The following is a 134,969-nucleotide window of genomic DNA, read 5'->3' as shown; positions in this document are numbered from 1 at the left end:
TAGAACCACCTTTTACTGCAACTACAGCTGGAAGTCCATTGGGGTGTGTAGAGATGGAAATGTACAGTTGGACCTCATGTTTCCCTGTATACTGCATCATCCGTTATTTGGAATAAAGTCTTCTATCTTACTTTGGATTGGTGAGTGTGATTCCTGCTGTTTCTCTTCGTACTTGTCTATTTGGCGTGTGTTTGCTCTTGCTCGGAATCAGCACCTCCTCAGTAATTCGTAGCCGCTGGCCACTACTAGCAGTGTAGACATACACAGCTACCAGAACCGAGGTGTTAGCAGTGCCTGATAGCTACCCTTCTCTGCTGCCTATCTCGATTGGAGTTAGGCCTGGGCTTTGACTTGGGTCATTTTAGGATATTACTACGCTTCGATCTAAACCATCCCATTGTAGCTCTGGCTGTCATTGTCATGCTAAGGCTGGGTTCACATTGCATTTTCTCCAATACGGGAGCGCATACGGCAGGGGGAGCTAAAACCTCGCGCTCCCGTATGCCTTCGTATGCGCTCCCGTATGTAATTCATTTCAATGAGCCGGCTGGAGTGACACATTCGGTCCGGTCAGCTCATTTTTGCGCTGTACGCGCTTTTCCCCTGTACCTAAAACTGTGGTCAACCACGGTTTTAGGTCCGGATGTAAAAGCACATACGGCGCAAAAATGAGCCAACCGAACGTTTCACTCCGGCCGGCTCATTGAAATGAATTACATACGGGAGCGCATACAAAAGCATATGGGAGGTTTTAACTCTCCCCTGCCGTATGCGCTCCCGTATGTAATTCATTTCAATGAGCCGGCCGGAGTGAAACGGCCGGGAGAAAACGTGATGTGAACCAGCCCTAAAACATGAACCTCTACGAAGTCTTAAGTCTTTTGCAGACTGTATTCGATTTTTTTTTTTTTTATCAAAGATTGCCCTGTATTTAGCTTCATCCATCTTCCCACCATTTCTGACCAATTTCCCTGTACCTGCTGAAGAGAAGAATCCTGATAGCATGATGCTACCACCACCACGTTTCACTGTGCTCAGGACAACGTTGTGTCATATTCTCCAGACTTTTTGCTGATGGATTTTATAGTGCTTTGTGAGTTGTTCAAAGCTTGAAATATTTTTTTTAATAACCTAACCTTTTTACTTCTCCATACCTTTACCTCTTACTTGTTTGGTGACCTGTTTGGTGGTTTTCATGCTGCTGTCTGTTCAGTAATGCTCCCTAACAAACTCTGAGGCCTTTACAGAACAGTTGTATTTGTTCTGAGATTGAATTGCGGACAGGTTAAAAATTGTGTTGATTCATTACAAAAAAATGCAATGAAATAAATTTCAAACTGTATGTTATACCACGGCAAAATGTAAAAAATCCCAGGAAGTGAATACTTATGCAAAGCACTGCACAATGCAGAGTAAAAGAATGTGTTCACAGGGTGGAATTTCCGTGAGAATTCCACAGAAGCACATTGGGGGGGGGGGGGGGGGGGGGGGGGGGGGGGATGGGTATTTATCAAAGGATTTATGTGTTTTTTTTCAGTTAAATTTGGCGCAATACTTTGGCGCAGTGTCTTTTTGCGCCTAAGTTTGGCGCATCTTCTCCACTGTCATTTTTACAACTTTCTCAAAATCACACGGTCCTGTGTGCGATTTTAACTTTAGTCAGTAATTCATCATTTGCGCCAATCGATCTTTGGCGCAATTTTGCACCTTTAGGGTTTTTTTTTTGGCGCAAATCACCGCCAAGAAATTTTACACATGGAAAACACACTTCGCAATGTCAGAAAATGTAAAGGCATCAAAATACATTAAAAATTTTTTTGGGTGAAAGCAGCGACGCCTCCAGGGCTGCTCAATACTATCCTGCGACATAGTTGTCTCTGAGGAACCTTCACCCTTCGTTGAGCCAGCATTGGACATGGCCGCACAGGTTCAGGAAAGGTAAGCACTAAAGCAGTGGTCTCCAACCTGCGGACCTCCAGATGGTGCAAAACTACAACTCCCAGCATGCCCGTACAGCCAACAGCTGTCCGGGCATGCTGGGAATTGTAGTTTTGCAACATCTGGAGGTCCGCAGGTTGAAGACCACTGCACTAAAGTAACCAAAAAAAAACTACTCAAGATGAAAATAAAATCCATTTCACATGGTGGCTATAAACCCCACAAAAGAAAATTACTCATGTCGCTTGCTGATATACTGCAGGAGGGACTCCGAAATGGCTGCTCTACAGGGTAACATACGCGTCCTCTGTGGCAGTAAGTTCTGTGAAAAAGGCGCTGTGAACAGCTGATTTCAACATTTGAGCCAAAATTACTAACAACTTGCACCAAATGATAAATTTGGTGCATGTCCACGAAAACCAAAGTGAAAAAAAAAGGGTAAAAAGAAACTGTCAACAGGCAAAATTGATAACTACCCCCCATTATGTTTAAAGAGATTCTGCTGTCCCTTTCACACAGTGGAATTTCTGCGGTGGACAATCAGCAGCAGAAATTCCACATTCTGCAAAATGTAAAGACGCGTCTTTAAATTTTGCAGAGTTGCAGCAGGAATCTCATTGAAATCAATGGGGCTTTGAATTTCAGTAGAATTCTGTGTTTTGAGCAGCCAGAAATTCCACTGAAATTTGGCTGCACTTCTGCTGGAATTCAGTTCAGCAAAGCTGTGCAAGAGTCTGGATCGCACAGGCTGTAGTGTGTGCAGATCATCAGGTCATACGGTGCTGCAGTACTAATGTATTGAACAACCTTTTATTTTATTTTTCACCTTTTACAGGTTCTACTATGCTGAAATACATGTATGAAGTGTATGAAACAAAATAAAAAAAATGCCCCTTTCCCAATAAAAACCTGTATTGTCATCAAAAAAGATCAAAAACACAAATCATATACATAATAGGTATTGCCATGTTTGCGATGACGTGTACTATAAACCTATAATGTAAATTATTCCGCACGGTGAACGCCGTAAAAAACTGGAAAAAAAAAAAGCACACACCAAAAAAAAAAAAAAAAAAAGCTCTATATTTGCCAATACTGGTACAAATAGCGGAATAAAAAAAAAAGATTAAAATGGTAGCTCATCCCACAAAAAATAAGCCCTCACTCAATGGCGTTGGACGAAAACTAAAAAAGTTACAAAAGAATTTTGTTCAGTAAAAAAATGAGAACACAGAAAGCTATATAAAATGGGTATCGCCATAATCGTACTGACCCACAGAATAAATATAACATCACTTTTTTTTCCAGTTTTTCACAATATTTTGGAGTTTTTCACAAAAAATGCTGCATGTGTCAACAAAAATGCAGCACTTATATAAAGTACAATATGTCATGAAAAAACAACCTCAGAACAGAATCGTTCCGCTGAGAAAAAGTGTTCTAAAGTTATTACCATTTAAAGAGACCCAGTCAAATTTGGCCTAGTCATTAAGGTAAAAAATGGGTCTGTCCTTAAAGGGGTACTCCGCCCCAGGACATCTTATCCCCTATGCAAAGGACAGGGGATAAGATGTCAGATCGCAGGGGGTCCTGCCACTGGGGACCCCCGGGATCTCGTTTGCAGCATCCTGCATTTATTACTGCACAGAGCGAACTCGCTTTGTGCGTAATGACGGGTGATACAGGGGTCGGAGCATCGTGATGTAACGGCCACGCCCCCTTGTGAAGTCACGTCCCGCCCCTCACTACAAGTGTATTGGAGGGGGCGTAGCGGTCGTCAAGCCCCTTCCCACAGACTTGCATTAAGGGGGCGTGCTGTGACATCAAGAGGGGCGGGGTCGTGACGTCACGATGCTCCGGCCCCTGTATCACCCGTCATTACGGCGAGTTCGCTCTGTGCAGTAATGAATGCGAGGTGCTGCAGCCGAGATCCCGGGGGTCCCCAGCGGCGGGACCACCACGATCTGACACCTTATCCCCTATCCTTTGGATAGGGGATAAGATGTCCTGGGGCGGAGTACCCCTTTAAGGGGTTAACTCTTTGGGGACGGATGTCGTACCTATACGCCCTCAGCCCACTCTCTTTCTATAACGTGGCGGCCAAGTGTCATAGCGGGTCGGGCCCGGCAGGGACTCGTGGCTAATAGCTATTAACCCTTTAGATGTGGTGTTCAAAGTTGAACGCCGCGTCTAAAGTGAAAGTAAAGCACTGACGGTTAGTTCAGGGGGCTGTTCAGGATCGTCGCAATGAAATCGCGGCATCCCGAACAGCTGTAAAGACAGCAGGAGGGTCCCTACCTTCCTCCATGCTGTCCGATCGCCGAATGACTGCTCAGTGCCTGAGATCCAGGCATGAGCAGTCAAGCGGCAGAATCCTTGATCAATGGTTTACTATGAGAAACCATTGATCAATGTAAAAGATCCGTGTGTGCAGTGTTATAGCCCCCTATGGGAGCTATAACTTGCAAAAAAAAAATAAAAAAAAGTGAATAAAGATCATTTAACCCCTTCCCTAATAAAAGTTTGAATCACCCCCCTTTTCCGAATAAAAAAAAAAACTGTGTAAATAAAAATAAAAAGGTGGTATCGCCGTGTGCGGAAATGTCCAAATTATAAAAATATATTGTTAATTAAACCACACGGTCAATGGCGTACTCGCAAAAAATAGCGTATTTTTGGTCACTTTTTATATCATGAAAAAATGAATAAAAAGTTATCAAAAAGTCCGATCAATACATAAATGGTACCTCTAAAAACTGCAGATCACTGCGCAAAAAATTAGCCCTCATATCACCCCAAATGCAGAAAAATTTAAAAGTTACCTAGGGGTAAGAAGATGACAATTTTAAACGTATACATTTTCGTGCATGTAGTTATGATTTTTTTCCAGAAGTACAACAGAATAAAACCTATATAAGTAGGGTATCATTTTAATCGTATGGACCTATGGCATAAAGATAAGGTGTCATTTTTACCGAAAAATGTACTGTGTAGAAACGGAAGCCCCCAAAATTACAAAATGGAAATTTTTTTCTTCAATTTTGTCGCACAATGATTTTTTTTTCGTTTCGCTGTAGATTTTTGGGTAAAATGACTAATGTCATTACAAAGTAGAATTGGTGGCGCGAAAAATAAGCCATCATATGGATTTTTATGGATGTGTTTTTACTTTTGGCAGACATCAGAGGGCTTCAAAGTTCAGCAGCAATTTTCCAATTTTTCACAAAATTTTCAAAATCAGAATTTTTCAGGGACCAGTTCAGTTTTGAGGTTGATTTGAAGGGCCTTCATATTAGCGATACCCCATAAATTACCCCATTATAAAAACTGCACCCCTCAAAGTATTCAAAATGACATTCAGTAAGTGTGTTAACCCTTTAGGTGTTTCACAGGAATAGCAGCAAAGTGAGGGAGAAAATTCAAAATCTTCATTTTTTACACTCGCCTGTTCTTGTAGACCCAGTTTTTGAATTTTTACAAGGGGTAATAGGAGAAAAAGCCCCCCAAAATTTGAAACACAATTTCTCTCGAGTAAGAAAATATCTCATATGTGTATGTCAAGTGTTCAGAGGGCGCAGTAGAGGGCTCAGAAGGGAAATGGTTTTCGGGGGGCATGTCACATTTAGGAAGCCCCTATGGTGCCAGAACAGCAGAAAACCCCACATGGCATATCATTTTGGAAACTACACCCCTCAAGGCACGTAACAGCCTTAACACCCCACAGGTGTTTGACGACTTTTCGTTAAAGTCGGATGTGTAAATAAAAAAAATTCACTAAAGTGTTTTTTTCCCAAATTTACCATTTTTACAAAGGGTAATGGGAGAACATGCCCCCCCCCCAATCATTTGTAACTCCATCTCTTCTGAGTATGGAAATACCCCATGTTAGGATGTAAAATGCTCTGCGGGCGAACTACAATGCTCAGAAGAGAAGGCGTCACATTTGGCTTTTGAAAAGCAAATTTTGATGAAATGGTTTTTGAGGGGCATGTCGCATTTAGGAAGCCCCTGTGGTGCCAGAACAGCAAAAAAAACAACACATGGCATACTATTTTGGAAACTACACCCTTTAGGGAACGTAACAAGGGGTACAGTGAGCCTTAACACCTCACAGGTGTTTGACGACTTTTTGTTTAAGTTGGATGTGTTTTTCCCCAAAATTTAACATTTTTACAAGGGGTAATAGAAGAAATGGGGTTACAAATTTTGGAGGTAATTTTCTCCTGAGTATGGAAATACCTCATGTGTGGACGTCAAGTGCTCTGCTGGCGCACTACAATGCTCAGAAGAGGAGGAGCGCCATTGAGCTTTTGGAAAGGGAATTTGTCTAGAATGGAAGTCGGGGGCCATGTGGGTTTACAAAGCCCCCCGTGGTGCCAGAACAGTGGAGCGCCCCCCCCCCCCCACACCCACGTTACCCCATTTTGGAAACTACACCCCTCAGAGAATTTAATAAAGGGGCGCAGTGAGTATTTACACCCCACTGGCGTTTGACAGATCTTTGGAACAGAAGGCTGTGCAAATGAAAAATTACATTTTTCATTTTCACGGACCACTGTTCCATAAATCTGTCAGACACCTGTGTGGCATAAATGCTCACCGTACTGCTTATTACATTACATGAGGGGTGTAGTTTCCAAAATTGGGTCACATGGGGGGGGAGGGGGTAGTGGTCCATTGTTCTGGCACTATGGGGGCTTTGTAAACACACGTGGCCTTCAATTCCGGATGAATTTTCGCTTCAAAATCCCAATGGTGCTCCTTCTCTTCTGAGCATTGTAGTGCACCCGCAGAGCACTTTACATCCACATATGGGGTATTACTCAGAAGAAATGGGGTTACAAATTATGGGGGGCTTTTTTTCCCATTTTCCCTTTTGAAAATAAAAAATTTAGGGTAATTCCAGCATTTACGGGAAAAAAGTAATTTTTTTCATTTTCACATCCAACTTTAATGAAAATTCGTCAAAAACCTGTGGGGTGTTAAAGCTCACTAAACCCCTTGTTACATTCTGTGAGGGGTGTAGTTTCTAAAATGGGGTCACATGTGGGTATACATTTTTTTGCGTTTATGTCAGAACCGCTGTAAAATCAGCCACCCGTGTGCAAATCACCAATTTAGGCCTCAAAAGTGCATAGTGCGCTCTCACTCCTGAGCCTTGTTGTACGTCCGCAGAGCATTTTACCCCCACATATGGGAAATTTTGGGGGTCTTTTTTTTTTGCTTTTATTGCTTGTGAAAATAAAAAGTATGGGGCAACACCAGCACGTTAATGTAAAAAATTTTACACTATCAGGCTGGTGTAGCCCCCAACTTTTCCTTTTCATAAGGGGTAAAAGGAGAAAAAGCCCCCCAAAATTAGTAGTGCAATTTCTCCCAAGTACGGAAATACCCCATATGTGGCCCTAAACTGTTTCCTTGAAATACGACAGGGCTCTGAAGTGAGAGAGAGCGCCATGCACATTTGAGGACTACATTAGGCATTGCATATTGGTGGACATACGGGTATTCTACACCAGTGATCCCCAAACAGGGTGCCTCCAGCTGTTGCTAAACTCCCAGCATGCCTGGACAGTCAGTGGCTGTCCGGAAATGCTGAAAGTTGTTGTTTTGCAACAGCTTGAGGCTCCGTTTTGGAAAAACTGCCGTACAATACGTTTTTCATTTTTATGTAGTGTTTTACCCTTTTTATGTAGTGTTTTACCCTTTATTATGTGTCAGTGTAGGGTAGTGTAGTGTTTTTAGGGTACATTCGCATGGCGGGTTACGGCGAGTTTCCCGCTAGGAGTTTGTGCTGCGGCGAAAAATTTGCTGCAGACCAAACTTGAAGCAGGAAATTTACTGTAAACTCGCCCGAGTGAATGTACCCTAACCTCCAGCCGTTTCAAAACTACAACTCCCAGCATTACTGACAGACCGTGCATGCTGTGAGTTGAACTTTTGCAACAGCTGGAGGCACACTGGTTGGAAAACCTTCAGTTAGGTTCTGTTACCTAACTCAGTATTTTCCAACCAGTGTGCCTCCAGCTGTTGCAAAACTACAACTCCCAGCATGTACTGATCGCCGAAGGGCATGCAGGGAGATTTAGTTATGCAACAGCTGGAGGTAAGCAATTACAACTCCCAGCATGCCAAGACAGCTGTTTGGGCATGCTGGGATTTTCAGTTTTGCAACATCTGGAGGGCTACAGTTTAGAGACCACTGTATAGTGGTCTCAGACTGTAGCCCTCCAGATATTGCGAGGAAACTCACCGGCCTCCGTAGGATCCAGGGAGCCGCATTGCCATCCTCTTCTTCCGCAGATCTCCGCCGATGGGTACGTGGACTTCTGTCCGGCCTAATGTGGGTGGGCAGAACGGGGAAACTGAAAGTTAAACCCCTCCCCCCCATCTGCCATTGGTCGTCGTCGCTCCCCTGGGCATGTGCGTGAGGGTGCCTGCTGATATCAGCAGTCACCCCGGTCCGGTCCCCACCCGGCAGGGACCGAAATTCCCACGGGCGTATGGATACGCCCTGGGTCCTTAAGTACCAGGGCGTCAAGGTGTATCCGTATGCCCTAGGTCCCTAAGTGGTTAAGGGATTGCTGCAGCAATGCGAGATTAAACCATTTAATAGGTATAGTAATTTCAATAATCTGAATTCTCCGAATGACCTTTAATAACACAGCCACTGCAAACCCTGTGACATTTATAGCATTCATAATGAACTTTCAGCAGCAGAAACTAAAGCGTGTCAAAGAAATAACTTGCATTTCATCAGCGAAAAAATTAAACAATGGTCTTTTTAATGCAGGCCTGACTGGAACGTCAAGAGTAGAGGGCAGCCCTTCCCTGTGCACAGCATGAAGGCAAGGAGTGGGCTATGGTATTTCAGGATGTTACTGATAGCATTTTTTGCTGTATTCGGTGCCCTGTGAGGGTGAGGATTGAGTTTGTCACCACATTTCAATAAGTATGTGGACTAAGCCCTGTGAAGGATGATATAAATTAATGTTTTTTTTAGCATTAGCTTCAGTACAGAGGAAACAGGGGCAATACTAAGAATGTGTTTTCAATCAAAAGAGGTGTAAATGTCTCTGCCAGACACCTCTGGTGGTGACTTATCTCCAGTACGAACAAAGAATCAGATATGTTGAAATCTAAAATGGCCCAAACCCTTCTCTTCCCTGGCATTCCCTGCCATTGCGGAGAGTTAATGCACTCCCATATACCCATTGGCTGGTCACATCAAAATCAATGGATTTATGACCACCTTCAAGGGATTTTGGACAGGGATGTATTTTTATATAATGTCTTTGGGTGCAGTGATAATAAAGAAGAGTTACTCACGTATCCCAATCCTCTGCCGCTGTCATTCTGTCTTTGCCAGGTCTCCGCTGCTCTCCACTTTTTCCTGGTTCCTGGGATGTTTTTTTTGTGCAAGAACTGCCCACCCACCAATAACAATCACTGTGCTGAGTATTTCCTGAACAAATCAAAAGTCACAGAAACCAAGAAAAAGGAGAGCAGTGGGGACTGATCACAGGTAAAACAGCAGTGGTAGAGGATCAAGGTGGGTGAGTATTGCTTAATTTTTTATTTTCACTGCACCTAGAGACATTATATGAAATACATTTCTGCCCAGAAAACCACTTTAGGGATTGCAACAGTAAATGTGTTTTTTTTAAAGGTATATTCACCTATGGTAAACTTGTTGCAGAATTTTCTGATAGTGCCCCATTAACCTGAATGGGGTTTGATGAAATCCCTGGGGGAGATTTATCAAAACCTGTGTAGGGGGGGGGGGGGGGGGGAGAGTGGTGCAGTTGTCCATGGCAACCAGATTGCTTCTTTCATTTTTCACAGGTCTCTCTAAAAATGAAAGAAGCAATCTGATTGGTTGCCATGGGCAATTGCCCCACTCTTCCCCTACACATGTTTGATAAATCTCCCCCAATGTGCATACTGAGAGCCTGTGCTCTGCTCTGAGCAGATGACTGGTTCTACATGTCCTAGCAACATGAGCGTTCATACTTTTGAATATTCAATAGAGGGGGGGCAGAGCAGAGAATAAGTAGGAGGCAGGGGAGCGAGGCAAGCCGACTCCCCGCCTCTATTGCACAGAGCTGCACAATACAACTTCATAATTAGTTGTTGACCCCACATCTTAATGCTGTTCACCCTCACTATAACCCAGTATATTGGGTTTAGCGCGGGTAAACAGCATGTCAGTTTCACTTTAAAGTTGGGAGAGATAGCTGTTATTGAATGTGGTGCACATTTTTTTTTTTTTTTTTCAAACATATGCCCACTTTTAGGGGTGTGGCTAGGATCAGCAACTGGAGCATGCACCAGAGGAACTGACAGCCAGAGTGGGGCCAGAGTATTTAGGGAAATAAACCAACATTTTTGCCCCAGGTGACAGAAAGCCGTGTCAATACATTATTCCTATATGTGTGCTGTGGAGAAAGGAACCCCACGTGTCCCATAACCCGCCCGGTTACTAACTCCTTATAACATTGTTGTTCCTATTTGCACATTACTTCCTTTTTTTCAGAGTAATGTTTATATTTGGAGACTTTATGGTAATTTCTGGAGTGTTCACCTGGTACAATTTTAGGTAGAGATGAGCGAAGTTACAGTGATTCGATACGAACTTCTCAGCTCAGCATTTGCTTACTTTATCCTGCATGAATTAGTTCAGCTTTCAGGTGCTCCGGTGGGCTGTATCCACCTTTTCCAGCCCACCAAAGCACCTGAAAGCTGAACTCATTTATGCAGGCTAAAGTCAGCAACCACCGAGCCGAGAAGCTCATGACGAATTGAATTACTGGAAGTTCGCTCATCTCTAATAAAGACCTTTTTTTTCTTTGCTTCTCTGAAACAATCGTGGATCTATATTCTTGCCCATGCCTTATTAAGGGATTCCTGCTGGTGGTGATAGGCCTACACTATTTTGCTAAGGCTGTGTCACTTTTTTTTAATGGCAATTCTAACATATACTTGTGGTGGGCACCATTACCTTCATCATGGAAATAGACTGTCATCTCAGCTTCCATATGTACTGTCACCTTACTGTCCAGAAACAAACCTAGAGAGCAAGGCTCGAGACCCCCTTTTTGGGCATTAAGGGTGGTCCTTGAAGCAATCTGAAAATCTTTTAAATTGAAAATTCCTAAAAGGGCAATACCAACCACATCCTCAGTTTAGAAAAACTTTTTTTTAACCAGTAATGTAAGTTTACCTTTTCTCATGAGAGCATCTATGGTCGGTATTGAGTACAATTGGCTCCGTATCTCACAGACATTCCTTTAGCCTTCATCCATGTAAATATTTCATTTGGAAAGAGAAACCTATAGCGTTTCACTTTTGACCCTCATTTAACTAAAGAGGATTCCTATGCAATTTTAATGGCAGGGAACAGCACTTAAGCTAAAAAAAAAAAAAAAAAAAAAGACATAAAATACAGGGCTGGCTTAGACATTAAAGTGGGGACTGCAAATGCAACAGTGTTGAAAGGCTGGGACTTTATATTGCGCCCTTGACCAGGGCAAACAAAAAGACTTCTTTAGACTAGCTTACTAAATTGTAAAAAATTATCTCTCACATTTGTTTTGGGCAAGAGGTGTAACCACACTTTAAGGCTATGTTCACACGACAGAAATTCTGCAAAACTAGAACACCCAGCATGCCTGGACAACCAACGGCTGTCCGGGCCTGCTGGGAGTTGTAGTTTTGCAACATCTGGAGCTCTGCAGGTTGTAGACCACTGGCATTGGATTTTATACTCGTGTCCCTGCCGCTCCGGACCGTCACCGCTTTCCTGGATGTCGCCTTCCATCGTTGTCACCGCGTCCCCGGGGTGTCCCCGACGCTCCGGCAAGGCCTCTGCATCCTCGCTCTCCGTCGACGCCATCACGTCGCTACGGACGCCGCTCCTATTGGATGACAGGACGGCATGCGCAGCAACGTGATGACAACGATGGAGAGTGCCGATGATGCAGGGGATCCCGAAGAGGACGCGCCGGAGCCCCGAGGACAGGTAGGTGACCGTCAACGGACCACACGGGGCACCATAAACAGCTATCCGGTGGCAGCTGAAGCAGTCTGTGCTGCCGGATAGCAGTTTATGCGATGGCCCCGACATACAAAAGCATCGTATGTTGATGCTTTCTTCAACATGCGATGGCCTCTGAGAGGCCCTTGTATGTTGAAATGATCGTATGTCGGGGCCATTGTAGGTTGGGGGGGGGGGGGGGTCACTGTATTGCTAAATGATATGTACACAGTACAATTTATGTCTGTTATTTATTTTGTTTTGCAGGTTTTTTACTTCATTGGGGAACACTAAGGACATAAACAACCTTCTTGCTGTGGACTTTGTAGCCGACTACCCCAGAGATCCACAGCAAAATCCACAATTGTCAATTTTAAAGTGTATGTGCCCCCTCTTCCATTTAGGGTTTTTCTACAGATTTCACTGGGGACTTGCTGCAGGAAACACCTGCAGCAAGTCTGTTGAGTGTGTATTACTCCTGCGGTTGTAGGAGCACTAAAAATGTGCTTTTTTTGTTTCCACAAATAGGAGTTGCTTGGTTGGTGAAAGTCAACAAGTGTTAAAAGACAACCCTGAGCTGAGGCCAGTGTAACAAAGCGCTTTTGGTTTATGAGTAATGCATTTGTTGTGTGACAGCATTTCCATTCATTCAGCAAATCTGCAAGAAAAAGGGTCCATTAGGAGAGGATTTAGCCATCATGACCATTTACACCATATGGCCTGGGAGCTTTACCAAGTGATATAATCTAGCTCAGCATCATTATACGCACGTTGCTAAGGAAGCTTGTATTTGGATGGGATCACCCTGCAACATTTCATACAAGCGTATAAAAAAAATAATTATTTGAGGGGGTGGAAGGTCCTTCCATGGCAAACTTAAAGGAGTACTCTAAAGCAAAACATTTAACTGCCATTAGCAATAATTTAGCAAGTTATACAATAGTGTAAATTACCTCAACCTTCCATGCAAGCATCCCTGTTTTTCACGTAATCCGGAAGTTCATCCTCTGACTATGAGCTATGACGTTCGTTCCGCATGTTCTGGCTGTCTGTCGCCATCTTTGTAACGAAAAGTCATAATTTCTGGGATCCTCCCCAGAGTCTGCCGGCCCCAACAAGCCCGAGTCGGTCCCTCCCCGTCTGAATATTCATAACCCCCCTCGTTTCCTCAGCCGGCATTCGCTCGGCTGAGGAAATGCCTCTCTTACCTCCCTCCTATCATGCTGCGAGTCGCGCGCCTGCGCACTCAGCAGCATCCTTGGACCGGGCATGTGATTACTTGCGTCCAGTAATATAACTGATAGTTACGTCGGCGTAACTATCTGTTATATTCACAAAGCAACTTACGCATAAAGTTGAGTGTAGAGAAGGCAGAGAGGGGCGTGGTGCTGAATATTATTAGGGGTGGGGAGCTACAGTGAGGGAGGGCTTGAGAGCAGAGGGATAGGCGCTATGAATGCTGGGTAGCGTCAATTCTGACGTCACTTTGAGACGTACAGTACCCGGAAGTAAGCAAAATTACCGTGGGCTGTAACGGGAGAACCGCTGGACCAATTCCGGAGAACGACACCTCTATTTAAAAGGTATTTAGATACCCTATTCTATGGTGACATTTGTTTCAATATCATAGTACTCCTTTAACATATGAAGTGGACCATGGGGAGTGCTGCACCGAAGTCACAGAGAAGCAGCAAATTACAACCAATTTTAATTCTGCACTAACAGAAATCCCTAAAAAAGATCCTGAATGCAGTGAACAGTTATTCCCACTGGTTCAGCTTGATGGACATTTGTCTATTTTAATACCATGTAACTAATATTACTTCTCTATGAAAAAAATTATATAATTCTAGTATTGCAGCTTATCTTTAGTGTATCCTGAGATATTTTACAGTAGGCTGCCCAGCAACCAGTTTCTTAGTGTTCATAAACTAACAGTCCAGTATGTCAGTATTCTTGTGCAGTTAAAGGGCTATTACAGCTTTATACATCTTATCCCCTATCCAATGGATGGACATGAATGGAGGGGGCGTGATGTCACAGAATGCCGGGTGCTGCACAGAGATCGCAGGGGTCCCAGCAGCAGGACCCCTGCGATCATACATCTCATCCCCTGTCCTTTGCTTTATGCCTTTCAAAAGATTAAGGAGAAACAATTGCAACATGTGTGTGTTCAGCTCACATGGGACATTTTCCCGGGGCAGGACCCTCAGATCAATGTGGCTGTATAATCTGTCAACTGATATAATCAGGAAGCAAGGAAGAAAAACAAGCCAAAGATTGTCACAAAAAGTCATAATTTATTTAATTTTTTTTTCATAGCCAACCACGGTCTCTCACTCTAAAGTGTGGTCCTGGACCATGGGGGCTAGACAAGAGAATTAAATGCTATACAACTCTGAAAAAAGAAGAGCAATGACATTTTTTTTATTTTTTATATATTATTGAAAACCGCTGAGCTTCCACACAGAAGCACTCGTAATGTTCTCCAGATTAGATCCACACCTGCAGAAAATAAGGTGTCTTGTGGATTAGCATTGCACAACATGTAAGCACAGGTAATGATATTTGGAGAGTTTTGGAGTCATGGTTAATGTTGGAACATTGATTAAGGTAAAAGGTTCTGCACCATGTGAATGGACCGACAAACCACATGCCCGGGGCACTTACAGACACACATCAAAGTGGAAAACAATTTATTATAGACTTTTCTTTTAAAATCCTACATGATCATACAACAATTAACTGGGCATTCACACTTCACAGCTCTGTTACACTCACCATCCCATATAGTACTGGTACTTCTTACAGGAACCCTCCTTGCTCATGGGCCGTGTCTGATATCAAAGCTTGGTGCCCATTACCTACAATAACAGACTAGCTATGGGCAAAAGTGGCAATGCTTTTTTAGGATTTGGTGGGTGAAGGCAGACAGTTTTTTTTTATTTTTTTTAAACCCTGACAACCCAATTACATTTACATTTTCCCCCATCTTAATGGTATTCCCATAAATATACATACTGCTGGGGCCTTAGAAAAAATAAATAATAATAATAATAATAAAAAAACGGTGACTTGCAGCTTGGCAACGTCTGGCCCCCCGATGCTTCAGTCTTCTTCCTGCTTCCAAGAGGAGTGCCCAGATTAGGACCCAAATGCTCAGCCAATCACTTGCCAAGACACCATTGCAGCCAGTAATAGGCTGAGCAGGCAGCTCCTTTACCAAGCAGTCGTCTCAGAAGCAGGAAGACGACAAAAGCAATGGGGGGACCAGACAGAGGTGAATGGGAGGGGGAGGATAGCAAGTATAGTTCCTTTTTTCTATGGCCTCTGCAGTATAGAAAATTTTTATAAAAATACCAGCATACCCCCTTAAATGATGATATATCACTAGGATATTATTATTATTAGGATATACCGCTATTTTAAGAATTGTAGAAGCGCAGACTCTGTACCCCCTACTGACCCTGAGAAAGAGGTGGTCAGAGTCCTTCATTGTTTTTCCCTGTACAGTGGCACCTAGTCACAAATTGCAGGAGAAAACTATGAGGGTACAGCAGTGCTGGATAAGTTAAACAAGGTGGTCACTGTATACATCGCACAAAGGTGCATCTGTGTGATCACTGAATATATATATGTAAATGCCACTAGTTCTTAAAACATCTATGGACCTAACTTTACAGGACATATCCAAAAGAGACTGGACCAGATTTATCAATCTACCTGAAACCAAAGCTGCCGGGGTTTTCCTACAACAACCAATCACATATTCACTTTCATTTCCAGAACTCATTAAGATAGGAAAGCTAAGCTGTGATTGATTGTTATGAGCAAAACCAGAACATTTTGGCCTTAGGCAAATTAATACATTTAGGCCATTATGGTTGGCATGTTATGAAATTTCTTTTGGTAGCCATGGTGGATCCAATATGTATCAGGGTTGCCAGGCCACATTAGCCAATTCCCCCTCTGGGGGAAATAGAGGTCTTCTGTCTTTCTGCAATAGCACCACTCTTATCCATAGGTGGTGTGTGGTAAAGCAACACTATTTACTTAAATGGGACTGTACTGCACTACCAGGAAAGGCTTGTTGCTTTTCCAAGAGACATTTTCTAACCTGATACAATCACTTAAAGCACATTAGGCTGAGCAAGTATAAACCACATACAGTACAGTAGAAAGATGACCTGATGACATCTGTTAAACCAGCACCATGCCAACACCATGCATCTGGCTTGCATATGTCAACATGGATAGAAGTGAAACTGGTCTCTCTCCAAAAATGTGAATAAAGGGAGGACTATTTCATTTCAGCCCTGTATCTAAAGGGAGGCAGTGAAAGGAGCATTCTGACTACACAAGCACTACAAAAAGAAAACTTCCAACCAACCAATGACGTGTTCAGTGGTTTACACACTTTATGTAACAAATTGGGATCACACAGCATTATTCATTGATTTCCTTGTGCATATAAAAACTACAAAAATGTTCAGAACAGTTTCATATGGTTAAACTGATGCAGTGCAAAGAATTGGGGGTATGGAAGAGGAGGATGGGGGGGGGTGGAGTTATACATGGAAATGTGCAAAAAGTAAAATAAATAGTTACAAAAAGAAGAAAAATGGATATGAAAAATTTACCAAAACATTATAGAGGATGTAAGAGGCAGCTAACGCAACACAGGCTTATTCACAGACAAGTCTTTGAGTAAGCTGTAAAGAGTTAATGGTTACCAACCTTTGGCTTTCCTGCTGTTGTGATACCACACCTCCCAACATACCTTGCCAGCATGCAGACTACAATGCCCGGTTTAAGGACGACTTTCCAGGTCTCCAGACATGTCTAGTAAATACTTGCAAACAACAACTCCGGGACATTGTTTCTTAGATCTCTGCCATTCCTTAGTTATTCTGCCTGAACAATTGGATCTTACAGTTCCTCTTGTCAATAGACTGTCTGACACTGTCCAACCAGGGTTGATGCTGTTGACCACCCTATTGATAAGCTGTCAGTTTATTCATACAGTTTCAGGAGAATAAGAGAGGGATGGCACAAGCCAAGTTCTAAGATATTCCAAAATCATCTTCTATGTACTAACAATGGCCTGTCAGCAGAGCCCTCTACTCTGCACGGGCCTGGGTATGCTGGGAGTTTTAGTTGCACATCTTTGCTGTAAACCTGCTAAGTACAGATACTTGACCATAGCACCCAACAGTGTTTAACACCAGATGCTCAACACTAGGCACATACTTGCGCATTATAGGGAGGAAACACGTACAGAGGTCATAGGGGCACACCTATCAAAAAATTGGATTTTTGTTGAATTTCAGTAAACCGTTCTGCATAATGCTGGCTTGATCTGACATATGCGGTTTGTTACTAAAGGTACAAAAAAAAAGTTAATGTGTTCTCTGGAGCTAGGATGGCTGAACGGCTGTACAGAACATGGAGAGTACACTGATTATGTTATACAGAGTCTGTGCAGTTTGCCGCTGTGTGCATAGATGTCCAAAACGACTCAGTGTGTCCAGTGTCTTCAATATCTCATGGTGCTGGATGCTCGAAAGTAAGACAGAAACTTGAAACACAGACTAACCACAAAGTACCAGATGTTTCTTGCCATTTGTGACCTGGCAATGAAGACACGCCAGATGAGAACAACAAGGATGGTATTGAATCCATAGCGAATGTTCCTTAACCTGTGATAGAATAATATGGACTGAGAAATCTTATTCAGAAGAATATAACATGTTCACAAATAAAATATCCAAGAGTAGGATCATTGGGGACCTAACAAAGACCCCCAAGGACTGCCCTAGCTAAATGCCTATTCGGATAAGTCCTACCGGAAAAATAAACTGTAAAAACCATATTATTCTCTCATTTTAGTTGAGGTATAACATACGGTTGTCTGCTATTTTGGATTCCTTTTCCTCTCTGATATAACTCTTCTACTGTAGTCTACATTTCCCATGATGCTTCTGGCTTTACAAAGAGCGAGAGGATGGAGTCTCATCATTGTCCTGGGCCTATCTAAAAAGGTACCAAGACACACTGTGACCCAGATTTATCAAACTATAAGAGAGAAAAAAAAATAGTGATTTTCCCACATAACAACCAATCACAGCTCAGCTTTCACTTTACCAGAGCTTGTTAGCTGAGCTGTGATTGGTTGCAGGGGAAAAAAAAAAAAAAAAACTTTTTTCTCTCACACAGTTTGAGAAATCTGGGCCATTGTAACTATTGGCCAAACATTCTCTTCTGGTCCCTCCATGCACATAGAAGGTAAGCCACTTCAAGACTCCTCTAGAAGGCAAAAGAAACACAACATGCCAAATACTTCTCTTCCCAACATCTGTTGGGGGTAACGTCAGGAGACCACCATAAACGTTTGAAAGTCAGATAATCCCACCAAAATTGGTAGGTTCAGGAAACTTTTATTCTAATATTTATAGTGGCCTTAGATGCAGCCAGTCATTGATCAGTGACATAGAACGTCTATGCCCCAACTCGTACTATATCACAGTGTTTCCCAACCAGGGTGCCTCCAGCTGTTGCAAAACTACAACTCCCAGCATGCTCGGACAGCCGAAGGCTGTCCGGGCATGCTGGGAGTTGTAGTTTTGCAACAGCTGGAGGCACCCTGGTTGGGAAACACTGCTATAGAACCTTAGTGAATTCCTATCTGCTGCATATTTAGCATGAGGCAAGGGAACCGCGTCAGTCAAGCTGAATCTTATAGGACACTATAGAGAACATGCCCACAGTCAGTGAAGTTTTGCCACTTTACATTTAAACGTTGTATAGTCTATTACTTCACTGCATCAAGTCCCTTCAGGCAGCAACACTGTGGCCTCTAGTTCCTCTATGTGTTCTCCATGCGTATAATACTGTCAATGGAGGGCAGACCTTAGGGAGGGGTGTAAAAGCTTCCTACAATTTCCTATGTAATTCTGTTTACAGAAATAAAATATACACTGCTCAAAAAAAATAAAGGGAACACTCAAACAACCCAATGTAACTCCAAGTCAATCACACTTCTGTGAAGTCAGACTGTCCACTCAGGAAGCAACACTGATTGACAATCAATTTCACATGCTGTTGTGCAAATGGAACAGACAACAGGTGAAAAATATAGGCAATTAGCAAGACACCCCCAATAAAGGAGTGGTTCTGCAGGTGGTGATCACAGACCACTTCTCAGTTTCTATGCTTCCAGGCTGATGTTTTGGTCACTTGAATGCTGGCGGTGCTTTCACTCTAGTGGTAGCATGAGATGGAGTCTACAACCCACACAAGTGGCTCCGATAGTGCAGCTCATCCAGGATGGCACATTAATGAGAGCTGTGGCAAGAAGCTTTGCTGTGTCTGTCAGCGTAGTGTCCAGAGCATGGAGGCGCAACCAGGAGAACTGCCAGTACAACAACAACCCAGCAGCAGGACCGCTACCTCTGCCTTTGTGCAAGGAGGAGCAGGAGGAGCACTGCCAGAGCCTTGCAAAATGACCTCCAGCAGGCCACAAATGTGCATGTGTCCGCTCAAACGGTAAGAAACAGACTCCATCAGGGTGGTATGAGGGCTCGATGTCCACAGGTGGAGGTTGTGCTTACAGCCAAACACCGTGCAGGATGTTTGGCATTTGCCAGAGAACACCAAGATTAGCAAATTCGCCACTGGCACCCTGTGCTCTTCACAGAAGAAAGCAGGTTCATACTGAGCACATGTGACAGACGTGACAGAGTCTGGAGACGCCGTGGAGAACATTCTGCTGCCTGCAACATCCACCAGCATGACTGGTTTGGCAGTGGTTCAGTAATTGTGTGGGGTGGCGGTCGCACAGCCCTCCATGTGCTTTCCAGAGGTAGCCTGACTGCTATTAGGTTCCGAGATGAGATCCTCAAACCCTTGTGAGACCATATGCTGATGCAGTTGGCCCTAGGTTCCTCCTAATGCAAGACAATGCTAGACCTCATGTGGCTGGAGTGTGTCAGCAGTTCCTGCAAGAGGAAGGCATTGATGCTATGGACTGGCCCGCCCGTTCCCCAGACCTGAATCTGATTAAGCACATCTGGGACATCATGTCTCGCTCCATCCACCAACACCATGTTGCACCACAGACTGTCCAGGAGTTGGCAGATGCTTTAGTCCAGGTCTGGGAGGACATCCCTCAGGAGACCATCCGCCACCTCATCAGGATCATGCCCAGGCGTTGTAGGGAGGTCATACGGGCACGTGGAGGCCACACACACTACTAAGCCTCATTTTGACTTGTTTTAAGGACATTGGGGGAGATTTATCAAAACCTGTGCAGAGAAAAGTTGCTCAGTTGCCCATAGCAACCAGCTTGCTTCATTCACTTTTAAAGAGACCTCAGAAAAATGAAAGACGCAATCTGATTGGTTGCTATGGGCAACTGGCCAATTTTTCCTCTGCAGTTTTTCATAAATCTCCCCCATTACAAAGTTGGACCAGCCTGTAGTGTGGTTTTCCACTTTGATTTTGAGTGTGACTCCATAGCCAGACCTCCATGGGTTGATAAATTTGATTTCCATTGATAATTTTTGTGTGATTTTGTTGTCAGCACATTCAACTATGTAAAGATAAAAGTATTTCATACGATTAGTTCATTCATTCAGATCTAGGATGTGTTATCTTAGTGTTCCCTTTATTTTTTTGAAGGAGCAGTATGTTTGCCGGATGACTTCATTAAGGGCCAAAATAGGCTGGCGCTGGTAAAAACCCAAAACCAAATGCATTTTTATGGCCCAAAAGCTTTGCAGATACCAAATGATACTCAAGTTAAAATCTTACTTGTTTAAGTGCTTCCTGGCTGCGGGGAGGCCAGACATTTCTTCATTGAGAACATACTTTTTCGTCCCCATACAATAGTTCTCCATGTATTCTGCCCAATGCAGCTGCCGAACATCAAAGTTAAATACCTGCAAGGAAACAAACTCATGTGAACACCTATGAGTCACAGGCAGACTGACTCGCCTCTGTATCACAGCTGTCAGCAAGGAAAGCCACAGGTCTAGTGATAATACATATGGATAAGGAAAGGTACAACATTTCCCATGATATGTTCTTTTTTACATGGAAAATTGTATTGTGGCTATATATTTCCAAGCATTCCCCTAAAAAAAAAAAATTATAATACTTCGAGATAAATCATATAAAAAGAACAGGGGAAAAGCCTAGTAGGGCAGAATTAATTCTCTGAAACCCAATATTGCACTACAGATGTGACCCTCATGCACCCCACGTTACGCTCTAAATGTAACTCTTACCTTTTTGTCATCTGGACTGAGCTGGTTCATTAACATGTTGGTATTGTCATTACTCCATACCCAGGAGTTACTCGTGAAATATTCCAGCAGCATCATGGCTTTGTGTAGACGAGTAATTGTCTTCATCATCCTTAACCAAGTGGAAAAGAAGTCAAGAATTATTACCGGACCCCAAGTGTGGGCTAATTTGGGGGGAGCCACAACTTTCATGTATCTCTGGGTTGAGGAATTGTGCATTTTAAACTTGATATATGAGTAACCAAACTAAACGTATTTAATAGAGCCGCTTCACTTTTAGGATCAGTGGGGTTCCAGAGGTTGGCCCCTCCATGGATCATAAAGTAACACAACCTAGTGATGTGTCGTCACTTTATAAAATGGAACACTCCTTTAGGGCTTATTTACATGTACAGTATCCTGCACATATTTATTGTAGCAGATTTACAGCTGTGTTCAATTTAGTTTATATTGAAATCTGCAGCATCAAATAGTTGCAGGATACTGTAGATGTGAATACACCCTTAAGAGAAAAAAAAAGTTTTAATTTGCAAATGTAATGGAAATTAAAGTAGGACAGACAGAAAGGGAATACAGAGGCTAAGGATTATATCAGCTTGGAACAGAACATATTTTGCTAAGCTTTGGACACACTGTACTATGCAATGCAGCTGTTATCTGCAAGAGAAGTTTTTTTTCTGCAGATGCATGTTCTGGGAACTGTTGTTATGTAATAGCTAAATTACCCAGGCTGGAACGTTAGTAATCATGGAAGAAACGATGGAGGACATAATGCCATTTTAGATCTGCATTCAATGTGCTTTAGTCCCTTTCAATAAACTATTGGACAGTGATGTGAGGTGTATGGCACAATGCACAGGAAAGCAGAGGATGCTACAGGGCCCATGGGAGCTCTGACAGCCTAAATGAGATATGAAAGTCTGAGTAAATGGAGTGGTCTGGAATTAGAAGAGTCTGCTTTGTTTTAAGTTATAGTGCCTGTAACAAACATATGGAGTCTGTAGTGAACTCTGCCTATTATTTTCATCTAGCCAGGCTGTATTGTTCTGGCCAAAGACTGAGATTATGGCCAAACACTTATTCAGACAAAGCTATTCCTCCCAACATTACTCTACACATGTATGCGTTTTTATTGGGGAGAAGGGGAAAAGCTGTTAGTCATTTGTAGGAAGAATTAAAAATAAACATGCTGAAATCAAAGCTTCACAACATATCTTTTCGGGATTTTGTTGGGGTTGGCAGGATGCAGAGGAGACTCTCACCTCCCAAACAAGGCAAGTGTGGTACCTTCCTGTCCTGGGAGGTTTATAGCATAAATAGCAGTAGCAGTCACAAAAGGGTGGTCCCACAAAGCCGAGCACTTTAGTGTGGGGAAAGCCTCTATGTAGGCCTAGTGAAGGCGCACTGATGCCTCTTTTACACAATCGGAAATTTTGGAATGTCCACCTCTTAACGGGCAGAGAATTTGCAAATCTGCATGTTCCACCAATGCTAGGATCACTCCAAAATGTCACATCTCCATAGGCAGCAATGCATTTCCGAGAGGATTCCGCTAAAATAATTGACTTGTCAATTTTTGGCGGAGGCTAGAACCGGGATTTCCGCGGCAGATATTTTTGCTTCAGAAATTCCACCATGTGCGCGGTGCAGCAGCATCCCATTGGGAGCAATGGGATTCTGCTGCAACAGAATTTCAAAGTTAAGTTTTACCAACATATTCCGATCGGAAATTCCGTCATGTGAACATACCCTAAAGAGAAAAGTGTTGTGACCGTGCCAGGCTTGCCTACAGGCTGTGTCTGATATTTGAACTCTCTGAACTGAATAGGCATGAACTGAAATACCAGATACAACCAACAGAAAAGCATGACCGTTTCTGGATGGGGAGAGAATATTTTCTATTCCCAAGTAACCCCTTTAAGCTGAAAAGGTACACCAGTCAGCTTAAATGTGAAGTTTTACCGTAGATTAAAAAGGAAAACTCATTAGTTTCACCTGCACTAACCTGTCGGTACAGATAACACGCAACACTGATTACAACCATACTTACCTGATCCCGTTCCGTGCTCAGATTCTCCTGCTATCTTCTTCTGTATCTTCCTTTCCGGGCCGACTTGGAGCATGGGCGGACCTTCCTGAGTCTGTACTAAGAGGTTAGTGCAGGTGAAACGGATGACCGATTTCCTTTAAACCTGTGAGCTATAGAGTATTCATTTAGATTAAAGAGTTTCTGGAGAAGACAATATAACAATAAGGGGCCAGAAAGCAAAAAAAAGAGCAAAAGGGAGTCTAGAATAAAGTGTAATCCATCAGTCCCCAATAATTGGCTCATGCACTCTATGCAACAGAGAGAGTGTAACAGTATAAGCAGAGGCATAGTTAAAGGCACCAGAGCACTAATGTAAAATCTGCAAAGGGTCTCCACAATACTTGTTCCTTCTGATGTTATATTCAGGCATCAGGACCCAGGTAAAACTGCTCCCCCTTTACCCTTATAGCTTTGCTATGGAGTCTATTAGAACCCCTGAAACAAACAGAGAGACCTAAACCAATTACAAGCATGCTACATTAGTTCTGTTGAGTATTCGGCTGATTAAGAGACAAAATTCAATAGAAAACACAAAGCATTGGACACTTGCCATTAAATCTCTTGATGGCGGGATGTATCGTGTATTGGATTTATCTGGGGCCAGGAGAAGAGTGGATGTTGATAATAAAGCACTTAACCTAAATGCTTTTTCTGTTAAGAGAAAACTGCACAGTAAAGTGTTGCAGCATCTTTTGGCAGCAAATGTGTCAGACACCAAAAAGGGGAAATTAAGGTTTGTTTTTTTTCAGACTTAAAAGGAAACAAAGCAAAAACTATAAAGGGTTTTCTGGAGGAAGTGAGAAAAAATGGCCTCTGTGGCCCATAAATGTGTTCATTCTTTTGGCAGGCAAATATTCGCGGCAGAGAGTTCTGCCACTTATATTCCCTAGTTTGCACTGTGCAGCGGAATCCCATCGACAGCAATGTGACTTTCAGGAAAAGCAAAAGGAGGACCTATTACTAGTCACTAGATAAAAATCTGAATGGTTAGAGGTTCATGTAAGGACAATATATTCTATATCTTAAATGTATTGCACTGTGAGGGGAATCTGAAGCAGGGAAGTGGTTATGGGGAAGGGTGGGTACATGAACACGCCTTTAGAAGAAAACTCCACTTTTGAACAGCATTTTTATAACATTGGACAAATTATACCCAAAGTCCCTCTTCAGCTCTTATATCTTTCTATATACCTTGCTTATAATAAATGTACAAGGGGAAGGTGGGTAGAAGGAATCCCATGCAAACACAGATTGAAATACCAATCCCTAAGTTTCCATTTATGCCTTTGGACAGGGCAGCCACACACATCCAGAGGGAAATAGCCTCTAAAACATAAGTAGGCCCCAAATCATGCATCCACTGGGGGACTGGTTCCCACTGAGAAGATCTAATGGGAACCAGGAATTAGTTCTCCTCCAGAAGAAAGAAAACTGCCTCTAGTGCCAGTAAGGCTGGGTTCACACCACATTTTTCAAATACGGTAACCGAATACGGTTTTCCACAAAAAAACGTATACGATCCGAAACCATATGCATAGAGAATGCATTGTAAACCGTATTCCAAATGTTGTGTACGGTTGCATCCGTTTTGCCTCGGATACGGTTTTGCCGATTTTTCAACCGTAGGCAAAAACGTTGTCAACCACGTTTTTGCCTCCGGTTGGAAAACCGTATGCGAACTGTATGCAGTTCTTTTAACATTGTTGTTAGAGATGAGCGAACTTACAGTGAATACGATTCGTCACAAACTTCTCGGCTCGGCAGTTTATCCTGCATAAATTAGTTCAGCTTTCAGGTGCTCCGGTGGGCTGGAAAAGGTGGATACACTCCTAGGAAAGAGTCTCCTAGGACTGTATCCCCCTTTTCTAGCCCACCGGAGCACCTGAAAGCAGAACTCTTTTATGCAGGATAAGTAATCAACTGCCGAGCCGAGAAGTTTGTGACAAATCGAATTCACTGTAAGTTCGCTCATCTCTAATTGTTGTCTATGAGAACAGTACACAGAATTTCAGAATACAGTTGCACACGGTTTTTCTAATCCGTTTTTCGAGTTGACACATGCGCAGATCTTTCTAGAATTCATCCCAGACATCCCCCTCCCACATCCTTTGGTATTTCAATAGAACAATAGTAACTTTATTAAATTGCTGGAAAACTAATTCCAACAAAATAGCAAAACCGTTGGCAAAAATGGATGAAAACGGATAGAACCGTACATACATTTTGGAACCTTATACGGGGAAAAACCGTATACGTTTTAATTCGGAGTCATACGGTTGTATACGTTTTTTGCCATACGTTTTTAAGCGGAAAACCGTATACGGTAACCGTATTAGAAAAACGTGGTGTGAACCCAGCCTAAGAAGTGGCTACTATAACTTATATATTAGAGCAGTGTTTCCAAACCTGGGTGCCTCCAGCTGTTGCAAAACGACAACTCCCAGCATGCCCGGACAGCCTTCGGCTGTCCGGGCATGCTGGGAGTTGTCGTTTTGCAACAGCTGGAGCCACCCTGGTTGGGAAACTCCATTACAGAAACCAGACTGCCATCTTTAGACAACTGCTTCGGGCTTCTTGCACTTGACATGTAAGAGCACGGGCTGGGCTGAGAGATAAGTCTGTGATCTTATCTGTGATGCTTACCTGGTAAATCCAGTTGGTGTACATTGGAGTATTACAGAAAATGCTCCAAGGGACTAAACATGCAAATCAGCCTTCATCCAACTAGAGCCACTGACAAATGTAAACTGCTGTTAAAAGTGGAGGATCCCTTGAAGGTTGCTAAACTGGCTTTTGTAGCAGTCTGCCATTCTGAAGGTGAGCCATTTCTATAGAAATTCTGCCTAACCAGAGCTTCTACCAATGTAATCTAGAAAAGCTGCTAGGTTGGACAAGGTTGCAACGTCAAAAAGTGAGCTATTTATCAAGCCTGTGACCTGCAGTGTTGTATTACCTCACAGTGACCCAAAAACTGAAAGCGCCTTACTGCAGTGAAAAGAAAAGAGAACAGATTTTACAGGAGGAAAAAGAACTGTTCCATTAGTCTTGTGAGGCCAAATCCAGGCAATAAATCAACTCCTATCGGGAACCTTCAGCTTTCTTAGTAGGGATCCTATTTAAAGCAATCTTGGAGGAGTCTAAAGAGAAGTTCATCTATAAAGAAGGATTCTACTCTTCAAAGAGGAGAAGAAAAGTGAATAAGGAACTATGCTTGTGTTTTTATAAACAGGGTAGGGATTGGAAGGTTAGTCCAGGACAACAGCGCAAGGACATCATTAGAATGCAATACTGGGAATGGATCATCATCAAGAACATAGAACATTACAAAGAGCTGACAAGTGTGGACAATCAATGCACAACATGACAGTATTGAAGACGCTCTACACCTAAAAATCTAAACTTTTCAGCCATTATATATTTGTAGGATCATAAATAAAACAAATTAATTGAAAACATTCATAAAGTCTGATCCCCAAAATATAAAAATGACAAACTTAATAAAAGCATAAAAAAAAAAAAAAAAAAAAGACTGCACCAGAGTGCAGCATTTACTGCAAACTTTAATATTGGCAAAAACTTAATGCAGAGAAATGTGGCAGGCTTGATGGCAACAGAAGCACACACAGTGGGACTAGCTGATTAGTTTGGTAACTAGGGGTTACTGCACCTCTGAACGGTTCTGATGCTAAACAAAAAAAATTAAAATAAATAAATAAAAAACACATGCAAAAAGTAAGCAACAAGAATTTACATAAAAGAAAACAAAACAAAACATGGTAATGGTCTGCCGCTAGAACTCAACATGGGGGGCCTCCAATACAGTGGTCTCCAACCAAAAACTCAAGAGACATGTGGGATGAGTTTTTCCTAGAAACATCTGCCAGCACAATGTATATATCTTCCAGCACAATGAAGGTGCTCTTCAGGGTCGAAAGCAGGAGACATGCGAGCCAGTGATCTTTTCAGTGCCCTCTCGAGTCTGCCCCAGAAAGCACCTTCAGTGAACGCTTCTTCCCCTTCTATACATCTGTTAGTGCAGAGTTAGCATGGTGCCCTACAATAGACGTTCTTCGCTGTTTATGGGGCTGTCACATGTTAAACTGCATGTAAGTCAGGTGGCTGGAGGTAAGTGACACTATATGGAAGGGATACTTTAACTGGCAGTGTAGAATGTGGTTCAGATGGCAAGAAAAAGAAGAGACAGAAAAATAAAAAATAAAATAAAGGGGGGGGTAGAAAATAGAGGGGAAGATAAAAAGAAAAAGGAGAAAAAATATATATATTGAAAAAAAGTGGGGGAAAAATGTGATAAAGATGAAGGAATGGACAAGAAAATTATGTATAAAACAACCCTTCAAGGTCAGCAGTATTTGCTTGCTATAAAATTTAGCATTTTGCCATTGAGCCTGCTTCTTCTCAGCATGCCTTCACCAGGTTAACAGCACCTCCTATTTTCTTTTAAATGTAACCTCCTTACCAGGGTTTCTGACCTGTCAACCTGAGAATAGCATCATACAACACTGCAGGTACTATATGACTGACAGCCGTCCAGTAATGATGCAAAAGGGGGTTGTTTCGAAGGTTAACATTGGGGCGCCTGAGGGCCTGTTCTAAAGGATTCATCTTGAAGGAAACATTTACATAATACTCTGTAGGAGAAATAAGGATCAGATGCAGTGAGAACATGTAGTAAGTCTGGGTCTAAGCACAGTAGTCAAACAATGATGCATTAAAAAGGATACCTTTATAAAGGGAATGTGCTGCCTGAAAATAAAAGGCTCATTTAATTCCAACACGCTTTCAAAGTCACAGGGAAAAAGGTTTTATTTTAAAGTGCAGATAAGAATTTTTCCTAAAACCAGTCAAGGGGTGCTGGTAACACTCTAATACTACAGGAGGTTAAAAACTACAAGTAAAAAAAATAGAGAGCATGCTAGCATCAGCCAACTTGACTCCAAGGAGTTGAACATAATGGCCCAGATTTATCAATCTGCCTTAAAGGGGTACACCGGTGGAACACATTTTTGTTTTTTTTTAAATCAACTGGTGCCAGAAAGTTAAAAAGATTTGTAAATGACTTCTATTAAAAAATATTTACCCTTCCAGTACTTTTTAGCAGCTGTATGCTTCAGAGGAAATTCTTTTCTTTTTGAATTTATTTTTTGTCTTGTCCACAGTGCTCTCTGCTGACACCTGATGCCCGTATCATGAACTGTCCAGAGCAGGAGAAAATCCCCATAGCAAACCTATGCTGCTCTGGACAGTTCCTGACACGGACAGAGGCATCAGCAGAGAGCACTGTGGACAAGACAAAAAAATTCAAAAATAAAAGAATTTCCTCTGTAGCATACAGCTGCTAATAAGTACTGGAAGGGTAAAGAGGTTTTAACAGAGGTCATTTACAAATCTCTAACTTTCTGGCACCAGATGGGGAAAAATAAAAATAAAAAAAAAGGGTTTTCCACCAGAGTACCCCTTTAAAACTATTGTCTGGTTTTGCTCATAGTAACCGATCACAAGTAAACTTTCATATTTAAAAGAGCTCTGGTAAATTAAACGCGGAGCTGTGATAGGTTTCTCTGGGCAAAACCAAAGACAGTTTGGGTTTAGGCCAGACTGATCAATCTAGGCCAATATGTAAGTGGGCCAACCCATGCTAAACTACCCATAAGGCCAATGCATCCAAAACACTGGAAACATCAGCAATGCACTGTGACAAGAGAGAAGGCGTCTCACTTCTCCTGACCTGTCTGTTTTAGTGAATACTTGTATCCATCATAAACCTGGGGAAATCTTTTCTGGAACACGCATTGTCCTGTTCCTTTATTACTGCTCCTGGAAATGTCCATGTAGGTTGACAACTAAGTCTTTCAATAAAGCTTTGGGCCAGTGATCTCCCCTCCCTACCCTCATCTACTACCACAGTCTGTAAGGCTTTGCTTTATTGTCGGACTCTGGTTTATAATGTAGGCAGGAATGTTCGGTATGTGCTGTATATTGTACTGCCGCGCAGTATGGTGATTGCATTAATTCGTTGTGTGCAGCTTCTTAGCATGTGCTGTGTCACAGTTCTTTGCAAATATTCTGACCACCGACTGTCCATCAATCGCTGACCGTGTCAAAGCGTACAAGGGTAAAATTTCCTTAAAGGGGTACTCGTGGAAAACTCTTTTTGTAATCAACTGGTGCCAGAAAGTTAAACAGATTTGTAAATTACTTCTATTAAAAAAAATCTTAATCCTTCCAGTACTTATTAGCTGCTAAATACTACAGAGGAAATGCTTTTCTTTTTGGAACACAGTGCTCTCTGCTGAACTGTCCAGAGCTCTCTGCTGAACTGTCCAGAGCAGGAGAAAATCCCCACAGCAAACATATGATGCTCTGGAGAGTTCCTAAAATGGACAGATATGTCAGCAGAGAGCACTGTGGTCATCATGTCAGCAGAGAGCACTGTGTTCCAAAAAGAAAATCATTTCCTCTGTAGTATTCAGCAGCTAATAAGTACTGGAAGGATTAAGATTTTTTTTATTATTATTTTTTTAACAGAAGTAATTTACAAATCTGTTTAACTTTCTGGCACCAGTTGATTAAGAAAAAAAAAATAAAAAAATTACGTTTTCCACCAGAGTACCCCTTTAATAATGAGATGGTAACAGTCAATTTATTCATATGTATTCAGGAGGGATAACAGAGGAACAGCACAATGCAGTCTCATAAGGCTAGGTTCACATATACGTGTTCCATCCAGATAAAAATAAAAATAAAGATGTATGCAAAAACGGACCTCAACTGATAAAAATTGTATACAATAGTGTTTCCCAACTAGGGTGCCTCCAGCTGTTGCAAAACTACAATTCCCAGCATGCCCGGACAGCCAAAGGCTGTCCGGGCATGCTGGGAGTTGTAGTTTTGCAACAGCTGGAGGCACCCTAGTTGGGAAACACTGTTGTATATAAGAAAAGTTGAGCCAGATAGGTAAATTCTGCTAGACATGCTCTCCTGTCTGCTCCTGGACCAGCCCACCATTACAACTGACATACTGGATATCAGGAGTGACCCCAAAGAGAACAAAAACTGGTTCTGGCATCAGTTTCACTCCAGCATTTTACTACCATGCAGGGGGGAAACTTCACCAAATCGATGCATATATTGAAACTGGTCCTAAGGAAAGTGCTCCTGGATTATTATTTTATAACACTAGGAATAGCTCGTTCGTCTAAGGGATTACATAAATACTAGCAATGTTGGATTGGCCATTGTCTGCACATCTGAGGAATGCAGAAAAACAATGTGACAGAAAGCAAAATGAAAAAGAATTCATATAGACTTTAATTTTCAGGCGTGAAGGTGCATTCCCTTTAACTTACAGGTGGAAGACAGTTTAGTGGATCAACATGGGAACCTAGCACCCTACACTGGGTGTATTCATTTTGTGAGTGAGCCACTTGCTCTGGGAATTTCAGCCAAAAACATCAATACACAGACATAAGTGAAGAGAGATTGTAGAATCCAATACCCAAGATGTGAAACTTTTAAAATGGTGAGTTTATGTTGATCCAGAAAAAGGGTCATTCCTCTTGTAAGGCATCCATGGTAGGTCTAACATCCAAATAGTTAGTACTGTGTTAGGCAGACACATGCTTCGGGTATAGCAGTTGGCCCATTGGCTGAGTGCTCAATTTTAGGGTCAGTCACTGGCGCTTGACATGTAAGAGGAACAGAAAAATCACAAAGCTATCCACAATTACCTTGGGCTTCTTCCAGTCATCCTGAGGTAGATATCATACAGGAATGCTGGGGCCTTATGGCTTACAGCAATCCAATAGTGATATAATAGGTGATTGGATGTTAGATTTACATTGGGCCGTCTGAAGGCCTGTTCGAGAGGATTCCTCTTGAAAGTAGAAATTACATGGTATTCTAAGAAAGAAAAGTTGTTCAATAGCTTAACCATGTAATGAACGGCAACAAGAAAAAAAAAGAGAAAAAGAAAAAAAAAAAAAAAAAGCTCATAGGAATATAAAAAAAAAAACATCACAAATAAATAGGGAGTGGGCCAAGTCTGCTGGCAACAAGGACATAACTGGCTATCCCGGGCAACATTCCCTGCCATGACTGTGCCTACATGGCCAAATCAAGGTCAGTAGCTTGGCGTTCTCTTGCCATCGCCGTTTGTCCCAATTTTTTTTCTGTTCCTCTTAAACTGTTTCTCATTTGCTCAACCAAAACATTTTTCCCTATAATAAAAAAAACCATTTACCCCTTTTGGAGCAGAGTCTCAATGACTATATGACAATGCAAAAAGATATTTAACACCAAGGACCTGCATTTTTTATTTTATTTTTTATTGTAGGGAAATATGCATAAATTGCGTTAAAAAAAAAAAAGGAAGAGAAATAAAAGTAAAATACACCTCTGTTGTACACCTGTATTGTACATTGATCCATTCTGATTTGGTGCCACCCTTCACCCTTTGTTAACATTAGTTTGGATTTCAAAATTTTACACATTTTTTAATAAATAATAGGCTATGGACACCTTCGACACAGACTTTTTACCGATCTATTTATTTTTTAAACTCCCATTAGTGAAACTAACTCAAGATAATCACTAGATTTTAGTCTGCAATCCTTACTCCTGCTTCTAGTCTATGTGGATGTGTCCCATCTCAGGACTGATTTCGCCTTTTACAGCCTTCAGACACTGATACGAGTAGTATGTGATCCCCACTGCAGTTCTCTTCCTGTTGTACACTGACCTATAGCCTTTGTTATTTGCTCTTCCTTTCCCAAGGCTTTCCTCCATATTGCCCCTTCTAAAATCTTTAATCTTTTTCCTTCGCTCTCTGATCTGCCATGTAAGATCTCTGTGGATGCGTATATGGAAAAAATGGGACAGAAAATAGCGCAGCTATGTGCGGTTAATCCTTATAGATGAAAAGTAGGTGATGTGCTGTAATGGAGTGCGCTCACCTGATTGTGTTGTACTCCGAGTACAACACCTTTATGCACGTATAGCCGGCCCAATTCGCGGCTTACTGGAGCTGGGGTGCTGCAGACATTGGTCCCGTCCTTCGGGCGGTATTGAAGATTAGATGAACAAACGCTGTTTCCACAGCAGAAGATGATGTCCTCGCGGCGCTCCTGCAGCGGATAAATTAATAATAACCGTAAGCACGGACTTGAAAATAAAAAAAGGTTTATTGCAATCTAAAATAACGGACAACGCGTTTCGAGGGGCATGACCCCCTCTTCGTCAGGTCCAATTAAACTGTTTGACCTGACGAAGAGGGGGTCACGCCCCTCGAAACGCGTTGACCGTTATTTTAGATTGCAATAAACCTTTTTTTATTTTCAAGTCCGTGCTTACGGTTATTAATTTATCTGCTGCTGGAGCGCCGCGAAGACATAATCTTCTTCTGTTGTGGAAACAGCGTTTGTTCATCTGATATAAGATCTCTGTGCCCTCCTTAATTCTACCTGTAGGGCATCTTTTAGACAGTTCGACAATAGCCTAACTTTAGCACCAATCGACTATATACAAGTCTACAAGTACTGACTGAAAAGGACAAATTAAAAAGGTCCTTAAAAGGGATATTCCAGGAAAAAACTTTTTTTTATATCAACTGGCTCCAGAAAGTTAAACAGATTTGTAAATTACTTCTATTAAAAAATCTTAATCCTTTCAATAATTATCAGCTGCTGAAGTTGAGTTGTTTTCTGTCTGGCAACAGTGCTCTCTGCTGACATCTCTGCTTGTCTCAGGAACTCCACAGAGTAGAATAGGTTTGCTATGGGGATTTGCTTCTAAACTGGGCGGTTCCCAAGACACATGTCATCAGAGAGCACTTAGACAAAAGAACAACTCAACTTCAGAAGCTCATAAGTACTGAAAGGATGAAGATTTTTTAATAGAAGAAATTTACAAATCTGTTTAACTTTCTGGAGCCAGTTGATATATATATATATATATATATATATATATATATATATATATATATATATATATATATATAATAAAAAAGTTTTTTCCTGGATAACCCCTTTAACACTGAAAGGAGGAAGGGAAGAGCAGATACACAGAGACTAGCAGCACATTGATGGATCATTTTCTGATTCAGAGAAAGAACCAGCAATGTGAAGGTGTATCTACAGCAGTGGTAGGAAATTGAAAGAAGTCTCTTCAGAAAGTCGTGTCACTTCAAATTCAGGGAATGAAGGAAAAGTAAATCTATGCGAGAGTGTCCATAGCCTTTACATTTTTTTTAAAAACATTTTGTGCTCTATAGAATGAATGAAGTCAATAGTTTTCTATCCATATTATCAAAAAATAAACGCTTCACTGTGCATAACTAGTAAAGCATCCAATTTACAAACCTATATAGACATAAATATCCATTTTTAAAGGTGCATATTTGAAAGTACATGGGCTAATATTTTAAAATAAATTTGCCTTACCTCCCCAGCATCTACTTTCAGGGAAGAATTGTGGCACAATAGTAAGCAAGTCTTGCTGAAATCTACAGGTTAAGTGACTTTCATTTAATATATGGGTCTTTTCACCCTGAGGTTGGGATCATACAACAGAATTTCTGAGTCGAATTCCGCTTTGAAATTCTGCTTAGAAATTCCAATGCAGCAGAATGCCACTGCTGTCAATGTGACAACGATGCGCAGTACGCATGATGGAATTTCAGAGACATTGTTTCAGACACTAAAATTCCTCTGCTTCATCTTACGACAGAATATTACACAGAATACATTGCAGTCTTTGAGGACGGCAATGTCCACTTTTTTGGAATCTCTGGCCGGAGATCCCATAATTTGAACCCAGCCTTAAGAGGTTGAAAAAGGTTTTTAACTATACATATTTTTACAAGTTTGTCTATTTAAAAATCTTAAGCCTTCCAGTATTTATCAGCTTCTGTATACTACAGATGAAGTTGTGTAGTTATTTTCAGTCTGACCACAGTGCTCTCTGCTGCCACCTCTGTCCATGCCAGGAACTGTCCAGAGCAGCATAGGATTGCTATGGGGATTTTCTCTTGCTCTGGACAGTTCCTGATACAGGCATCAGGTGTCGACAGAGAGCACTGTGGACAAGACAAAAAAGAAATTCAAAAAGAAAAGAATTTCCTCTGTAGCATACTACAGAGGAAGTTGTGTAGTTCTTTCCAGTCTGACCACAGTGCTCTCTGCTGCCACCTCATCCATGTCAGGAACTGTCCAGAGCAGGAGCAAATCCCCATAGGGAACCTCTGCTGCTCTGGACACTTCCTAACATGGACAGAGGTGTCAGCAGAGAGCACTGTGGTAAGACTGGATAGAACTAGGGCCCATGCACACCCAAGGAATTTCCGAGATGAATTCTGCTTTGAAATTGCTGTTAACGGGATCCAGCTGTAAAGTGCGCACAGCGGGATTTCATAGGCGGAGCTTTCCACTACTGAAGTGTCTCAACCAAAAGAATATACATAGGGACCAGCAACATCAGAGTGGTCCTACTGCAGACTGATTCAGTCAAGACCAAACGCCCTAGTAATCATGCAGCAGCTAAGTACTAGAAGGCTCCAGATTTTTTAATAGATATCATTTACAAATCTGTATAATTTTCTGTCACCAGCTTATTTGAAAAACATTCTTCCATTGGAGAACCTCTTTAAACTTAGTACAAGCAACAACTCACAACAAGAAGAGGGAGCTAGGAAGAGTGAAAATTCCCAGAGGATACATGAACTGAAGTGAACCCGTCACACTGAACAATCTGTCTGCTTGGTGGACATCATGCTATAAAGAAGAAGGAGTCAAGCAGATGGATTTTTATAGTAACGGAAAAAATTTTTTATATATAGCTTTAAAAAAAAAATCCCTGCTTTTAAGGAGACCTGTGGGCGGTCCTATCTAGGATATACCGGCACAGGCAGAGATTGTTGTCAGTCCTTGATTAGCTCTTCTGGGCTTGAGAGCCCAGTGGGTAGGAATGAGCTTTACAAGTTACCGTATTTTTCGCCATATAAGACGCACTTTTTCTTATACAGCAAATACACATTAAAACCCTGTCCTATCGGGTTGGTCCCTGCGGCCATCAACAGCCGGGACCCGCGGCTAATACAGGACATCACCGATCACGGTGATGCTCTGTATTAACCCTTCAGACGTGGCGATCAAAGCTGACCGCCTCGTCTGAAGCGAAAGGGACACTAACACGGCTGCTCAGTCGGGCTGTTCGGGACCGCCGCGGTGAAATCGCGGCGTCCCGAACAGCTTACAGGACACTGGGAGGTACCTTACCTGCCTCCTCGGTGTCTGCTCTGTGCCGGGATCCCCTGCATGGCCGGCGCTCTCCTTCTTAGTCATCATGTCGTTGTGTACGCCGTCCCGTCATCCAATAGAAGCAGCGTGCGTAGCGACGTGATGGCAGCAACGGAGAGCGAGGATACCGGGCAGCAGAGACGTTCCAGAGCGACAGGGACACCCCGGGGCCGTGGCGACAACGATGGAGGGCGACATCCAGGGCAGCGGTGACTGTCCGGAGCGGCGGGGACACTCGAGTATTACCTCCTATACCAGTGGTCTTCAACCTGTGGACCTCCAGATGTTGCAAAACTACAACTCCCAGCATGCCCGAACAGCCAACGGCTGTCCAGGCATGCTGGGAGTTGTAGTTTTGCAACATCTGAAGGTGCGCAGGTTGAAGATCACTGTCCTATACTTTACATTGTATTTAGTTCAGAATCTATTTTCTGGATTTTTATCCTTTAAAATTAGGTGCGTCTTATATGCCGGAGCGTCTCATATGACGAAAAATACGGTATACTAAATCATTTCCCACAGCATTATAAATAGATCAGAAATATTTATTTAGAGGGTAAAAAGGTCTGCTTATTAAATAGAAACCAAGAGTGGTAAATTGGTGCTGTACCAACTTTTACAGAGTATGATAGCTTGCTTAGGCTATGCTAATGTAGCATATAATCTATTAGCCCAGGTTCCTTCAAATTGGAGGCACACTTTATGTTGAGATGAAACTAAATCCAAATCAACAACTGATGCTCAAAAACTTGTCATGGTCTTGGAGACTCACTGTGCACAGAAGACATTTATTTTTATCAGTACAAAAATATATAGCTTCATTCCTGCAAGTATAGAAAAAAATAAAAAAATTTAAAAAAGCGAAATCCTACAAAAAGTCATGCCAAGCTAAATAAAGCTTATAAATAATAATTAAAATTAGAGAAAATATTAGCACATTCAGCAGTGCATTCTTCATCTAATGGCCGCCCTGCAAAAATAATATAGATACCAGCTGCAGAACTGCTCTATATCACTATCCTCCCAGCAAATTGCCAAGTAAAGCTGTGACTATAGGAAAGACAGAAAAGAAAAAAAACACAAGTCATACCAACTTCACCCCAGTGGAAGGGATTAGTTCCTCCTGTCGTACAGTTGTACACAATGATATTTTTAGGCCTGAAAATAAAATAAAAAAAGACAGAGAAATTAGGACAATGGTTTATAAAAAGGCTATAGGCTCAGCTGAGAAGGCTACTGACAGTGAAGCAGTGTCACCTGCTGTACCTATTCACTCCAGAATACCAGGCGGCTGCCACGGTGTGATTCACAACTACATCCACTGGGATAAGGTCAGCAACGGCATTGTTGGAAGCTCTCATTGTGCGAAGGATCCCCTTTCCTGCCTGTAAAACATAAAAAGAAAATGACAACAATGCAAGGAATGGCTTCTGTATAGATTGCTAATCAATTAAACCATCTATAAACAAACATCTAGTAATGTACTAGATCACATTCTGCAGCCAGAGTCAATCTTGGTAAGTGCCTCTCGGGACGAATCAGTTGACAGACACAAGCAAAGACTTATTGATTTAAAGAGATTGTCCAGTCGTAAAAGGTTTTTCATTTCAATAGTCATTATTGTTATTTTTTCATTCAAAATAAATCAGTAAGTATACATAAGTTATTTTATTTATTCATTTCATGCGTAAGTTAAATAAAAAACGAAAAGAAAGAAAAAATACATATAACATAGAACACATAAAACAGAACAAGTTACTCTGTTTTTAATGACATCATAGCCCCACCCCTTCATGCCGTTATACCCCGCCCCCTCAATGCAGCCTTCATGCCCCCTTCTATAGACTTGCATTGAGGGGGCAAGTAATGACCTCACAAGGGGGCGGAGCTATGACGTCACAAGCTCCTGGCGCCAGCACCAGCGTTTGGAACAGTTTTTTCCAAACGATGAGAAGCGGAGTACCCCTTTAAGGGACAACTCCTCCAAAAGATATGAGTTGTGGTTCCCTTCTGTCCGCATCCTCTCCAACATGCATCTGCTGCTTTTGGATATGCTTGAGCCATTTTGTCTGGTGTAAAATACCATCTCAGAATAATTTTTATAAGCGGATTCTATATGGGATGAACATTGAAGAGTTTTTCTTACGCGGGTTAAAGCTTTCTCCCATTCTTCTACAGAGATGTTTTTCATCTATCACAAAATACGCTCTGCAGGGGCCCTAATCTTCCGGCAAACTTTGAATTTCTATGTTCTGTTTTTCCAATTTTGCCAAATGTTCCAAACCATAAAAGGGAATCTGTCATCAGTCACCTGTACAGGATTGTGGTGAAAGTTACATGATAAAATCATACTTACCTCTCCTCGCTTCATGCCTCGGTTATCGCCCGGGCTTCGGTATATGCAAATATGGAACTGGACCCACAGGGGGCCTTGCTGAGCCCTGGTGCACTGTGATGTCCAGGTGGCATCTTCATGTAATGCTCCATTCTGAAGCATAGGAAACCCATCACAGGGGACAAGGTGTTACCATGAAGATGCCCGCCGTCAAGGTGCACCAGGGGAGTGAGAGCACCCAGCTTAAAGCGCAACGGTCATGGAAATTATACCCCCCAGACTAATAACATGATAGTATAGATGATGATACGTGTAATGCAGCTGTACTTTTGGCTGCTGTTTATCACTCTTTATCGGCAGGAAAATAGTTTTATCGTACCATCAGCAACAGACAGATAGGCGTGGCTGGGGATCGTAATGCCCCGCTTCCGCCACACCTATCCCCTGTAAGTGAGCGCTGGGACCACTGTGTGATTGACACACAGGTCCCCACCCCCCCCGATGTCCATTGAGCCTATACATATTATGTGCACCTTTATGATATACAGTGCCCGTACTCCTCTTTCTTTTTCTGATGCTGGAGACGCGCTGCTTCTGCTTTCACTATAGGCAGAGAGCTCGCTCCCTGTCTCTAGCACTGCGCAGGCGCACTGAGCTGGGGGCAGACAACGAGAGCGAACTCACTGCCTGTAGTGAAAGTAGAAGCAGCGCGTCTCCGGCACCATGAGAAGAAAGGAGTACGGGCACTGTATTTCATATAACATAAAGGTGCACATTATATGTATAGGCTCAGGGGAGTCACGCCGGCCCCGCACATCATGGACATCAGGGGTGGGGACCTGTGTGTCAATCACACAGTGGTCCCAGCGCTCACTCACAGGGGATAGGCATGGCGGAGGTGGGGAATTATGATCCCCAGCAACGCCTATCAATCTGTTGCTGACCGCACGATAAAACTATTTTTGTGCTAATAAAGAGTGATAAACAGCAGCCAAAAGTACAGCTGCATTACACGTATCATCATCTATACTATCATGGTATTAGTCTGGGGGGTATCATTTCCATGACAGTTGTGCTTTAAGATTTGCATCCCCCGAAGACCAAAGATTACTGGAGGTATGGAGTGGTACGATTTTCCTTATTAGTGGCACATGCAGTACAAGCTTGTACCAACAGGTTAGTGTGGGTTATACTGATAACAGATTTCCTTTAAATATGAAGCTAGAAAGCCTAGTGAATGCACGCCAAATGGCTGCTCCGAAGTGAACAGTGGCTGTGAGGAGGGCAGCCAACATGTCCTCCAACACTCAGCTCAGCAAGAAGACATGCACACAGCCGAGCACTTTAAACACCAGGTGGCACTATACTATGCAAATAAATGGTAAAACACAATTTAACAGCATGTAAAACAGCAAACATTGTTTACTTTTTATAATCTGTATAATGAATAAGATATATAATGGTATACCATGACATTTAATCTTGTCTATTACTTACAGCAATGAAGAGTCCACTTGGACCATTAAAATTATCAATCCAGCCCTGTTAAGAAAAAAAATTTAAAAAAATTTAAAAAAAATCAATCTTTAGTGTTGCATTAATTCCTATTATCAATCTGTTTGTCATGTTTAGGTTACAAAAGCCACAGAAAACATGACCAAATAATTCAACAAATGTTCAAAGTTGTTCTTGTCAACACAACTAGAAGGTGAGAAACTTTGCAGCCTAAGTCATTGTGTCAGGTTACAATCCTATACATTGTACTGTGAGGTCTACAAGAAAGATCATGAATTAATCATAGAGCGCTATGGTGATGGAAATACAACAGGTTTGTGTACACAGAGACTGCACACAGAACAAGCTCCAGGTAAACTCTGTTTATAATATACAATGGCTGTAAATTCATTTACAGTTCTGAATTTAGACTGCACAAGTATATTCATTGGAGCTGTATGCAGGTGGTCACATTTACCCTCTCCCCGAGGAGGTGTTTTAAGTTATTTTTCCTATAACCGAGAGACAGAGAAAAAAAAAAAACGTGTTCTACATAGTACAGGGCTTGAAAAGTCTCTCTAGACCCCTGTGTCCTGCTCCACCCCCTTAGGTCCTGCACTAGGTATAGCACTCACCTGGAGGGTCCTTTTAATAAAGCCAACTGCTTGGCTGGGCTCATCCACTAAGATCTTCCCATTAGCACCAAGGCATTGTGGATCTCACTGCAAATCTGTAGGGGGGAGATTCATCAAGGCCTGTGCTGATGAAAAGTTGACCAGCTGCCCATCGCAACCAATCAGATCGCTTCTTTTATATTTCAGAGGGGTCTTCCAAAATGAAAAAAAAAAAAAAAAAGAAGCTATATCATTGATTGCTATGGGCAACTGGTTGACGTTTACTTTGCAAAAGTTTTGATGAATTTCCCTCAATGTTCCCACTGAATGTGGATATTTTTTTTCCAAAAGCATATGTTTGTTTATGTACTGCAATAGGCTGAGAGGAAGGGAGATGAATTGGGCCTGGGCTTATAATAAATAAATATATAATAAATATAAATATATAATAAATAAAAAAATAAAAAATAAAAAAAAATTATATATATATATATATATATATATATATATATATATATATATATATATATATATATATATTAAATAAATAAATAAAATATATATATAATAAATAAATAAATATAAATATATAATAAATATAAATATATAAAATTATTATATATATGGCGCTTTATATCAGAAATACACACAATAGCTGTAGAATGGCATCCTAAGGCAGTGTTTCCCAACCAATGTGTCTCCAGCTGTTGCAAAACTACAAGTCAAAGGATGCCCGGACAGCCGAAGGCTGTCCGGGCATGCTGAGAGTTGTAGTTTTGCAATAGCTGGAGGCACACTGGTTGGGAAACACTATCCTAAGGCTATGTTGACACAGCAACATTTCTGCCATAATTTCTGCAGAAATTAATTGCCCATTCACTTCAATTGACAGCAGAATCCCATTGAAGTGTACTGGCTATAAATTCATGCAGGATTTTCATGTAGAAATTCTGGTGTGTTGCTCTATATTATGCGGGCCGCCGGCATAATATAGGGCAACAACATGTGCACATTTGGCCGAATTGAGCAAGATTGTTATATATAGGGTAAGACTATTACACAGGTCCAAATTAAATTCTAAAAACAGAAAAGGCCATGAAGCCATTAGGCAGATACTAAATATACAGCTTAGGCCTCACTGCTTGCTTCCACAAAGGAATTTCACTTTCACTGGTCACTCAAAACTAAACAAAAGGTGTTTTTTTTTTGTTTTTACTCTTGCACACAGAAGTGCTTAAGGGACTAGAAATGAAAGACATTTGCATTTAAGGCCAGATGAGTTTTTTTTCCCAGAAGAAAACTTGAAGTGAATCATTCACAAGAATAACAAGTAACATTTCAGAGATCTGTGCACTGTACAGGGTAAGGGTTAACCCCAGGGATTGTTTCACTTACAGGGAACGGTTCTTTCCAGCTGGCACCTACAATGGAGGGTCTGACGATGGCGATGTTCAGTTTACTTCCTTCTTGCTGCACTATATATTCCGCCAGGGCTTTTGTGTAGGTGTAAGTGTTTGGTCGATCCCCTATCAGTTTCGGGGTGATGTCGTTCACCAGGCTGTCTTCCATCCATCTGTAAATCAAAAGACATTTGCCATATCAGGAATCAAGGGAGTCTAACTGTGGTAAAAATTCACAAGTATCACTGTATACAGTCATCATAAGGGCTTGTTCACATGGGCGGATCCACAGTGTATTTTTCACTGTGGATCCACCGCCGATGGACCCCTACAATGTGTCTCAGATGTGCCTGCTTAGGATACAAGAAAGAAAACGGTGCACACCTCGTGCAGGTAAACAGGGTAACTTCGTGTATAGATAGTGATAAATGGGCCAGCAGGGTGGTCCCTTACCTTACGGTGTTATGCTCAGAGCATAACACCTGCAGTCACTTTGAAATTGGAGAGTGAGGTCGCAGCATCCAGGTTCCTCTGGGCTCTGGGTAGCGGAGTCCAGTGCCTCAATAGAGGAGTGAAACGGATGATCCGATCACGAAAAAAAGGGAACATCTGAAGGAGCGCAGACCTCTAAGAGAAAGACCTCGGGACCACGAGGAGGATCGCAGTGTCTAACCGGAAGTGACGAACACGGATGCAGCAGACCACTAGCAGGAACGGAACAACCAGCAGGGTCAGCCACTACAAGCTGACACCTTGCAATGCGAGTGTCGCTGCGCGCATGCGCTGTATACTCTCTCACATCACGGCTGCTCTCGGCCTAGCTCAGGGAGAGCGGCCGTGATGTGTGCGAGTATTCTGCGCATGCACAGCGACTCTCACATCGCAGCAGTGTGTCTGCTTGTAGTGGTGGATTGCTGCTCCAAGTAGGCACATCTGAGACACACTATAGGGGTCCATCGTCTGTGGATCTGCAGCGTAAAAAATACACTGTGGATCTGCCCGTGTGAACAAGCCCTAAAGGTAACTTACCAGACAGACCTACAGGCTAGTGAAAGGCGAGAAAGATGTCACTTCCCACCAATAAGGTTTATTACAAAAGTTTTATATATTCCAAACGAGATCTATAATAATGTATAAGGCAGCTAGCATCCTGGGTCAACTAGTGTTTGTGTGCCCATATCTATTTACTAGAGACAAGCGAAGTTTCAGAAACTTGATTCGTCACGAACTTCTCGGCTCGGCAGTTGCTAACTTTATCCTGCATAAATGAGTTCAGCTTTCAGGTGCTCCGGTGGGCTGGAGACTCTCTCCTAGGACTGTATCCACCTTTTCCAGCCCACCGGAGCATCTGAAAGTTGAACTCATTTATGCAGGATAAAGTCAGCAAACGCCGAGCCGAGAAGCTCGTGACTAATAGAATCACTGTAACTTCGCTCATATCTACTATTTACCTTCTAAAAAGCTTCAGTCTCTTTAAAAAAGGAAAGTCAAATCTGGAAGCCTTATGAAACAAACCCTAACTAGTGAACTTTAGTTCTGCTAGAAATCAAAGTCATCTTGCAGACACCGTAAAAGGTAAATAGATGTATTCACTAGGTGAAAGTGCTAAGACGCAGCCCATTTACTTTATGTATCAATTCAATCACGTCTCCATCTCGCTAAGCAAACACTATGAGGCACACTAAGAAGTTAAGGGAACATCAGCCAGGCACAGAATAAAGGTCAATGAAGGGCTGGGCTGTGAAGGGCTATGGTCCTCCTAGCATAAAAATGCAGAAGTACAAGTTCCCTTCTCAAAGCTGCAGACTTCAGTGAAACCAAAGACAATGTAGCCCACAGGCTGCATACACCTTCCTTTAGAAGGGGCTTTAGGGTATGTTCACGGGTCAGATTAAGGGTTGTTTCACGCAGATGTAGGCTGAAAGTCACGAAGAGAAAAAGCTGCAATTTCTATGTGACATTTTACATTTGGCTGCCCAGATAGCAAATCACCTGTAAACTACTTAAGACTTTCACTGGGGTCCCAAATGGGGAATATACCATTAACTGTCCTGACCATTATTCTGAGCTGTGCCTGAGCAGGAGGCAATAGTACAATACTGTTCTGCTCATGTACAGTGTGAATACGAGGAGAGCTCCTTCCTGCACAGTAAGAGATCAGATCATGTTTTTTGCAACTTGTTTTGTAAGCATAACAGGAAGATTACATCCACTCCCTTTAGAGATTTTCACCCCCCCCCCCCCCTTAACATCTCCTAAACTACGCTGAACAAACAGCACGAGGGCTAAGCCTGCTGTCTGCTGCTTGTGCCCATTGACAACTCATTATTTGCTTCCCTGCACGTTGGATGGTGGGATCTGAACTCCTGCCCTATCCACTCTGCCCAGTTTCAGAGACTTATTTATACATTTGACTACAGCTATGCAGGGTGAGCGGAGCAGTAATTACAGAAGGCCGCTAGCGTCTCACCAGTCAACAGTCTCTGTATTAATTCCCTGTGGCATCAAGAAAAGGAGCCAAGAAATTCGCAGCATGCAATTACCTTGAGAAGTCACCTTTGTTCTATGGCAGAGGTGATCATAAAGAACCTTCCAAGAAACTTATATAACAGATTGGGGGGGGGGGGGGGGGGGGATTTTTATAGTTAGACTAGCATTGTAATGACAATGGCACGCTTTCAAGTTTCCAAGCCACCTAGGTGAATCTCATAGCATTTAAAAGGGGTTAACCAGGAAAAAAATAAAATAAATTTTTTTTAGACACATATACACACACATATATATTATATATCTATATATGAAAAATATACAAATCAACTGGCCCCAGAAAGTTAAAACGGACTTTTAAATTACTTCTATAAAAAAAAAATCTAATCCTTTCAGTACTTATGAGCTTCTGAAGTTGAGTTGTTCTTTTCTGTCTAAGTGCTCTCTGATGACACGTGTCTCGGGAACTGTCCAGAGTAGAAGCAAATCCCCATAGCAAACCTCTTCTACTCTGTGCAGTTCCCGAGACAAGCAGAGATGTCAGCAGAGAGCACTGTTTGCCAGACAGAAAAGAACAACTCAACTTCAGCAGCTGATAATTATTGGAAAGATTAAGATTTTTTTTTATAGAAGTAATTTACAAATCTGTTTAACTTTCTGGAGCCAGTTGATTATATATACACATGTTTTTTTCCTGGAATACCCCTTTATACACTGGAAGAGGATGCATACAGACAGTAAGCACTTACTCTAAAGACCCTATGAGCTTTCTTGGATCCACAGGAGGAGGATATACTACTTCTTCAATATGCTTTCGGTTGCAGTTGGCGTATGCGGTTGATACGTGTATGAAAACTTCCAGTTTCTTCATCCTCTGGGCTAGATGTAACATCTGTTGCGTTGCGATAACGTTTAACTGCATTGCATCACTGAAAAAACAATGAGCATAGTCAAAGAAATATCAGCAGAAACTCTGGATATTAGGAGATACAAATCAGGGAAGTGGGGGGGTGGGTTTAAAAAAAATGTACAACAAGCAAACAAAAACCAATTGCTTGTGCTGTTTAGTCCGTGTTTATTTTACATCCCTGCGTCATGACTGGGAATGAAGAAGCTCTATCGTCCTGTCTTCAAGCAGCAAGTCACAGTACAATGTGCAGGTAAATTGCAGAAGATCTTTGTTGTGTGAACGTATCCTTGCTGCAGTTTCTTATTCAGTTTAATTTTTTTTAGCCAAAGCTAGAAGTGGATTAAAAAGGGAACGGGAAATACTTTGTTTCTGTCTGGATCAACTTTGGCTTAAAAATAAATAAACTGATAAATTTCTCATTCGTGTAAATCTGTGAGATGTGGGGGGGGGGGTGCGGAGTCAGGAGGACGGATTGGAACGGGACAATTGAAAGGGAGATACTGGAGTATGGTGAGATGAAATATTAAAAATGAAAATTAATTAGCAGTTTATATAAAAAGGGAAAGACATATGGGGTGGGGGAAGCTGTATGGCCATTTTCTGCCCCTCTGATTCCGTGCACCTATATTTGTAATGTATATAGTGTATGTAGGCCTGAGGGGGTGGGTGGATTGGTTGGGGGGGGGGGGGGGGGGGGAGAGAAAACATTTTGCTCTTTTTTTTGTATATAAGGACATGCTTTTTCTTTTTGTAGTTTGAAAATGATATAATAAAAAACAAACTGATAAATTTGAGTTAGAGTTTATGAAGCAAATTCTCTTTATCTCAGGTAAAAGTGTGTCTGATTTTATGTCGGATAGACAGCAACTGAATCCCAGCTCATCTTTTATGTTACCAGAGCAATTTGGGAAATGAATGATCCGATGTGATTTGTATTCAGACAGATTGACACATCTGGGCCAATGTGTGTGGCACTAAGCCCAACAAATATCTGTAATTGTAAAATGTAATCTGGGATTGATAAAAGGTGGGATTTTCATAAATATGTTCAACATATCTTCCCTAGACTGGCTACAGCAGTGTTTCCCAACCAGGGTGCCTCCAGCTGTTGCAAAACTCCAACTCCCAGCATGCCCGGACAGCCAAAGGCTGTCCGGGCATGCTGGGAGTTGGAGTTTTGCAACAGCTGGAGGCACCCTGGTTGGGAAACACTGGCTTACAGGAAGGATTGCTAGACTTAAAGGCACTGCTCATCAATAAGTAAAGACTATATGGAACAATATGGAAATGATACACTGCCAGAAAACCCATCTCAAAGTGATGGCTTATAACTAGGATATACCATCACTGTATGATCCGTGGGACCCCCACAAATCTTGAGAATGAATCACTAAAATTACTTGCAAAGTGCTTGTGTGCAGGGAAAAACTAGAGAGATGTCACCACTTTAGGAGATGAGTCATGAAAGGGGTACTACGGTGGAAATTTTTTATTATTTTTTTTAATTAACTGGTGCCAGAAAGTTAAACAGATTTGTAAATTACTTCTATTAAGAAATCTTAATCCTTCCAGTACTTATTAGCTGCTGAATACTAGAGGAATGTATTTTCTTTTTAAAACACAGAGCTCTGTGCTGAATAATGAGCACAGTGCTCTCTGCTGACATCTCTGTCCATTTTAAGAACTGTCCAGAGTAGGAGAAAATCTCCATAGCAAACCTATGCTGCTCTGGACAGTTCCTAAAATGAACAGATGTCAGCAGAGAGCACTGTGGTCATGATGTCAGCAGAGAGCTCTGTGTTTCAAACGGAAAAGAATTTCCACTGTAGTATTCAGCAGCTAATAAGTATTGGAATGATTAAGATTTTTTAATAGAAGTAATTTACAAATCGAACTTTATGGCACCAGTTGATAAAAAAAAAAAAAAAAAAAAAAAAGTTTTTCACTGGAGTTATAAAGGCTTCGCGTTACTTTAGATTTTACTTTTTTCAGTTCATACATTCAGTTTCTTTCTGAAATTCAGGGAAGGGTCAGCTCACAAATCCAACGATAACAGCAGAAAAGAAATAAAAAAAAATAAAAGATTAAATTGATGCCAACTAAACCTCAACCAGCAGAACTGGGTCAGAATATCCATCCAAAAGCCTCATTGACAACCATCCATTGTGCAGGTCCTGCCCAGCCGGTCTCTTGGCTTTTATGTCCGTCCATACACGGCCTATTTTTATTTTGTGCATTATCCCCCATTCCAGAGGATCAGTACGGCAGCATCAATGTCATCGCTAGGGCTGCATGACCTCACTGTAACCACCTGCTGCCAACCGCTGAGCTAATCTGTCAAACGTTACCAAGCTAAAATGTGTTACCCTTATCACACCATAAATTGTGATCAAACAGCAAGAGGCTTACCTCTGATGAATCTACACAAGTATATAGTGAACTACATAAAATGTCTACTCACTAATAGGGACACAGTTGTTTTTATTCTTGGAAAGGAATATATCCTACACTCACTATACACCATAGAGAACTGTCAACAATCTAAAATTTTAAAGGGGTATTCCAGAAATTTTATTTGACTATGCTACAGGGGCTGTAAAGTTAGTGTAGTCCATAATATAGTGTCTGTACCTGTGTGACGGTTTTCTCACAATTCTTCTGTGATTTTCATTCCAATATTTATGTTTAACAGCATGCAAAATGACTGCTGTCTCGGATTTTTCCCAGGTTGCAATACGGCAGAGACCTGACTCACTAGTCAGCTGATGACAGGGAGCCTGTCTGCTTCAATGGGTGGAGCGATCGCTTGGTGGGAGAGCGATCAATCTGTAACTAATGCAACAGCTGTAGGTACCCTGACTGAAAACTACAGGTCTTTTGAATGGATGCAGCTCATTTATGTTTCATTGGGTGGGGTGGTTGATGTGTGGGAGGGAGGAAATGGAATTATGGGATTTGTAGTCAAAAAGAGAAAAGTCAAACAGGAAATACCAGTTCACAAAAAGCTAGCCACAGTATTATGGTGGACTCACAACATAGCCATTTAGCCCCAAGACAAGCGCAGATCCTTCCTAAGCATGTCCATTACTGTCTGCCAGGTACCTACTGAAATCCCCTATGGTGGATAACCCCTTTAAGCTCGGCTGAACAAGGTGTTTGTTTTTAGTTAAAAGGGTACTGCGGGGGATTTTTTTATTTTTATTTTTTATTTAAATGAACTGGTGCCAGAAAGTTAAAACACATTTTTAAATGACTTCTATTTAAAAATCTCAATCCTTTCAGTAATTATTAGCAGCTCTATGCTACAGAGGAAATTCTTTTCTTTTTGAATTTCTTTTTTGTCTTGTCCACAGTGCTCTCTGCTGACACCTCTGTCCGTGTCAGGAACAGTCCAGAGCAGCATAGGTTTGCCATGGGGATTTTCTCCTGCTCTGGACAGTTCCTGATACGAGCATCAGGTGTCAGCAAAGAGCACTGTGGGCAAGACAAAAAAGAAATTCAAAAAGAAAAGAATTTCCTCTGTAGCATAGAGCTGCTAATAAGTACTGAAAGGATTGAGATTTTTAAATAGAAGTCATTTAAAAATCTGTTTTAACTTTCTGGCACCAGTTGATTTAAAAATAAATCAAATGTTTTCCAACGGAGTACCCCTTTAAGCTCTACCAAAGGTGTCGGCATTTTTTTTTTTTTTTTTTTTTTTTTTACCTTTGAAGCATATTCAGTTATTGAAGATTACACAGTGGTCTCCAAACTGTGACCCTTCAGATGCTGCAAAACAACAACTCCCAGCATGCTGGGAGTTGCAGTTTTGCAACATCTGGAGGGTCACAGTTTGGAGACCACTGATCTATAAGGAGGTGGGGGACACCGTTAAACACCAAAGGAAACGTGGGTGAAAAACCTTGATTAAAGGTCTGACATCACTGCTACCTACTGTATCAGGCAGAAGGTGTCTGGGATGTCGGATAGCAAGTAACCAAGAATGCAAATCTTGTGTATGCTGCTGTTGTCACCAAAGCTCCCCGCAGTTTACACCAGCTTCTTATGTGAAGTCAGAGAAATTTTTGCTATACAATTCCCAAATATTAAAAAAATTTTAATTACAGACAACTCCCTAAAGCAGGAGGCTTGACCATATTTGACAAAGGTATAGGTCACATGTAACAAAGAAACAATCTCCTACACCAACGCTTCCTCTTAACTCTGCTATGTCAAATAAATTATAAGACCGCACTGAGCCGACATATTCTTACACTAGCTATCCTGTATATGCTTCCAAGACTGACTGGTAAGACATGAGCTGAGATGGCATTTGTGTCTGGCCACCAGTCACGAGGCGTCTGACATCTCAGCTCTGCAGTGATAGCCTGTACACACAAGCAGAAGATACGGCAGACAGTAAAAGAAGACCGAGATGCCATTGGCTTCCTCCACCAGAGAGATTAGAAGAAACCTGGCAGGCAGCAAAGAAACTGACAGATGGATAGTGATATCTATGACGTATCTTGCTGTATGTCAAGACGCCAGCCAATATCAGCGTGAAACTTAAAGTGTTTTCGTTTCTGCTATGCGGCCTTAAAGTGCAAGATCCACCAGTAATATACTGTGATTGCTGCCAGTATTTATGTAGAATTTATAAATCATCCATCATAAAACTGGGGCAACACACAAATGCCCTGTGGCACTAAGACTTGAAATACTAGAATTAAAAATGTGACTTTATTAAAAGGGGCACTCAACTGAACATTTAGCTGTGTGCGCGTTGCGGGGGGTCGGCCACGCCCCTTTTGATGTCACGTCATGCCCCCTCAATGCAAGTCTATGGGAGGGGGCGTGGCGGCCGCCACGCCCCCTCCCATAGACTTGCATTGAGGGGTGTGCGTGATGTCACAAGGGGCGTGGCCGACCCCCCGCAGCGCGCACACAGCTAAATGTTCAGTTGAGTGCCCCTTTTAATAAAGTCACATTTTTAATTCTAGTATTTTAAGTCTTAGTGCCCGACCACCCCCTCATGTTACCACTATGCATAGGTATCATTAGTTACATCAGAACTGACTTTATGCAACCGAAGGCGTGACTTTGAGCCTTGCTACTGCCATTGTCCCAAGTAACCAGTCTCTAATGCTCAAAGCTGGATTTGCCCTTATAGCATAGCATAGACGTGTAGCAATGCCATTTCCTTCTCCACCTGTGTTAATAGGTTTTTCCACTTTAAGTTTGTTTGAAATGGCTAAAGGCAATAAACTCACCGAAGCGACTCATTGAAGCGCACCGTGGCTGCACAGTGGAACACTATATCGATGCAGTCTATTAACATGTCCTGATCTTCCTTGCTCAGGTCCAGCTCCGGCTGTGTCAGTTCACTGCTTACCGCCACCAGCTTCTCCGCACACTGCGGCTGCTCGTCTCGCACCCTGTCAAAGAGCTTAAGGAAAGGTAATGTGGCCATTAATGTCAGAATTCCACAAAAGGAAGGATATATGTACCAACTTAACATAATAGATCCACAAAGGGGCACAAAATAAACAGCCAAATATCTGCCAGTGTTAGACTGCCATGGTCACAGTACTAGATGGGAGAGGTGTCCGGACCTTTTGTGAGAGTAAAAGGCAGCATGAACATTAACAGATTAATAATGGTGCTGCAAAAAGGTCTTAACCACTTAAGTTGGTGATATACATTAGACAACAGGACTAGCCACCTAAATAATGTATGGAGTTCTGCTGAATCTCCCCCAACAGCAGTAGTCAAGGGATGAAGGACCAGGCATGTGGAATTTCAATATGCCTAATCTGTATGTGTTCAGGGGAGATAAGCCTCCACCAGAAGTGATAGGAACAGCTTTCTCCCCTCTTCCTACAACATAAACATGGCCACTTAGCCAAGCCATGCATGCAAAATGTATGGCGGGGGTTGGGAGAGATAGCCACACTAGACCAACTGTGTGTATGGCAAGGTGCAGAAGCTGGCAGGGAAAGATAAATGTTAGACCCAGCAATCCGATAAGCAATGGCTTATTTATCAACTCACTGTTGGAGTCATGCTACCCTAAAAATTATTAGTCAGAAACACATTTCCCTGTGTAAATGGGGGACATACAGCATGCAGCCCCGTTGTAAGTGAAGGGCTGCATGAACGATCCAGAGATCATTTGTATGGACCCACACTACGGTTTGAAGATAAGGTCACCAGACCTGGTCCATATTCACCAGACCTGGCCCATATCTCTTTTATTTCAATGAGCCATATAGTGACTCCGGTCAGCTAAGTTTTGCCCCGTATCCGGCATTTCACGGTTTTCGGTCCGATCAGAAAACTGGATACAGGGCAAAAATTAGCCAACCGGCGTCACAGTTTGAATTTGGTCTGCTCATTGAATTGAATTAGATACGCGCTCTCCAGCCATATCCGGTTCCCATATAGTTAAATCGTAGTGTGAACCCAGCCTAACAATAACTGAGCCATGTAGTCTGCTTAACAACCAAGGATGTGTATACAAGTCCATGTGCCGTTAACGGTGTATGGCGTGGGCTCCCGACTCGAGCCCGTGCCATACTGGCCAGCCCTCAGCTGATTCTTGTAGCTGAGGGCCAGCAAAGCTAACAGCGGTGTCTAAAAGGGACCTGTAAACACTCCCTGGTGGTCCAGTGGGGTGGAGGGCTTACCCCTGTTCCTCCGCTGGTCCCGACTCTCGCATTGATCAAGCCTGGCTGAACCAGGCTTTATCAATCGAGTGCAGAGCACACAGATCAATGTGGTTCTATGGAACTATATTGATCTGTATGATGAATCTAGTGATTCCTCCTAAAAGTCCCCTGAGGGGACTAATAAAGTGAAAAAAAACCATTAACCCCTTCCTAATTAAAAGTTTAAAAACAGAGTTTTCCCAAATTCCATATAAAAAAAATGTAAAAACAAAAAATAAACATATGTGGTATCGCCGCGTGCGTAAATGTCCGAACTATAAAAATATAACGTTAATTAAATCGCACGGTCAATGGTATATGTTAAAATAAAACACACACCCAAAAGACTAAAATTGCATATTTTTGGTCACTTTGTATAGTAAAGAAAAAAAAAAAAAGTATAAAATGGTACCGATGAAAACTTCAGATCATGGCCCCACAATTTTTTTTTCTGGTTTCGTCATAGATTTTGTGGTACAATTATTCATGTAATTACAAAATAAAATTGGTGGCACAAAAAAAAAGCCCTCATATGAGTTTGTAGGGGGAAAATTGAAAGAGTTATGATTTTTAGAATGTGAGGAGGAATAAACGAAAGTGCAAAAATAAAAAAATGTCCTTAGGGGGTTTAACAAGCACTGATGTACTAAATCAGCACTTGAAGGAAACAGTCTGCCTATGATCTAAAAGGACTTTAAATAAGCCTAACTACCCAACATTTACAAAACATGGTCCTGATTTATCAATCTGTTTGGAGACCAAAACAATCTGGTTTTGCCCATAACAATTTACCAGGGATTGTTAACATATGAAAGCTGAGCTGTGATTGGCTGCTATGGACAGTTTCGGTCTCAAACAGTTTGATAAATCTGGGCCCATGTGTCTGTAAGATCCAGAAAGAAGCACTACTGTAGAAACTGATGATAGAGGTTTCCTCTCTCCAAGGATTCTTGTTTGGTCTCTACTGCTGAGGGCAGTGTGGACAGGAGTCTGTTGCTTCCTCCCAATCAGACAAAGCCTAGGCCATGCCACTACTAAAATGACTTAAGAGGTTTTACAGGACAATGATACTGATGGCATATCCTAAGAATAGGTCATCAATAACAAGTCATTGGGGTCCAGCTTCTGCACCCCCACCAAGCACCTGATTGAAGGGGCCAGACAGAGCTCTGTGTATTCTGTAGTGGCTGTGGCTTGTGTACCAGTTCAGTCCACTTAAAAATGTGAGTGCAGTACCAGGTACAGCCACAACAGCTGACAAAATGATGTAGACTTTTCAGTCAGCGGATTGGTGGGTTGCTAGGAGTCAGACCCCCACTGTCACATGTCAATAGCCTACTCCTGGAATGGTCTTCAATATAAAAGTAATGGAATAACCCTTTATAAGTAGTAGGTCTTTAAGAGGGACACATTGAAAGCATTCCAGAATATATGTTATGTAAAGAGATGTTTTACTGTCTGGATTGGGTCAAGAGATGAAATGGATTTGGCATTTGTGGATATGAAATATAAGATACACACCCATACTCTGCTAGTGTCCCTTTAAGGCTATGCAGGACTTCCTCAGGATATGATACCGGATGTAGATAAAGCTCTAGATATTATCTGTGCCATTCCAATTCCCCCAGTACTTTTGCATTGACATTATTTACATCAGAGACACAGCCTACACGGCATCAACAATGAGTCTGTGAGGTCTCACTATCCCCTTGTGTATATGGGGTTACCATAGCAGACAAGCATCCTTAGTAAGAGACTGATCACTCTAGATCCACATGGGAATCATCACTACCCTAACCAGTAGTGTACATGTCATGCAACTACAAAATATGCACAAGTTCTAAAAAGGCAGTATATTTTCTGCACTTGAATGAAATCTTGTGTTCTCTGTAAGCAGCCATCTCAGGCTGTAAGTGAGATTACTCATCCCCGCACCATCCCATGATCCCTTCTATACCTCAAAAACAAAAAGACAACCAAATAATGAAATGGTTTAAGTTGCTAATAAAGGGTTATTCCCATCCCATAAAGCAATAACCTACCCGTAGGACAAGCCATCACTTGTCCTGGTGGGAGTGTGACTTCTGTGACCCCATCCATTCTGAGAATAAAGAGTTAATTCAGCATGGTGGCCACTTTGCTATTTTTCCCTGAAAATCACAGCCCAGCCACCTACCATTCCCGGGAACTGCAGTGCGGCTGCATTCAAGTGAATCACTCAGGAATCCCAGAGGTTGTACCCCACCAATCATGGCACATACTAGCATTATACAGCACTTTTAGAGATGGGAATAACTCTTTAAAAGAGGTGGAAAACATTTTTATTTTTTTAATCAACTGATGCCAGAAAGTTAACAGATTTGTAAATTACTTCTATTAAAAAAATATTTACCCTTCCAGTACTTTTTAGCAGCTATATGCTACAGAGGAAATTCTTTTCTTTTTGAATACATTTTTTTGTCTTGACCACAGTGCTCTCTGCTGACACCTGACGCCCGTATCAGGAACTGTCCAGGGCAGGAGAAAATCCCCATAGCAAACCTATGCTGCTCTGGACAGTTGCTGATACGGGCATCAGGTGTCAGCAGAGAGCACTGTGGACAGAACAAAAATTCAAAAAGAAAATAACTTACTGATTAAAAGTACTGGAAGGGTAAATATTTTTTAATAGAAGTCATTTACAAATCTGTAACATTCTGGAGCCAGTTGATTTAAAAAGAAAATATATATATATATGTTTTCCACCAGAGTACCCATTTAAGCACGCAATACAGAAAGCTAAAGATGAGAAAAGAAACTTGTCCTTGACAGAGATCACATTGTATTATTACAACAACACATTGAGACAAACCTAAAAGGGGTACTCCGGAGGAATTATTTTTAAATCAACTGGTGCCAGAAAGTTAAACAGATTTGTAAATTACTTCTATTAAAACATCTTAATCCTTCCAGTACTTATTAGCTGCTGACTACTACAGAGGAAATTCTTTTTTTGGAACACAGTGCTCTCTGCTGACAGCTGTTCATTTTAGGAACTGTCCAGAGCAGCATAGCTTTGCTATGGGGATGTTCTCCTACTCTGGCCAGTTCTTAAAATGGACAGAGATGTCAGCAGAGAGCACTGTGCTTGTTATTCAGCAGAGAGCTCTGTGTTTTAAAAAGAAAAGAAATTCCTCTAGTATTCAGCAGCTAATAAGTACTGGAAGGATTAAGATTTCTTAATAGAAGTAATTTACAAATCTGTTTAACTTTCTGGCACCAGTTAATAAAAAAAAAAAAAAAAAAAAAGTTTTCCACGGGAGTACCCCTTTAAGGTCAAACATATTAGGTGTTCCACCACCTTACCTTACAGCTCATCATTTCAGCCACTCGTTCCTGGGGCTTCTGGCCAGCTTTGGGTCGCACCAGCACATAAACTGCCTTTATGCCCGGGCAAGACCTTAGCAACTTCTCCAGAAGAACCTTTCCCATGAAGCCAGTTGCCCCTGTGATGAGGACATTCTTCCCTCTGTAGAAGTCTGGAATGGATATCATGTTGATTCTGAAGTCCTGTAGATAAGAATAGAATGAGAGGATTATGAGTCTATATCACGGGGGAAAGCAGCTATCAAAATCTACAGTGACAAGGATACTATCTAGTATTCACTTCAAATGCAGACAGAGCAGGTCATCTTCACTCAGCAAAATCCTCATGTACGTGCACTATCACTGTTTTTCAACCAGGGTGCCTCCAGCTGTGGCAATACTACAATTCCCAGCATGGCCGGAGAGCCGAAGGCTGTCCGGGCATGCTGGGAGTTGTAGTTTTGCCACATATGAAGGCACCCTGGTTGGAAAACACTGCACTATGATGAAGAAGGCACTTGACAATATTGAACTACTACAAATTTTGAACTACGTAGGGAAGGGATCTCTACAGAATTCACAGATTAACTTAAAGGGGTACTGCACCTGAAAAACTTATATATTTTTTAAATCAACTGATGCCAGAAAATGAAAACAGATTTGTTAATTACTTCTATTAAAAAATCTTAATACTTCCAGTACTTATCAGCTGCTGTTATGATCCAAATGAAGTTCTTTTCTTGAATTTCCTTTCTGTCTGACCACAGTGCTCTCTGCTGACACCTCTGTCCATTTTAGGAACTGTCCAGAGCAGGAGAAGTTTTCTATGGGGATTTGCTCCTACTCTGGACAGTTCCAAAAATGGACCGAGGTGTCAACAGAGAGCACTGTGGTGAGGCAGAAAAGAAATTCAAAAAGAAAAGAACTTCCTCTCTAGTTTACAGCAGTTGATAATTACTGGAAGGATTAAGATTGTTTTTATAGAAGTAATTTACAAACCTGTTGAATTTTCTGGCACCAGTTGATAAAAAAAAAAAAAAAAAAAAATTATATATCAAGTTTTCCAGTGGAGTACCCCTGTATCCCCTTAACGACCACGGACGTAAATGTACGTCCTGGTTTGGCGAGACTTCCCGCACCAGGATGTACATTTACGTCCTGTGTATGACCGCGAGCATCGGAACGGTGCTCGCGTCATACACGGCAGGTTCTGGCTGCTAGTAGCAGCCGGGGACCCGCTGGTAATGTCCAACATAAACGATCGCGCGGATGTCCGCCATTAACCCCTCAGATGCCGTGATCAATACAGATCACGGCGTCTGTGGCAGTGCGGCACTTTGAATGGATGATCGGATTGCCCGCAGCGCTGCCCCAGCGATCCGATCACCTGGCTTCGGCCGTCTGCCGGGGTCTTCTGTTCTGGTCTGAGATCGAGCAGACCAGAGCAGGAGATCACCGATAACACTGAGCAGAGCTATGTCCTATACATCAAAGGATTGCTATAGATAAAAAAAAATTTTTTAAATGATCTAAAAGTTATATATATGCAAATGTGGTATCTATAAAAAGTACAGATGACGGCGCAAAAAAATGAGCCCTCATACCGCCCTATATACGGAAAAATGAAAAAAAAGTTATAGGTTGTCAAAATAGGGCGATTTTAGATCACTGATTTTGTACAAAAAGTTTTAGATTTTTTTTTTTAAGCGTTACAAAAATCTAAAAGTATCTAGCCATGGGTATCATTTTAATCGTATTGACCCACAGAATAAAGAACACGTCATTTTTACCATAAAGTGTATAGTGTGAAAACAAAACCCGCCAAAATGTGCAAAATTGTGGTTTTCATGTAAATTTCCTCCCTAAAAAATTTTTTTTAAAAAATGTTGGGGTCCGCCGTACATTTTACGGTTAAATTAGGTTTCATTACTAAGTACAATTGGTCACGCAAAAAAAAAAAAAAAAGCCCTTATATGGGTCTGTAGATGGAAATATAAAGGGGTTATGGATTTTAGAAGGCGAGGAGGAAAAAACAAAAATGCAAAAATAGAATTGGCCTGGTCCTTAAGTTAAAATGGGCTTGGTCCTTAAGGGGTTAAAGGAGACCTCCCCATCTTCCACAATCAGTGTAGCCAATGACTCAAGAACTGCTGCCCCCCCCCCCCACACACACACACACACACACACACACACACAGAACTGCAACTCCTCAATGTCACCTCCAAGGAATGACTAAGGAACTAAAGTCAAGTACTGTTCTCGCCAAATGGAGCAGCGGAGGAAGATTTCTCTGGCAGCAAACAGCCAAAGCCCCTGCAGAGATATTCCTTCATAAAGCACTAGAGAATAGAAGAAATAGAAATGTATATTTTTTGTGTCCTTTCTCCACAGGTTCTATACGTCCCACAAGTCACCAGCAGACAAACACTGCCTAAGCCAGCACTAGTTTACTCCCTCCTTGGATCATGAAGGGCTGCTACAGAGCCATCCAAAAATTACTTGGTAATCTACCAAAGGTGGAAAACTGTTCATATTTTCCTATGACAACATGAATCCTGCCATTATACACATTTATCGGAGAAACACATTTCATGGGATTTTTTACAGTGTCTACCTCATCAGTCACAGGAAAAAATAAAAAAAAGGGTGAAAAAGCAGGAAATTCCTGGTAACAGGAAAGCAGTCACTAGCTCCAGGCCTGTGCAAAACGACTTTATTACTATAATGAACAGCAAATATCTCACCTATATTAGCCTTATTAGCCTTATGGATCGCCATCACTGTGGTCGGATAGCTTATAGAAAAGTGCAGACCAGGAAACCAACACATCCCCCGCCGATATAACATAGTAACAGTTTGTAAGGTTGAAAAAAAAAAAAAAAAAAAGGCAAGAGTCCATTGAGTTCAACCTAAAACCCTATTGTGTTGATCCAGAGAAAGGCAAAAAAAAAAAAAACCATGAGGCTGATGCCAATTGCACCATGACAGTGGAAAAATTCCTTCCCGACCCCAATATGGTATAAAAAAAAAAAAAAAAAAAAAAAATCCCTGGATCAAGGTTCTATCACCATAAATCTAGTATCCATAACCTGTAATATTATATTTGTCCAGAAAAACATCCAAGCCCCCTTCAACTTGTTTATTGAGTCAAAAGTAGAGGATGCCCCCTTGTCATGGTTATCAGCCTAGGTATTAGGGATCGACTGATTAGCGGTTTGGCCGATATTCACGGCCTGAAGGTACCAGATTATCAGTATCGGCCTTAAAAAAAAAAAAAAAAAACAATATCGGTCGATGCCTACTAGGTATAAAAAGATCACTAGAAAGATCTCTGCACTGTCCATTCATATATTTGTACATTATAATCAGATCGCCCCTGAGACGTCTTTTCTTGAAACTAAATACCCCAAGCTTAATAACCTGTCTTGGTCCTGTAATCCTCTCATACCATCAATTATCTTTGTCGCCATCCTCTACACCCTCTCCAGTTCAGCCATGTCCTTCTTATGGAGTATTGTGTCCAATTCTGGGCACCTGTATATATGTGGTCTGACAAGTGATTTATAAAGCTGCTAAACTATGTCCTTATCACTCGCCTTTATGTCCCTCTTGATACATCCCCTGACTTTATTACCCTTGGCAGCCACTGCCTGGCACTGATCACTTAAGTAGAGTTTACTGTCCACCAGTACCCAAAGTCTTTTTCAGTAGAAGTTTTACCTAATGTCTTAACCTTACATTTCTCCACATTAAACTTCATGTGCCATGTCTGTGCCCAAGCCTCCAGCTTCCCCAGATCCCTCTGTAATATTATCCTCTGTGGAGATTACCCTACCCAGTTTGTTGACATCTGCAAATATCCTAGAAATCCTACTTTGTAATGCCTCTACAAGTTCATTAATAAACATATTGAAAAGAAGTGGACCCAGTACTGACCCCTGTGGTACCCCACAAGTGACTGTCATTGATCCCCACCCACTGATTACGACCCAGATATATAACATCCACAGCTACCCAGAATTCTAACTGTGACCCAGCTTTCTACCTGACTGTCCTGCACCTCCGTCCCGCTATCCCCCCACCTCTACCCCGAGAGTATTTGCTCAGTGAGCAGGAGACTACGTTCCAAGTTGTCAATGCGTCTCAGTGTTGCCAGTTGCTCCTCTAGATCCAGGATCCAAATGAACAACTTGCACACATCTCGCACAGCATTATGCACCCTCAAACTGTTGAAGGAGTGTAATTATCTACTGTCACCTGCCATATACAGCTGTTAAAAGGGGTTTTGTCAATAATGACAACATAGCACCTATTCACAGGATAGACCATAGAGGTCTGATGAGTGCGGTGTGACTACTGGAACCCCAGCATTACAAAGGTCCTGTGTGTGCCCAACTGAAGCCCCGGTCCAATCCCTATGGAACTGTAGAAGAGCGTGGAGCACTCAGCCATCTCCAGCAGTCCTACAGACTATAAAAGTGGCATTGTGCATATTTGACCACATAAAGGGGCACTTGGGATGAATCTTTTCATTATGGGGGTCTGAACAGTTGAACTCCAGCCAAATCAGACACAAGCTGTCATTATGGCAAAAATCCTTTTAGGGTGACATGTGGCAGGTCGGTGGGGTGAGCTGCCGCAGATCCCGTTCTCCATGCAGTCCGGTGTCTTATGACACTTACAGGACCTTTCTGTACAGCCAATCACTGACCTAACATGGCACCGCTGTGGCCATTAATTGGCTGAGCGGGAAAGGTCCTTGAACCAGCTGCTTGTTGGGAGCACAGGAGGAGATCCTGGAAATGCATGGAGAATAGGCTTTTTGGCCGACCTACGGGGACCGGAGCTATGTTCTCCCCCCCCCCCCCCCCCCCATGTCCCTATTCCTTAGAATAATGTTTCCCAACCAGGGTGCCTCCAGCGTTTGCAAAACTACAACTCCAAGCATGCCTGGCCATTCTTTAGCTGGCGGTACCCTGGTTGGGAAACACTGACTTAGCATTTGAATTTCAGCGGCTGCCCAGCCCCAGACCCTGCATGCATGTGTCATATACTGCAGATAATTGCAAATTTTCCTGGGGGGGCCATAACATATCACAATTTGCAAAATTTGCAATGTGATGCCGATATCGTACAGCCCTAATTTGAGACTGTATTGAGTCAATTAGTTTACATTGAAATCTGCAGCTTTGAATCCTGCGCATCAGCTATGTGCAGGATACTGTAGGTGTGAATACACCCGTAGAGTGCTTTCACACATGCATATTTTCTGCTGCATATTTGCTTTAGCAGATTTTTCTGCCCATTGAAACTCTGCAGCTACAAATCAGCAGAAAAAATATGCACGTGTGAACGTATTTTTGTTGAAGCAGATTTTGCTACATATTGAAGTTGATAGGTAGCAAAATCAGCTGCACAAATTAGGCAGCAGATTCTGTATTTGTAAGCATACCCTAAGGGTGCATTCACACGGGCGTATTTGTCAGCAGATCCACAGCTGCGGATCCGCAGACAAAGGCCCCTAAAGTGCTGCCCTCTTTGTGCCTGCTAATATCGGTAAACCGCCGCTACCAGCAGAGACACTGAAGTGCGAGTCGCAGTGTATCCGCACACCCCGCACATCGTGGCCGCTCCCCCGGCTCCCTGAGCTACACAGAGAGTGGCTGTGATGTGTGCGAGTACACTGCAGGGTAACTCGCACATCGCAGTGTGTCTGCTGGTAGCAGCGGATTGCCGCTATTAGCAGGCACAAAGAGGGCAGCACTTTAGGGGCCTTTGACAAATACACCCGTGTGAATGCACCCTTAGGGTACATTCAGACATGCACATTTTCTGCTGCAGATTTGCTTCTGCAGATTTTGCTGCCCATTGTCTTCATTGTCTTGCTAAAGCAAATCTGCAGCGGAAAATATGCCATAAATGCCTGCTAGAGGGGGCCCACATCTATTAAGATGATGAGGGTCCCCAACCCAGTCCTACCTAGGAGAATGAATGGAGAGGCAACCTGGTAAGTGCGCAGCTCTCGCTCTTCACTTCTCTGGAAGTTACACTCATCGCTAGAAGGAAAATCAATTGACAACCAGGGCTATTGCCGCTAGTTCACATAAGATAAGCAGAGGAGCCTTATCAGAGTAAACTACTACCTATTGATTAGCACCAGCAATATCCCCATTCATAAAACTGATAAGAAACCCGCCATAAAACACTTCCACTAATAGATGGCTGAAGAAATCTGTACATGGAGGGGAGAAAGGAGTGTGACACATGCTGGTACTGAGATCCTGCATCCCTATTCACTACATGGCCAAACCTTCCCCAGGGTTCGTAAACAAGGGTTACTTTGTCCTTCCAGAAAGGCAGAATGTGCACAGCAGATCATGGCATATCGTGCCCGAGAGCAATCTGACAGCCATGTCTACTTGATCTCCTCTCATGGAAAGCATATGGAAAAGAGAAAAAAAATCAAGAATTTCCCCATTAAGAAAGGGAAAACAATTGATGTAAGGCTGCATTCACACTAGGAGCATTCATCCGTTATTAAACGTCCGTTTTCTGTGTAAAATCGGATGTATAATAACAGATGAAATATTGGCTGAATAAATATTCATCTGTTAAGACCCGTTATAACATCCCTCATGTATGGCCATAACACCTCTGCCTACAGACTCCCACAGCCAGGACTACTACTCCAATCATGGAACAGACTCCTTTCCCTGATGGGAGTAGTAATTCCCTGGCTGCGGGAGTCTGCAGACAGCTGGGGAGGCTACATTAATGTTTGTACTACAATCCCAATCATTGAACAGAGTCTGTTCCATGATGGGGGTTGTAGTACAGGGGCTGAGGGATTTAGCGCACCGGGTTTCACTACATTTATTAATGCGTCGGCGGGAGGTATGTAGTGTTTATGTTTATGTGTATATATATATATATATATATATATATATATATATATATATATATATATATATACACACACACACTATATATATATATATATATATATATATATATATATATATATATATATATATATATACATATACATACACACACACATATATATATATACATATATATACACACATATATACATACATATATATACACACATATATACATATATATTAGGGATCGAACGATATTGTTTTTTTAGGGCCATAAGTTATCGGCTATTTATCCCCCCACGACACCACTGCAGATCATTGATTTAAAGCGGGCGCTTTAAACCAATGCACTGCAGTGACTTTTGCGGTGCCATAGGCCGCCGCCGCCACCCGCTTCTCTCCACCTGCCTGTCCGGGGGTCCTGAGTCCTATCACCCCACCGCCGCACCGCGTCACACCACCAACCGCACCGCCCCAGCCCCAGCGCCTCCCCCATCCCCGGTTTTATAATTACCTGTTCCCGGGGTCCACTCTACATCTGGCTCCAGTGGCCTCCTCCTGAGCTGTCACTGTGCGCACTGACGGTGACGTCACATCACTCGTCATTGCACACCGCGTAACGCAGGGCGCAGCAGGAGCCAGAAGTAGCGTGGGCCCCAGGAACAGGTAATTATAAAACCGGGGATGGGGGAGGCAATGGGGCTGGGGCGGTGCGGTGGGGGGTGTGACGGGGTGCGGTGATAGGACTCAGGACCCCCGGACAGGCAGGTGGAAAGAAGCGGGTGTCGGCAGCGGCCTATGGCACCGCAAAAGCCACTGCAGTGCATTGGTTTAAAGCGCCTGGTCGATCCCTAAAATAAATAAATCTATCTATCTATCGCAGCGCTATATATCTTGCCCCCCACAGTGCTTTTAATATAGATATGGCCCCCTGCTACTCACAATGTTCATTTTAAAATCTCACGCCGAGAGCCCTGATTGGCTCCTCAGTACCGGCCATTCAGGGCTCCCCGCGGGGGATTTAAAAATTAATGTTAAAACACACGATACATTGAAGGGTTGCAGAGCTTGCCTCCAGCTATTTCTTAACTTCTGATCGCATCAGGTCTCAGAAGTGAAACCCGGTGCGGTCAATCCCTCAGCCCCTGTACTACAACCCCCATCATGGAACAGACTCTGTTCCATGATGGGGATAGTAGTAAAAACACTGATGTAGCCTCCCCAGCTGTCTACAGACTCCCGCAACCAGGGAATTACTACTCGCATCATGGAAACAAGTCTGTTCCATGATGGGAGTAGTAGTAGTCCCTCAGCACTCCAGGAGTCTGCTGATGTCACTGCAGCATGCTCAGAAGTAATGATGGATATTATAAACCAGGTGCAAACGGATGACATAAAGGCTCCTCAGTTTTCCATAGACTTCAATGTTAAAAATAACGGCCTCTAATTTACCCGTTTCTTGTGATGGGCGAAAAATTTGTGCATGTTCCGTTATTTCTCCCGCCACAACTAACGGCCGTTATTCATGACGGACTATAACGGTTCATAACGGGTAATAAAAATATCCCATAGACTTGAATGGGATTGTTTATCGGCCGTTTAACATGGGTTTTCTGACGGATGTTTGTAATGGATGAATTTTTATAGTGTGAAAGCAGCCTAATAAGATTGTCCTTTGAGAAGTAGATATGGCTTTTTACTGTTACATTTAATGGCAGTGAACTTTAGAGAGGCTCAACAACAGGAACGGTCAGAGAGGTTTATAGAAAACAAACTCAGGAAGTTCACCGCCAGTAGCAGATTTCTTTTTCCAGATCGTAAGCTGCTGTGACATCACAAGTCAAATGAAGTAAAACAAAATGGATGAATAAATAAAACAAACAGCTGTGACATCACAACTGTGTTTATCAAATAAGGCACTGTGAAATCACAACAGTGCTCCAGTGCGTCAGCTCCTGTGACGTCTGCATTCTGTGTCGGGCACTGCTCCTGAGGGGTGACACCATGGCCACACACCCTCAGTTCATGTCTATGGGAGGGGGCATGATTGCCATTACGCCCCTTTTCATAGGCATGAAGGGAGGGGGCGTGGTGCCACGAGGCGGCATGAACGTGACGTCTCGGGAGCAGCGCCCGGCACAGAATGCCGGGGGGCTGCACGGATATCACAGTGGTCCCAGTAGCAGGACTGCTGTGATCAGACATCTTATCCCCTATCCTTTGGATAGGGGATAAGATGTCTAAGGCCGGAAAACCCCTTTAAGATCTGCAGAGATACAGTACCTGGCACAGCTGCTATCTAAAGCTAGGCATGCAAAATCAAAGTTAAGGAAAAATGTAATAAAAGGAAAACTGTCGGTCATAGTGTGGGTGAACAGGAGTCCAGCGAGGGGTCACTTACTTAAATATGTCCAGTAGATCCTGGGATATGTCCCCCAGAAGATCTTCTGCTAAATTTAGTGAATCTCGCAAAGGGGCATGGCTCCGCCCACTCAACTTACATATTCATTGTCTGTGACTCCACTTCACAAGGATGTGGAATCACAGACAATGTAAAGGTAAATTAAGTGGGCGGAGCCATGCCCCTTTGCGAGATTCACTAAATTTAGCAGAAGATCTTCTGGGGGACATATCCCAGGATCTACTGGACATATTTAAGTAAGTGACCCCTCGCTGGACTCCTGTTCACCCCCACTATAACACAATGTATTGGGTATAGTGTGGGTGAACAGGCTGACAGTTTTCCTTTAACCTTTTATAAGACGAAGGGGCGTACAGGTATGCCCTTGAGTCCTAGTACTTACGGACCAAGGGCATATCTGTATGCCCTAAATCCTTAAGCGGCTTTCAAGAGAGCGTGTGAGGTAGACTCATACTCACTGCTTATGCCGGGCAGTGGCAATCCCGACTCTGTCCGGCATTTAACCTTTTAGACATGGTGATCAATACCGATCACAGCATCTTAAGTGAAAGTGGAAGATGCTGGCAGCTCAGTGGAGCTCACGGAACTTGCGGGGGTTTCGTAAGCCAAAATGGTCCCGTTACCTGCCTCCTTCAATGATGTAGCCTGGCTTAGCCAGCCTATATCAGTGATATGCCGATCTTACTGTGTAATGCAATCTAATGATTGCATATAAAAGTGTAAATAAAACATTTCCAAAAGGATATAAAAAAAATTAATCCACTTATTTTTCCCATTTTACAAAAAAAAAAAAAAAAATGAATTAACATATTTAGTATAGCCGTGTGCTTAAATGTCCAACCTATTAAAATACAGTATGATTTTTATAATCCCGCATAGTTAAATGGCATAAACGTTAAAAAATAAAATTACCAACACACCAAAAATACTATAGTAAAACAGGAAAAAATATATATAAATTGGTTATCATTTTAATCGCATTAACCTACAGAAGATAATGTATCATTTTTACCATAAAGTGTAAAAACCAAACGCCCCAAAATTTGTTAGATTGCAGTTTTCTTTTTAAATTCCACCCCCAAATATTTTTTTTTAGTGCGCCATTCATTTTACAATACAATGTAAGATGTCATTACAAAGTATGACTAAGGGTGGCAACGCCTGAAACGAGTCACTGTGTCTTTTAACTTTTATTCAATGAATGGGACTCTGCAAATTCCACGCTGGCCATCCTTTCTAATTTGTCTGGACTTTGCTGCTGCCATACACCTGCCGTGCCATGGGTGGGATATATTTTTGGTGACCTGGACTATACCCTCTAGTAGACATTACAAAGTACAATTGTTCGCACAAAAAACAGCCCTCATGTGGGTATGTGAAAAAATAAGTCACGCATTTTAAAAGGAAAGGAGGAAAAACAAAAATGCAAAAATGAAAATTGACCCGGTCCTTAAGGGGTTAAGATACAATAATTTTAAGATTTCAATGCAAAACATGACTGCGTGTACAGAAATAAAATATTCCCACATTGCATGGCTAGAGTAGAGCACAGCATTGTTCTGGGCGTGTGTATTCCCCGGGCACCTATTACATGACTTCAGTCCTGGATAATGAGAGGTTCTAATTGATCAATCACATTAGACGCTCCAAACAAACAATGTGCTACATAACCCAGAAAGAAGCAAAGACTCTACACACTCTTCTGGAGGCCCAAAGCGACACTGGGAGGTCACATATAGCCTACTGACCACCACACCACTACTGACCATATACACGTGGCCATATTACAGTTGTCTACAGAAGTCTAAGGAAATGTTCTATAGAATGCCGAAAAACTGTTACAGATTTTACCAATGTGTAGAGGGTTTGTAAAGTTCTACTCACTTACTCAGCATCTGTACTTAGAAAAGTGAATACTGGTCTTTTAAGAAAAGGTTTTCCAGTGGCTGGGAGGCCAGAAGTATGGTATTAAAGAGGTTGACCAGTGGCTGTTTTTTTACAGTATGCCAGTTCTGTAGTTTATAACAAAACAAACCTTTACTCACCTCCTGCTCTTCTGCCATGTCTCCAGTGTCCTGCAGAAATCGTCTTTATAAGCAGCAGCCTGATGTGTAGGGCTGGGAAGCACCTGGGACCAGAGTGTGACACTGCCGCTCAGCGAATGGCTAGCCGCAGCGATGTCCCGCCTTGGTCAGCGATTCGATGAGCGGCAGCGGGACCCACTAGGCCCACACTGATATATTATAGGGTTTACCACGTCAAAGTTTTGGTTCAACAATCTTATTCCAACCTTAGACATTTATGGCATTTTTACAGCATAAACAATAAAAAGGTCTGATAGATGTGAGTCCTATCTCTGGGACCCATCCTCACCTTCAGAATATCCCCCCCCCCCCCCCCCCCCAAGCCCACCTCACCTGCTAAAGTACATTCATACTTAGCCCCGCCCTCATGACATCACGCTTCACCCCCTCAATGCAAGTCTATGGGAGGGGGTGTGACAGCCGTCATACCCCTTCCCATAGACTTATTGAGGGGGCGGGGTGTCACATCATGAGGGGAGCGTGGCTATGACATCACAAGCTCCTGGCGCCGGCTCCAGTGTTTGGAACAGTTTGTTCCAAATGCTGAGCAGCGGAGTACCCCTTTAAATGGCTGAAGATAACGCTAAAGAGATCCCACAGGCTGCACATAAGGTTATATTTACCTGCTCTTCAGGGCAATTTGTCCGGGACATTGTTATACAACGTCATTTTCAGGACAGTTCAGCCGTACATAATTATGATTTTCTTCCTGATGATGTTTCGTCTATAGATGCTTTGCCTACTGACACCCATACTTCGCTTTCTGCAAATCTTGTTATAGATAATACCACAATTGATTCACAATATAGCTATTCTTTTGCATCACAAAGCCTGGGTTTCAATTTTCCAGATTTGTGTGTCTCGTCAGAATTACAGAATATGAGACAGGTGGGGCCATAGACAGCGTTTGAGTCTGATTTTCGGACTCGGAACGCTGCCTTTTACCCTATCATGTCCCGTACTCCTTCATTGGACTTATTTCAAGAGTCTGTTGAACGAGAGTTGATTAAACTTTCAAGGCAACCTAATGTACATTATAACCTGAACCATTTGCAACGCCTTGCATTGTCTGAACTTAGGGACATGGATGATATTGTTATACGACAGGCAGATAAAGGGGGTGCGGTTGTACTGCTGGACAAGGGCCTCTATTATCGGTTGAATTTGTCATTACTGTCTGAAACATCTACATATAGGCCTTTGTCCACCAACCCAACCGTACTTTTCCGCAATATCTTGTGTGAATTGGTACATAGTGGCATCAACAAGGGTTTTTTCACACACAAAGAGGCTGATTTCATCATTGTTCCTCACCCCGTCATGGCAGTTTTTCATTCCTTGCCTAAGATACATAAAAATGTATTTCCACCTCCTATGCGACCCATAGTCGCAGGCATTGGATCTTTGAATGAGAACCTGTCATCTTGGGTAGACAGTCTCCTACAGCCTCTTATACCTACTATACCTGGATTCATTCAGGATACTAAGCACCTATTATATACTTTGGAGAAAGTTACTTGGACAGAGCCCTCTCGGTGGATCACGGCAGATGTCTGCTCTTTATATTCCGTGATCCCCCATGATAGGGCCCTCATGGCTTTACAGTGGTTTTTAAGTACATTCTCGTCATACCCCGTTGGTCTGCAGGAGTACATCATTCAGGTGATTGTGGGAAAGTAAATAATCAATTTTTTCATGTTTGATCGTACCTTTTACCTGCAGACCATGGGGGCGGCCATGGGGGCCAAATTCTCACCCTCATTGGCTAATGTATACATGAGTTGGTGGGAGATGAAATACCTCTTTACGGATAATAATCCCTTTAAGGAATTCATCTCCCACTATGGTCGTTTTATAGACGACTGCATTTACATTTGGAGATCAGATGAACAACATTTATCATCATTTATCTCCTATTTAAATTCTAATGCAGACAATCTATCTTTTACTGTCACTCTGTTCAATAGGGAGGTGCCTTTTTTGGATCTCACCCTAATAGGCGATCCTACACAATCTAAAATTATTTCTAAGACATTTCGTAAGGATACCTATGTTAATTCTACCCTACATGCATCGTCGTGTCACCCGTTCCATGTCATTAAAAATTTACCTATAGGAGAGGCCATACGCGCCCGTAGAAATTGTACCCGTACTGAGGACTTTGACAGGGAAATGAGTGACATGACGACCAGATTGAAGAATAGAGGTTATCCTGAATGGACTTTAAAACGGGCCTCCAACATAGTATCCCTTAAAAATAGATCTCAACTCATTCAACCTAGAGAATCCAACCTAGAACGTAAAAATCAGCTGTCCTCCCATCCTCACCGCAAACCGGTCATGTTTTGTACTCAATATAGTAATGATTTTCGTGACGTTTGCGGGATCATACATAAGTTTATGCCTATTATTTTGTCTGATCCTGCACTCGCCACGTCTATGACAGGGGGCTATAGATGCATATCTCGGCGTGCCCCCACTTTGGGACAATTATTGTCCCCTAGTCTTTTTTTTGAGTACTCCTAAAGCTACCGCTACTTGGCTCCGTCATCCTGGTTCATACGGATGCCGACACTCTGTCTGCACCTGTTGTACCAGGATGAAAGTTGGTGACACGTTCACTTCTTACGCCACTGGGTCTGAATACAAGATCAAGCAGTACATTAACTGTAATACAACCTTTGTCATTTATTTAATTTCTTGTAGGACATGTAAAACCCAGTATGTGGGATGTACATCAACACCCCTCAAAGTGAGAATCAGGAAGCATTTATCAGATGTTGCCCATTTTAATTCACGTCACATCTCTACTGTTTCCTCACATTGTGCCCTAAAACATGCAGGTGGAACTTCCACTCTGCATGTTCAGGGCATTGAGCGTGTCACTGCTCCCTTACGGGGAGGTGATCACAGAAAAAAACTCCTGTCACAGGAGGTTTTCTGGATCATGACTTTAGATTCCCGTTGGCCTAAAGGTCTGAACAAGAGACAAGATATCCTTTTACATTATTAATATGTCTCCTGTTTTTTCCTTGCGCTATACGGTTCTATGTCCATTCCAATATACTAACCATTTCTCGTCAGGCTGTTCTGTTCTTGCTCATCCCCCATAACATTATTTTATATTTATTATTATTTTTGCTCATATTTACATGTTTTTCAGTATGGATAACCTATATATTTTTTATATTTCTTAATTGTATTCATACTAAATACTTTATAATGTTACATGGGGGAACTACTACATCTTTGTGCTTGTGAGCATGATGAAAAAGGTTTTTATTTACACTTGATAAATCTTCTTCCCACTTGTATTTATGCAAGGGTTAAGGTCTTGTGGGATTGGGAACTCCTCCCTTCCCCACATCACTTCCCCTATATAAGTTGGGCATTTTTTATCTTACTCTGTATGACTAAGGGCGTTCTGTTACACGCCTGAAACGCGTAACCCTGTATTTACCGTTCCTGTTTTTATCCATTTAATAAATCTGGGATCCGCTATACCTCGCTGGCATTTCTTCCTTGTCTCAACTAAACATGGAATATATTTAACCCCTTAAAGGACATGCGCAGTAAATAGCATCACTTAGCGCACAGCGCGGCACATTTACGGTGCGGCTGTGACCCAAGCGCAGGAGCTATGCTTGCAGCTGTCAGCAGCCGCGGATCCACCGATAATGGCAGACATCAGCGATCACGCTGATGTCTGCCATTAACCCCTCAGGGTATCTGCGGCAGTGCGGCACTTATAATGGCTGATCTGATCGCCCGCGGCACTGTCTCGAGGGAAAAAGCCCCTCCCTCAATAAAGTTTAAAATCACCCCTTTTCCCCATATTAAGACAAAAAAGCGTAAAAAAAAGATAAAATAATAAACGTATTTGGTATCGGTGTGTGTGTAAATGTCCAACTATAAAAATATAACGTTTGCCCCTATGGCGAACGGCGTACAACTGGTCACGCAAAAAACAAGCCATCATATGGGTCTGGGAATAGATATATAAAAGTTATGAATTTTAGAAGGCGAGGAGGAAAAAGCTAAAAACGAAAAAATAAAATTGGCCTGGTCCTTGAGTCCATAAGGGGTTAATGCACCAGACACGCAGCATTGAACCTGCAGAACAAAGTCTTTGCTGCCAGTCATGTCAGCAGCTGTCATGTCATAGCAAACATTGTGGGCAGCGCACTGCTGCGGATGCCAATGGGCTTGACTGGTAAAAGACACTGCCGACTGACTTAAGTGAAGGCAAGTTTACTCTGAGCAGTGAATTTGCTAGTGTCAGAGCAATAGTACAAGGCAACAGTGATGCCACTAGGATGGAAAGAAAATCCAAGGTAATGAGTAATTTACCTACTGATCATTTGAAGTCTTAACAAGTCACTAGGTGTAAAAGGGACCTTCATTCACTGACCAGACCTAGGGCACCTGGAGTCCACTTTACCCTATCCATCGGCATGCACAAAGCTAGTAAGAACATTGCAGCCAAGACTGCCCCTAGGGTTACATGTAGGGTGCACTTTGTTCTGTCATACAGTAGGTGCAGCAGAATTGGCTTTCTTGTCTTACCTTGCTGAAGGTTAAAGGGACCGACATGGGGACAGATTATCTTTAGAAAAACTGCCTGCACAGAAAAGATCCTGATATTGAAGAAAAAGAACGGAAAACCCTTTAATATATCAGCGTGGACCAAGTCATTCATTCAGGCAAAAAAAGAAACATATTGCGCTAGTCAAAAAACGAGCAACATTTAACATTATCCCATTCCTGCCAAAAATTCTATTACAGGGGTCTCTTTCTTCAGGACACCCATATGGACAGGGGTAGATTTTATTGGACCCTTCTAATAGAAAAGCTTCAAAGTCAGGTGCACATATGGCATTTCTGGTGACCTGGCTCCCAGGATTTGCTGACTTTTGGATCTAAGCACAGCTCACCTAGATGCTGGGGTTTTTATTCTAAATTATAATAAAAAAAATTAAAAAAAAAAAACACACACACACACACGAGCAAAAGTTAGTAAATGAGTTTACTATAGGAACCACAGACTTGAAGTAGCCATCTAAATGCTATGGGAAATGTATCCATGTTTCACCTTACTCTAGTTTTTTTTTCCTAAATTACCTCAATGATTTCTCATTTCTCTCCAGTTTTCAATTAATATAATGACCATCACAACAGCCCACATTCTGCAGTAACTTACTATTAAACTCCTGAATATGAGCAAGTGCTCCATACCGTTACACTACAGATTATGTAATACGAGGCAACTAAGAACCATCTAGAGATTTCATTCATAATGATTATGGTGTAAGACGCTACACATCCTTCCTACCTGGCAAACATCCATGGAATAGTCACCATTGTGTATTTAGTCATTTGGCAGCCAGATTTCTTTACCGCAAGGCAAAAAGTCAGAAAGGAAACCTTAAGTACCAGATTAAGGGACTGTTTTCTTTCTGCTAGTGGCGCAACTGAGGCTGGTTTTAGGCAGAGAACCAAAAGTTGTACAATATGCGATCAAACAGCGATTCTATGTACGGCGATCTCCTCCAGAGATGCTGTAAACCAAGATGAGCAACGTGCTTGGATCAATATCCCATTATCATAGTGTAAATATAGGATTAGCACACACGTCTGGATTGTTTTACACCTAGTGTCGCTTTAAAGATACATAGAAATATTGTTGACTTAAAAGTGACACTCCAAGCAAAACCGCTACAATGTGACAGGCCTGAGGGGGGCGAAGCATGGCTAATCTTTTCCATGTTCTCTGTATCCTTGTGTCATGCAGCACCCACTTAGGCCCAACATCATATCCTTTTTAACAAAAGCCATGACAGGAGTGCCGCACCCGTCATACGACACACCCCATTGTCTTCTAATTGGGTTTGTCAAGTTCCGTCTTAATGTCTACTGCTTAGATGGGAAGTATAGCGCTGTATGTTTGTGCTATTCCTCCCTACCAGTCTAAGACATACACATGGAGGCTCCAATGAAAGTAGTGTAAACACAGCCAAACTATACAGCTATATATCAGATTACTGGTACAAAGCCACTAAGATGTGACTTTCTAGACATCAAATCACCAGAGTGAGCTTCATGCAGACAGAGGAATGCTGGGAGTTTTTGGCTCTGAAGCCTGTAGTACTATGAATGCAGCTCTGGGCTCTAAAGCAAGTTTAAAGCGGAACATTCCCAATCTGACAGATCTGACAGCATCATTAGACAGCAGGGAGAAGGAGGGTGTATATAGGGGATTAGAAAGTGGAGAAGAGATCCCATGTCAACTGCAGGAGGAGGAAGGGGGATTAAAGTGTAGCTGTCAAAATGTTTTTATATACTGTAGATAATTTCATTATATGTATATTTGTAGTATACATTGGTTAAAAAAATGTGTGTATTTTTGGGTGAAAAAAAAAGTGTGCGTCTCTGTGAGGAGTCCAAATACAGGAAGTGAGGACAGGACAAGCAGAGCTCTGTGCAGGCTTCGTGCTTGTCAATCATCCTCATGTGCGAGCCCCCGCCTGTCCTCACTGCACAGAGCCCCCGCCTGTCCTCACTGCACAGAGCCCCCGCCTGTCCTCACTGCACAGAGCCCCCGCCTGTCCTCACTGCACAGAGCCCCCGCCTGTCCTCACTGCACAGAGCCCCCGCCTGTCCTCACTGCACAGAGCCCCCGCCTGTCCTCACTGCACAGAGCCCCCGCCTGTCCTCACTGCACAGAGCCCCCGCCTGTCCTCACTGCACAGAGCCCCCGCCTGTCCTCACTGCACAGAGCCCCCGCCTGTCCTCACTGCACAGAGCCCCCGCCTGTCCTCACTGCACAGAATGCAGTGGAAAACCACACTACAGGCTGATCCAACTTTATGTAATGTCCTTAAAACAAGTCAAAATGAGGCTCAGTAGTGTATGGCCTCCACATGCCCGTATGACCTCCCTACAATGCCTGGGCATGCTCCTGATGAGGTGGCGGACGGTCTCCTGAGGGATGGCCTCCCAAACTTGGACTAAAGCATCCACCAACTCCTCCAATCAAATGTGCACAGTGTGAACCTGCTTTCATCTGTGAAGAGCACAGGGCGCCAGTGACGAATGTTGGTGTTCTCTGGCAAACGCCAAACGTACTGCATGGTGTGGGGCTGTAAGCACAACCCCCACCTATGGATGTCGGGCCCTCATAGAGTCTGTTTCTGACTGTTTGAGTGGACACATGCACATTTGTGGCCTGCTGGAGGTCATTTTGCAGGGCTTTGGCAGAGGTAGCGGTCCTGCTGCTGGGTTGTTGCCCTCCTACGGCCTCCTCCACGTCTCCTGATGTACTGGCCTGTCTCCTGGTAGCGCCTCCATGCTCTGGACACTATGCTGGCAGACACAGCAAACCTTCTATGCCACAGCTCGCATTGATGTACCATCCTGGATGAGCTGCACTACCTGAGCCACTTGAGTGGGTTGTAGACTCCGTCTCATGCTACCACTGGAGTGAACACACCGCCAGCATTCAAAAGTGACCAAAACATCAGCCAGGAAGCATAGGAATTGAGAAGTGGTCTGTGGTCACCACCTGCAGAACCACTTCTTTATTGGGGGTGTCTTGCTAATTGCCTATAATTTCCACATGTTGTCTGTTCCATTTGTACAACAGCATGTGAAATTGATTGTCTATCAGTGTTGCTTCCTGAGTGGACAGTGTGATTTCACAGAAGTGTGATTTGGAGTGGAGTTTCATTGTGTTGTTTAAGTGTTCCCTTTATTTTTTTGAGCAGTGTATATTACAAATATACATATAATGGTATTATCTACATTTTATAAAAAGTTTTTGTTGACGACAGGTAGACTTTAAACAGCAGATCAGCGTGTGACAAGGAGGCATCTATCAGGAAAGCAGATAGAGAGGGTTGAACAAAAGCTGTCGAAAAATTTGAATATTGTGCAAAAGTCCATTGTATTTCATTAATGCAACGTAAAAGGCGTATTCCAGCTTTGGGATAAAATGTCTGATCACGGGGGCCCACCTCTGGGACCCCCGCATTTATGTGCGGAGCTGCGTCTCCAGGCTTGTAAACCGGAAGTTTTCGGGACCGGGGGACATGGCGTACACCACGTTCCCCTTGGGACGTCACTATGGGAGGGGGCATAATGTCTTTTACACCCCCTCCCAAGCAAGGGAAATATAGCAAGCTGCAATATAGTGTGTGCCTATGACTCCAGGTTACTGTAGGCCAGATCATATAGACTGCTATAGTTAACAGTTTTTGCATTCACCACTAACACAAGTTCACAAAAGGCAAAGATCAAGAACTCACGAACCTGAAAAAGCTGCAAGTTCCTGAAAATATAATGGTAATCTTACACTTTTTTTCTAAGCCTTGGTGAATGCACTTTTAATGAGGTATTTCCAACTTGTAGTATAAAGGCAAATTGCTATGACATTATGATTGATGGGGGGTCCAACCACTATTCAAGTAAATGGGGCTGTGTTGCAGTTCCTTGCAAAGTGAGTAAAAAAAATCCTCTTTGCAGAGAAATTTCTCAGGATTCAGGGGGGTGGTAGTCATGGAAGTCCCACCTCCACTGATCTAAAAGACCCCCACACCCAGAACAAGCAAACCTGCAGACTAGTATAGGGGGGGCTCATGACTCCTATAACAGAGGATGTTGGGAAAGAAGTATCGGGTATGTTACATATCAAAGGTTGATTCTTTTGTTTTCCCAAAAGCAGTGGTCTCCAAACTGTGGACCTCCAGATGTTGCAAGTACCAGAAGTCCGCACTTAGGGACTTTCATTGAGGGGGCAGAACGTGATGTCACGAGGGGGCAGAACCGTGATGTCACAATACTCTGGCCCCTGTATCAGAGCGATCTTCACTCCTTGAGGCTGATAACAGGGCTTTGGCAGGAGAGATTGAGGGGGCCCCAAGCGGCAGGACCCCCACGATCAGACATCTTATCCCCTATCCTTTGGATAGGGGATAAGATGTCGTGGGCCAGAGTACCCCTTTAGGATTCCTTGCCCTGAAGCCTTGCTGTACAGTGTGGGAGTGATTAGAGCTGCCTGCATTACACAGCAGTCAGACCCTACAGAGGAGCTTAGAGCAGCACAGGAGCCAGGACAGGTGAGTATTACCAGGAGGACAGGTTATTTAGGTCAGTCTCCAATCTGGGCCTCTGGTGCAAAACTACAAGTCTCATCGTATCCTGCTGTCTGGGCATGATGGGTGTTGTAGTTTTGCACCATCTGGAGTGCCAACATTTGAAAACAATGATTTTTGGCATAAAGGCACAGTTCATTTGGGCATTTATTTTTTTAATATTTTTTTTATATGTATTACACAAGTGCAAACCGGAAGTGTTGAGATATTGGGAGGACTCAGTGGCCAAGGTGAAAACCCTCACTATTTTAGAGTTTTACACCTATAAACACTTATAGGCTATATGCACACACTGTGCAGAGGGTGTAATAAATATATATACACACACAGATCAGCCATTCTATTAAAACCTATGTTACTGATTCAGCCACTTGGGTGCTGTGCTGAGGATCCAGCAGTCAGACGTTATTACTCTCGTCACTAAACAGAGGGTCTGCCCTGGATAATAGACCAAGCAATGAATACAGTATATCTGCTGGCAGGCGGTCACTTATGCAGACAGTGTATCAAAGAGATATATCTTTTTGGGATGTATTGAGATATTACCCTGTATTTAGAATTTATATTTCATGGACAATGGGGAGGATTGATGCATATTTGGGATATGGCATATATGATGTGTTGACTTTCTATGTAATTTACTATGTTTGCATTGACTGATGTGATGATGCATAAGATACTTTTGTAAGTAGTGCTGTATATGAATAGTGTTCTATCCAATTTATTCTAGTAGTTGCATATAATCTGGTGTTCTTGGATTAAACAGTTTTTCTATTATATGGGTTATCCCTCCCCACCTTGTAATTTGATGTACTGGAGAGTAGTCCATGTACTCAGCTTTCTAGTTCAATTGCAGTTCCATGGGAGTCCATTCAATACTTGGTAGTAGCTCCCTCTGGTGGCTGTTCCTCTATCATCACTATTGGAGGTCCGGTGTGGAGTGCGCATGCACCCGCTACGATCGCGTCTCCGGTCTGTTCAGGTGGATGTGCGTCATATGACGCGCTTCCTCTCATGACGCCACCCAGAAATCGGGCGGCGTGATGAACGAGCGGAATGCACCAACAGTCCCACCAGGTATTTAAAGGGGTACTACCGTGGAATTTATTTATTTATTAATTTTTTTAAATCAACTGGTGCCAGAAAGTTAAACAGATTTGTAAATCCCTTCTATTAAAAAATCTTAATCCTTCCAGTACTTTTTAAGGGCTGTATACTAAAAAGAAATCCAAAAAAGAAATGCATTTCCTGTGATGTCCTGGCCACAGTGCTCTCTGCTGTACATTTTAGGAACTGCCCAGAGAAGCATATGTTTGCTATGGGGATTTTCTCCAGTTCCTAAAATGGACAGCAGAGGTCAGCAGAGAGCACTGTGGTCAGGACATCACAGGAAATGCATTTCTTTTTTGGATTTCTCTTTAGTATACAGCCCTTAAAAAAGTACTGGAAGGATTAAGATTTTTTAATAGAAGGGATTTACAAATCTGTTTAACTTTCTGGCACCAGTTGATTAAAAAAAAAAAAAAAAAGTTTTCCACGGTAGTACCCCTTTAAGGCAGCAAGGTGCTGTAATCCCCAAGCCTCCTGAGGAAGAGACTTCTCGAAACAAGTGTTGAGGTGTGACAGGGTGCCGTAGGACTCCGGATGTCTCATTCAGGTAATACACTGACTATTCATATATAGCATTGCCACTATACTATCTAAATGTAGTACTTTGAGGACAATGTTCTGCTTATCCTTGTCACATCCCTATCAGTGTTTATGGTTTTTTAAGGGTAGGTAGCTTTTAATGGGTGGGTCCTGTGGATTTTTTGTAATTAGTGTGATATTCAAATAAAGTTGAATATGTCAAATAAATTTTTGATTATGCATTGTCAGTGTTGTAGGTTTTTCTATTATAGTGCCTGACAACAATAGGAATTGTAGGTTATTATATCAGACATAGGTGTGTGTGCAGAGAAATTAACACATGACTGTCCGATCTGATGCCCCCGCCCCAGGGTTCTGACTGTAATAAGTAACCATGAAATCCCACAGGCCTTTGAAGGGGGATGTATACACAACACACAGTTTTATCAGTAGCTTGATTTTACAGACACTGGTATAGAACATCTGGTAGCAGTAGTGTACATACCCTTTTTACAGTGTACACATGCTGGCTGCTTTCATTATTTTCAGAATAAAGCAATACATCGCCCGAGTCTGTATAAACACCGATAACAAGAGCAGCTCTGAAGAGCCCTCGCCATGGATTATGCTGTGAATTTCAGTGGCAGATAGAACGAGAGACAAAAACATGGCAAAGTCAGCAAGAATTAAATTAATGTAACATCTACAGCACAGAGAGAATGACAGAACAGCACAAATGTCTATGCTATCCGCTCCCACTCGCCAACGCCCCAGGGCAAAGCCAAACTGCTGCTAGAGTCCTGGGAGCTGGAGGTTAATGCGCTTTCCCAAATATAAACTCTCAGGGAAGGAGTTTCTGGGGCAGCATCTCAAGTCACAGGGATAAATTAAGTCATTGCACAAAATGATTTAAAAAGGCGTTTATGGAAAGAAAAAGTCTACTACAACTCATAGAATGCCTCGACAACCACAATGGGTACATATAGTACTCCTGAATCCGATATAGCCGGGGTATTGGCCATAGCTTGATGGGAATTGGGAAATGTCAAGTGTAATGGAAAACAATTGTGAAATGAAAAGCCTGTCACTCATTTCAGGCAGTAACAATGAGGAATAACCCCACTGTCATCCTCATGACATGCTGGGAGTCATAACCGTAACCCCGCTAAGCTAATATTGCCTATCCAGGCTGGATAACCCCTTTAGGCCAGGGCTACGTAATGTTAACGTTTTGGTTGCAGGTCACACAACTATGCCACCACTAACCTTAATGAAAATTGCATGCAACTTGTCCACTATTTTATTTTATTAACGCACCCTCCCCGCATGATTTACAGGGCTCAGTGCTAGAACAGAAAGGGGTGGGGGAGGAAGGATGCGTGCATGCTGCAGCTCAGCCTCTACTGGTGCTGGGCGGTATACCGGTATGAACCGGATACAGTTTTTCTTTTTCTCCCACAGTATGGATTTTTGTCCATACCGCTATACCGGTCGGGCCCCTCCCCCACCCTCCGGATGAATTGTAGAGCCCAGCGCGGCGCCCTCACTTGTACCGGTGTGCTTGAAGCTAATCCATTTACTGTGTCCCCCCGCTGCGCCTGTCAGCCAGTGTCCTCGAAAGTACGATCAATCCTCACCGCTAGCGGGGTCCCTGTGCCCACTAGCGGTGTCACAAGAATGCCGAGCGCGGCTCTGTTCCCCGTCCCTGTCAGCTCTCAGGGTACGGGAACAGATTTAAAGGCCTCGAGCGTGCTAACGTAGTACTGCGCATACGCAGTACTACGCAAATAGCGTAGGGCTAACGCTAGGCTCCTAGCGCTGCCTACGTTAGCCCTACGCTATTCGCGTAGCGCTCCCGGGGGGCACATTTGACACCGCTAGTGGGCACAGGGTCCCGACTCACGGGGTGGGGCGGGGGACAGGCGGTAATACCATGACACCGCGATAATAAAAAAAAAATACCGTGATATTCATTTTAGGCCATACCGCCCAGCACTAGCCTCTACAACTCCTAGGCTTTGAAGAAAAACATTAAAGGGGAACTCTGCCCCCAGACATCTTATCCCCTATCCACTAAGACCCCCCCGTGATCTCTGTGCAGCAACCGGTGTTCTAAACAGTATGTTTAGAATGCTGTGACCCCGCGGCAGGGGTCGTGACGTCCCGCCACACCCCATCCATTCATGTCTATGGGAGGCATGACGGCTGTTGCACAGAGATCGCGGCGCTCGGCACGGCACATCAGCGTTCTGATCATTTACATTCAGAACGCTGGTGCGGGCAGCCATAGTCGTGACGTCACACTCCCTCCCATAGACATAAAAGTACAGGGCATAACGTCACGACCATGGCTGCCAGCAACCGGCATTCTAAACATAAATGGATAGGAGTTAAATGTCTAGGGGCAGAGTACCTCTTTTTCACGTACTCAATAGTAGCCTTCTTGATCTTATTCATGTCCTTGTGCCATTACATCGGCACAGGAGCGTCCAGAATTCAGATGGAGCAAGAAATCCACATCTTTTATTTAGGAAATAAAGTAAGTAGATCCTATTCAGTAACCTGCACCAAGTATTTCTATATACATTTCTTACACGGAAAAAAAGTAAGTAAACCATTGTGCAAGTTTGACAGTAAAATGACAGCTGAAAGCAGAGGCACGGCTGCTTTCTCCTAACACTTTGTAGGACTTTCTTCTACAAAAGGTTGGAGTATGACAGGACCGACATCTACAGGAGACATCTTTTAAAGGGGTACTCCACTGGCCAGCATTCGGAACATTTAGTTCCAAACGCTGTGTGCACGCTGCGGGGATCGCCCATGGCCCCTTGTGACATAACGCCACACCTCTCAATGCAAGCCTATGGTAGGGTGTGTGGCGGCCCCCACCCAAAGACTTCCATTGAGGGGGCATGGCATCACGAGGGGGCGTGGCCGACCCCCGCAGCGTGCACACAGCGTTTGGAAATAAATGTTACAATCGCTGGCCAGTGGGAGTACCCCTTTAAAGGAGCTTTCTAGGAAAAAAACTTTTTTATCTATATCAACTGGCTCCAGAAAGTTAACCAGATTTGTAAATTACTTCTATTAAAAAAAAATCTTAATCCTTTCAGTACTTATGAGCTTCTGAAGTTAAGGTTTTTCTTTTCTGTCTAAGTGCTCTCTGATGACACGTGTCTCGGGAAACGCCCAGTTTAGAAGTAAAGCCCCATAGCAATCCTCTTCTAAACTGGGCGTTTCCCGAGATACGTGTCATAAGAGAGCACTTAGACAGAAAAGAACAACCTTAACTTCAGAAGCTCATAAGTACTGAAAGGATTAAGATTTTTTTTTAATAGATGTAGTGTACAAATCTGTTTAACTTTCTGGAGCCAGTTGATATATAAAAAAAAAAAAAAAAGTTTTTTCCTGGAATACCCCTTTAATACCAGGCTGCAGAATCTGTGGGTCGAACACAAAAGGTGGACACTAGAGATGAGCGAACTTACAGTAAATTTGATTTGTCACGAACTTCTCGGCTCGGCAGTTGATGACTTATCCTGCATTAATTAGTTCAGCTTTCAGGTGCTCCGATGGGCTGGAAAAGGTGGATACATTCCTAGGAAAGAGTCTCCTAGGACTGTATCCACCTTTTCCAGCCCACGGGAGCACCTGAAAGCTGAACTAATTTATGCAGGATAAGTCATCAACTGCCGAGCCGAGAAGCTCGTGACGAATCGAATTTACTGTAAGTTCGCTCATCTCTAGTGGACACTTTTGTGTTCTAAAAACAGGGCACGTCAGTCCAGCAACTAGGGATCGGACGATAATCACGATTTTGGGCATTATCGGTATCGGTAATTACCTTATCGATAAGCCGTTAATCCCCGGCCCCATTGCCTCCCCCATCCTCGGTTTTATAATTACCTGTTCCCGGGGTCCACGCTACTTCTTGCTCCTGCTGCGTCCTGCGTTACGCTGTGCGCTATGATGAGAGACGTGACGTCACCGTCAGTGCGCACAGTGACAGCTCAGGAGGACACCACTGGAGCCAGATGTAGAGTGGACCCCGGGAACAGGTAATTATAAAACCGGGGATGGGGGAGGCAATGGGGCGGGGCAGTCGCGGTGCAGCGGGTCGGGGGGGGGGGGGGACCCGGGAGCGGTGGCGGTGATAGGACTCAGGACCCCCAGACAGGCAGGGGGAGAGAAGCAGGTGGCGGCGGCCTATGGCACCGCAAAAGCCACTGCACTGCATTCATTTAAAGCGCCCGCTTTAAATCAATGATCTGCAGCGGTGTCGCGGGGGGATAAATAGCCGATAACTTATACCGGAATATCGGTATAAGTTATCGGCTATCGGCCCTAACCTCCACCGATTATCCGTATCGGCCCGAAAAAAACGATATCGGTTGATTCCAACCAGCAACTTTACAACCCTCATCCCAATTGAGGAAATTAATATCCTATCAATCTTCCAATATCCTGAAGTACACTACTGCACTGTACTACTCTATTTGACGGAGTGCACAAACCTGCTAAGTAAGAACCAGAAGAGTCTATGGATTTGTCTGGCGGCATTTTCATTATACAGCCTCATTGTTTTCAGAAAAACAATTAAGTCACTGGAGGCTTTTTGATCCTTGATCCAGACCATCTTACCATGATGCACCTGGGCTACATGATACCATGAAAAGCCCTGTGTTACCCTGGCTAGCAGCACAGTCACTTTCCTATAATCCGAGATGAATTACCTGCTTCTTGCACTTAATTATAGCCTATGGCAGTGGTCTTCAAACTGCGGACCTCCAGATGTTGTAAAACTACAACTCCCAGCATGCCCGGACAGCCGTTGGCTGTCCGGGCATGCTGGGAGTTGTAGTTTTACAACATCTGGAGGTCCGCAGGTTGGAAACCACTGGCCTATGGCATAGCAGCAATCCTGTAAGACCTGGAGCGCATCTCCTGACCGGCCACAGACTAGAATTAGAGTAAATTTACATGCGGCAAGTTCGTTACAGAAATTTTAACAACAGATCTACCGCATTTTAACACGTTTATATAAAGATCTGACTGTTCTGCTATTCCAGAAACTGTTCCACTCAACCTAATATTTTAGTTCTCGGTGGTGGGCTGCAATACCAAGTCTAGCCCATACACAAAAGCGGCATGTTAAGGGAATCTGTCACCTCATGTTTATGGTACCAGCTGCAGAAATAGCCAGATAGGTGACAGGACAACAATATGACAAATACCTTTGTTAGTTCTGGTGGCTTTGCCACAATTTATTAAAATTATGATTTTCTCCCTGGACTCAAGTGTCAAGGAGGCGGGGCTGAAATTAAGGGCTGAAGTGCCACAGCATCACTTGGCTCCTGGGTCACTCCCCCTTCCTGTCCTGGTTGATTGCCATACAAAGCACCGAGCCCTGTCTTCAAATTCCTTGCAATACTGCGCCACTAAGTTGGCCCTGCCCCCTTGACACTTGAGCCTGGGGAGAAAGTCATAATTTTGTAAGTTGTGGGAACCGCACCTTAACTAACAAAAGGTATGTGTCATATTGCTGTCCTGTCACCTGACAGGGTCTGCAGTTCATACAATATATATGAGGTGAAGTATTTCCATTAAAAGGGGCTATCCCAAGGTTGTGTGTCATCACCTATCAACAGGATATATCTGATCTGTGGGGTCCAACTGCTGGGACCCCTACTATAAGAATGGGGGTCCATGTGAATGGAGGAACTGCTCTATTCACTAGCTATGGGTATGTAAAAGCTAGTGTAGCACTGTACTATATTTGGCATGTCCATGGTAAAGGGGAAGGAAGTAGAAAGCCATGCTCGACAGCTGCTCCGTTCACGTGGAGGAAAAAGGACCCCAATTCATGACGGGTGGGAGTCCAAGCAGATGCGTCTTGTCCGGTATAGCAACTAATCTTCATACACTCGAATGGGGCTGAGCTGCGGCATCAGATAAAGCACATGGTCAAAAAAAGACTCCAATTCAGAAAAACTTCTCTGGGTCCATGCATACATACAGTATCCTGGGCATATTTAATGTGCATTATTTAAGGCTGCAGATTTCAATGTAAACTAAACCACTATACACTTATTAAAAACCTAGTGATCCCTTCCATATATAGTAAGTATATACCTTGAGGTCTACAACCCTTTTACTTTCATTGTATTCACGTGTAACGCAGAAACCTCGGCATACACTTCATTTAAAATATCAGTGTGAGCCCCCCAATTGCTCTTTTTAAACTAAATACCACTTCAAATCTGCAGCTTCACATCCTGCGCATCAACTATGCCCAGGATACTGTATGTGCAAATAGACCCTCCAAGTGCCAAGAACTACGCCAGCCATAAGACTTTAGGGTGCGTTCACATGTTAAAGTCAATGGGCAGCAAAATCTGCAGCAGATCTGCAGCAAAAATCTGCACATGTGAACGCACCCTGAGAGTCCAAGTTAACTGCAGGTGTTGCTAAACAACTACTTCTAGCATGCCCATGATGGGAGTTGTAGTTTAACAGGTAGGGAACCACAGGTTGGAGATCACTGACGTAGCAGTTTCAACAAGATTCCACAAAGAACCTAATCCCGATAATCCAGCTTTAACATCTCCAATCAATAAGAGTGAGTTTATGGCGGCTGTATAGAGTAGTTTAGCATATTCCAGAGTAGGTCTATAAAAAAAGTGTACATACTTTATTAATGTCTATATAAACACACCCAAAGGGCAAACAGGAGGTCCTGTCACATGGAACACACTTTCCAAGACCAATACAGCCTATCAATGAGTCATGCAGTCCTATGTCAGCTCTATTCAAGCTGCTGTAACACAGTCCCAGCGTGCACATCTAATCTCTTTATGAGCCGAGTAGCGTGCTCTCAATAGGGCTGGGCGGTATGGCCAAAAATGTGTATTGCAGTATTTTTGTAACTTACGGCGCTTCCACAGTAGATGTGTTATTCCCCCCCCCCAAAAAAAAATTAGGCCAGCGCTGCGCTGTCTCCATCAGGGTACTACTCATGTCACCCGCAAGCGCTGCTCTCCTCGTCCTCCTGTTTGTTGCGGCCGCCGGCGCTGACACTCTATACTGTATCCCTATGCCAGGGCTGCAAAAGGTAAACAAAAAAACTTTAACGCACGTTCCTACGTCGGCCTTATGCTCTTCCTGGCAACGTGAACGTCGGAGAGCCGTCAGCCTTTCACCGGCCGCAGCGATGTTCCGCCTCGGCCGGTGATAGGCTGAACCCACTGTCATGTAAGAAGCTGGCTTCCTACATGACAGTGGGCTCAACTGATCACCGGCCGAGGCGGAACATCGCTGCGGCCGGTGATAGGCTGGCGGCTTTCCGACATTCCATTCCCTAGAAAGCTGGTCCGGACCGACGAGAAAGGCGAGTTTAAGTTTATTTTGTTTAACTTTTGCAGCCCGGGCATAGGGATACAGTATAGAGCAGTAGTCTTCAACCTGCGGACCTCCAGATGTTGCAAAACTGCAACTCCCAGCATGCCCGGACAGCCAACGGCTGTCCGGGCATGCTGGGAGTTGTAGTTTTGCAACATCTGGAGGTTGAAGACCACTGGTATAGAGTGTCAGCGCCGGTGGCCGCAACAAACAGGAGGACCAGGAGGGCATCGCTTGCGGGTGACATGTGATTAGTTCCCCGATGGGGACAGCGCAGCGCTGGGTTAATAATTGGGGGTCAGAACTGCGCTTGCGGGCCACATATGATTAGTTCCCCGATGTGGGGACAGCGCAGCACTGGGCTGATAATTCATTCCCGAGGGGGAGGGGCCAATCCGGTATTGCGGTATGGGTTAAAATTTATATCGTGCAGCACAAAAATTTCGGTATTCGGAATGAACCGGTATACCGCCCAGCCCTAGCTCTCAATTTACCCAAGTGCATGTAAAAAGTGCAAGTGTTCACACAAAAAAAAACGTGCACAAGGATGCTGTCTGAAAGGAGAGAGGCCCCCCAACAAACCAAACCCTTCGCCTCCGAGCCAAGAGGCACCTGCAAGGTTCCAGGTCCAATGTCCCCTTTCACCGAAGCTACTCAGGGACCGAAAGTGCACATCTAATATCTACAACACTGCCGAGACTGAATTTTCAGCCTTATATCAAAGAAAGGAAAAAATTTAGGCGACTGTAAAAACATAAAGCACTTAGGGAGAAGACCATGGGTCAAGGTTATCGCTAAAAAACATAGCACCTCCGCCATACTGAGGGATAAACTGACAGACATGGAGGAAAAGGGAGCGGGAAACAACAAGACAGAAATACAGAAGGTGGACGAGGGTAGTGAATGGAATCCTGAGAACCTAGAAAGTGGGAGGGGCCAAGGGCATGATTGACAGGAATGATAAGAACCCTGGAGGGACAGGCAGAGAGGAGTGGTTCTGACCTACAAAACTGGAAACACCACATGCAGAATGACCTGCTACAATGCCACGTCTATGGGGACAGCTTCAGACTGCTAGGAGAGGCATGATTGCAATCTGATCGTCAGAGATAAGGGGCGCCATAGGTGCAGGAGCAGAAAAAGTTACTAAGTGCATAGGATATGCCCCAATGTTCAGTGAGAAAGGGGACAACATGGGGTCTTCTCCAGTGGTTTTCCAGATGCAGCACCATGGGTGGCCAAAGGGCTATTGTGCAGGGTAAATAGAACTGGAAACACCACATGAAAAGACACCAGGGCTATGCAAGAAGATCCTGATCAACCACCTTCCAGGTCCTGGGGGCCACGGGTTGTTCTTATGGATTCTGGTTCAGTTCTTTGGCTACAGCTTTTCAGTTACTCCCCACTAATTTAAGGAGTATACCATCACTTTATGATCTGTGGGGGACCCACATATTGTGACAATAAATGGGATGCACCACTAGTAAAGGGGTAACACTGCTGGACATGCCCTTCTCCGGATTGGTGGCAGTCACAGAGGTCGGGCCCCTCCACCTGGAGGCGCCACAGAGGTCGGGCCCCTCCACCTGGAGGCGCCACAGAGGTCGGGCCCCTCCACCTGGAGGCGCCACAGAGGTCGGGCCCCTCCACCTGGAGGCGCCACAGAGGTCGGGCCCCTCCACCTGGAGGCGCCACAGAGGTCGGGCCCCTCCACCTGGAGGCGCCACAGAGGTCGGGCCCCTCCACCTGGAGGCGCCACAGAGGTCGGGCCCCTCCACCTGGAGGCGCCACAGAGGTCGGGCCCCTCCACCTGGAGGCGCCACAGAGGTCGGGCCCCTCCACCTGGAGGCGCCACAGAGGTCGGGCCCCTCCACCTGGAGGCGCCACAGAGGTCGGGCCCCTCCACCTGGAGGCGCCACCATGTGGGGCCGGAGAGATAAGTGATGTAGCCCCTTCATTCTCATGTTCTGCTGCAGACCCAAAAATAGGACCCCTTGAGCATAAAGTAATGGTCTATCCTTAGCATCTCTTTACATTCACCCATGAGAGACCGCAGGGTGAATACATAAGCAGTTATACTGCCAACACCATCTGGGTACAGCCATTCCATCCCTGAGGTGGGGTCTAAGGAGAGCAATTCCGTGTCACTGTGGATGGAGCACCCCTTTAAGTGGGTGACCACAGATAGGGAGGGAAAACGGAGAAACATGGATAGGGGGCAGGGAAGGAGCAGGAAGTGGGCTGTGGATGTGACAGGCGAGAAAGAAGGGAGGAGGAATGGCCCCAAGGGGAAGGCTAATGGGAAGATGAGGGACAGTGGTCATGAGCTGTGCCAGGCCGGATGGAGCACACTGCCTGCACGGTGCATGACACATAAGCCCTCTATGAGGGGCACCACGCCTGCTATTGCCCAGCCATGCCCCCCTCGTGCCCGCACTACCGAGCCCGACACCCCGACGACCACGCACCTCAGCCCCGGCAGCAGCAGCACTCGCTCTTCTTGCCTCTCCTCAACTGACAAACCAGCTATCAGGCCGCGTTGCCAATCTCCTCCCTCAGCTGGCAGACACGCCCACCTCTGCAATGATTGGACCGATGCTTAGTACGTCATTGAACAGGCAAGTAAACCCCGCCTTGTGATTGGATGCTGTTCTGGTAAATGAAGGAGGGGACCCCACCCATCCATCACCGGGGGACCGGGCGGGAGACACAGAGGAGGATGACGGGTAAAGGGCGGATAGTGATGGAGAGTGAGGACGGAGGCGACGAGCAGAGGGGCTGACAGCATCACGGCTACAAGGGGTTAATGTAAAGAGAGAGAAGCACGATCTTAGTGGAAAGTGAAGGCTTATGGGGCGGTTGCCTTAGCAACCATTAATGCGCATCGGTAGCAACCTAAGAGCAGGATCAGTATATCGTCAGTGATGTGTGTAACGTAAGACGGCGGGTGAAGAGAGGAGGATGCCGGGAAGCACTCATGATTCCGGGAAAGACTCAGATGTGTTTATTACAGGAGTGTCCCAAATTGTTGATAAAGGGTGCGAATTCTTCATAAATGTATGTGTGAGTGGCCTGCACAGATCACCACCATAAGACCCCCCCCCCCCAAAGCACAGATCACCACCATAAGACCCCCCAAAACACAGATCACCACCATAAGACCCCCCCCCCCCAAAGCACAGATCACCACCATAAGACACCCCCCCAAAGCACAGATCACCACCATAAGACCCCCCCCAAAGCACAGATCACCACCATAAGACCCCCCCCAAAGCACAGATCACCACCATAAGACCCCCCCCCCAAGCACAGATCACCACCATAAGACCCCCCCCCCCAAAGCACAGATCACCACCATAAGACCCCCCCCCCCCAAAGCACAGATCACCACCATAAGACCCCCCCCCAAAGCACAGATCACCACCATAAGACCCCCCCCCCCCCAAAGCACAGATCACCACCTTAAGACCCCCCCCAAAGCACAGATCACCACCATAAGACACCCCCCCCAAAGCACAGATCACCACCATAAGACCCCCCCAAAGCACAGATCACCACCATAAGACCCCCCCCCAAAGCACAGATCACCACCATAAGACACCCCCCCAAGCACAGATCACCACCATAAGACCCCCCCAAGCACAGATCACCCCCATAAGACCCCCAAAGCACAGATCACCACCATAAGACACCCCCCCAAGCACAGATCACCACCATAAGACACCCCCCCAAGCACAGATCACCACCATAAGACCCCCCCCCAAAGCACAGACCAACACCATAAGACTCCCCCCAAAGCACAGACCACCACCATAAGACACCCCCCAAAGCACAGACCACCACCATAAGACACCCCCCAAAGCACAGACCACCACCATAAGACACCCCCCAAAGCACAGACCACCACCATAAGACACCCCCCAAAGCACAGACCACCACCATAAGGCACCCCCCAAAGCACAAACCACCACCATAAGACACCCCCCAAAACAGATCACCACCATAACCCCCCCAAAGCACAGACCACTACCATAAAACACCCCCCAAAGCACAGACCACCACTATAAGATGCCCCCCCAAAGCACAGATCACCACCATAAAACACCCCCCCAAAGCACAGACCAACATCATAAGACACCCCCCCAAAGCACAGATCACCACAATAAGACACCCCAAAGCACAGATCACCACCATAACCCCCCAAAGCACAGACCACCACCATAACCCCCCCCCCAAAGCACAGACCACCACCATAAGACCTCCCCCAAAGCACAGACCACTACCATAAGACACCCTCCCAAAGCACAGACCACCACCCCAAGACACCCCCCAAAAGCACAGACCACCACCATAAGACACCCCCCAACATTACAGACCACCACCATAAGACACACCCCCAAAAGCACAGACCACCACCATAAGACACCCCCAGAAAGCACAGACCACCACAAGACACCTCCACTGTAAGACACACCCTCAAAGCACAGACCACCATAATAAGACACCCCCCAAAGCACAGACCACCACCATGAGACATCCCCCAAAGCACAGACCACCACCATAAGACACCCCCCAAAGCACAAACCACCACCATAAGACACCCCCCAAAGCACAGACCACCATCATAAGACACCCCCCCAAAGCACAGATCACCACAATAAGACACCCCCAGAGCACAGATCACCACCATAAACCCCCCCCCAAAGCACAGACCACCACCATAACCCCCCAAAAGCACAGACCACCATCATAAGACACCCCCCAAAGCACAGACCACCACCATAAAACACCCCCCAAAGCACAGACCACCACCATAAACCCCCCCAAAGCACAGACCACACCATAAGACACCCCCCAAAGCACAGACCACCACCATAAGACACCGCCCCAAAGCACAGACCACCACCATAAGACACCCCCCCCAAAGCACAGACCACCACCACAAGACACCCCCCAAAACACAGATCACCACCATAAAGCCCCCCAAAACACAGATCACCACCATAAGACACCCCCCAAAACAGATCACCACCATAACCCCCCCCAAAGCACAGACCACCACCATAAAACACCCCCCCCCAAAGCACAGACCACCACTATAAGATGCCCCCCTAAAGCACAGATCACGTCCATAAAACACCCCTCAAAGCACAAACCACCATCATAAGACACCCCCTCCAAAGCACAGATCACCACAATAAGACCCCCCAAAGCACAGATCACTACCATAACCCCCCCCCCAAAGCACAGACCACCACCATAAGACCCCCCCCTCAAAGCACAGACCACTACCATAAGACACCCTCCCAAAGCACAGACCACCACCATAAGACACCCCCCAAAAGCACAGACCACCACCATAAGACACCCCCCCCCAAAAGCACAGACCACCACCATAAGACACCCCCCCCCCAGAAGCACAGACCACCACCATAAGACACCCCCCAAAGCACAGACCACCACAAGACACCTCCACTGTAAGACACCCCCCCAAAGCACAGACCACCATAATAAGACACCCCCCAAGGCACAGACCACCACCATAAAACACCCCCCAAAGCACAGACTACCACCATAAGACAACCCCCAAAGCACAGACCACCACCATAAGACACCTCCTGAAGCACAGACCACCATCATAAGACACCCCCCAAAGCACAGACCACCACCATAAGACACCTCCTGAAGCACAGACCACCACTGTAAGACATCCCCCAAAGCACAGACCACCACCATAAGACACCTCCTGAAGCACAGACCACCATCATAAGACACCCCCCAAAGCACAGACCACCACCATAAGAGACCTCCTGAAGCACAGACCACCACTGTAAGACACCCCCTGAAGCACAGACCACCACTGTAAGACACCTCCTGAAGCACAGACCACCACCATAAGAGACCTCCCGTTGCACAGTCCACCACCATAAGACAGACCACAACCATAAGGCTCTCCCCCCAAAGAACACCTTCCCCTAAAGCACAGACCACCACAGTAGGAAGCACAGTCCACCACATAAGACACCCTTCTGAAGCAGAGACCACCACAATCAACACCCCCTGTTCACTGACTTCCCCTCAGTGACCAGTAAACAGCATGGGATCGGGATGCAACACGTACATGATTCACTTTTTGGTGTGTGAGCTGCGTTCCTTGCTGTTTACTGGTCACAGAGGAGAAGACAGTGAGAGGAGGTTAGCGCCCTATACGGGGGCCCACAACAACACACTTTAGCGATGGGGAAACAGGTGTCTGTTATAGGATCCATAACCAGCCTCCCCACCAATTCTGAGGGGCTGACTGTATTCCAGCAGATCATGTCCCCGTGCTCCACTGGTCGCATTTTGCCTGCAGGCCGCTTGTTGGATGCCCAGAGACCTCAGTGGTGCGGCTATATGAAAGTTTTCTACTGTTAAGAAACTAGGAACAAAGTAGGAATATTTTACATCCAGACCTGTCATACCCTCAAAAATATGACTTGTAAGCATCTGAGAACCTTCCCAATGCCCACTTTGGGTTAGTGACCCAGTTCGGCTGTTTGTCCCAACAAAATTAGGACTGTAGGCCAGTGCAGTCGGTGTCCCCCTGATATGACTGTTCCCCCAGGTCATTTAACCCTATAAAGACAAATACGATATGCTCATAACACAGACAGCCTCAGTGCCCCCTTACTGACACACCGAGTGCCCCTCATAGTGATAGCCTAAGTGCCATTGTAGTAACAGCCCCAGTGCCCTCATAGGGAGTTCCTCAATGCCCCCATAGTGACAGCTTCAGTGCCACCAGAGTGACAGCCCTAGTGCCCCCATAGTGAGAGCTACAACATCCCCATAGTCACAGCCCAAGTGTCCCTATAGTGACAGCACAGCGCTCTCTGCTGACATCTCTGACCATTTTAAGAACTGTCCAGAGTAGGAACAAATCCCCATAGCAAACATATGCTGCTCTGGAAAGTTCCTAAAATGGACAGAGATGTCAGCAGAGAGCACTGTGCTTGTGATGTCAGCAGAGAGCACTGTGTTCCAAAAAGAAAATAACTTCCTCTGTAGTATTCGGCAGCTAATAAGTCCTGGAAGGATTAAGATTTCTTAATAGTAATTTACAAATCTGTTTAACTTTCTGGCACCAGTTGATTTAAAAAAAGAGTTTTCTACCAGAGTACCCCCTTAACCCCTTCCCGACCTATGACATACCTGTACGTCATGGGTGGCAAGGTGTTCCCGACCCATGACATACAGGTACGTCATGAACATTTTTGCCGCTACTTGCGGCATCCCGCAGCGCCCGGTAAGATGGTGGCTATCACTGATAGCCAGCCATCTTACCGTGCGACCACGGGGGGTTTCATCCCCCCCCCCCCCCCCCCAGCGATCGCTGCTATAAGCTGGTCAAATCTGACTAGCTGATAGCAGCGTTTTGCTATGAAAATACTTAGCAGCGCGGTGTGTGAGTCCCGATCACTGGGATCGGGACACACACCGCTCTGCTAAGTGTCCCTGACCCGTCCCCCGGCGTCACTTACCCGTCCGAGCGGTGTCCCGAGCGGTCCCGGCGCAAGCGACGTCCTCCATGCGGTCCCGGCGGCGCTGCGTCCCGGAGGTGAGTTTCCGGCAGCAGTGCGGCATCTTCATTGGCAGCAGTGAGATCGCCGTAAAGCGATCTCACTGCTGCCTCTGGGAGTTTCAAAACTGCAACTCCCAGCATGCCCAGACAGCCTTTGGCTTTCTGGGCATGCTGGGAGTTGTAGTTTTGCAACATGTGGAGGTCCTCAGTTTGGAGACCACTGTATAATGGTCTCCAATCTGTGCTCTTCCAGATGTTGCAAAACTACAAATCTTAGCATGCTCAGTCTGTCCAGGCATGCTGGGAGTTGTAGTTCTCTAACATCTGGAAGAGCACAGATTGGAGACCATTATACAGTGGTCTCCAAACTGTGGACCTCCAGATGTTGCAAAACTACAACTCCCAGCATGCCCAGACTGCCCAAGCATTCTGGAAGTTGTAGTTCGGCAACATCTGATCCTTCAGATATTGCCGAACTACAACTTCCAGCATGCCTGGGCATGCTGGGAGTTGTAGTTTTGCAACAACTGGAGGCACACTAGTTGGGAAACATTGTCCGTTTCCTACCTCAGTGCCTCCAGCTGTTGCAATTGTTGCAAAACTATAACTCCCAGCATGCACTGACAGACCATGCATGCTGGGAGTTGTAGTTTTGCAACAGCTGGAGGCACACTGGTTTGGAAACACTAAGTTTGGTTGCAAAACACTTGAAAGTTTATTACTTAACTTAGTGTTTCCAAACCAGTGTTCCTCCAGCTGTTGCAAAACTACAACTCCCAGCATGCACGGACAGCCAAAGGGCATGCTCGGAGTTTGCAACAGCTGGATGTTTGCCCTCTCCCCCCAATGTGAATGTACAGGGTACACTTACATGGGCGGAGGTTTACAGTGAGTGCTGCAAGTTTGAGATGGCGCAAATTTTGCGCTGCAGCTCAAACTTCCAGCGGCAAACTTGCTGTGAACCTCTACCCATGTGACTGTACCCTAAAAACACTACACTACACTTACACTAACCTAAAATAAAAAGTAAAAAACACTACATATACACATACCCCTACACAGCCCCCCCTCCCCAAAAAAATGAAAAACGTCTGGTACGCTACTGTTTCCAAAACGGAGCCTCCAGCTGTTGCAAAATAATAACTCCCAGTGTTGCCGGACAGCCATTGACTGTCCAGGCATGCTGGGAGTTTTGCAACAGCTGGAGGCACCCTGTTTGGGAATCATTGGAATAGAATACTCCTATGTCCACCCCTATGCAAATCCCTAATTCAGGCCTCAAATGCGCATGGCGCTCTCTCACTTTGGAGCCCTGTCGTATTTCAGGGCAACAGTTTTGGGACACATATGGGGTATCGCCGTACTCGGGAGAAATTGCCTTACAAATTTTGGGGGGCTTTTTCTTCTTTAACCCCTTATGAAAAGGTGAAGTTGGGGTCTACACCAGCATGTTAGTGTAAAAAAATAAATTTTTTACACTGACATGCTGGTGTTGCCCTATACTTTTCATTTTCACAAGAGGTAAAAGGGAAAAAAGACCCTCTAAATTTGTAATGCAATTTCTCCCGAGTACGGAGATACCCCATATGTGGGCGCAAAGTGCTCTGGGGGCGCACAACAAGGCCCAGAAGGGAGAGTGCACCATGTACATTTGAGGTGATTTGCACAGGGGTGGCTGATTGTTACAGCAGTTCTGACAAACGCAAAACAATAAATATCCACATGTGACCCCATTTTGGAAACTACACCCCTCACGGAATGTAATAAGGGGTGCAGTGAGCATTTACACCCCACTGGTGTATGACAGATTTTTGGAACAGTGGTCTGTGAAAATGAAAAATAAAATTTTTGATTTGCACAGTCCACTGTTTCAAATATCTGTCAAACGCCAGTGGGGTGTAAATGCTCACTGCACCCCTTATTAAATTCCATGAGGGGTATAGTTTCCAAAATGGGGTCACATGTGGGGGGGTCCACTGTTCTGGCACCATAGGGGCTTCCTAAATGGGACATGCCCCCCAAAAACCCTTTCAGAAAAACTCACTCTCCAAAATCCCATTGTCGCTCCTTCCCTTCTGAGCCCTCTACTGCGCCCGCCGAACACTTTACATACGCATATGAGGTATTTCCTTACTCGAGAGAAATTGGGTTACAAATTTTAGGGTGATTTCTCTCCTTTTACCCCTTGTAAAAATTCAAAAATTGGGTCTACAAGAAAATGCGAGTGTAAAAAATGAAGATTTAGAATTTTCTCCTTCACTTTGCTGCTATTCCTGTGAAACACCTAAAGGGTTAAAACACTTACTGAATGTCATTTTGAATACTTTGGGGGGTGCAGTTTTTATAATGGGGTCATTTATGGGGTATTTCTAATATGAAGACCCTTAAAATCCACTTCCAACCTGAACTGGGCCCTGAAAAATTACGATTTTGAAAATCTTGAGAAAAATTGGAAAATTGCTGCGGAACTTTGAAGCCCTCTGGTGTGTTCCAAAAGTAAAAACTTGTCAATTTTTTTATGCAAACATAAAGTAGACATATTGTTTATGTGAATTCATATGTAATTTATTTGGAATATCCATTTTCCTTTCAAGCAGAGACTTTCAAAGTTAGAAAAATGCTAAATTTTCCAAATTTTCATGAAAGTTTTAGATTTTTTACCAAGAAAGGATGCAAATATCAGTGAAATTTTACCAATAACATAAAGTAGAATATGTCACGAAAAAACAATCTCGGAATCAGAATGATAAGTAAAAGCATTCCAGAGTTATTAATGTTTAAAGTGACAGTGGTCAGATTTTCAAAAAATGCCCAGGTCCTAAAGGTGAAAATGGGCTGGGTCATGAAGGGGTTAATTAACCCCCTTTGCACAAAGGAGATGGGAGCGACTGTTCTGAGCTTCCTTGCCTCTGTCCTCGCCTGCCGATCTCGCGCTCACATATGTGAAAATTATGATTATTTATGAGGTGATAGTATAAGTAGGTAGAAGAAAATATTATACTGCAAAGTGGCGCTACCACGAAGATCCTTTAGTGGTAGCGCCACTATGCAGTATAATATTTTCTTTTGCCTACTTGGACTATTGCCATTACGGTTCCCTGCCACAGGATACCGTCCGATATACTTCCGGCCTGTAAGCCCTGGATCTTCATAAGTACCCCTACATAGGGGCAATATGCCTGAACCCAAGTATCGCCACAGATGAGAGACCACCTCATAGAGGGCTCCCGTGAGTTTTCCATACCCCTTGGATTACACAAGGTGCTGTCCTCTTCTCTCTCTCTTTTTTTTATTTTATTTTTTTGTTCTCCTGTTTTTATTATATATATTTACGAGGTGGGCATATCGGAACAGATACGATGGAGGCAGGGAAACTCTGAATCCCAGCTCATATCAGTTTAAGAGTGTATATCTTTGGACTCCGGGTGAGTAATAAATTATTTCAGTCCGGTTCACCCACACTATAACCCAGTGTATTGGCGTCACCTGTCATCAGCCAAAGAGCGATCCTCTCTCTGTGCAGCTGAGAAACGGGGGTACTGCAGGAGAGATTGCGGGGGTCCCCAGCGGCAGACCCCCACGATCAGACATCAGATAAGATGTCTAGGGGCAGAGTACCCCTTTAAAAAGCTATAGGAGAATAAATATAAAAAAAAAGATAAAAGCTGCAAAGTTGGAGACAGACATTGCCAAAGAGAGCAAAACTTATCCAAAAATGTTCTTTTATTATATAAATAGTAAAATTAAAATTGAAAGTGAATGAGGAAGGAATTATAGGGTGATGAGGAGAAAGCGAAAACGCTTGGGGTTGTGACGTCACACCATGCCCCCTCAATGCAAGTCTATGGGAGGGGGTGCAACCCCAGCTATCAGACATCTTATCCCCTTTCCTTTGGATAGGGGATAAGATGTCTCGGGGCGGAGTACCCCTTTAAACATGTTTTTCTACATTGTTAACACTGAGGAAAATAAATGTCAGGTAAAATACAGCTAAGGCTGGGTTCACACTACGTTTTCTCCCATACGGGAGCGCATACGGCAGGGGGGAGCTAAAACCTCGCGCTCCCGTATGCCTTCGTATGCGCTCCCGTGTGTCATTCATTTCAATGAGCCGGCCGGAGTGAAACGTTCGGTCCGGTCGGCTCATTTTTGCGCCGTATGCGCTTTTCCCCCGGACCTACAACTGTGGTCAACCACGGTTTGAGGTCCTGTCGTAAAAGCGCATACGGCGCAAAAATGAGCCGACCGGACCGAACGTTTCACTCCGGCCGGCTCATTGAAATGAATGACACACGGGAGCGCATACGAAGGCATGCGGGAGCGCGAGGTTTTAGCTCCCCACTGCCGTATGCGCTCCCGTATGGGAGAAAACGTAGTGTGAACCCACTCTATATTAGGTAAAGTCTCTAGTACGACACCTGTCTAGCCCAGGAAGAAGTACAGTGCCACCTAAAACAAATTGAAATAGACAAATCACCAGGTCCAGATGGCATGTCCCCCCACATTCTGAGGGAGTTAAATAACATACAGACTTTTTTTTTCCTAATATTTAAGGACTCTATAGTGGCAGGGTCTGTTCTCCAGTATTCTCCAGAAAGTGACCCTGGGAAATATGTATAGGCCTGTTGTCACGATGCCGGCTGGCAGGAGGTGGATCCTCTGTGCCAGAGAGGGATTGGCGAGGACCGCGCTAGTGGACCGGTTCTAAGCCACTACAGGTTTTCACCAGAGCCCGCCGCAAAGCGGGATGGTCTTGCTGCGGCGGTAGTGACCAGGTCGTATCCACTAGCAACGGCTCACCTCTCTGGCTGCTGAAGATACTGAAGAAAGGCGAGGTACAAGGGAGTAGGCAGTAGCAAGGTCGGACGTAGCAGAAGGTCGGGGGCAGGCGGCAAGGTTCGTAGTCAGGGGAGATAGCAAGGTACTGGTACACAGGCTATAAAACACACAATACGCTTTCACAAGGCACTAGGGCAACAAGATCCGGCAAGGGAGTGCAAGGGAGGAGACTAGATATAGCCAGGGAACAGGTGGGGACCAATTAAGCTAATTGGGCCAGGCACCAATCATTGGTGCACTGGCCCTTTAAGTCTCAGGGAGCTGGCGCGCGCGCGCCCAAGAGAGCGGAGCCGCGCGCGCCAGCACATGACAGCAGGGGACGGGAACGGGTAAGTGACCTGGGATGCGATTCGCGAGCGGGCGCGTCCCGCTGTGCGAATCGCATCCCCAACGGCCATGACAGAGCAGCGCTCCCGGTCAGCGGGACTGACCGGGGAGCTGCAGGGAAAGAGACGCCGTGAGCGCTCCGGGGAGGAGCGGGGACCCGGAGCGCTAGGCGTAACAGTACCCCCCCCCCTTAGGTCTCCCCTTCTCTTTATCGGGTAACTGCCTCCCCTGGGATGAGGACACCGGGAAAGGATGGAGGGATTCCTCAACGGCAGGCAGAACCGCAGGAGTAGGAATGGGGAGAGAGGGCAGAGGGCGGGACCTGGCACGGGGCAGTGTGACACCAGGACGAGGGCCATGAGGGGACACAGAAGCTTGCCTGATGGAACTGGGAGGGGGGGAGGGGCATTTCCTGTGGCAGGCAGAGTCCTTAATGACCTTAGGGGGACCAGATACAGGAGGAACCACAGAGTTACGGCAAGGGTTACTGGGAACCGGTTTTAGACAGTTCTTGGAACAAGAGGACCCCCAACTCTTGATCTCCCCAGTGGACCAATCCAGGGTTGGGGAATGAAGTTGAAGCCAGGGAAGTCCAAGGAGAATTTCCGAGGTGCAATTGGGGAGGACCAAAAGTTCAATCCTCTCGTGGTGAGATCCGATGCTCATAAGAAGGGGCTCCGTGCGGAAACGTATGGTACAGTCCAACCTGGCTCCGTTGACCGCGGAAATGTGGAGTGGCTTGACAAGACGGGTCACCGGAATACGGAATTTATTCACAAAGGAGTCCCGAATAAAATTCCCAGAAGCTCCAGAGTCCAGGCAGGCCACGGCTGAGAGGGGAGAGCTGGCTGAAGTGGAAATCCGAACAGGTACCGTGAGACGTGGAGAAGCCAACTTGGCATCAAGAGACGCCACACCCACGAGAGCTGAGTGCGAGCGTGCGTTTCCCAGACGTGGAGGACGGATTGGGCAATCCACCAGAAAATGTTCAGTACTGGCACAGTACAGACAAAGATTCTCTTCCTTACGGCGATTCCTCTCTTCCAGGGTCAGGCGAGACCGATCCACTTGCATGGCCTCCTCGGCGGGAGGCCTAGGCGCAGATTGCAGTGGAGACTGTGGGAGAGGTGGCCAGAGATCTAAGTCTTTTTCCTGGCGGAGCTCTTGATGCCTCTCAGAAAAACGCATGTCAATGCGAGTGGCTAGATGAATGAGTTCATGCAGGCTAGCAGGAGTCTCTCGTGCGGCCAGAACATCTTTAATGTTGCTGGATAGGCCTTTTTTAAAGGTCGCGCAGAGAGCCTCATTATTCCAGGATAGTTCAGAAGCAAGAGTACGGAATTGTATGGCGTACTCGCCAACGGAGGAATTACCCTGGACCAGGTTCAGCAGGGCAGTCTCAGCAGAAGAGGCTCGGGCAGGTTCCTCAAAGACACTTCGAATTTCCGAGAAGAAGGAGTGAACAGAGGCAGTGACGGGGTCATTGCGGTCCCAGAGCGGTGTGGCCCATGACAGGGCTTTTCCAGACAGAAGGCTGACTACGAAAGCCACCTTAGACCTTTCAGTAGGAAACAGGTCCGACATCATCTCCAAGTGCAGAGAACATTGCGAAAGGAAGCCACGGCAAAACTTAGAGTCCCCATTAAATTTGTCCGGCAAAGACAGGCGGAGGCTAGGAGTGGCCACTCGCTGCGGAAGGGGTGCAGGAGCTGGCGGAGGAGATGATTGCTGATGAAGTTGCGACTGAAGTTGGTGCACAATGGTGGACATTTCTGACATCTGGTGGGTTAGATGGGCGATCTGTCGGGCTTGCTGGGCGACCACCGTGGTGATATCAGAGGCAACTGGCAGGGGAACCTCAGCGGGATCCATGGCCGGATCTACTGTCACGATGCCGGCTGGCAGGAGGTGGATCCTCTGTGCCAGAGAGGGATTGGCGAGGACCGCGCTAGTGGACCGGTTCTAAGCCACTACAGGTTTTCACCAGAGCCCGCCGCAAAGCGGGATGGTCTTGCTGCGGCGGTAGTGACCAGGTCGTATCCACTAGCAACGGCTCACCTCTCTGGCTGCTGAAGATACTGAAGAAAGGCGAGGTACAAGGGAGTAGGCAGTAGCAAGGTCGGACGTAGCAGAAGGTCGGGGGCAGGCGGCAAGGTTCGTAGTCAGGGGAGATAGCAAGGTACTGGTACACAGGCTATAAAACACACAATACGCTTTCACAAGGCACTAGGGCAACAAGATCCGGCAAGGGAGTGCAAGGGAGGAGACTAGATATAGCCAGGGAACAGGTGGGGACCAATTAAGCTAATTGGGCCAGGCACCAATCATTGGTGCACTGGCCCTTTAAGTCTCAGGGAGCTGGCGCGCGCGCGCCCAAGAGAGCGGAGCCGCGCGCGCCAGCACATGACAGCAGGGGACGGGAACGGGTAAGTGACCTGGGATGCGATTCGCGAGCGGGCGCGTCCCGCTGTGCGAATCGCATCCCCAACGGCCATGACAGAGCAGCGCTCCCGGTCAGCGGGACTGACCGGGGAGCTGCAGGGAAAGAGACGCCGTGAGCGCTCCGGGGAGGAGCGGGGACCCGGAGCGCTAGGCGTAACACCTGTTATGTTTATTTTATATTGTATGTAAATTAAGTGTTTTCTAAGAGAAGCTATATTGGAGTAGCTTAATGAAATTAAGTGTTTGAAGTCATATCAGCATGGCTTTATGAGGGATCGGTCCTGTCAAACTACATGATCAGCTTTTATAAGGAGGTGAGCTCCAGACTGGACCAGGGGGAATCGCTAGATGTTGTATATCTGGATTTTTCCAAAGCATTTCATATGGTGCTACATAAAAGATTGGTGCATAAAATGACAAGGATTGGGCTGGCGAGAAATATGTGTAAGTGGGTAAGTAACGGGCTCAGTGATAGGAAACAGAGGGTGGTTATTTATGGTACATTCTCTAAGTGGGTGACTGTTACTAGTGGGGTACCACAGGGGTCAGTTTGGTGCCCTATTACTTATAATATATTTGATGATGACCGTGTAGAGGGATTATATAGTAAAGTAAAGTGCACTGTTACAAATGAATCTGGCTAGGCTGCAGGCTTGGGCTGAGAAGTGGCAGATAAGGTTTACTGATAAAGTTTAGGCGACAGTAAATTGAACTGTAGCAACCAGTGTCAGGCAGCTGCTGCCAAGGCAAATAAAATCATGGGGCTGTACTTGACAAGGAAGTCAGTGTTCAAGATAGATATAGTGGAGCTGGAGACGGACAATCAAAGTAATACAAGTAATTGGAGGACTACAGTACCCAGAAAGATATCATATTACTTCTGAGGGAACTGCATTTACCAAAGTGCAAGTGCCTAAATAATCAGTATTGCAAACAGTGCATATGAACATATAAAGTGACAGTGCATACTTATTTTTATGTGCATAAGACCCCATTTACTCTAGAAACCTAATCGAGATCTTTGGTTAAACATTATGGGAATAAGTTGGTAATATAAACCAGCATATTACATGTATCTCTAATCCATCCAAATACAGTGATCCCTCAACTTACAGTGGCCTCAACATACAATAGTTTCAACATACAATGGTCTTTTCTGGACCATTGTAACTTGAAACCAGACTCAACATACAATATACAGACAGTCCAGATCTGTGAAACATGTCAATGGCTGAAAGAACTGACCAATCAGAATGGGCAATTTACTGGTAAAACCCCTGTATTACTGAAGTGTATGCACTGAATTCCTGTCTGGTAGCGCCCCCTACAGTACAGGGAGGTATTACATGTTCTGAACACTTTACCTGTACCAGGTGAGGGCGGCTTTATGTTACTTTTTTAGGACATTGCGTGTACTGTACAGGACCCTGAAGAAGCTCCTGTCCTCTACATAGACCAGTGTTTCCCAAGCAGGGTACCCCCAGCTGTTGCAAACTACAGCTCCCAGGATGCCCGGACAGCCTTTGGCTGTCCGGGCATGCTGGGAGTTGTAGTTTTGCAAAAGCTGAAGGCTCCCTGTTTGGGAAACACTGACATAGACAGTGATTACAGCTCCCAGCAGATCTTTATTACTTTTATGTATAAGGACTTGCTTTATCTATATTAGTTATCTACTTCTTTTTCCTATTTTTGGATGACATTTTGGGGCTTCAGAACCAATTACCAGGTTTCCATAGAGTTCTGGTCTCAACATACAATGGTTTCAACATACAATGGTCGTCCCGGAACCAATTAATATTGTAACTTGAGGGACCACTGTACACAAATAATTATACGCTAATAACTCCACTATGGGAGAATACATAAATATTTTAAAACAGGAATGCAATATATTGGTCATAACATATATCTTATACCACTCTCTACCTCATTAATTGAAAATATTATATTTCTACTCATGTTTTTTCAATTTTTATTTAATGAATTAACAAAATAGCAAAAACTCAAAGACAGAAACATAGTCCCTAACCCCCCCCCCCCCTCCCCCCCACCTTCCTACAATCAATAATCAGCATTGGCGGCAGGGTGCCAGGAGGCCGAAGTCAACAATATTTTATCATAAATTTACCTAATACCCTCCAAAGTTTATACTTTTAATCGTTAATCTTGACCCTTTAATTATCCTTTGTTTCCGACCCCCTAAATCCCTGCCCCTTAACATCAATCCAAATAAACACAAAACTAAACAAAGCAAAGCAAAAACAAAACAAACAAAAAAAAAATATTAAAATTCTCTACCTCTCTCTCTCCTCAACTCCCCCCCGTAATGTATCCTTCCATTTTTTGCATATTATTATACCATTCAATGCTACTGGGACAGATAGGGGATATCCAATTTTTAACAATTAACAAACGGGCGTAGAATAGCATTTTCATACATCTTACTTTTATTTTCTTACTAGATTTTATCCTTGTGTCGTCTACCAAAATTGCCATCCTGGGGGAGAACTCCATACTTACACCAGTTATTTCTCTAATTTTACTAAATGTTACTTTCCAATATTCAACAATCTCAGAACACCACCACAATATATGTAAATGTCCTTCTTTTTCTTTTTTACACCTATTACATCTACTATCCTTCCTTATTCCCATTTTCTCTACAAAATAAAAAAAAATGGCGTGTAATAAAGTCTAAACACAATATTAAATTGTATTATCTTTTGGTTCATAGTAGGGGATACGTAATTAATGTTCTTCATTATTATATCCCACCCTTCCTCTTCTATATCGCCGATCTCCTCTTGCCATTGTTGGCTGCTCCTATGTACTAATTTATTCTTATGTAACTTTGCTATAGCTATATAAACATATGAGATGTGTTTTTTTGTAATATTACCACTCATAATTTTATTCAAAATTTCCGGGTATTCTGTTAGCCAGATTCTTAGCTATAATTTTAATATCAGTATTTAACAATGATATGGGTCTGTATGACTCTAATTCTTCCTCCTTCTTGTCTGATTTTAACAACAATATTATACTTGCCTCACACATTGATTTTGGTAATGTTCCACTTTTCTTCGAGCTATGTATAACTCTTACTAAAGCAGGAACAAGAATTTCCCCATATCTTCGGTACATTTCGAAGGGGAGCCCTTCCCCTCCTGGGGTCGTGTTACCCTTTTTCGTTTCTAATGCTCTATATACTTCCCCAACTAATAGTGGTCCATTCAGCTCCTCTAATTTTTCCTCTGGGATCCTTGGTAATGCTATTCCCTTCAAATAATTATTCAATTCCTCCTTACTAAGTTTAGACTCTGACCTATATAATAACTCAAAATATCTGTCAAATTCTTCAATGATACTTTTAGGTTTATTTTGTACCTCACCTTTCTTGTTTTTAATAGCCTGAATTGTTCTCTTTGCCTGTTGGTTATTAATAAGGGCCATCAATCTTTTATTGGGTTTTCCCATTTCCATGAATTTCTGCTGTCCTTTAAAAATTACTTTTTTTTAAACTTTTCTAAATTAAGTATGTTTCTTGTTTTTCTTCTTTATCTCCCCAATGCTTTTTATTTTCTTCTGAGTTTTCCATTATAATTTTTCCTCTGCTATTTTAACTGCATCTGTTAGATTTTTTTTTCCGTCATATTGTATTATTTTCTTCTTTTTATTAATTACCCATATTAATTCCCCCCTTAAGAATGCTTTCATTGTTTCCCAACGAGTACAATAATTTATCCCCTTAACCCTTGTACTCCCTCGCTCATCCCCTAAACATAGATCTATACGAGACATTGTTTTACAGGTCTTATTGCAGCATGAATATATATTTTTTCCTGGGTTACGAATTATCCATATGTCTATCAGCCCTACTTCATCACAAATTTTTTTTCAATGGGGTTTGACCATAAAAATATTTCTTTATATTTGACAATCTCAGCCTATCTGTATTTTCATTCATTACACAATTTACATCCCCTTGAATAAAAAGGGGGCATTCTTTGACCCCCTGCCAGAACATAAGTATAATTTTAAGAACTTCGGATGTGTACAGGGGAGGTATGTATACAAATGCCAAAGTGCATATACATTTTTCCAGTTTCCCATATAATAAAATAAATCTCCCTTCTGTGTCTATCAATTTATCGTATGTCTCCCAATTAACTTTTTTTGTGTATCATAACTGTAACCCCTCTTGAACAAGAAGTAAAAAATGTGTGATAATAATGTGAAATATAATATTTTTTTTTAATTCTATGTGCAGTTTCTCTCACTAAATGTGTTTCAATTAAACAGACTATACCTGATAAATATTTTTTAAAAACATTGTGTATAGCTATTCTTATGTGTCTATCCCCAAACCCCTTATGTTCATTACCAATATGTTCGTACACATCCTATTTTCTATTTAATACAACAGACCATAGAGAGAGAGAGAGAGTGAAGAAAAACAAAAGAAAAACCAACCACAACATTTGTGGGACTTGCCAAACCTCCCCCCTCCCCTCCCCCAACCCCCAGTTGATTTGTCCCAATAACTAACAAATCCCTAACCTAGCATGTACCCCTCCTCCCCTCGTGCATCCCCATCACTTTTATTTAACTTTTCTATCCCCCTCCAAACCCCAGTATTCCTCTCACATTATCCGATTTTTAAACCTTGACTATCAATCCAATTTAAAGCTTCTTCTGGATTTTGAAAAAAAAAAAGGGTTGTATCCCTATATACCACCCGTAACTTAGCCGGGAATAATAGGGAGAATTTGACTCCATTAAAATGCATCCTCTGCTTTACCTCTTTAAAAGCCATATATTTTTTTTTGTGTGTCTCGAAAGAGTAGTCAGGGAATACCATTATCTTATTACTATTATACACAGCCCCATTTTTTTCTCTTAATGCTCGCAATATTCTCTCCTTGTCCCTTCGTTTAATAACCTTACCAGTATTGTTCTAGGGTTACTGCCCAGTAGAGGCGGTCGTCTCGGGACCCAGTGTGCTCTCTCTACTCCGAAAGTGGGGGACAATTTTTCCTTCCCACGTTCCTCCATTATCCAATTTTGTATAAAGCACACCGGGTCCCTACCCTCGGTCCCCTCTATGAACCCTAACAGTCTCACGTACCCTCTCCTAGATCTATCCTCCATCTCTGTTACTTTTTGCATCAAAAACTTATTCTCTTCCTACACTTTTTTAAACTTTTTTTTTTCAATGCCTGTGTTTCATCCTGTGAATCTGACACTCTTTCCTCCGTTTCTTTACATCTTTCTCTCAGTTTTCTCATATCCTCTCTAATCAGTGAGACATCGGATCCTATACTTCCTATTTGTCCTTCAATAGATGTATTACATTTACCTATTGCCTCCAATATCACTTGCATTGTTACTGTTGGCCCTTCCTCTCCTAACACATTTTCCTGTACATCTTGTTTTCCTTGCTTATTTTTATGAGTTAATACTGGTGATGCCATATATCTATCCATTCTCCCTGCATTTTTATTCTCTTTTACCGGGCGAGTTGACTTCCTTTTGGGGGGCATTTTACCAACTGTAACCAACACATTTTTCCACTACTTAAATTTCCAACAAACAGCCACAGCGCATTACAATTTTCTAATAGGCATAACTCAATCCACTAGAGTCCAGGTATTACTCTGTCCTTTTCTGAAAGAAAAGTGAAGCTCATTTATAATCTTAATCCAACCATAAAGTAGATTATAATATTAATTATGGTGCTTCCATTAGTTCCATGCTCCAGGCAACCTTTCACACTTTAAGTTAGTATGGATTAGTATGTTAATTAGAGAGTTATAGGTTTCAGCAGCAACAGATGCACTCAGTAAATGTTCATAATTCAGGGTTTAACTATAAGTTATATCCAGCTATGCCCTATATATGGGCTCAGAGTTATTGAAAGGAAAAAGGAACATTCTCACCCATCCAGCTGTCCTGTATCGACCACCAGAATGTATCCCAGGGGGCCCGACCCTAATGCCACTTATACTCCTCCCTGCTCTCACAAGGTACAGGCCAGCTTCTTCCAGGTCAGCTTCTTCTTTTCTTTAGGGGGCTCCAGCCTCTCAGCGTATATCCCGCTCTCCACTTTCACTCCACTCTCCCCCGCCGTCTGTGTCCGTCACAGGGTCTCCAATCTTGCCCCGCGAGCCTCAGCTACGCACCTCCAGGTTAGTGGGGCAGCTGCATGCCGCCGCAGTAGCAGCACTCCGCCACATCCGTGCTCCACAGGAGCAGCGTGCAGCAACACGCCAGCTCCTTCTCCTCTCACCAGGCCTCCGTATCTCCCCACTTCCAGCTTCCAATGCGTGGAACAGTCCAGCCGGCTCCCACAGCCACAGACGATGGGCCGCATTCTCCCCACCTGGGGCACAGGTCAAATCAGGCTGTATGTCGGCATCTTGGGGGGAGGGGGGGACGGGACAACTCAAACCAGCATCTCAGCTATTAACCGGACACCAGCAGGCTCCAGCACGTGGCGGTGTGCACAAACAGAGGGTAAGGGGTGGAGACTGCCTCAGCTTCCTGCCGCCATTAGCTTACTGAGCTTCTACTCATGTTATATTAAATAGAGTCATCAGCAAAAAATTTTCTTCAAATATAGTGACTATCATATAAGGCAGGGGTGTAGAAATTTAATAAAAAACTACTTGTCCACGGGACTAAATCAGTGCAAAATCTACTTGTCCCTCATGACGATCCTTTTACACTCTCTTTTTTTCCTCCTTGCCCTATAATAGCCATAACTAACTAATATAATGATACCTTTTAATTTTTCCGTAACATATTCTCCGAAACAAAAATATTGAAGTGAAATTGAAATAATAAAAGATAATTTTGAAGATTTTGTGAGGTTTTTTTCTACGCCATTTACCTTGTGGTTGAGATAACATGTTATTTTCATAATTTAGACTGGCCTGATTACAGAAATACTATATTTGTATCGTTTCCTTCATGTTTTAGTAATTAAAAAAAAATAATCTGAATTGTTTAGATTTTTTTTTATTGCAATTTTTTGACCCCTGTAGCTTTAAAAAAAAAAAAAAAAATCACATGCCAGGCTGTTTGAAGGCTCATTGTTTGCACCATAATCTGTTTTATGTATCGGTACCATTTTGGTATTGATCTGACTTTTTAATAGCTTTTAACTTTTTTTCTGGGATATTATAAAAATTGCAATTCTATGTTTTTTTTTGTTTTATGTTTTTTTAATTTACGTCATTTACTGTACGGAATACATAATGTTATATTTTAATAGTTCTTACAATTACGCATGCAGCGATACCAAATACGTTTATTTTTATTATGTTTACATGTTTTTATACAGGAAAAGGGCGTGATTTGAACTTTTAATATGGAAGGGCTTAATGTGTTTCTTTTAAACTTTTATAAAAAAAAATTCACACTTCATTAGTCCCTTCAGGGACACTTTTAGGAGGAATCACTAGATTCCTCATACAGATCAATAGAGTTCTATTGAACTAAATTGTCTAGTCCAGCCAGGCTCTATCAATGACAGACACCAGGGAAGCAGAGGTTACCTCTATAGCAGATGACCCCCCCCCCCCCCCGCCGCGATCGCACTGCGGAGGGGGGGCGATCCACCCCACTTGCCCATCATTCACATGTCCCTTTAGACGCCGCTGTCAGCTTTGACAGCGGCGATCTAAAGGGTTAAAAGCCAGCCGCGGCGATCGGGATCGCCGCATGCTGGCTATTAGCGGCAGCCCCCAGCTACTGAAATCAGCTGGAGGCTGCAGAGTACGGAGTGGGCTGGAGTCAGGAGTCATAGCAGGGCTAAGGCCCTAAAAAATTTACCTGCCTGGTGCCTGGAACTGTATGTCCCGGGCGTCGGGCGAATGAAATTCCACATCCCTGTAAAGACACCACTGTTGGTGTCGAAAGTGTCCAATAATGTGACGTGACCATTAAAATAAAGTGCTATGGTGCTAAAAAACACATTGTTTTTCACTACAAAATATATATGGAAAATCAACCCACCCTGCCCCTCCCATTGCACACATGAAATATAAAGAGGCAAATGGCCTGTTACGCCTAGCGCTCCGGGTCCCCGCTCCTCCCCGGAGCGCTTACGGCGTCTCTCTCTCCGCAGCGCCCCGGTCGGTCCCGCTGACCGGGAGCGCTGCACTGTCTTGGCCGTCGGGGATGCGATTCGCACAGCGGGACGCGCCCGCTCGCGAATCGCATCCCAGGTCACTTACCCGTCCCGGTCCCCCGCTGTCATGTGCTGGCGCGCGCGGCTCCGCTCTCTAGGGCGCGCGCGCGCCAGCTCCCTGAGACTTAAATGGCCAGTGCACCAATGATTGGTGCCTGGCCCAATTAGCTTAATTGGCTTCCTCCTGCTCCCAGACTATATCTGATCTCTGCCCCTGCACTCCCCTGCCGGATCTTGTTGCCTTAGAGCCTAGTGAAAGCGTTACTGTGTTTGTCCATACTGTGTACTTGACCTCCTGCTATTGCCTTATTGACTACGATTCTTGCTGCCTGCCCCGACCTTCTGCTACATCCGACCTTGCTTCTGTCTACTCCCTTGTACCGCGCCTATCTTCAGCAGTCAGAGAGGTTGAGCCGTTGCTAGTGGATACGACCTGGTCACTACCGCCGCAGCAAGACCATCCCGCTTTGCGGCGGGCTCTGGTGAACACCAGTAGTGACTTAGAACCGGTCCACTAGCACGGTCCACGCCAATCCCTCTCTGGCACAGAGGATCCACCTCCTGCCAGCCGGCATCGTGACATGGCCATTCTTTTGTCCCCTTGTATGTCATTTCATAATCTTCACATTTTGCCGTTGTGACGTGCTCCCCGAGATGCCACGATATATCAGGATGTCCCAACATTTCCTACCAAAATCAAATAAAAAGACAGACAAAAATTAAAATCACAGCAGATGGAAATTATACATATTTACAAAAATGGAGCAAAGCTTAGCTGCTCATTGAGGCCTGCAGGGGCCATCGTACCTAGAATAAGAGCAAAGCCTCTTCACATTACCCCTGCTGATGCCACAGCGCACCCTCTCGATACCACGGATCTGTAAAAATTTCGGGTCAGAATTGTGAGCAAGTTTAAAATGTCTTGATAGTGTTTTCAGCAGGGTCAAATCCGATATATCAGTTGCTGCCTTGATGTCCCTCACATGTTCCATAGTGCGAATCCTCAGCTCTCTTGATGTTAGCCCTATATATACTTTTCGGCAGCTGCAAGTCACATAATAAATTACATTAGTGCTGCTACATAAGATGTATTGCCGGATACTATACTCTATCTCCTTTTTTTATATATTTTGGCAGGCCCTACAATCACCACAAGGAAAACAGCCGGCTCTAAATTTTGTTTCTCCAAATGGGTTTTTAACTTTTTTTTACATAATGGCTACGCACTAGGGAATCTTTTAAATTCTTCCCCCTCCTTGCAGTCATAGAAATATGCAGTCATAGATCCAGCATTGGGTCTGTTGACATAATCCCCCAATGTTTTGTTAATGCTTCTCTTATTGTTCTCCACTGACAATTGAATGTAGTAATAAATCTTGTTTTATTATGTGTTATTGTCCTTTTGTTTCCTTTATTAGTTAATAGATCTTCTCTTTTAGTGTATTTGGCCCTATGATAGATATGCCTTTTTAACCCGTGAAAGAGTTTTTCAGTTTTTTCCTCCTTACCTTTTAAAAATCATAACCCTTTAAATTTTTCACCTAAAAATCAATATTATGGCTTATTTTTTGTGCCACCAATTCTACTTTGCAGTGACATCAGTCATTTTACCCGAAAATCCATGGCAAAACGGGAAAAAAAATCATTGTGTGACAAAATTGAAGAAAAACCGCCATTATGCTCTTGCCTGGTTTTCCTCCTATCTCTCTGGCCGCTTCTTTAGCGTCTCGTTTCCTGGCTCTACTTCTTCTCCTCTTCCCCTGGCTGTCGGGGTTCCCCAGGGATCGGTCTTGGGTCCTCTACTCTTTTCACTCTACACATCCCCCATTGGAAAAACAATCAGTAGATTTGGTTTCCAGTACCACCTCTATGCTGATGACACCCAACTCTATACCTCCTCCACCAACATCACCCCTGCACTCCTACAGAATACCAGTGACTGTCTCTCTGCCGTCTCAGACATCATGTCCTCTTTATATCTGAAACTAAATCTTTCTAAAACAGAACTTCTTGTCTTTTCTCCATCAACTGATACTGTACCTTACCCTGACATTTCCATCTCGGTATGTGGTACTACCATAACTCCCGGGCAGCAGGCTCGCTGTCTTGGAGTTATACTTGACTCTGATCTGTCTTTGACTCCCCATATTCAGTCTCTTTCATGTTCTTGTCACCTGCATCTCAAAAACATTTCAAGAATCCGCCCGTTTCTCACTTCTGAAACTGCTAAAACTCTCATTATTGCTTTGATTCACTCCCGCCTCGACTACTGTAACTCTTTACTAATAGGCCTTCCTTTCTCCAAACTCTCTCCTCTCCAGTCCATCCTTAATGCCGCAGCCAGACTCATCTTCCTCTCCAGCCGCTACACCGACGCCTCCTACCTGTGCCAGTCACTACACTGGTTACCAATTCAGTCCAGAATACAGTACAAAATCCTCAGTCTCACACACAAAGCTCTCCACAATGCTGCACCTCCCTACATCTCCTCTCTCATCTCTGTCTACCATCCTACACGTTCTCTCCGATCTGCTAATGATCTCACACTAACATCTTCTATAATCCGAACTTCTCACTCCCGTCTCCAAGACTTCACTCGTGCTGCACCGGTTCTCTGAAATGCTATCCCTCAATCCCTCAGACTCAACAACAGCATCCATAGTTTCAAACGTGGCCTAAAAACACATCTCTTCAGACAGGCCTACAACAGTCTCTAATTGGCCTCAACATATCCCCAACATATCCTCAACATATCCCCAACATATCCCCAACATATCCTCAATATATCCCCACACCTCTTGTTTGAATAGTTATTGTGTAATTTTATGTCTGATACTTGTCTTTGTTTGTACCCCATAATTGTAAGCGCTGCGGAATCTGTATCTGCGGAATCGCTATATAAATAAATAATTATGTAACTTTTGGGGGCTTCCGTTTCTACGCAGTGCATTTTTCGGTAAAAATGACACCTTATGATTATTTTTAGGTCCATACGGTTAAAATGATACCCTACTTATATAGGTTTGATTTTGTCGTCCTTCTGGAAAAAAAACATAACTACATGCAGGGAAATGTATACGTTTAAAAATGTCCTCTTCTGACCCCTATAACTTTTTTTATTTTTCAGCATATGGGGATGTATGAGGGCTAACATGATCTGAAGTTTTTATCGGTACCTTTTTTGTTTTGATCTGACTTTTTGATTGCTTTTTATTAATTTTTTAATGGTATAAAAAGTGACCAAAAATACGCTATTTTTTTAAGTGTATGCCATTGACTATGCGGTTTAATTAACAATATATTTTTATAGTTTCGACATTTACGCACGTGGCGATACCACATATGTTTATATTTATTTTTATTTACATCGTTTTTTTTGTTTTTTAATGTGAAAAGGGGGGTTATTCTGACTTTTATTAGGGAAGGGGTTAAATCACATTTATTAACACTTTTTTTCACTCTTTTTCTTGCAATGTTATAGCCCCCATAGGGGGAGTCAGGATTCGGCAGGCTGGAGGTGGATCCTCTGTGTCAGATAGGGATTGGCGTGGACCGTGTCGGTGGACCGGTTCTAAGTTGCTACTGGTTTTCGCCAGAGCCCGCCGCAAAGCGGGATGGACTTGCAGCGGCGTTAGCAACCAGGTCGTATCCACCGGCAACGGCTCAACCTCTCTGACTGCTGAGATAGGCGCGGTACAAGGGATTAGACAAGAGCAGGGTCGGACGTAGCAGAAGGTCAGGGCAGGCAGCAAGGATCGTAGTCAGGGGCAACGGCAAGAGGTCTGGAACACAGGCTAGGAACACACAAGGAACGCTTTCACTGGCACAATGGCAACAAGATCCAGCAAGGAAGTGCAGGGGAAGTGAGGTATTATAGGGAAGTGCATAGGTGAAGACACTAATTAAAACCCATGCGCCAATCAGTGGCGCACCGGCCCTTTAAATCGCAAAGACCCGGCGTGCGCGTGCCCTAGGGAGCGGGGCTGCGCGCGCCGGGACAGCACAGACAGGGAACGAGTCTGGTAAGCGGGTCAGGATGCGCACCGCGAGCGGGCGCGTCCCGCATCGCGAATCGCATCCCGGCTGGGGACATTATTGCAGCGCACCCGGTCAGCGGGTCTGACCGGGGCGCTGCGAACAGGAGAACGCCCTGAGCGCTCCGGGGAGGAGCGGGGACCCGGAGCGCTCGGCGTAACAGTACCCCCCCCCCCTCTTGGGTCTCCCCCTCTTTTTAGAACCCGAGAACTTGTGGATAAGGTCCTTGTGGATAAGGATGTTGTCCTCGGGTTCCCATGACCTCTCCTCCGGGCCGCAATTCTCCCAATCTACAAGAATTGTAGACACATTTTTCCATTTTGGCATATAACTGATTGTCCCGAAGTCTCTGAAGAACCATGTGGACATGCCGGCGGTGTTCTTCTAGGTTAGAAGAAAAAATCAAAATATCGTCCAGGTAGACCACAACACAGGTATATAAAAGATCACGAAAAATTTCATTTACAAAGTCCTGGAAGACGGCAGGGGCGTTGCAAAGCCCAAAAGGCATAACCAAATATTCAAAGTGTCCATCTCTGGTGTTAAATGCGGTCTTCCACTCGTCCCCCTCCCTGATGCAGATGAGATTATAGGCACCTCTTAAATCCAATTTGGTAAAGATGTTGGCGCCACGTAGGCGGTCAAAGAGTTCCGAGATAAGAGGTAGGGGATAGCGTTTTTTTATAGTGATTTTATTAAGACCGCGGTAATCAATGCATGGTCGTAAGGAGCCATCTTTTTTGGAGACGAAGAAGAATCCAGCTCCAGGAGGGGAGGAAGACTTGCGGATAAATCCCCTTTTTAAATTTTCTTGGATGTACTCCGTCATAGCTTGTGTTTCCGGAGCAGACAGGGGATAGATTCTTCCCCGGGTGGAGTAGTACCAGGGAGGAGATCAATAGGACAGTCATAAGGCCTGTGAGGAGGCAAAGTCTCTGCTTGCTTTTTGCAAAAAACATCAGCATAGTCCAGATAGGCCTTGCGGAGATCAGGTATCGGAGGGGCCATAGGGTTTTGACTGACAGGACTGGGAGCAGACATAAGACACTTTTTGTGGCAAGTATTACCCCAGTTCTTGATTTCCCCTGTGGTCCAATCGAGGGTAGGGGAATGGCGTTGAAGCCAAGGTAGTCCAAGAAGAATTTCAGAAGTGCAGTTAGAGAGGACCAGAAATTCAATCTTTTCATGATGGGGTCCAATGCACATTAAGAGGGGTTCCGTGCGGTAACGCACAGTACAGTCCAATCTTTCACCATTAACAGAGGCGATGTAGAGGGGTCTGGCGAGACTGGTCACTGGGATGTTGAACCTGTTAACGAAAGAGGCCAAAATAAAATTTCCTGCAGATCCGGAATCCAAGAAGGCCACAGCTGAGAAGGAGAAGGTAGAAGAAGAAATCCGCACAGGCACAGTAAGACGTGGAGAAGCAGAGTTCACACCTAGAGCTGTCTCACCTTTGTGCGGAGTCGGAGTGTGTCTTCCCTGATGTGGAGGTCGGATAGGACAATCCTTCAAGAAGTGTTCGGTACTGGCACAGTACAGGCATAGGTTCTCAATGCGGCGGCGTGTCCTCTCTTGAGGTGTCAGGCGAGACCGGTCTACTTGCATAGCCTCCACGGCGGAAGGCACAGGAACAGATTGCAGCGGACCAGAGAAGAGAGGAGCCGGGGAGAGAAACCGCCTCGTGCGAACAAAGTCCATATCCTGACAGAGCTCCTGACGCCTTTCGGGTGGCCAGATGAATAAGTTCATGCAGGTTAGCAGGGATTTCTCTTGCGGCCAGCACATCTTTGATGTTACTGGATAGGCCTTTTTTGAAGGTCGCGCAGAGGGCCTCATTATTCCAGGACAATTCGGAGGCGAGAGTACGGAATTGGATGGCGTACTCGCCCACAGAAGAATTACCCTGGACCAGGTTCAGCAGGGCAGTCTCGGCAGAAGAGGCTCGGGCTGGTTCCTCGAAGACACTTCGAATCTCCGCGAAGAAAGAGTGTACTGAGGCAGTGACAGGATCATTGCGGTCCCAAAGCGGTGTGGCCCATGACAGGACTTTCCCAGACAGAAGGCTGACCACGAAAGCCACCTTTGACCTTTCAGTTGGAAATTGGTCCGACATCATCTCCAAATGCAGGGAACATTGCGAGAGAAAACCACAGCAAAGTTTAGAGTCCCCATCAAAGTTGTCCGGCAATGATAAACGGAGGCTGGATGCGGCCACTCGCTGCGAAGGAGGTGCAGGAGCTGGCGGAGGAGATGGTTGCTGAAGCTGTGGTAGAAGCTGCTGTAGCATCACAGTCAGTTGAGACAGCTGGTGGCCTTGTTGCGCTATCTGTTGCGACTGCTGGGCGACCACCGTGGTAAGGTCAGCGACAACTGGCAGCGGGACCTCAGCGGGATCCATGGCCGGATCTACTGTCAGGATTCGGCAGGCTGGAGGTGGATCCTCTGTGTCAGAGAGGGATTGGCGTGGACCGTGTCGGTGGACCGGTTCTAAGTTGCTACTGGTTTTCGCCAGAGCCCGCCGCAAAGCGGGATGGACTTGCAGCGGTGTTAGCAACCAGGTCGTATCCACCGGCAACGGCTCAACCTCTCTGACTGCTGAGATAGGCGCGGTACAAGGGATTAGACAAGAGCAGGGTTGGACGTAGCAGAAGGTCAGGGCAGGCAGCAAGGATCGTAGTCAGGGGCAACGGCAAGAGGTCTGGAACACAGGCTAGGAACACACAAGGAACGCTTTCACTGGCACAATGGCAACAGGGGGCTATAACATTGCACAAACTGATCTCTTACACTGTTCACTGCCATGCAATAGCATGACATTGATCATTGTTATCGGCGCTTGACAGCTCCTGCCTGGATCTCAGGCATAGAGCAGTCATTCGGCGATCGGACAAGCAGGAGGCAGGTAGGGATCCTCATGGTGTCCTGCAAGCAGTTGGGGATGCTGCAGCGGTCCCGAACAGCCCGACTGAGCTGCTGGGATGCTTTCCGTTTCACTTCAGACGCGGCAGTCAACTTTGATCGCCGCATCTGAAGGGTTAATACCGGGCATCACCACGATCGGGGATGTCCGGTATTAGCCGCGGGTCCCGGCCGTTGATGGCCGACAGGACCGACCCGTTATGACCCCACGTTATATCGCATTGAACACACGTTATATCCAAACCTCATTGAACACACAGGGTTGCCTCCGAGTAGCCCTGTGTGTATACTCATCAGAGAATATGCAGCATATTTCCCACTGCACAGCGTGATATACGCTGCAGAAGCGCTATGTGAGACCGTACCCTTAAAGTATTTCACACGTGGAAAGGGTGCAGAGACGCGCGACTAAACTAATATGGGGCATGGAACATCTTAGCTATGAGGAGCGATTAAAGGAGTTACAATTGTTTAGTCTTGAGAAGAGACGTTTAAGGGGGGATATGATAAACGTATATAAGTATATTAATGGCCCATACAAAAAATATGGAGAAAAACTGTTCCAGGTTAAACCCCCCCAAAGGACGAGGGGACACTCCCTCCGTCTGGAGAAGAAAAAGTTTAGTCTCAAGGGGCGACACGCCTTCTTTACCGTGAGGACTGTGAATTTATGGAACGGTCTACCTCAGGAACTGGTCACAGTAGGAACAATTAACAGCTTTAAAACAGGATTAGATACATTTATGGAACAAAATAACATTAATGCTTATGAAGAAATATAAAATCCCATCCCTTCCCCAATATCGCGCCACACCCCTACCCCTTAATTCCCTGGTTGAACTTGATGGACATATGTCTTTTTTCGACCGTACTAACTATGTAACTATGTAACTATGTAACGTGCGTATTTTCTGCTGCAGATTTGCTTTAGCAGATTTTACTACCCATTAAGATCAATGGGCAGCAAAATCTGCAACAAAAATAGGCACGTGTGAACATACCCCTGAAGGGAATCTGTCTGTATTTGTTGCATAGAACTGCATACACTGTTGGAAAGCTGTACCTTTCCTGGAGCTAATGATTGTGCCAAACTTATAAAATGTACTTCTATTTCTCAGCCGGTCCAGTGGCAGATAAGGAGGTAGTGAAAATTACATACCTAATCTGATCTGATGGGATAAAGACTCTTATCAACGCCCACTTACCAACACAGTTTATATAAACTGTGCATAGGATCCGTGTGGACATTAAAGACTCTTCCCTTGACAAAGCCAGTTATGGCCGGTGAAATGTCGGGGAGGTTTTGAGTGTCATATGGTTTTAAAAGCATCATTTGGAGGGATAGTAGTGCCTAGAGAAGAAACAGTAGTTGTAGTCAGAGATAGTATAATAACAGGCAAAAAGTCATTTTAGAAATAAGATATCATTGTCTATCTTACTGACTACAACAGAACTCCCTATTTTTAACTTTATACATTGGTAGAAACCTCTCTTCATATATTTCTAATTTTAACACACTATTTCTGAGCACATGGGTTCATTATTTTAAACTGATGAAATAAAAGTGAGAATTTTAATTGGGGAAATCCCTAGTTAGAGGAACTTTATCCCTTAGGGGCGTCACCCCTGAGGGGATTGTGATATACTTTGGCACAGAAATAAAAAAAAAGCAATTTTACAAGTTTGGCAACCATCATTGGCTCCAGGAAAGGTACTTTTTGCAGTTATTTATATTGGTGTCTGTAGCTTTTATCAGCAACTACAGCTAATAGTCTCCCTTAAAGGGGTTATCCAGAAATTCTTTAAAAACAGCACCACACCTGTCCTCAGGTTGTATGTGGTATCATAGCTCAGTTCCAGTAAAGTAAATGGAGCTAAGTTGTAATACCACAAACAGCTGGAGAACCGATCTAGTGCTGTTTTTGGAGAAAAAAAATATGTTTTTCTTTTCCTGGATAACCCCTATAAGTTCCAATAATGGAGCTGAATCATCACAGATAGAAAAGCCCTGTATCCGGCTTGATTACTAATTGTCTAGTAGCGCTCATTTCAGGATGCCCTGTTACCTTACTTGCAAAATCCTTAAAGGGGTACTCCGTTGGAAAACATTTTTTTTTTTTTTAATAAACTGGTACCAGAAAGTTAAACAGAGTTGTAAATCACTTCTATTAAAAAATCTTTACCCTTCCAATACTTTTTAGCAGCTGTATGCTACAGAGGAAATTTCTTTTCTTTTTGAATTTATTTTTAGTCTTGTCCACAGTGCTCTCTGCTGACACCTGATGCCCGTTTCAGGAACTGTCCAGAGCAGGAGAAAATCCCCATTGCAAACCTATGCTGCTCTGGACAGTTCCTGACACGGACAGAGGTGTCAGCAGAGAGCACTGTGGACAAGACAAAAAAAGAAATTCAAAAAGAAAATAATTTCCTCTGTAACATACAGCTGCTAAAAAGTACTTAAAGGGTAAAGATTTTTTAATAGAAGTCATTTACAAATCTGTTTAACTTTCTGGCACCAGCTGATTTGAAAATATTTGCTTTCCACCGGAGAACCCCTTTAAAGTCTTCATCTGAAACATCCTCCTTCCCTCATTACCAAACAAGGCATGGATTTAGGCCAATGTGCCAGTTACCATCCCATAGCTTTATTAAATGTGGACCTTTTTGCTAAGTGGCTAACACACTGGTACCCTGTAAACAGAAGTTCATAGCTGTAGATCAGGAGGGGTTCTTGCCCCATCAGCTCTGGCCTTCCCAGGTCTTCCTGATAAAGATATCTGGCAAAATTTTATGCCAGCTGCTTAACTGTATTTAGGCTTCCAGATGCTCAAGGGCTTATTAACATTGCCGCCATGCTCCATCGCTGAATATGTCGGAAGGATGGGTGTTGACCAGGAAAAAAATAGTATGTGTTCTGTTTTTTTCTCCACTTAACTCCTGTAGTACCCCGTTTAAAGCATACCTGTCAGATAACACAAAAAAATATAAAAAAATTATATGTTACTCAGTACCTAATCCTGACCATCATAGCCGGGACCCTGGGCTAATAGTGTACGGCACCGATTGTTGTGCCGCACGCTATTAACCCTTTTTGACGCGGCGGTCAAAGTTGACCGCCGCGTCTCAAAGTGAAAGTAAACGGTTTCCCGGCAGCTCAGTCGGGCTGATCGGGACATCGCGATAAAATCGCAATGTTCCGATCAGCTGAGACGCAGGCGGAGGTCTCCTTACCTCTCTCCGCGGTCAATGGCGTACGCGCAAAAAAATTCCAAAGTCCAAAATAGAGTATTTTTGGTCACTTTTTATATCGTGAAAAAATGAATAAAAGTGATCGAAAAGTCCGATCAATACAAATATGGTACCGATAAAAACTTCAGAACATAAAAAAAAAATTAGCCCTCATACCGGCCCGTATGCGGAAAAATAAAAAAGTTAATTTTCCTGCATGTAGTTATGATTTTTTTCCGAAGTACGACAATATCCAACCTATATAAGTAGGGTCATTTTAACCGTATGGACCTACAGAATAAAGATAATGTGTTATTTTTACCGAAAAGTGCACTGTGTAGAAACGGAAGCCCCCAAAATTTACAAAATGAATTTTATTCTTAAATTTTGTCGCACAATGAATTTTTTTTCCGTTTCGCCGTGGATTTTTGGGTAAAATGACTAATGTCACTGCAAAGTAGAATTGGTGGCGCAAAAAATAAGCCATCATATGGAATTTTATGTGCAAAATTGAAAGCGTTATGATTTTTAGAATGTGATGAGGAAAAAATGAAAATGCAAAAACAGAAAAACGCTGAGTCCTTAAGGTGAAAATAGGCTGAGTCCCTAAGGGGTTAATTTTCATCAGTAACAACATATAAAAAGTTTTTGGATATGACAGTGCCCATTTAGGCCAGTTTAAGTCAAAGGAATCTGTTGGGATGCAGCAGTGTCAGATTTGTTCCGACCTGTTCACGGTCTGTTTACCAAAAAAGAAAAAAAAAAAAAACGGACCTTGAAAGTGTCTGGGCACAATGGCAGTGTGAATCTTGCCTAACAAATTGTTTGACTAATCTAAACCCTGAACCTTTTCTCTTCAGGCACACTCAAAGTGAGATGATACCCAAATCCTCTGCTCAGACAAGACAATGTTATATTTCACTCCCGTGAAAACAGTCCAATCCCTGATGTTGGCTGTACTGTAATCTTGACAGCTTGCTTAGTTTGATCTATATAAAAATATAATCAAGTTGTGTACTAGTTTTTGACTGTGTAATGACATCACCCCGTTAGAATAAAAAATGAACGCGTAAAACATATACTGTATGACACAGTGAATAAAAAATAAATATCCTGTAAAAAATAAGTGACCTGCCTATAAAAACTATTTTATCCTGTGCCACATGAACCTCACCCTATAACTGAATGATGTCACCAAACCCTGAAATTATGCCTGAAAGTAGTGGTATCAAGTATACAACACTAAATATGTGCCCCATATATCACACCATATAAAAATATGCAGACACATAATGCTATCAGTAAAAAATGAAATAATGTGTATATATATAGGGAGAGATGCAGAATAGAAGTCCTTCATCACAATGTGTAGAGAAGAACACCACAAAAAGAAACAAAAACAAAAAATGGGTGGAAAATGAGTTTTGTGGCCTAGTACATACTCCAACGGGCTGTTTTTCAGGCTGAATTTCTAATACCACTGCTATTCCGCTCACACAACTTATTTGAGACAGACATACAAATCCCATTGACTGCCGAATTCTGTCCAAAGAATGTTCATATTCATTCTTTTAGCGGATGTCTGTTCTGCCAGCAAAATTCAGCAATGTGCACAAAGCAGCAGAATCCCATTGAAAGCTATAGGACTCTGCTGCAAGCGGAATTCCGCTGCTTAAAATTCAACAGTGTGGACTGGCCCAATGACTCTCTGGAACTTGCTGTGCTGTGCTCACTTAGTAGGCAGTGAGTCATGGCTACTGCCCATCATTAACCCTTTAGATGTCATGATCAATGCTTATCATGGTGTCTAAATGAATAAATCACAGTTAGCGTTAGCCCAGTTGTACTCATCGGACACCCACAAGGCGATCGAGGAGGTCTGATGAACTAAAATAGTACCGATGGGTCCCCTTACTAGCCTCCTGCCGCTGGATCAGGAAAAGAAAAGTCAGAATAGTGCAATTTAAAAGTGCAAAGGATAGGGGATGAGTTTTAGATCGTGGGAGTCCGACTTCTGGGACCCCTTTCGATCTCCTGCACTCGACCATAGCTCTGCCCGGGCATGGAGTGTGTTGACCACTACACGAAGCGGCACCTGACACTCCCCCTCCATGTATCTCTATGTGAGAGTTGGGGTCCCGTTCAGGAGAACGCAAGGAGTCCCAGCGTTAAGACCCCCTGCAACCTAAAACCTATCCCCTATCCTTTGAATAGGGAATACGTTTTACTGCATGATATATCTCCTTTAAGCATGTTTATTTTGTTCCCCAAAAATGTTGACTTTTTTAAAGTAGTACAGTAATAGAAATACTATATTAACTGAGTACTGTTTTATCATATTGACCCACAGAATAGAGTGGGATGAAAAAAACTGGACCATTTTTCCTCCCAGAATGCTTCTCTGCTCCATATCACAGCTGGAAACCCATGACATCACAGTGGCTAAATACCATTTTCACTTTGTAGCATCAGTAGCTAAAAATGTATATATGTACAGATTGGCAATAGGAGGGCGTTAATTATATGTTCCGGAATTCAATGCATACTCAATGCAGTTTGGTGTCATAATTCAATTTCAGTTAATAGGTTCATGTAGCAGAAGTAAATATTTACTGCTAAAATCATAGCATCACATATAAAGGTTTTTTGCTTATTATTAGAGATGAACAAACTTTTGAAAAATTTGATTCAGCCGATTCACCGAATTTTTTGAAAAATTTGGTTCGATCCAAATTTATTTGCGGCGATTCTATAAAAAACGTCTATTTTTGGACTACAGAGAGCCTTAATAGGGGTGTAGAACACTTTGCTTTGTTCTAACACGAATATGGAATGTGGCGGGGTAGTGGAATAATACTGTTATTCAGAATGACATGCAGATTGCAGGTATCGCTTTTAGAATCACTGCATCGCTTTTAGAATCAGGCATCGCTTTAGAATCAAAGAACGGCACAAATACAGAGCCTGGAGGTGCCATCAGTATGAGGAGACCATATAGTGGCTGAATGACACATAGTGGAGGTGTTGGCAGCATGAGGAGACCATACAGTGGCTAAATGACACAGTGTGGAGGTGTTGGCAGCATGAGGAGACCATAAAGTGGCTGAATGACAGCGTGGAGGGGTTGACAGCATGAGGAGACAATATAATGGCTAAATGACACAGCCTGGAGTTGGCGGTAGCATGAGGAGACACTAGGGCTTCACAATCCCTAAGATTAAAAGATTAATTTTGAAATGAGGAGACCATACAGTGGCTGAATGACTGCCTGGAGTTTGTGGCAGCATGGGGAGACCATATAGTGTCTGAATGGCACAACCTGGATTTGGCTGAAGCATAAGGAGACCATATAGTGGCTGAATGGCACAGCCTGGAGTTGGCTGAAGCATGAGGAGACCATATAGTGGATGAATGGCACATTCTGGAGGTGGCTGAAGCATGAAGAGACCATATAGTGGCTTAATGGCACAGCCTGGAGTTAGTGGCAGCATGAAGAGACCATATAGTGGCTGAATGGTACAGCCTGGATTTGGCTGAAGCATGGGGAGACCATATAGTGGCTGAATGACACAGCTTGGATGAGGATGAAGCATGAGGAGACCATATAGTGTCTGAATGGCACAGCCTGGAGTTGGCTGAAGCATGAGGAGACCATATAGTGGCTGAATGGCACAGCCTAAAGTTAGTGGCAGCATGAAGAAACCATATAGTGTCTGAATGGCATAGCCTGTAGGTGGCTGGCGCATGAGGAGACATATAGTGGCTGAATTGGGTTGGGTTCCTCACAACCCTCTAGCTCCTCTGGCTGCTCCTTCTCCTCCTCTCCTGACAGATTACTAGAAAAACCGCATATTTGGCAAAACCTAAACTGTGCTCCATTGTGCTCCTCCCCCTCCTCCAGCATGGTATGCTGAAGGGCCACTGAGACTTGTCTGGGAAGTGAAGGCTGAGGACACGGTGGAGGATGAGGTGGTTGAGTCGCACACTGTCACAGGACCAATGGCCTGAGAGCATGGAAGAGGAAGCGGCGAGACCTGTCCAAGTGTGCAATATATTCAATCTGTCTGGCTTCAAGTAGAACGCCAGTTCCACATGGCGCAGGATACAAAAGGAAAGGAGATCAGATAAAGTGGAGCCGGCATTCTCCTTGAAGCCAGACCGATTGAATACCTTGCCTAGCCGGAGGGCTGTGGACACCCTACCTCTTGATGCGCTTACCATTGTTGTGTATGACGTTACGCAACCACATCTGGTGAGCTGCTGTCTTATTTCACTTTTATACTGATTATCTCTCTTTTATCACACCAAGAAGCGGTCTCCCTTTTCTCCCCTTTAGATCAAGTTGGTGTTGTGGCTGTGCAGGAACCACATTCACCCAGTGAGCCGTAAAGGACATGTATTGTCCCTGACCGTAGTTACAGCTCCAGACGTCGGTGCTGCCGTTCGCTTTGGTACACACTGACAGGCTCAAGGACTGGCCCACCTTCTCTTCCACAAAATTGTGCAGGGCTTGTACTGCCTTCTTCGCATAGAAACGACGGCTTGGCACTCTCCACCTCGGCTCGGCACAAGCCATCAGTTACATAGTTACATAGTTAGTACGGTCGAAAAAAGACATATGTCCATCAAGTTCAACCAGGGAATTAAGGGGTAGGGGTGTGGCGCGATATTGGGGAAGGGATGAGATTTTATATTTCTTCATAAGCATTAATCTTATTTTGTTCCAGGAATGTATCTAATCCTGTTTTAAAGCTGTTAATTGTTCCTGCTGTGACCAGTTCAGTAGGCCGTTCCATAAATTCACAGTCCTCACGGTAAAGAAGGTGTGTCGCCCCTTTAGACTAAACTTTTTCTTCCCCAGACGGAGGGAGTGCCCCCTCGTCCTTTGGGGGGGTTTAACCTGGAACAGTTTTTCTCCATATTTTTTGTATGGGCCGTTTATATACTTATATACGTTTATCATATCCCCCCTTAAACGTCTCTTCTCAAGACTAAACAATTGTAACTCCTTTAATCGCTCCTCATAGCTAAGATGTTCCATGCCCCATATTAGTTTAGTCTCGCGTCTCTGCACCCTTTCCAATTCCGCAGTGTCCCTTTTATGGACAGGTGCCCAAAACTGAACAGCATATTCCAGGTAAGGCCGTACCAATGATTTATAAAGGGGGAGTATTATGTCCCTGTCCCTTGAGTTCATGCCTCTTTTGATACATGACAATATCCTGCCGACTTTGGAAGCAGCAGCCTGACATTGCATGCTATTCTGTAGTCTGTGATCTACAAGTACACCCAGATCCTTATCTACCAGTGACTCTGCCAGTTTAATCCCCCCTAAGACATACGATGCATGCAGGTTATTAGTACCCAGATGCATAACTTTACATTTATCCACATTGAACCTCATTTGCCAAGTGGATGCCCAGACACTTAGTCTATCCAAGTCATCTTGTAACTTATGCACATCCTCTATAGACTGTACTGTGCTACAAAGCTTGGTGTCATCTGCAAAGATAGAAACAGAGCTGTTAATACCATCCTCTATATCATTGATAAATAAATTAAACAACAGCGGGCCCAGTACTGAACCTTGGGGTACACCACTAATAACCGGGGACCAATCAGAGTACGAATCATTGACCACCACTCTCTGGGTACGATCCATGAGCCAGTGTTCAATCCAGTTACAAACTAAAATTTCCAAACCCAAGGACCTTAACTTACCTGTCAGACGTCTATGAGGGACAGTATCAAACGCTTTAGCAAAATCCAGAAACACTATATCCACAGCCATTCCTCTGTCAAGGCTTCTACTCACCTCTTCATAAAAGCATATTAGATTGGTTTGACAAATTCTATCCTTAGTAAACCCATGCTGGCTATCACTTATAATACAATTATCCCCTATGTATTCCTGTATGTAATCCCTTATAAGTCCTTCAAACAATTTACCCACAATGCACGTTAAACTTACCGGTCTATAGTTTCCTGGGGAAGACCTAGAGCCCTTTTTGAAGATTGGCACCACATTCGCCTTGCGCCAGTCCCTTGGCACAATACCAGACACCAGAGAATCTCTAAATATCATGAACAGGGGTACAGATATTACTGAACTTACCTCTCTAAGAACTCTTGGGTGTAGTCCATCCGGTCCTGGGGATTTGCTTACATTTATATCACTTAACTTACCTTGTACCATCTCTACATTAAGCCAGTTCAGTACATTACATGATGTGTTACCAGCACTGACCTGGCCAATGTCAGCTCCTTCTTCCATAGTGTATACAGAACTAAAGAACCCATTCAGTAGCTACGCCTTCTCTTGATCGCCAGTGACAACCTCCCCATTATCATTATTAAGGGGTCCTACATGCTCTGTCCTTGGTTTTTTTGCATTTATATATCTAAAAAAATATTTAGGATTAGTTTTGCTTTCTTTGGCCACCTGTCTCTCATTTTGAATTTTTGCTGTTTTTATTACATTTTTACAGATTTTATTAAGCTCCTTGTACTGTTTAAATGTTATAGCTGACCCATCAGATTTGTATTTTTTGAAGGCTATTTTTTTGTTGTTTATTACTCTTTTAACATCATTTGCCAGCCATGTAGGATTTAGTTTTAATCGTTTATATTTGTTCCCCTGGTATATATTTAGCTGTATAGTTATTTAGAGTTGATTTAAAGATGTCCCATTTACCTTCTGTATCAGTATTTGACAACACCTCCCCCCAGTCTATGTCCTGTAGTGCAGCCCTCAGCCCAGGGAAATTTGCCTTTTTAAAGTTATATGTTTTTGCCTTCCCCGTCTGTCTTTGTTTTCTACATTTTAAGTCAAAAGTAACTATATTGTGGTCGCTATTACCAAGGTTTTCCCGCACAGTTACATTACCAACCAGCTCTGCGTTGTTGGAAATGATCAGATCCAACAAGGCATCACTTCTTGTTGGGTCCTCCACAAACTGGCCCATAAAATTATCCTGCAATAAATTTAGTAATTGTCGCCCCTTTGTAGTTTTAGCCAACCCCGGACCCCAATCTATATCTGGATAGTTAAAATCTCCCATTATTACCACTGTACCTGCCCGGGCGGCCCTCTCTATTTGTTTATGAAGCCGAACTACTATCTCTTCAGTGATATTAGGGGGTCTGTAGATTACACCAAATACTATTTTTTCAGTATTTCCCTCCTTTTGTTATTCTACCCACAATGATTCCACATCCTCAGAATCATCACACACTATGGCATCGTTCACACTGACTTTCATACTACTTCTTACATACAGACAGACTCCACCACCTTTTCTGTTCATTCTATCCTTGCGAAACAATGTAAACCCCTGCAGATTCATGTGAGGAGTCCAGCCATGTCTCAGTGACCCCAACTATATCAATATGTTCCTCCAGTATCAAGGCCTCAAGCTCCCCCATTTTATTTGCTAGGCTTCTGGCATTTGTGAACATACACTTTACATTTCCATCCTTTATGTTATTGGGGTTAATGGGATTCAAGGGTGTAAGTTTTATTTTCCTATGAAGCTTATTCCTATTAACTATTCTAACCCCTCCCTCCGCTCCACCCCCAGGTACATTTATAATTCCCACCTCTCTATCTACACTATCTTCCCCCTCTTTGCTGTAGGTTCCCTCCCCCCAAGTCCCTAGTTTAAACACTTCTCCACCCTTCTAGCCATCTTCTCCCCAAGCAAAGCTGCACCCTCCCCATTGAGGTGCAGCCCGTCCCTACGGTAGAGCCGGTAACCGACAGCGAAGTCGACCCAGTTCTCCATGAACCCAAACCCTTCCTTCCTACACCAGCTTCTGAGCCACTTGTTTACCTCCCTGATCTCCCGCTGCCTCTCTGGTGCGGCTCGTGGTACTGGTAGTATTTCAGAAAAGACTACCTTGGAGGTCCTTGCCTTAAGCTTGCGGCCTAAGTCCCTGAAATAATTTTTAAGGACACTCCACCTTCCTCTTACTTTGTCATTGGTGCCAATATGTACCATGACTGCTGGGTCCTCTCCAGCCCCGCCCAACAACCTGTCAACCCGATCCGCGATGTGCCGAACTCGTGCGCCAGGCAGACAACACACTGTTCGGCGATCCCGGTCTTTGTGACAGATTGCCCTGTCTGTCCCCCTAATAATTGAGTCCCCCACCACTAGTACCTGTCTGGCCTGCCCTGTACTCCTCCCTCCCTCCTTACTGGAGCAGACACCCCCCTGGCGGTCAGAAGCGGTATCCTGCTGCAGTTCTGCTAGCTCTGTAATGGCATCCCCCTCATCTGCCAAGCAGGCAAACTTGTTGGGGTGTGCCAGTTCAGGACTAGCCTCCCTGACACTTTTTCCCCTACCCCTCTTTCTAACTGTAACCCAGCTAACTGCCTGACTGTCCTGCAACTCCGTCCCACTGTCCTCCCCCACCTCTATTCCCGAGAGTGCCTGCTCAGTGAGCAGGAGACTCCTCTCCATGTTGTTAATGCTTCTCATTGTTGCCAGTCGCCACTCTAGAATTTCCACTTCTCCCACCATGCTGACTGCCAACCATGCTACCACCTTGCTGGCTCAGCTGCTGCCTCACGGGCAACTTGTAACACTCTTCTCCTGATGATGAATCCCCTTCTGCACCTGGCTCCCAATTGCGATCGGCTTCATCATCATCAACAAGTGTCTGCACGTCACTGATGTCCTCCTCAGGTACCTCAACAGTGTCTGCTTCAGGACCCTGAACCCTGGCAACTACTTGCCCGCCTACCGGAAGAAGCAGCGCATGTCTCCTCCACTTGTTGGCTGGGCAGTAGCTGCTGACTGTCCTCTATTAGATCATCCTTAGTGAATAGTGGAGCTAAACCCACAGCATAAGATACTTCTGTAGGGGAGGGAACAGCATAGGACAGAGGCAATGGGAGGACAGGGACTGCTCCCGGGCCATACCAACTGAGGGTTGTGTCTGAGGAACCCACCGACTGTTGACTGGGGGTATCAGATATCACTTGTGATGAAGTGGATGACCGTGTTAACCAATCAATGAAGGCAGATGGGTTGCTGCACGACTGACCGCTAGCTGATACAGGAAGCTCAGGCCTCTCGCTGTGACTCCTGCTGCCACTCGACCCTAGTCTGCTGCAACCTCTGCCTGATGAATTAAGGCCTCTGCCACTGATCTGTGCATATCCTGGCACTTCTCTGCCTGACATACTTAATGTGTATATGAGGGGAGTACAATACGCTTCACTACGCTTAAAACAGTATTTGTCTAGAACAGCAGCAGGTGTGTACTTTTGCCTGGACTTTCACAGTATCTAGGCCCTTGACAGATTAACAGGTTTAAAATAGTACACTACTTAGATGTAGGTATGTGGTATGTACTAATGAGGGCAGAAAAATGCACTACAGTACACTTAAAAAAGTATCTGAGTAAAACACCAGCTGTTGATTTCTTTGGCCTGGACTTTGACAGTATATAGGCCCTTGACAGATTAACAGGTACAAAACAGTACACTACTTAGATGTAGATATGTGGTATGCACTGTTGACAGAAAAATGCGCTACTGTATGCTTAATAAAAGTGTTGGAGTAAAACACCAGCCGGTGATTACTTTTGGCTGTCCTTTCACAGTATGTAGGCCCTTGACAGATTAACAGGCACAAAAAAGTACACCACTTAGATGTAGGTATGTGGTATGCACTTATGAGGGCAGAAAAATGCGCTTCTTTACGCAAATTTTTTTTTATTGGAGTAAAACACCAGCAGGCGATTACTTTTGGCTGTACTGTCACAGTATGTAGGCCCTTGACAGATTAACAGTCATTCGGAAGGAGAAATCACTTTTGGCAGAGTCAGTCCGTCACAATTGGTGGCAACGGTGGGATCTGACTTCTCCAGGATCGACACTGAGACCAGCCCAGCTGGGGGAGATACAGCCGCTGGCTTGACCCCGGTCTCAGCAACTTACCCTGGCGAGGAAGAGTCTGTAAGGATGGAGGATTTCTGAAGAGAGGTGCAATGGTTCCTGGGTCTCTTCAAAGATCCTCCATGAGAGAGTGTGAACAGGGTCCTTACACAGCTGACACAACTCCGTATAGCGAAGCTGCAGTATGCCATGGAAGAGATGTCCATGCAAAAGAAAGCCTTAATTCGCTTGCAGATTTGGGAAGTTGTTCTTGAGGAGTCGGTGAGAAGCCGAGCACAAGTCCTGCCCACCCCAGAACAGCGATTCAGGGAACAGGTCCACTTGCGGCTTCGCTACCTCAGAGAGCAACCCACGGGCAGCGAAATGGTTGAGTTGCACAGATTGGTGCAGAAAGAAATGGAGCTCGAGGCTCATTACCGTGCCCTGTACTGGTGGGCAAGCTGCAGACAGTCGGAGCCAAACACAGCCTGTTCTCCGGAAGGGAAAGACTTCAGCTGGCCTGGTCTATTGTGGAATGCATTGGAGGAGCGGTACGACTTTGGCCGTACCGAGGCATACAGACTCTGGGACATCCAGGACAAGTGGAGAGAGATGCTGCCGCAGTCAGAGGTGCCAGACCTGGAACCGGATCTATCTTGGCTGACGTATCAGGTATGGTACCTCGAGGAAGACTACCTGTCCTTGTTTGAGGGGGATTTCTACGGTCATGAGGCATATACAGCTGAGGAAACCAGCACAGATGAGACGGCTGGTCTCTGTCTTCCCCTTCCCCTGGATTGCACACCGGACCGCGACGCTCTAGCAGTATCCGGTCAGGACACCAGGGTGGAAGCACCGGTATTAGGACTGAGTTGTGCTACACTCTGTCCAGCATCAGGCACCAGTGCCAGCTCTACAGCTACAGAGGGGTCAGAGATCCCTGTACCAGTCCACCCTGGATCACAGGCAGTTGGCCTAGATCCACAGAGACTGTTTAACAGCACAGGATCAAGCACAGACGGTGCGGCTCCCCAAATGGAGAATTTTACGCCGGGAGATGGAGCGGTCGGCTCATCTCCCAGCGCAAGAGGTTGCAACCGGATGAGGAGGCAGTTGACCTCCCTCTCCACCTACTGAGCACAGCCCCGGCTGGAGCACCGGCTTCAGGGCAGAGTCCTTCTATACTCTGCTCAACAACGAATACTGCAGCTAAAGAGGGAACCATGATCCTTACACTGGTACAGCCGGGATCGCAGGCAGTTGGCCTGGATCCCCAGCGGCTGTTTAACGGTGCTGGTGAAAGCACAGTTGGTGCAGCTTCCCCGCTGCAGAATTCCATATTGGGAGATGGAGTGGTCGGTTTACCTCCCCAGCGCCAGACATTGCAAACAGGTGAGAAGGTAGTCGACCTTCCTCTCCACCTAGTGATCACTCCTCCGGCATCAGGGCAGAGTTTTGCAGCAATCTGCCTAGCACGCAAGACTGCCGGCAGGTCTGCAGTTACAGATGGGACTGTGGTCCCTGCATCGGTCCAGTCAGGATCCCAGACGGTTGACCCGGATCCCCAGCGGCTGTGGAACAGTACAGGGGCTGGCACAGTCGGTGCGGCTCCTCAGTGGCAGATATTGCAACCGAGTCAGGAAGCAGTCGGCCCCCTGCCCCTTCAACTGGTGACAGATGGAGTTTTCCTTTCGGAAAGGTTGCTTCCGAGGGGCTCGGAAGCTAGCCTCCTTCCCACAGACTATGGGCCAGCCCTGGCCGGGGAGGGGGGGGAAAGCAGAAACATTTTCTGAGGGGAGCACCAGTAAGCTTCATACAGGGTTTGCTGGTGTTGGATTACATTGTTGCCGCACACCCCAACCAAGAGGAGGACCAGGACAACGGAGTTTGGTGGTTGAAGCCCGGACAGCCCCAAGTGGATCCGCACCGGGTCTGCCGTTTTATTAGGGGGGAGCACTGTGACGGATCCCAGAGTCCCCCTACCTACTTGGATGGACTTTAGGACATCACTATTTCTATCCCTCAGTTGATGTTGTCCAGTGACATAAAGCTTAGAGTTAAAATACTTTTATTTACTGTTTTCATACACTTTCTGTGCACAATACAACCTTTTGCACGTGGTCTACCTTTTTGCACATGGTCTACCTTTTGCACACTGTCCACCTCCTTTACACAATACACCTTTTGCACATGGTTCACATTTTGCACACGGTCCACTTTTGCACACGGTTCACCTTTTGTACAATACACTTATTCTACACATGCTTCTCCTTTTTGCACACAGTCCAACTTCTGCACACCTCCACCTTTTGCACTCAAGGCACTGTATAGGGAGAGCTAATCAACTTTATTGGATTATCTCCCAGACTGACTGACACCTGTATTGTCTTTACTGACCCTTCCCCCTGTGATGTACTTCCTATAAAAGAAGACACTTCTTCCACAATAAAGAGTTCTGATTTTATACCTGAAGACTGGTGTTGCCTGGTTCTTTGGGTACAAGGATGCAATAATCTCTAGTTCTGCCTGGGGATATTGCCTGTGATATGCTGGGGCTTGTCATTCGGAAGGAGAAGTCACTTTTGGTGGAGTCAGTCCGTCACAAACAGGCATAAAATAGTACACCACTTAGATTTAGGTATGTGGTATGCACTTATGAGGGCAGAAAAATGCGCTACTGTACGCTTAATAAACGTATTGGAGTAAAACACCAGCCGGTGATTACTTTTGGCTGTCTTTTCACAGTATGTAGGCCCTTGACAGATTAATAGGCACAAAATAGTACACTACTTAGATGTAGGTATGTGGTATGCACTTATGAGGGCAGAAAAATGCGGTACAGTACGCTTAAAAAAAACTTATTTTTGCACAACACCAGCAGAACACAACAGTGCTGCAGCACAAAAAAGCTGCGTACTAAACACAAAATTCCACTCTGTCAAAGACTATTAGGAATGGACTGCTGGGTATTATACCGTCTACAGACTAGTATAACCAGCAGATGAGTTGTTGTGGAACAAAGACACAGAATTGGGCTGAAAAATTCTTCCTGCCTCCTCTGCTAAGGTTTATGAACTTGAGGCAGCTTGTTGAAATGTATGAGGCAACACCCAGCTATCTGCCCCTCTCTGTAATACAATGCTGAAGAAAGTAACTGGGAGGTTAATGGCTGCAGTAAAAATCCTTTTCAGTGAAAAAGCACTGCTCTCTGTCCAACAGAACGCTGATGTGACTAGGATGTGAACCGCTGCTGGAATGAGCTTTTCTGTGTAACAAACACACACAGCGATGTCCGTCCTATCTGTATGCAGTGTAATGGATGATATGACGAGCGGCAAAATGGCTGCCGAATATATAGGGCTGTGACATCACAGGGGTGACTGGCTGCTGATAGGCTGCATCCTGCATGTGATTCAGGGTCATCCCGCCTACTTCCCTTCCCACCTTGCCTTCCTGCCTTCCCAGCGTATCTTGCCCCATGTACTGACATGTGGATCCGCAATTTTAGATGCCCTGGAGCCTGGACCCCAGTAAATGGAGTTTAATAAAGTGATTTGCGCAATAGAATCGTGGCAATATTCGCATTCATTGCGAATTTAACATTTCTAAGCATATATTTATATTTATTCATGTTGATATTTAATAATAATATTAAAATACTCACTAGGCTTATCTATAAGGCTCACATTGAAGATTCTCCGGCCAGTAATATTCCAGACGGAGAATCCAAGAGCGCCTTGCACCGACTAAGTTAGTCTGCATGAGGATCGCGCTAACACTGCCATTCCCATCGATAGTAAAAACAACTGACAGTAGGCATAACGCTCAAGGTCACAAAAAACCCTTCATTTAATTTTCCAACCCCTAAAAACTTAGCTTTCATTAAGCCTATTAATAATACATAATTCAATAACAGTAAGTCACACTCTTACAAAAACACAAGCCCTGTTTGGTATATATCATGTTCACATATTACTCCCTGGGTTTATACCATAGGTGTTTACATATACTGTTGTCCATTGGCCTGCAGTACCACTGGATATGTACACAAACAGAGCTGCTGTATTAAAAAATAACAAACAGGCCCCCTCTACATGTTTTCTTGCAGCAGCAACATCCTCAAGAGGGTAATGAGTGCCCATTAGCTTTCTAAGTACGTATACCAAGTGCACTGACACCATTACACTTGGCATACGTCATATAGAGAACACAATAGCATGGTGACAATAAGGTAATGTTGACACACTGTTTCTTTGGCCATTATGTGTAGCCATTTGTGTCACGATGCCGGCTGGCAGGAGGTGGATCCTCTGTGCCAGAGAGGGATTGGCGTGGACCGTGCTAGTGGACCGGTTCTAAGTCACTACTGGTGTTCACCAGAGCCCGCCGCAAAGCGGGATGGTCTTGCTGCGGCGGTAGTGACCAGGTCGTATCCACTAGCAACGGCTCAACCTCTCTGACTGCTGAAGATAGGCGCGGTACAAGGGAGTAGACAGAAGCAAGGTCGGACGTAGCAGAAGGTCGGGGCAGGCAGCAAGAATCGTAGTCAATAAGGCAATAGCAGGAGGTCAAGTACACAGTATGGACAACACAGTAACGCTTTCACTAGGCTCTAAGGCAACAAGATCCGGCAGGGGAGTGCAGGGGCAGAGATCAGATATAGTCTGGGAGCAGGTGGAAGCCAATTAAGCTAAGCTGGGTGCGAGCGTGCGTTTCCCAGACGTGGAGGACGGATAGGGCAATCCACCAAGAAATGTTCGGTACTGGCACAGTACAGACAAAGATTTTCTTCTTTACGGCGATTCCTCTCCTCCTGGGTCAGGCGAGACCGATCCACTTGCATGGCCTCCTCGGCGGGAGGCCTAGGCGTAGATTGCAACGGAGACTGTGGGAGAGGTGCCCAGAGATCTAAGTCTTTTCCCTGGCGGTGCTCTTGATGTCTCTCAGAAAAACGCATGTCAATGCGAGTGGCTAGATGAATGAGTTCATGCAGGTTAGCAGGAATTTCTCGTGCGGCCAGAACATCTTTAATGTTGCTGGATAGGCCTTTTTTAAAGGTCGCGCAGAGGGCCTCGTTATTCCAGGATAGTTCAGAAGCAAGAGTACGGAATTGTATGGTGTACTCGCCAACGGAAGAATTACCCTGGACCAGGTTCAGCAGGGCAGTCTCAGCAGAAGAGGCTGGGGCAGGTTCCTCAAAGACACTTCGAATTTCCGAGAAGAAGGAGTGTACAGAGGCAGTGACGGGGTCATCGCGGTCCCAGAGCGGTGTGGCCCATGACAGAGCTTTCCCAGACAGAAGACTGACTACGAATGCCACCTTAGACCTTTCAGTAGGAAACTGGTCCGACATCATCTCCAAGTGCAGGGAACATTGTGAAAGAAAGCCACGGCAAAACTTAGAGTCCCCATCAAATTTGTCCGGCAGGGACAAGCGGAGGCGAGGAGTGGCCACTTGCTGCGGAAGAGGTGCAGGAGCTGGCGGAGGAGAAGGTTGCTGCTGTAGCAGAGGCAGAAGTTGCGACTGAAGTTGCTGCACCATGGTGGACACTTCCGACAGCTGGTGAGTTAGATGGGCGATCTGTCGGGATTGCTGGGCGACCACCGTGGTGAGGTCAGAGATAGCTGGCAGGGGAACCTCAGCGGGATCCATGGCCGGATCTACTGTCACGATGTCGGCTGGCAGGAGGTGGATCCTCTGTGCCAGAGAGGGATTGGCGTGGACCGTGCTAGTGATGTTCACCAGAGCCCGCCGCAAAGCGGGATGATCTTGCTGCGGCGGTAGTGACCAGGTCGTATCCACTAGCAACGGCTCAACCTCTCTGACTGCTGAAGATAGGCGCGGTACAAGGGAGTAGACAGAAGCAAGGTCGGACGTAGCAGAAGGTCGGGGCAGGCAGCAAGAATCGTAGTCAATAAGGCAATAGCAGGAGGTCAAGTACACAGTATGGACAACACAGTAACGCTTTCACTAGGCTCTAAGGCAACAAGATCCGGCAGGGGAGTGCAGGGGCAGAGATCAGATATAGTCTGGGAGCAGGTGGAAGCCAATTAAGCTAATTGGGCCAGGCACCAATCATTGGTGCACTGGCCCTTTAAGTCTCAGGAAGCTGGCGCGCGCGCGCCCTAGAGAGCGGAGCCGCGCGCGCCAGCACATGACAGCGGGGGACCGGGACGGGTAAGTGACCTGGGATGCGATTCGCGAGCGGGCGCGTCCCGCTGTGCGAATCGCATCCCCGACGGCCAAGACAGTGCAGCGCTCCCGGTCAGCGGGACCGACCGGGGCGCTGCGGAGAGAGAGACGCCGTAAGCGCTCCGGGGAGGAGCGGGGACCCGGAGCGCTAGGCGTAACAATTTGCCAATTTATTTTTCTTTATGTTTTACAGACAATTTTTTTTTTCTGGTTTATAGATGATTATTGGATTTTAGCTGAATTTTACCCAAAAATAAAGAATATGACCTTGTGACCATGTGACCCATTTTCCATAAACAACAAAAGAACACATTATTATAAGAAAAACTGTTGGTTCTTTACAGATTTTTCAACTGTAAAAATGCTCTTTGATGGTAGCCCATTTTATGGTGTATAAACATGACCTAAGGCTACGACTTTCTGTACCTTGAAGTTATGCTAATAATTTTAAAGCATCCTTCCTTAAAGGGGTATTCCAGGATCGTTTTTATTTTTTATTTTATTTGACTGGAAATACCCAGTTCTGGCAGGTACATACTACTAAAATCACCTTATGGTGGATAACCCCTTTAAAACTCTGTATTGTGCTGCTACCATGTTATTCTTCCTGGGAATCTATGAATAATTTAACAAATGGGTATCAGGTTATGTTTACCAGCTTTAGGTGCTCCGTTCACTGATTCTGCTAAAATAATGGGAATAGCAGAGAAAAAAAATCCTACATGTCAGTTTTTTTTCTCTGCCAAAATCATGCAAAATAATGGGCATTTAACAGAAACCCTGACAGAATCAATTCGAAGTGAATGGGTTCTGTCAGAAT

General features: G+C 44.3%; 1 protein-coding gene across 4 annotated transcripts; it reads right to left on the bottom strand.

Moving 5' to 3' along the window:
* Window positions 1-14,254: 14,254 nt before the first annotated feature.
* Window positions 14,255-87,114, bottom strand: FAR1 (fatty acyl-CoA reductase 1). Of its 4 annotated transcripts, none has more exons than XM_056526578.1 (12): window positions 86,988-87,114; window positions 54,951-55,154; window positions 50,169-50,344; window positions 44,759-44,938; window positions 41,518-41,695; window positions 39,512-39,556; window positions 36,937-37,064; window positions 36,770-36,837; window positions 31,117-31,288; window positions 21,262-21,391; window positions 20,786-20,913; window positions 14,255-17,673 (listed from the first exon to the last, which is right to left on the bottom strand). In XM_056526578.1, the coding sequence occupies exons 2-12, from the start codon at window positions 55,137-55,139 to the stop codon at window positions 17,511-17,513; spliced, it is 1,557 nt and encodes a 518-aa protein (XP_056382553.1). In that variant the 5' UTR covers window positions 55,140-55,154; window positions 86,988-87,114; the 3' UTR covers window positions 14,255-17,510. The 4 variants fall into 4 exon arrangements, with proteins under 4 accessions (XP_056382553.1, XP_056382554.1, XP_056382555.1 ...); XM_056526579.1 differs by lacking the exon at window positions 31,117-31,288 and adding an exon at window positions 27,846-28,017; XM_056526580.1 differs by having other exon boundaries at window positions 36,946-37,064.
* Window positions 87,115-134,969: the final 47,855 nt, after the last annotated feature.

The sequence above is a fragment of the Hyla sarda genome, chromosome 6 (assembly GCF_029499605.1).
Source record: "Hyla sarda isolate aHylSar1 chromosome 6, aHylSar1.hap1, whole genome shotgun sequence".
NCBI lineage: Eukaryota > Metazoa > Chordata > Amphibia > Anura > Hylidae > Hyla > Hyla sarda.
Note: the sequence above shows the minus strand (reverse complement) of the source record. Positions and strands in the feature narration are given on the sequence as shown.

Coding starts and splice junctions, on each gene's coding strand:
- FAR1 (XM_056526578.1), bottom strand. CDS start 55,139: ATGATATCCATTCCAGACTTCTACAGAGGGAAGAATGTCCTCATCACA. Junction 39,557..41,517: donor GCTGGAAAGAACCGTTCCCT/GTAAGTGAAACA, acceptor TTTTCTTAACAG/GGCTGGATTGATAATTTTAA. Junction 31,289..36,769: donor CTTCCACTGGGGTGAAGTTG/GTATGACTTGTG, acceptor TTTCTTTCTTAG/AATACCATGTAATTTCTACT.